The sequence below is a fragment of the Haliotis asinina genome, chromosome 5 (assembly GCF_037392515.1).
Source record: "Haliotis asinina isolate JCU_RB_2024 chromosome 5, JCU_Hal_asi_v2, whole genome shotgun sequence".
Taxonomy (NCBI): Eukaryota; Metazoa; Mollusca; class Gastropoda; order Lepetellida; family Haliotidae; genus Haliotis; species Haliotis asinina.
In genome coordinates, this window is record NC_090284.1 from 37925109 (window position 1) to 38069287 (window position 144179).

The window sequence follows — 144179 nt, forward strand, 5'->3', positions numbered from 1 at the left end:
CCACCATCACATCCACCACTGCATTTCACACCACCACCAGCATACATGAGTACACCACAAGATACACCATTGCATGGTGCACCGCCACCAGCATACATAAGCACACAACAACATCCACAAATGCATGGTGCACCACCACCGGCATACATCAGTACACCACAACACCCACCAATCCATGGGACATCACCACCGGAACACATGAGTACACCACAACATTCACCAATGCATAGGGCACCGCCACTGTCATACATGAGTACACCACAACATCCACAAATGCATGGCACACTACCACCGTCGTTAAGTGGGACACAACAACATTCACCAATGCATGGGGCACCGCCACCGGCATACATGAGCAAACAACAACATCCACAAATGCATGGTGCTCTACCACCGGCATACATCAGTACACCAGATTATCCACCAATGCATAGGGTACCACCACCGGAATACATGAGTACACCACAACATCCACCAATGCATGGGGCACCAGCAGCTTCATACATGAGCATACCACAACATCCACCAATGCATGGGGCACCACTACAGGTATACATGAGACACCACCATCACATCCACTGGTGGATAGTACACCGCCACTGGTACACATGACCACACCACAACATCCAACAATGCATGATGCACCACCACTGGCATTACATTGGACACCACAACATCCTCCAATGCATCGCACATCGCCACCGCCATACATGAGTACAACACAACATCCACCAATGCATGGGCCATCCCCACCGCCATATATGACTTCACCACAACAAACACCAATGCATGGGGCACCACCACCGGCGTTACATGGAACACCACACCATCCACCAATGCATGGCGTACCGCCAACGGCATACATGACTACAGCACAATATCCACAAATGCATGGGGCATCCCCACCGGCATATATGACTACACCACAACATCAACCAATGCATGGGGCACCACCACCCTCATACATGATAGCCCACCATCACATCCACCAATGCATGGTGCACTACCACCGGCGTTACATTAGACACAACAACATCCATCAATGCATGGCGCACCGCCACAGGCATACATGAGTACACCACAGCCTCCACCAATCCATGGAGCATCCAGACCTGCATATATGACTACACCACAACATCCACCAATGCATGGGGCACCACCACCCTCATGCATGATACCCCACCATCACATCCACCAATGCATGGGACACTGCCACCGACATACATGAGTACACCACAGCATACACCAATCCATGGGGCACCACGATCATACATGAGTACACCACAACATACACCAATGCATGGTGCACCACCACCAGTATTAAATGAGACACCAAAGCATCTACCAATGCATGTTACACCACCAGCGGCATATACCAGACACCACCATCACATTCACCAATGCATGGCGCGCTATCACCGGCGTTACATGGGACACAACAACATCCACCAATCCATGGGGCACCGCCACCCTCATGCATCAGACACCACCATCACATTCACCAATGCATGGTTCACTACCACTGGCTTACATCAGTACAACACAACATCCACCAATGCATAGCCCACCACTACCGGCATACATGAGCACACAACAACATCAAGCAATGAATGGGGCACCGCCACCTTCATGCATAAGGCACCACCATTACATCTACTAATGCATGGGGCACCACCACCGTCATATATCAGACACCACCATCACATCCACCAATGCATGTGGCATCACTACCGGCTTACATGAGTACAACACAACATCCACCAATGCATAGCCCAGCACTACCGCCATACATGAGTACACCACAACATCCACCAATGCAGGGCGCACCGCCACCAGTATACATGTGTACACCACAACTTCCACTAATGCATACAGCACAACCACCGATATACATGAGACACCACGACATCCACCAATGCATGATGCCAAACCACAGGCATACATGAGTACACCACAACATCCACCAATTCATTGGGCAAACCATCGGCATACATGAGAACACCACAACACCCACCAATGTATGGTCCACCACCACTGGCATTACATGGGACACAACAACATCCTCCAATGCATGGGGCACCGCCAGCCTCATACATGATACCCCAATATCACATCCACCCATGCATGGCGCACCGCCACCGACATACATGAGTACACCACAGCATCCACCAATGAATGGTGCACCACCACTGGCATACATGAGTACACCACAACATCCACCAATGCATGGGGCACAGAGACCAGCATACATGGGCAAACCACAACATCCACCAATGCATGGGGCACCAACACCGGCATACATGAACCACCACCATCACACCCAGCAATGCATGGTGCACTACCACCGGCATACATGAGTACAACACAACATCCACAAATGCAGGGCGCACCACTACCGGCATATATGACTACACCACAATATCCACCGATGCATGTGGCAGCACTACTGGTCTATATGGGTACACCACAACATCCACCAATCCATGGCCCATCACTACCGGCATACATGAGTACACCACAACATCCACCAATGCATGGGGCACCACCATCATCATACATGAGTACACCACAGCATCCACCAATGCATGGGGCACCACCACCATCATACATAAGTACACCACAACATCCACCAATGCATGGTGCACCTCTACCGGCATACATGAGTACACCACAGAATCCACCAACACATGGGGCACCACTACCGGCATACATGAGCCACCACAATATCCACTAATACATGGTGCACTACCACCGGTATTACATGGGACACCAAACATCCACCAATGCATGGTGCACCACCACTGGCATATATGAGACACCACCATCACATTCACCAATGCATGGAGCACGCCATAGGCATACATCAGCACACCACAGCATCCACCAATGTATGGGGCACCACCACCTCATACATGAGACGCCATCATGACATCCACCCATCCATGGCGCACCGCCACCGGCATACATGAGCACACCACAACATCCACAATTGCATGGGGCAGCACCACCCTCATATATGATACCCCTTCATCACATCCACCAAAGCATGGCACACCGCCATCGACATACATGGGTACACTACGACATCCACCAATGCATGCGGCACCACCACCATCATACATGAGTACACCACAACATCCACCAATCCATCGTGCACCGGCATACATGAGCAAACAACATGATCCAGCAATGCATGGGGCACCACCACCGGCATACATGAGTACACCACAACATTCACCAATGCAGGGCGCACCGCTACCGGCATATATGACTACACCACACTATCCACCAATGCATTTGGCACCACCACTGACTTACATGAGTACACCACAACATCCAGCAATGCATTGTTCACCACTATCAGTATACATGAGACACCAGCATCTCATCAACCAATGCACTGCACAGCGGCATACATGAGTATACCACAATATCCACCAATACATGGGACACCACCACCGGTATACATGACTACACCACAACATCGACCAATGCATGGGGCACCGCCACACTCATGCATCAGACACCACCATCACATCCACCAATGCATTTCGCACCGCCACCGGCATACCTGAGTACACTACAACATCAACCAATGCATAGGGCACCGCCAGAGGCATACATGAGTACACCACAACATCCACCAATACATGGGGCACCGCCACCTTCATGCATAAGACACCATCATCACATCTACCAGTGCATGGGGCACCACCACTACCGACATACATGAGCACATAACAACATCCACAAATGCATGGTGCACCGCCACCGGCATACATGAGTACACCACAACTTCCACTAATGCATGTTGAACCACCACCGGCACACATGAGCCACCACTATCGCATCCACCAATTTATGGGGCACCACTACAGGCATACATAAGCCACCACCATCACGTCCAGCAATGCATGGTGCACCGCCACCGGCATAAATGAGTAAACCACAATATCCACCAATGCATGGCCCACCTCCACTGGCATACATGAGTACACCGCAACATCCACCAATGCATGGGGCGCCACCACATTCGTACAGGAGACATAACCATCACATCCACCAATGGATGGCGCATCGCCACCGGCATACATGAGTACACCAAAACTTCCACCAATGCATAGGGCACCACCACGTGAGTACACAACAACATTCACCAATGAATGGGGCACCACCACCCTTATACATGAGTACAACACAACATCCATCCAATGCATAGTGCACAGTCACCGGCATACATGAGCACACCATAACATCCACCAATGCATGGGACACCACCACCGACATACATGAGTACGCCACAACATCCACTAATGTATGGCGCACCGCCACCGGCATACATGAGTACACCACAATATCCACCCATGTATAGGGCACCACCACCGAATTACATGAGACATAACCATCACATCCACCAATGGGTGGCACACCACCACCGACATAGGGCACCACCACCGATATACAGGAGTACACCACAAGATCCACCAATGCATGGTGCACCGGCACCGGCATACATGAGTACACCAAAATTTCACCCATACATGACGCACCACCACCGGCATACATGAATACACCAAAACATCCTCCAATGTATAGGACACCACCACCGGAATACATGAGCCACCACCATCACATCCACCAACGGATGGCACACCGCCACCGGCATGGGGCACCACCACTGCATGAGTACACCAAAACATCCTCCAATGCATGGCGCACTGCTACCGGCATACATGAGACACCACTATCACATCCACTAATTCATGGGGTACCACCACCCTCATACATGAGATGGTATCATCATATCCACCAATACATGGCGAACCGCCACTGGTATACATCAGCACACCACAACATCCACCAATGCATGGCGCACCACCACTGGCATACATGAGTACACCACAACATCCACAAATGCATGGGGCACCACCACCGGAATACATGAGTACATCACAACATTCGTCTCGTCACCTACCATTCCATTCTCAATCAGGTTTTCCTTCTGATGAAGTGAACCATTCGTCTCCTCACCTGATACATTATCCTGAATCAGGTTTTCCTTCTGTTCAAGAGAAATATTCGTCTCTTCACCTGATACATCATCCTGAATTATGTCTTTCTTCACTTCAAGTTAAACATTCGTCTCTTCGCCTTATAGGTTATCATACATCAGATTTTCCCTCTGTTCAAGTGAAACATGCGTCTCCTCAATTCATACATCATCCTGAATCAGGTTTTCCTTCTGTTCAAGTGAAACACTCGTCTCTTCACCTCATAGATCATCCTCAATAAAGTTTTCCTTCTCTTCAAGTGAACGATTCGTCTCTACACCTGATACATCATCCTGAACCACGTCTTTCTTCAGTTCAAGTGAATCATTCGTCTCTTCGCTTGATACATCATCCTGAATTACGTCTTTCTTCAGCTCAACTGAAACATTCGTCCCTTTGCCTGATACATCATCCTGTATGAAGTTTTCCTTCTCTTCAAGTGAAACATTCATCTTCTCACCTTTCACATCATCCTAAATCAGGTTTTCCTTCTGATGAAGTGAGACATTAATCTCATCACCTGATACGTTATCCTGAATCAGGATTCCATTCTGTTCAGGTGAAATATTCGTCTCTCCACCTGATACATCATCCTGAATCAAGTCTTTGTTCAGTTCAAGTGAAACATTCGTCTCTTCACATGATATATCATTTTCAATCACTTTTTCTTTCTGTGCAAATGAAACATTCGTACCTTCACCTCATACATCATCCTCAATGAGGTTTTCCTTCTCTTCAAGTGAAATATTCGCCTCTTCACCTGATACATCATTCTGAATCACGTCTTTCTTCATCATCATCATTAATCACGTCTTTGTTCAGTTCAAGTGAAACATTCGTCTCATCACATAATACATTATCCTCAATCAGGTTTTCCTTCTGTTCAAGTGAAACATTCGTCTCTTCACCTGATACATCATCCTCAATGAGGTTTTCCTTCTCTTCAAGTGAAATATTCGTCTCTTCACCTGATATATCTTCCCGGATCACGTCTTTGTTCAGTTCAAGTGAAACATTCATCTCTTTAGCTGATACATTATCCTGAATCAGGATTTCCTTCTGTTCAAGTGAAACATTCGTCTCGTCACCTGATACATTATCTTGAATCAGGTTCTCCTTGTGTTCAAGTGAAATATTCGTCTCTTCACCTGATACATGCTCCTGAATCACGTTTTTCTTCAGTTCAATCACACATTCGTCTCTTCACCTGATACATCATCCTGAATAAGGTGTTTCCTTCTGTTCAAGTGAAACATTCCTCTCTTCACATAATACATTATCCTCAATCAGGTTTTCAAGTGACACATCCGTACCTTCACCTGATACATAATCGTGAATCACATCTTCCTTCAGTTCAAGTGAAACATTCGTGTCGTCACCTGACACTTCATCCTGAATGAGGTTTTCCTTCTGTTCACGTGAAACATTCCTTCTTTCACCTGATACATCATCCTGAATCAGGTTTTCCATCTGTTGAAGTGAACCATTCGTGTGATCACTTCGCACATCACCTTCAAACTCGTGTTTTTGCCTTTTCAAGTTAAACATTCGTCTCTTCACCTGATGCATCATCCTGAATCAGATTTTCCTTCCGTTCAAGTGAAACATTCGCGTCGTCACTTTGCACATGGACTTGAATCACGTTATTTTGTCTGGTTTTCCATCTCTTCAAGTCAAACATTCTTTTTGTCACTTGGTGCATCACCTTGAATCTAGTGTTTTTTGTCTGTTGAAGTGAGACATTCGTCTCTTCACCTGATACATCATCCTGAATCATGTCTTTCTGCAGTTCAAGTGAAACATTCGTCTCTTCACCTGATACATTATCCTGAATGAGGTTCTCCTTCTGTTCAAGTGAAACAGACGTCTCTTCACCTGATACATCATCCTGAATAACTATTTCAGTGTTGGGCTGGAAGGAAGCCCAAGAAACGCCCTTAAGATAATCTTTTCTAGCACGGCACCATGCGGGTGTGCATCTATGTGTTTGTTGTTCTTAAAGAACGGAGGTAATTCTGTATAATCACATTTACTTCACATTATCAAGTTTATGTTGTTAACATGCAGAGGAGGTATTGGAATTGAATTCATTTTTTCTCTATTAACCGGGCACGAGCACTGGATCTATTTCGTTACGTGGTAACAGTGTAGCGGGCATCGTCATGTCTTTTAAAAAAAACCAATCACACCCCGAGATGAAGTAAATGTCTCCTCGGGCTTTTCTCCTAGTACATCAAACTAAGTAGTTGTGATCAAACTGTTTGACCTTTCGCATTCTCTCGCGTACATACAGTGCCACGAGAGTGGGGTAATGCTCTGAAGACGAATAGTTTGTTGGAAAAAAACAGTTGTGATAATACAACATGCTGTCTTAAAGATCAGACATGTATTCACGAACTGTGCTTGATTCTCATGGTGGTAAACGCTGACTCGAAGCCATATGCATCATTTACAGATTGTTGATTTTCATTTCGTCTTCATCGCCTTTTGCCTTGTTCCAGTAGAATATGTTCTGGTACAGGATAAGACTCAATGTTTGTGCATTGTCTGGGGTTGTATTTTTTGTTTTGTTTGTTTGTTGTTTGTTTGTTTTGTTTTTTGTGTTTGTTTTTGCTTGTGTCCATAAATTGTTTTTGTTGTTTTTGTTTTGTGTTGTTGTTTTGTTTTTGTTTGTTATTTAAGGGAAGAGGGGGCGCAGTCACTTGATTAAATCAAAACTGCTTTATTCAATACATTTTTTAATCTCATTGCATGTTTTTTTTTTCACCTGCCGCCAAGCAAGATAGTTAGAAACCATACACTATTGTTAGTGAACGTAGGTGATTAAAGTTTATACGTCTTCCTTCCCCTCTCATTGCCCCATTTCCAGGCAATAATGTCCACAGGACAATGGTACCAGGTGTCGCCTAGAAAAAGCGTTAGAAAGAGTCTTAGACATGTAGGTGTATAGTGCTTATTAGTCTATATTAAAACCTAGTTTTCAGTGTTGATACTGTTCTGAAGAGAATGAAGAAAATGTCGGTTACATTAGTTCATAAATTTGATATGTGCAAAACAATAGCCAAAACACACCTTTTCAAGAAACATGAACATCGCATCAAAACCCAACTGTCACGTCTCGTGCATTTTAAGTTTTTTGCATGTGCAGGGTCGTATATATGCGCTTTGGACGGCAAGTTGTAGGGTCGAAAAATAGAGTATGGGTCTGCACTGTTGTGAATTAAGAAAAATAGTTGCCATATTCGGGCATTGTTCATAGTTCGAAACAGTTGTGTCAATTCAGATAACTTATCTAGTTTACTTAGTTTGGTGGACAGTGGGAAAAGGTGTCAATTCTTAGTTTGGTGGTCGGAGTGGCAATATCATTGTTTGGTTACCATTTGGTGGAGTGAGCACATTTCTTTTTTTCATATTTAGTACTTAGAAAATTTGTTTCACAATTCCACTGCGCAACAGACACCTTTGATGTTTTTTGACACATGTCTATTCTAGAGTGATGGCTTGGGCACACAACAAGTAATTTCGTATGGTCATGTCCTGGTAATATAATGTTTTACAGCTTATTGTTTGAGACAATAGAGATTCTCCGACTTTTCAAGGAAATGTGTGGTGGTGATCTATTTATTGAAAGTTTACAGTATTCTTGTAACTAGAATCAGTTGTTTTTGTTTCCTGTTAACTTCTAGAGTGACAGCATGTTATATGAAATTATTTCATATTACCCAGAATTCAAAATGGCTGTCAAGATGGCCGCCATTGTAGTTTTACTACTTATACATAGCAGAGCACTAAGTTTGTACTGATATGTAAACAAACACTTCATTTGATGTCAAATGTCTTATACAGTATCGAAAAGAACAAACCTCAATGGTATTGTTTATAAAAGCGTCATTTGCCTAAAATATTTGTTGAAATAACATCATCTAAAGTGTTAGAAATCTATGCTTCAAGGCCGATAACTGCGTCTAAGCTCTGGCTGTACAGGGTCAAGGAAGCAGGGGGTACAGCTGCCTCCTATAATCTTTTTACAGGTAACTTTATATGCATACACGTTTTGATATAACACTCTTTTAATGCTGAAAGTGCTCCCTTAATTGAGAAATGATAACTTCGGCCTTGTAGCTATTCAAAGTTGTCTGTCAGATAACTCTTAATCACTTTTGATACAATCAGAAGCTTACAATTAACTCTCCTCTTAACTTTCTTTCATATCATATATTGCATCATGTCAGAATTGGAGTCATCTACAAGCTAAAGCTGTTCGGGCAACAATCACCTGTCATACAAAAAGACATGTCTCTGTGCACAATAAATCAGTTCATGCATTGACATAGATCTGTTTGCTGGCATGCTGTGCTTTTGCATTTACTCGACGTCAGTTCAACCAATCCAAGGGGAGCAGGATCTCTCGACATCAGAAAAAGGATAAGCTGACCATTACAAATGCTTCAACCAGGGCCAACAGGTGAAGGAATATGACTGGCTGCAGATACTGTTTCCAAACATGCATTTGGTAGTTTACTTGCTCAATGTGATATTCTAGACTGTTGGATGTTGGTGGGAACATTTCATTTAATGTCGTGTCTCCTGTACAGACACCACTGCAAAGCAGGCAGGCATATCATTACCCCGGATAATAATGGTACTGTGTGTATTAAAACAAAACACATGCCTGCACGAGAACAAAGCTCAAAACATAAAACTCAAGTTGTGACTTGGCAGTAGACGTTATTGTAAACAAGGAGGCATTTTATGTTTTCTTTCAAAGATCGTTTGCAATAAAAAGAAGTTGCTTCCGACGGTTCTGCTAATAAAGGTAAATAGTATTCTTCATCAATTATATTTCCCACACATATTAAGACTGCATGAGTGCTGTTTTCACACCGCTTTTACCAATATTCCAGCTATATCACGGTGAGAAACAACAAATATGCTTCACACATCATTCCCATATGGGAAAATGAATTATGGTTGTTTGGAGGGTCGTGAGCGAACGCTTTAACCATTCGGTTATTCGACGATCCCAATAGATATAAATGCAAAAGAAATATGTCGGGGCGTGAAAAACAAAATTTAATCTAAATATTAAACTGAAATATTGAAATACTTTACCAGCAGTCGGCCAGCACACTGACTTTCAAAGTGACCATCCGGGATTTGCTTTGTCTCGAGCTACTTACTGAAGGACGGAATGGTGGGTTACCACTAAGTTATACTATCTATAGATAGCATCGTACAGGGCATGCACGAAGGGGGCCCTATCTACACTACCACCTAAATCTACCAGTCAAGTGCAGTCAGCATTGGGACTACTGGGGATGCTGAAAAGACTGGGGCCACAGAGTGTGCCAACCCTAAACTAGCTGGGTTGCTGTAACAACCATCCTGACTGTACAGTCAGGCCCTAGCACCGAACCTACTCCATGCACGCTCGGCAGGGGGCTACGCGGAGAGCAGACGTACTATGGAGCCACCATGAGACAAAAGCTCATCCTATCGGTCCCTCGGAAAGCCAGTGTACTAAGTCCAGGTGGAAGGGTTTAGAGGGACACAACACCAAATCCAGAATGTGCCAGGGTTCCTGCGCCTGAAAGAAATGAGTCATGCATAAGCATCACTAATCACATTCCTGGCGTGTGTAGATTGGTAAGTGTGGTTTTATGCCTCTTTGGCAATATTTAAACGACGGGCCTCAGAAATGGGCGCGAGGCATAGTATTTAAGTGGGAACTCGAACACAGGCACTGAACATGGCGTGCCAACACTAGTCTACACTACCACTCCGTTTACATGCAGAAACCAGTATCAACCTTTCAAATCTATACCTAACTGGTTGTGTAGTATGAGAGAATGAGTGTGCACTGAATATTAAACAAACATTCACAAAGACGCATATTTTCTTCCAAATAGATTTGGAAACACCTACCTGTCTGGTCCTCTGTCGCCCTTCCGAAGAATCCTTGAAGTCGTCCTACCTCTACAGGATTTCAAGACTGTCTGTCCCATATACTAGAATATAGGTATGACGCATTGTAAATTCAAAATTGCAAGTTAAACCCGGAGTGACATAGGTGTATGGGTCATTCAATACAAATGAATTACAACAAACTGTCGTCCGTGGGTGGGAATGTTGTAAATTGTGATGTGCTTATCACTGCTCATCGCATTCGTGACTCACTCGTGTTATTCTGCGATTGCAGTCTGTTTGCCGTGAAAACGTACTGTTGAATGTCTCTTTAAAAAAACATCGAATAAGGTGAAATTAAGATTGCAAATTCTTATATTACCTTGCCAATTGAACATTCAATTCTCAGAATTTTATTCAGCTTACGATGAACGTTGTTTAACAAACGATCATAATTTTAAATCACTTTCTTTGTTTGTATTACAAGGGGTATATGCACATTAAATAAAACGCCGAGAAGAGGTTGGGTTGGTCTAAGTTAACGCTCGTTACCGCTCGTGCTCTTGTTTCACTGTTCTAACTGCTGCGCTTACCCCCTTGCAATACAAACCAGTAATGACTATTTGAATCCATGATCATTTGTTAAACAACTTTTATCCTCAGTTAAATAAAATTCTAAGACATAAATTTTCAATTGGCAAGATAAAATTACGTGGATTCGAAATATTAATTTCACTATGTCTGGTTTACTTTTTGTTTAAAGTGAGAAATCATCTAAACATCTTACACCACCATACATGTACATGAGACACCACCATCACATTCACCAATACATGGCGAACCACCACCGGCATTACATGGGACACCAAAACATCCACCAATGCATGGGACACCACTACCACATGCACCACTACATATAGACACCACAGCCACCGACACAATATGGGATGCAACACAGCCCCAACTAATTACGACACAACTACATCCACCACTACACCACTTGAACACCCAAACAACATCTATCACTGTATGCATGTCATCATCAAGATATGGTGCTATGGTGGACACAAGTGTTTTAGCCCATCGTGTTTAGTGGCGGGTTTGTTTGTTCATCCTTTCCTTGTGCAAACTAGTTCTAAAGATGTGTTGTGATGCGACATGCATCCTTGAAAGACAATGTAGGATCATACCTTTTGTATGAATTAAATCTCTCGATATGGATGAATTTTAAGTTAAAGGAATATTCATTTGAAACCACAATACTGACACCTAGGTGATTTACAAAGTACATATGATATACTCCCAGTTTTGCGATATTCTAAAAAACAGCAACAATATAACTTCAAACACCTGACGCGTTTTTTTAGATACAAGTCATGGTGTGGATGCATCTTCCAGTCATCGTGCATTGTAGGTTGTGGATTTAGATCTGGTTTTACGTAATCGTAGATTGTACATCTGTTTTCTTCAGAATTTGCTTTTACGTAATCGTAGATTGTACATCTGTTTTATTCAGAATTGCAGAATGGTCGTAGATTGTATATTTACGGATTAAATCTTGTTTTGAATAATCGTACATTGCCTATGCGTGTATTAAAGGTCACATATACTCTAATAGGGTACAAATGCAAAATCACTTGCTGACATCGTTATAAATGAAACCCCGTTGGTTCGATTTAATTACCTTAAATCGACCTTTTTGTCAACAGTGCACAATTCTCAGCCGCAAACGAAATTTCAACCAATCAGAGCGGCGCGTCTCCGTGACGTAATAGTGGGTATAGAAATGAGGGTCTGTGCAGTATTCATCTACATTTCAGGGGTTAAACTATTTCGTTTACAGGTTTGTACAAACCTGAAATCGCGAAAGCTGTTAAGAAAAATGAAAGCTTTATGTTCTTACAATCTATTATCATTTAGTTTGTCTCCTGCTTTAGCTAGTTTTCGAGCTACAACCCTTGTTTTCGTAGACGATTCTGTCAAATTCACTTGGTGTCTCTAGGTTGTAATCCGTGTTAGGTGGTATAAACCTACACGTTATTTGTCATCATTCACTTGATGCTCAGTTAATGAATTTATAACAGGTATAATTAGTGGTAACGCCACTTAGATTACCCGACAAAGGCCCCCATTAGGCATTTCTTTCGTCTTGATCGATCAAAGGATTAACCGATAACACGCTGATTGATTAATTAGTTTTATGGGGATTTAAATGGGGGATTTGTCAAAAGGTAGTGTTTATGTATGTACATTTAATAATCTATACTGAATACACTCTGTCGTGTCTGTGTCTATGTAAAACAACACCCTTCTTTCAAAGGATTAACCGCCAATACATTGATTGATTGCTCATTATTGGCTAACTAAATAACTTTTTAAAAAGAATGACGCACGTTATGCAATTAGTTGCCAGGTGTGCTATCTTGGGTAACCAATGAAACTATGCAGCAATGTGAAAAACCTGAAACGATACATCACGTTTTCGTATATTAGACTGTTAAAAGACACATCACTTGGGAAATCTGCAAATGAATTTATATATCACTTGTTTTTGTGGATATTGATGGATACATTCCTCGAAGAAGGTAATAGTCTAACATTGCTCCTATAATTGTAATATTTGCATTTTTGTTTTTAATAAGTTGTCGTAGCTTTCAACAGAATCATTGTTTTCGTCGTTAAGTGTAATGATGCAGACGACATACACTAGGGCGTGCGTGCGAATTATGATTCATATAGGAAAACTATGAAATGACTACATACTGTAAACAGGAAATATTCTGTGTCCGTTTATATTTTCCGAATTTGCGTAGTAATATTACGTGACGCAAATTTACTTCAACAAACGAATGTTTCACTTGAGCAGACAACAAAACAAGGGATTGAATGTAATGTGCCAAGTAAACACAGGAATGTTTCACAGAAGGAAAATCTGATTCAGAATGATGTACCAAGTGACTACACGAATGTTTCAATTGAACGGAAGGAAAATCTGATTCAGGATGATGTATCAGTTGAAGGTACGAATGTTTCATTTCAACAGAAGGAAAATTGAAGATACAAGTGTACAATTAATCAGAAGAAAAACGTTCCTCCCATACGACTGTTGGTATCCACAGTGGATGGTTGTCTGAAGGGCCATGAAAGGTGGCTGCTGTGAGACATCCTTTACTTCATACCCAGAAAAGGCAGCAGTTATACCTTCTAGCGGTCCTCTTCTCAACTCTCTTGCACACTTTCAAGATGAACACAACGCTCTGCATAGTTTCAAGTTGAACATAAGGTTAATCAGTTTGCTTGTACATATTTGAAACAAAAAACACTTTCCTTCTATAAAATATAATAACTATTGCTGAAATATTGGTTTTCGATAATGAGTGAACTTACTAGCAAATAACAACGACTGTTTCAGCGGACATAATTATCGTGATTGTGTTGAAAAAGAGATGACACGTTAGTTTTATGTTGCTGGCATGGATTCGTAGTTTTCTGTAGAAAATGCACTTAACGTTACGGTTTAAGAAAGGAACTGTTGCTGTGCATGGTGTGATATCGAAATCAAGTACCTCAGCGTGCGTTGCCAGGATGTCGCGACAGCTAAACTCCTTGTCAACCTCAATTCGATCTTCACTTTTATCCAGTGTTAAAAAAACAAGGAAGATTGATGGACTCAGACATACATGAAGGGTATATAAAAATATCCTATAGTTCATACAAAAGAACAACCCGTCAAACATTTACCTGCTTAATAGCAGACTGACAGAGACAGTCCTTCAAAGATACTGTTGTGAGATTTAAGGTCAGGGTGAATCAGTGAATCAGCCCTAGATTCTATATAAATGTAGAGGTGCATGTACTCGAGCGGCAGTGTTGTATATTTGTCTAACAGCTTTCGGTAAAGGAGAACTGGTGGTGTTCTGATCCAGATGTTATCAAATTCCCTCATAACGAAGAACATTGCGTTGGCATAACGTAGACAACATAAGGGTAACTTCTAAATATTAACTGTCTCACAAATATCCGACATTATAACCTTTCTTTTACAAAACAACAGCGTTACAAAACAAAACCGTTTTGGTCAATTCAAAGTGCACAAAAGTTGGTATGCTTGTTCAAAGTAATTCCCAACCTAATTACGATTACAGAAAAGTGATGGAACGTTTAAACAATTCCCTGTCGTCATATCTACTTTTTATGAACTATACGAGTGCAGAACATCCAGTTGATAGACTGGACATGAGATTTAGATGTGCTCCGGTTGAGATTAAAACATCGTTGTTATTCAAATGCAATAATCTTTTTTCATTGTTTGATGATATTTAATTAATATTAAAATGTGATATTATTTCCGGTTTGAGAATATTCTGGCGACTATCGATTCTTGAAACAGAATCTGTATGTTGTTCACAAAGCAACAGCTATATATTATATGTTGTATTCAGCCGACACTTGAACAGCTGCACCTGAATTTGATTATCGTAGGTGGTGTGATCACCGACCTGTGTAATGTGTTAGTGAAATAAATCCGATGTGTTAGACGCCATAACCATCTCCACATAATCCCGTCAATCAAACAGTGTAGCATACGTTGACACTGGCGTCGCTGCGGCTATCTTCACTAGGGTGAGTGAGTCAATTTTGACAAACAAGTCAGGTACTAGAACTGTAATTTTTCCACCAGACATAGATGACAGACATGCAGGTGCATGTGCAACTATAAACATCACTGGACAGACAGTCATGTCAAGTCAATATCGAGATTGATTATTCACGACACGGTTCACTCGAGCACTCGCGCATACGCCCATGTGCATACCTTTATTGCAAATCTACATGACACAATACAGTCCTATGACTGAACCTTTTTAAAAAATATAAGTGTAGTACCTCAGCTATATATGCCCATTGTATAAATGTCACACGCTGTATACATACAAGGGTATACTATACACATTGCATTACTAAAGTCAAAGAATACACACAGTGCAGCGTTTAAAGGTTCTTGTACGCCCACTGCATGTATTTACTGCACACGTACACTGCATACTACAAACATACGCTACTCTGTGCAAATAACACATTATATTCTATGCGACCGCAGTACATTATAACGTCATTTATGGTGTATAGAACGTTGTGGTGGTACATGCCATGCGACCACAATACACAGTAATGTCATTTTCAACGTAAATACAGTACATCATGATAGTATATACCGTCCGACCACAATACATTATATGTCATTTGCAGTGTAAACACAGAACGTAGTGATCTTCATTTTCAGTGTAACCCCAGTACGTTATAATCTTATATACCGTGCGACCACATTGGATTATAATCATGCCATTTTAAGCTTAAACACAGTACATTGTAATCGTATATACCATGCGACTACGATGCATTATAACGTCATTTCCAGTGCAAACGCAGCACGTTGTAACGGTTTATACCATGCGGCTACCATGCATTATAACGCATTTCCAGCGTAAAGACAATACGTTATGATTTAATATCATGCGGCCACATTATACTGTAACGTTATTTCCGGTGTAAACACAGTACACCATGATGGTATATAACCACAGTACATTATAACATCATTTCCAGTGTACTCATGGTATGCTATGATCGTATCTGTAACATGCAACCATAGCACATTATAATCATTATGTAATTCCAGTGTAAACACGGTACGCTATGATGGTGTATACCATGCGAAAACAGTATACAGTAATGTCATTTCCAGTGTGCATCCATTACATTACTGTATTATCTCAGGTAATACCATCATCCAATATTACGAAGGTATCTCCAGTAAGGTCGAAATACATTACGATGATACAATCTGCAATGAGATCAATTAATCACATTACGATAGCGTCTCCAATGAGACCTCGAAAATTACAATAGTATCTGCAATGAGACCACGTACTTCACGACAGTATCTGCAATGAGACTACATACATTACGATAGTATCTGCGATGAGACCACGCACATTAAGATCGTATTTCCAGGAAGACAACTGCACATGACAAACGAGGGGTTCGATCATCTACATACCACCTTCGTATAACTGGAATATTCGGACAGCTGTGTTGAATATCTGACAAATAGAACCAGTGTGGCGCCACCTCATCAGTAACAAACCCAATGATGTTTTCTTTACTAAAATGTAATAAATTATTGAAAACCAGTTTCTTTATTGTTTCTGAGATTCTCAATCCAGGTGAAACAACAGTGATCCTTTGGGTGATAATCTACTTCTCGCTACGATAACATGGAAAGTGCTTCTCAAGATAGCTGACAATGTTTACATTAGCGAATATTCGTGTCATGGGATTAATATGAATTATTGAATCAATAGATAAATATCACATTTCCAAATAACGATCACTGGTGGTTTCTTAGACGGCCCAGATTGATGACAGTTACCATAGTGTCACGAGAAGCGACGGGTGCCCGAGGCTGTCTGTGACGTCACTAGCCAGAGCACTAATCTGTAGGTGAAGTAGTGTGCCAGGGGCGCCTGCTCTCTCTCTCTCACTCTCTACCTGCCCGACAAGCAACAGGTAAATGTCAGCATATGTCCCTCTTTCGACTCTTTCAAAGCTGTTATATTAATATTTCCAAATGTCAACACGTAGTTTGTGTGGTGTTCCACTGAATACATTCACAAATTATCGACAATCTATTTATTGTACAAATTTACTTAAGTTAGCCTCATGCTGAGTTCAGCTTTATCGAGCCAGGTGTGACCTGGTTTGAGCATGTGCATATATATGTACCAAAGAAACTGATAAGACAACAGGGCGGTATTAATAAAACTCAGAGTGATAAATGTCTTGGTGTCAGTTTTAGCAATATATATTAAAATCAATTATTTAGATATTTGATAAAGTTTGTTTGACTTTGATCGCCACGTAAACAGCTTCTGGATGGTATCGATTAGAAAGTCCCTTCTCTAACGCTGTGATATGTGGAATACCTGCTCCTGCGTCACACGCGGCTTCGACAACATCTGGTACGTCGTTGCAATGCCCCCAGATGTTCAACATCTCCATGCTTCTCTAAAGTAACCGATCAATGTCCGTGTTGTGCTTGTTATCGAGTCTACCTGCGTGTTTAATTTCCAGGTAAGGTGTGACGGGACTTGGGAGTACATCATGATGTAAGGTCTCCCTCGCACCCCCGAAATGGCGGATACAGGTCACAGTGTACCATCTGAGGGCGGTGGCCAACCCTCTCCCCAAAAAGTAAACGATGGGAATATATTCATTGGCATTGACAGTAAGTCTGTTTACTTTCTATTCATCATACATTGAAGTTTAAGTTACAGTAAACCTTGATAATCCAAAACAGCAGCGTCGGCAACGGGCCGACGAAAGTATTATATTGGAAATTATATTTGGTAATAACATTTACAAAAGTTTTCTAAACGTCGGTGGGTTGAAAGCAGGTGCCAAACAACGAATTTAACAATACCAAGCAATGAATTTTATAATCAAAACACAACTTTGGCACATGTTTGATATAGATCTCCATCGAAAATTCGCGTGTTTATTGTTTCGTGTTCAGTAACCATAACATAGAAGCATATTTTTGGGTCCTGCATTTTCTTAAATCGACTGATCAATATTTTCACTTTGAACAATATCACCCAGATTTATGACGTTCTACTATACCGAGGATTCAGCACACACGTTTCTTATTTGAACATGGTAGTAATTTAAACTTTACAGTTATAAACGTTAAAATCTCTACATAGAGTCACGTGTTGTGTCATATGCGCGTTACCAATGCCGTTATACTTTGATATGCATAATGTGACATGTTTATACATCAGCGATATGCAAGTTACTAGATAAGTCTGATGTGATATACACGTATTGCGCGTATTTATATTCACGACAGTGGTAAATGTAACTGATGAAAGTATGCCATGGGTGATGTATTCCCGGTTCCACAAGGACACTATGAATCTTCTCACGGGACAATTCAGTGATAATGAATCAAGAGACCCCTACTGCTAGAGTTCCTCATCACTACGTACCACCCTCGGTGTCATCACGCCGAGTCACAGTTTACATTGTGACTAGGTAAAATTATTTCAAACAAATGCTTGGGTTTCTTTCAACAATAATTCAGAGATGCCATGCCCTTAACAATGAAGACATGTCAACCGTAAGTAAGTAGATACTATGTTGGTTGCCTTGACTTTATGTACGAGGATTATACGCCATCGAGACTAGGTGAGGAATACGCAATGGAATTATTACACTTCTACCTTAACTCGCAGTCAGTTAATATACGTGCACTTCCATTGTCAGGTACATGCATGTTGAAGAAGCTAAACCTGCTGGAAAACCATTGTGTTGACAATAATATATAACGATTATAGTAATATTAGTGATTGGTATGTCTAGTAGTGATCATTTATAACAATGTTTGATTTTTTTTCATTCAAATTGTGACATTTGTTTTCGAGCATCATGGCGATAACAGATAAGTGTTGATGCTTGTATGATTTGTATGACATGAAGTTCGGGAAAAACAAGAGTGAGTAGTTTCATTCACATGACCTCTTTGACGTGATGGTCATATGTTGTATTAACTTCATGTATATAGATTTGTGGAATGTGAATTATCAAAATCAAATTATGAAACGTTCGCCTCTGATTTTAAACACTGCGTCAGCAGATTAGAAACGTTTCCTGATTGCCAGGGGCGTTGGTTTAGAGGTTAGGTTACAGTGACATAACAGTAAACAGTTGATTACACATTAGATAGCTGTAAATAACTCCTGCCAGGTTCCTTCTGCATGATTGTATAATTCACAAGATACATGGCAGGGCGAGGTTCATGGTTCTGTCACCTGTGAAGTCCCGGATTAGAATGGATCTTCAGTAACCAATGTCAGTCTCAAGAGACGACAAAAAGGATCGGGTGGCCATGCTCGCACACTTGGTTGTCACATTTCAACCTATCTCATTTGCATAGACCGATGTTAATGCTGTTGATCCCTGGATTGTCTGGTCCGGAACTGGTTATTTACAGACCGCCACTATATAGCTTGAATATTACTTTGAAATTACTTTGATCGAAGTTCATTTTTTAAAATTATTCGCTTCATTTTTACTCACTAACTCCCTAAAACTAATCAGCTCACCCACTCACGTGGCAACTCATGAAACTATCAGCAACAGATGATGTTATTTTACAGATTCATACATTCATTCGTTACTTAATACATATTGATTAAATGAAATATAGCTACCAGCCTATGTAGCAGAGAAACCAGTGTGTATAGCTATATATACAACCAGTAATGAAACCGCGTCTTTTATTGTGTCAGCCAATACATACAGTGGACATTTTGCCATGACTACTCATTAACACGATAGTCCCATCGGTAAAGAGGTCAAGGCGTCCTACTTCTGACTTAGGTCAGACCCTCGACTCCTTAATTGAAATATTAATGGTTTATTCTGGTAACTGAAACAATGAATGTGTGAGTGTGGCTTTACGCTTGTTTGTGGTATTTTCATGCATATCAAGGCAATGTATATCAGAAATGGGTTTCACACACGTCGGACGTCGACGTCAGGTCTTTACGAATACTTCAACAAGTAATAACCGTGCTCCCGAAAACCTTGTTTCCATGAAAGTATTCACGTGTTGATATGTTATTTATAGTGTTCATGTACACGATTTCATAAACGAAACGATAATGTAATGACTTAATGGTTGTATTGCAAAAATGCTTCTGTCATTGTCAGTGTATATAACTGTAACATAACAAAGGAGCTCCTTTAACAGATCTTTCATTTTTGACAAGTGAGTATATTTATCTTGCTTGTTGGCGCTGGTGTATGGTGACGTCTGGACTGTTAGTTAGAGCGACATGTTATTTCTTCCTCTTTTGTCAGATAAATAGGTATATTCTATGTGATAATAACATTCATATATATTCATAAAAAATCTTTCACGTTCAGTGCATAATTGTAACCGACCAACTGCGGCTATAAAATTATGTTCAGGCGTATTGTGCATTGTGACAATACTGAATTCCTTTTTTCACTGTGAATAAAACATATTTGGTGTAACTCAGAACGGTTATTACAGTCGGGAGTGGCAGATGGCTCAGGCATATAGAAATATAGCTGTCAAAATTTACGAAGATATATTCACTCTTCGTTGTGGTGGTGTTCCGTTAACCACTATACTAATGCAACATGTCTAACTAAGCAAAAGGAATATTTAATCATTCTGATACTTCAGCGTGTTACAAAACTCTCACTTAAAATACTAGTTGGCTTCAAACCAAACGTGTTTTATTCTAGATATCGTTATGTAATTCTGTTTAGTATTCTACAATAACTTCATATCTTTGATGTATACCCAAATCAAGCATGTCGCGGCAATGAGTATCTAAATTTAACTCAAACAGACGATGAATCATGTTGGAAATTCAAACAGAGTGTTGAGAATAGTCATGCCCTAAATCTCGGCACTTTTATAATCCTATGACGTCACATTGTAGCCGTAGGCAAACGTCGCAACTTTAATTGTAAGAAAATACAGCTTTAAACAGTGTCCCCGTCAACGCTTAAAATTAACCGAGACGAAAACACACAAATGTGGATGTGTCGCCACCCCGGGCAAAGATATCTCACGGTGACAGTTAATGGTCACGTGACGTAAGATTAGCCCTATAGCCAAGCTATGGGTGGGTAGTTTATAAGCGGTAAACAGGTGATAAAGATATATGTGTTTGACTACTACTCACATGTATACGAGGCAAACATTACATCTTGTATCTATCTGAAAGTGACACCGTCTAGAGAACGCCAATGTGTTTGATGTCATGACTAGCTATTTTCCAGTTGTCTGTTAATAGACAGTAAATAGAGAGTCGTTGTATGTTTTATAGTCATATGTTATAGTCATCCACTTGCCACGTGGAATCTACCATTCTGATCATAGAGTTCTGGAGTTCAAGTAAGCTGAATCAGAAGGTTCTATCATATATTGTGGTTGCGTTATTGCACGTTCGTATAATTGTAATATTCGGCCTCTTGCAGAGTAACCCGAAATCAACTCATCAACTTGGTTGAGGTGTGGGTTCAGACACATTGCGAGCGAATCCTGACCTATATATGACCTATTCGAATTAAAAAAGTCTTCGAAAACGGTGTTTCGATGCTGGTCTATTGGGGATGTGAAATAGTTTCCGTATATACTTTAGTACGAAATTGGTTAGTAATTATTTGTGGAATATTCTGGTCTGAAATAGTTTGTTACAATGATGTTGGACTGTATACGTAGCACGTGAATGCCTCATTCTTCTGTAGTATCAGTGTATGTCGTAATAAACATGCTTGATGTCCGTTTATATACCACATTTTCTGTGTTCGTTACAACCTGTTTTATACTAAACACGTGTATCTTAACAACCCTGTCAGTGTACGTCGTAATAAACATGCTTGGTCCCCGGTTATATCCCACATTTTCTGTGTTCGTTACAACCTGTTTTATACTAAACATGTGTATCTTAACAACCCTGTCAGTGTACGTCGTAATAAACATGCTTGGTCCCCGGTTATATCCCACATTTTCTGTGTTCGTTACAACCTGTTTTATACTAAACATGTGTATCTTAACAACCCTGTCAGTGTACGTCGTAATAAACATGCTTGGTCCCCGGTTATATCCCACATTTTCTGTGTTCGTTACAACCTGTTTTATACTAAACATGTGTATCTTAACAACCCTGTCAGTGTACGTCCTAATAAACATGCTTGGTCCCCGGTTATATCCCACACTTTATGTTTACTATTCTCTGTTACAACCGGTTTATTCATTACTTCCTTACAACAATGTTCTACCGTAGTTGGTAATTAGTATTGGTGTTTCAGAGAGATACATAGAAATTATTCTTACAGAATATTAGTCGCACAATGCACTGTGCGAAACAGCTAATATGGCTCTTATCATAATTCATGATTTTACACTATCGTGTTTACACAATAACGCTACAAGTGTTTACTGTGTGTCGCTGTATGCACATCTACATCTGCTGAGGTGGTGAGTCCTCGGGCCAGCTTCACGCTGGGCGCACTGTTTGCCTGTAGCTACTCACGGTTTCATTTCCCTTTGAACGTTATTTCAATACAGTGTGGAAGCTGTGAAGTATATATCATTCAAATCCAAAGCATGGGCATAATAAAGTCGCGTTGTTCTTGTCATAAGTCGCAGAAAACATATTTAAATTTCAAAGGCATTGTTTCTTCAACTGTTTTCAGCTCTGCACCGTTTTGATAACGTTTGTCATGTTTTGGTCATGTTTTAAAGTGGTAACCTAATGGTTCAAGCTTTCGCTCGTTACGCTGAAGACACGGGTTCGATTCTCAAACTCGTACAATATGTTAACCCCATTTCTGGTGTCTCTCGCTACAATATTGTTGGAATGTTGGTTAAACTAAATTCACTCTTGTTGCCAGACAATTATATCATGTAATTAATCATTTTGCATATCTTTCGAACCCCTTGCTAGACATGAATGTATGTGGACGCCCTAGTCGGCAGAATACCTTCCGTTTCACGGTAGTAGAAGGAGGGTCGAGTGTGAACCACTCAAACCAGCTTGCTGGTGTCTGTATGATGATGTCATACAGCTATGTGTGTTTTATTCTAAATGACACATCCCGCCCTGTGGAACGATAAAAAAAACTGGCACCAACATATTCGAAGTGTTTCGTAGTTGGTGCAGGACCCGCTGATTGTGTCTGAGTAATTATCTTTCACCACCAAATCCGTTTATCCGTGGGTCTCCAACCTGCAATTCTTTGACTTTTTTCAACAGTGACACACGTAAAAAATTGTGTACAAACAAATAGCTTCGACGCATAAAAATATTTGTGGATGATTTTATTTTTCATTTGTTCTAAACATTATAGTAAAAGTACATCTTGTTTTCAAAAGTAGTCTGTCATAGCATTTGTTTCTCGGCTTCATGCAATAATCCAAACCGGAAGTTGACAAAGTGACCAGCATTTACTGCATTGTGATATGGCGTATCATCCGGACAAACATTACAAATGGCAGGGCTACCAAGTTGAGGTACACTAAAGCAAACAGTTTAATTCTTTTGGTGAGATAACATTTCTTTATTGAATTATTGATGGAACGCCATGACCAGATACATTTGTTTCTGTGAACAATACGCCCCCGGTACACAGCTGTAACATTGGACAACAGATGTTTGATAACAATGACGAAATACAAGCGAGTATGTCAAAGAATAAACTAAAACTGAAGTATGGCCAGTTTTCAGATATATCACCATTCCCATGATGTTGACGGAACATGTTTGTGTACCATGAATCAAGTGAAGGCCATGGTTAAGGTGTCGTGCCTAGATCATACATGGAGAGGTCATACTTGAAACGTTAATGAGAGGAGTGAAGGAACTGTATGAATGAAATATTACAAGCATTTTTATATGGTGTCTTAATAGTTCTCAAGGCAGAGGTTGATGTCCTCTAAACGTCACGTGGTGTGACACTGAGTAAAGCATAACGAATTAAATCAACCCAGTGTAAACATATTGCCGCAACTATCTAGCCACATGATATAAAATATCTAATGCAATCACACCTGTCGCCCAGGCACAAATACAAGTGATGCAAGTCGAACAGGTGACATATCCCGAGGTGTAGATTCTGGTTCACCTAATCACGTGGTGTTTTGACTAGGAGAAACAAACAGGTTGCAAAAAAAGGAAAAAGAAGTGTTACTATAGTTAGGGAGGTCCCGTTATATTGTAGCAATAACTGTGCGACAATAGCTCACTGAATGTATATACCTTAGAATATAGTACCAAATATGTCAAATCTAAAAGGCAACGTACATTTAAGTAAGTTGAATAACTGATCGATGTAAGTGCAAGTACTGACATCATTGATACGTGGGAGGTGATGCTACTTTGTGTAGTCAAGTCGTTGCGTCCCGTAATTATTCTTACGGCAGGAAAACTGACTGATATAGAGAGCAACGATCCGATCGAATTATAAGAACTGAGACACCCTCTTGAAGGAGCGTCTTCGTTTTAGTCAGATTAACATCTTATGAATACAGCTTAATCGTCATCATTATTGTTATTAATTCACATACTTTGTATTATCAGCTAGACTAACATGTCTACACATGGTACGTGATCAGTTGGTCAAATACGTTCTAGTGAAATCGACCAGAGTGTAGTCATGAATATGGATACAGCCCACGCGGTTAAAGGCACAGCTGTTCCGAGATATTCAATATCATTTCACAGATATACAAATGTATTCTTGCTTATCTGATTTTAGCATTCTGATTGAATGGATTCTGCATATTATTTCCTTGATGATAACGGTTTTTGCACAACGATTTTGTGTGGGAACATGGAGCTCATTCATACCCCCATACATACAACTAATTATATCACTCGAGTTCCCCGGAGATACAGTAGTCACAGTAAAGGTGCAATACCATAATGACGTCAGTGAAGCAGAAGTAACAGGTGTAAATATGTACAAATTATTGTTACAAAACACTGTTATATAGCATCATCCGTTTCTCTCCATGCAGTTACTATTCGTCAAATAATTGTTTCAGATACATGTATTTTTACTATTCCCTGTCGGCAGTTATCAAAATAGACTTTCGAGTAACAGAGTTATTGTGTCAACAGATGGACACACCTTGAATCAATCAAAGGATATACTCACAAACAATCTTTCTCGCCTACTGCAATGTGTTCATTGCTGAAACAATATAGGTCAACTGAAAATCAGTCCTTACAGGACACGACGTGAAACCATCAAACAACAAAGAAATATGATTAACGATCATTGTAAGTTTACAAATCACTACAAAGGAATTACAATGGCAGGAGAAAATGGAATGGCAGTACAAACACAATCATTAATACAAGCTGGGTTATAGCAGTGCAGATGTGTGATGGCAAAACTCATCTCACTGCAACAGTAGGTAAGCTCCCACTATTCCAGGGTGAAGAGCGATCGTCACATATCTGCTGGTCTCCTTGTAATATGAGATGATTCAGGTGGTTTGATTAGTTCAGTCTCGACCCTCCCAGAACCATCGTAACACCGAAGGTATTCTGCCGACTAGGGCGTCCGCATACATTCACGTCTAGCACCGGGTTCAAAAGTAAGATTATTACTAACATATAAACTGCCTGGCAAAAAAAGAGTGGGTGAGTATAGTTTTACACCGTCTTTATCAATACTAGTATTCAAGCAACATAAAAGTGGGGGACGCTAAATGGACCGCTTTGTGTCCATGTGGGGAATCGAGCCTTGGTAGAATCGAACTACAAGGCTACCAGGCAGAGTGTGGTCTACGTAAACAGTGTTGATGTTGCGTGAATGTAATCACGGATGGAACGCTACCGACAGACCGAGGATTATAATCGGAGGTGATCCCATGAACGCTACCGACAGACCGAGGATTATAATTGGAAGTGATCCCATGAACGCTACCGACAGACCGAGGATTATAATTGGAAGTGATCCCATGAACGCTACCGACAGACCGAGGATTATAATCGGAGGTGATCCCATGAACGCTACCGACAGACCGAGGATTATAATTGGAAGTGATCCCGTGAATGCTGACTTTACAAAATGAACCTCGCAAATAGTGTTAAATGTGAAGTAGGCTATATTTACACTTCAAATGGTTCACGTATATACGATGCTGTCCATGTACATTTCATATGACATGAATTTTCTCACATAGCAGCACAAATGGGACCACAGACTTTCAACCACTGAGCGACGACATATTTCCATCTTTGAGTGCAGCCACACTCAAGCTAAAAACAAATTTGCTTCACTTTGCAAAATTCACAAATCGTTTGGTAACACTTGTCTTTTTCTATAATTATTACGAGGACCTGGTGTCCAACTTGTTACTTGTATTTTACTGAACATACACTGTTACATAATCAAGGGTCCTCTCTTCCAGCTACAAGTCTGGCCATTATTTTGGGTTGTTCCGCTGGCGCCTTCCTTCTCATTGTCTTGGCCGTGATCCTGTTTCGGTTGCGCAGGCGAAGAAGAAAATTATACGAAACATCATTTGATGATGGAGATGACCTATTTTCATCGCAGTCTGCCCCAACATCAAGGTATGTGAATACCGGTAACATTCACATTCTATGATATACTAGTACATAATGGCTTACATGCAAAATGAAACGGCTATTCACAATGGAAGGCATACAGTTTGTAAATGTGGATTTGACCAAAATACTACAACTTTTGACAAACCATAACTATGACACTGGTATTAAATTCATCACGACCAAGTAACCATTTCTGTTTACTCCATACTGCCGTACACTTTCTTTGGTCATCCAGTATGCTTCCTGAATGTTGATACATCTCAGTATTCCCATCAACTGTTGGGGAATGCACGTCTGTAAATGTACATCTAAATTACTGAAGTAACTATGGGATACAGTGAAGTAATTATCCCGAAACCTTTCAAACTGAGCACTTCTGTCGATAGCGTGTGAGAAATACAGAAGCAACCGAACTGTATGTTCTATTTAGACCAAGAACCCTTTTGAGGTGCTCAAGGAGTATTTGAAATCCATTTGTTGTCCTAGTAACGAGAAAAATGTGAGAAACGATATTTATCGATGGGTGTCTAAAGGTGTCTTGCATCGTAAACGTTAGGCTATATGACTGAAAGGTTTCAGCTGTAAACGGTATTTACACATGAAAATAAAAACAAGTATAATCACATAAACTGATAACGTTAACTCTATAATGACCGCGACGACATAAGCTATACGATGATAATAATACAGACAGTATAGCAATGGGTGTAAACCAGGTGAGGTTATTCACCAAGTCTGCACAGAGTCGGTCATTTGTGGAGAACCTTTCCGAGAATCCATTGTCGTGTGTACATGCAGTGTATGAAACAGAACAACAATCCAACCGACTCCTTCGCTTGGATGAAGTCGGCTGGTCTCAAATGTGAAACTGAGGACTTCCTTTTTACTGCTCAGGCCCAACCACTTCCCACTCGCAATCGCGAGTGATTCTTAAACAAAATATCATTATGAAATGTCTTTGCAATAAATTTACAGAGACTGTCCAACACCTTGTCAGTGGATGCCCTTGCTTGGCACAAACAGTATATCTTAAACGACATGATGGCATGGAACGCTGTTTTTACTACCGTCTCCGCCATGCCTGTGTCCATCCATGGTAAGACCCTGAATATGTCCAGGGCGTCATGGAAAATGAAAAGTTCTATGGAATGGGTCCTTATACATCTTTTAGAAGAATTCCAGCCAACAAACCTGATCTTGTCGTTTTTGAAAAAGCCGGTGAATTCATTTATGTCATTGAATTTTCTGCCCCTTTTGACAGCAATGTCATTGGCAAGATTCAGTATGAAAAGTATGATAAATATGCGGACCTCGCCTCAAGTACACTGTCATAAGACTCCCCATTGTTCTCGGTGCCCTTGGTCTGGTACCTCCTGATCTCTTGGTGCAGATCAGGAGCGTGCCACCGGGAGCACAGCCCTTCTGACACTGTGGGTAATGCAGAAGGCTGCAGTGTTTGGGAGTCAAATATTCTCCGAAAAGTTCACGGTGGGTTCGACTACGTAGCGTTTATTGTCCCATTCGCTGTCTAGGATGCATGTAACGAGGGCAAGGACTTTGAGCTGATGATGAGCCTTACCATCCTGACTGTGCCAGAATCACCCGAACCCTTACTGTTCCATTTTCATCTTAATCTGTAAAAAATAATATACTCGTAGAACACACATTAGGGAACACATTAGGGAAGTACAAACCTGAAAAAAATATGTACATATGTTCTTGTTTCCATAGTATATAACAGTATATTCTAATGTTGAACAAGAATAGTGTCAAGTAATTGTCAACAAATAGGTTACTCATAGGGGACTCGTGTATCTTGGTACTTTGAATTGAAAGGACTTTAATCCGTATAAGGGATTATCACAATTCAAACTAAACATGTCTAATCGAAATACCGATTTGATTTACGTGGGATGGCAGTTTGATGATCCATTTAAACCCGTTATGTTGATTTATATTGAACTGACATACACGTTACAGCTGACACATATTTCAAAACACACTGACTATCGATCAGTCTTCCCTGTCACCTTCAGCCGGTTTTCTTTCAGTATGATAGGAGGGTTATTTCCATATTTAAAAGCCAAGTCAAATAATCACTGACATATTTGAAAACCAGAAACGAATTATATTTTTTGTAAAGTTTGTAGATTGACCTTTGACTGTGAATGACATTCCAATACAACAACAAAACACATCAGCAATCACCGTTATATCACGAGATACTGATACTTCATGTTTTTCGCGATATATATCGCAATATTTAAAATAAAGATCTGTAGTTATTATTCCACGGTAAGTAGATATACTTTTGACATGACAGGAAAAGAAAGAAATCCCGAATTGTTTTATGTCAGAGAGATATGCAGGTGGCTTCGATGATCGGACAATCGACAAATGGACATCCTAAGAAGCATATGAAATGAATTTGTGACTAGAAAATTGTAAGAAACGATGATTAGCAATGAAGGTCGAAGAGTGTCTTGCATTATAAATCTTAGGCTACACCGCTAAATTCTTTCAGGAGTAATTGCATTTATAAAAAGGTTCAAATAAGTTTAACTATAATCAAACTAATTGGTAGCTGCAAATCATAATGACTCTGTATATTCTGAACTCGCGGACAAACCACTGGTAATGATGAACAAGGGTATTTGAAAGACATACTGTGATGTGAATTCTGCTACAAATGAAATTAATTCGTCAGTGTTGTTTGCAGAAAACCCGCAAGAATCGTTAAAGGTAAAAAGCACATCTCATGAGGACTTATAAAATGTCACACAAATCACATTATTATCAATACAGTTATATTTTCACGTATAGTTTCATCCCAGTTACCCCTCAGAGCCCTTTCAAATCTTCGTTGTTAAAGCGAGTTTTCTGTTTCTGTATTATTTACATGTGGACATGCGGTAACTTTTAATCATTGATCATGTGTACGATTGCTCTTCAGGAGCTCTTCGCCACACTTCAACAAGCGCTTATCATGTCCGGAGGTAGGGTCATCAGGGAAGCCTGTCATCCCTATGATCCGCTCCGTCACCATCGACGGCATCCCCTTTCAGCTGCCCGCTGAGAGGGTTCAGCCCGGAGGTAACGGACGCCGAGAAAGAGGGGGTAGCTTGGCAAGTATCCCCCGCCAACACAGCATCCTTGGGGCAGTACAGCCTGAACTGTACAGGTGAGCGTTTCTTGGTTCTTGAGTGAGTTCCCGATAGCCATTTAAGGAATACACGAATATAACATAACGTTACGTCTTAAACGAAACCTTACCTAGGTTCTTGAGAGACATATTAGAAATTTATATTCAAGTGCAAAACCCAATATTATTACTCTCAGCTTCTTCATATTGGTATACGCACCGTTTCTGGGCGTTCCCTTGCCCATTCGTCAGTGAATTCTATCTTGAACATATGTAATTTCGGATACGCATTTTAGATTATTCTGTTTCACCTCCGACAAGTCTGTAGACACGTTTTCGTTGTACCAACAAATCTTTTAAGCAAAGGCAACTTCAGAAAAAGTTATTTGCAATTCCAGATTTCACTAATAATCTGTAAAGTATGACAGAAGTGGCCTGACAGTTAGAGCTGGGTACATAATTAGTAGGGCTTCAGCGATGTATGTTTCTCTACCACGTCAACTCACGCTTCAATATGATGACTTCTAGACCCCAGAGCGGCTCAGAAGATGACGAAGCCTACCTTCCCGCCACCCCACACGGACGTCTCTGGTTTTCAGCCGTCTATGACGCCGCAGTTGAACAACTTCAGGTCACTCTCATCAAGGTCAAGAACTTACCAGGTACACTTAGACATGTTAGCACCACGGAACACACCTCAGGATCTAGTCTAGAAAGTACTACCCAGTATCACGCTTGTTTTACAGACATCAGATCGTCAAACAAGTGACAGTATGTATCGAAATGATTTAATGAAAAACAAAAGAAGAAACAGAAGAGGTTTGCATGAATCTCAGTACACCACAACAGAGCTGCATCAATGGTCTTATTATGCATACTTTGGGTGTGAAGACAAATGGTTTCAGATGTTTCAGACCGTCGCTAGTATCTCATACGTGATGACCCGTGAAGGTCAGGGGTAGAATAACTCTTCAGCAACCCATGCTTGCCATGTGACTTTACTTGTCGTAAGAGGCGACTAACGGGATCGGGTGGTCAGGTTCGCTGACTTGGTTGTCACATGTCATCGGTTCCCAATCGCGCAGATCGATGCTCTTGCTGTTCATTGGTTTGTCAGGACCCGTGAAGACCCGCGTTAAGATAGATCTTCAGCAACCCAAGCATGTTTGGAAAAGGTAAAGGTGGTCAGACTCGCTGACTGGCTTGACACATGTCATCGTGTCCCAGTTGCGTAAATCGATGCTTATGTTGTTGATCACTGGATTGTCTTTTCCAGACTCGATTACTTACAGACCACCGCCATATTGCTGGAATATTGCTGAGTGCGGCATGAAACTAAACTCACTCAGTCACTCACCCATACGTGATATTGTAAGTGTAGTAGGTCGGGTCCCTGAAACAATAAGTTAACCTAAAATCTTTACGTTTAACAATTAAGTGAAGAATGAAAAGGGCGACATTCGACACTCAGATAAGATATGTCGTAACTTTTGGCAGTTGAGGTTGTCTGGAAGGCTACAGAATTCGAAAATCCAGAAGTTTCTTCACCATCAGCTGTAGTAGATCCTGACTATTTGTCAATAAACTCAGAGCCAGACTTTGAAATATTTGAAACTTTGAAAATAGTTTGATGCCCACAGTCCCGTTATAGTTAACCTGGTTAGTCGGGAATATAGAACTTGGAGAGCTTATCTGTCTTTTAGATATACACACAATTAACAACATTATTCCATGAGTAATCAGTTTAAACAGTACCGATCGTATTAAAGAGTTCGCATTATATTGTTATAGTATAACATGACTACAGTAATGTACTGCCGATAAAGGTCAGTCTGACTGAAAGATCAATCTTTTGACAGACAGAAATATTTCATTCGGAACGGATGCCGTACGTTGTGTATTTATTGATTGATCTTTCAGAAGAGACGCACATTTTGAATGCTTAATATGAAAGATAAATCAATAATTAATTAAGTTTAGTTTCGGTGAAATGATACATTTTATATTCGACATGCATTCATCGACACTGGTTCAGTTTGTACATATTGTTCAGTCCATCTGTTTGACCTGGCACATTACCCACCAGCCTTGGTATCGCGATGCATGACACGGGAGTTACGCAGTGCCCAAGGTGACAGTGAAATCTTTAGTGTTCCCAAAGATTGTGTACACATTTACGAATCAATGCCCCAAGCGCAACAGTAAATATCGGGAAGACGGGATGTCGCACTGGGTATGAATTTCGTTGAAACCTGAGGACAGGCAATATTTTTTAGAATTCTAAACAAAAGACAAGGAAAAAACATTATTTCACGATTGTCAGTTCCAGATGTAAAAAAGTGAGTGTAGCTGGTTCGACACAGTCAACAAACCATACACTAGACTTTTGATAGTATTCATAAGAGTAGAAAGCGTTCTTCGTTTGTGTCCAAAGAAAATGAAAGGTGAATATGTGGATGTGATTTGCTAACAAACGGTTACCGTTTTTTTACAGGACGAATAAAGCACGAGGCACCACGAGACCCGTTTGTCAAAGTGTTCCTGTTGCCAGATGAGAAGACATGCAAGGTGTCAAAAGTCAGGAAAAAGACCCTGTCTCCCATCTTTAACGAAACATTCCAGTTCCAGGTACGTACGTACTCGTTGTCATTTAACTGTCACTGTCCGTACCAAGGATGGATCTCCTTCACCCAACACAAACAACCATTGACCGTTTCGTGGTCTGTCAATGTGCGCAGAGTGGTGTTCCTGGGTTACAAGGATGAGAAAGTAATGGGTTCGAACACTAATTTTGGCCCAGATTACAACCCGTTTTTTGTATCAACATCATATTTGTACGTTTCTCGGAGTGGTCTTCGCATTTAAGGATGGCACGTCGATAGATATTACTGAACGATGGCCTGTTAGTCTGTGTCACAGCAACTGGACCACACGCCTTTCCCTTCCACTCAGCTCCTCTTTCTGTGATGATGCTCTAAATGAAACAGGTCTAGATTCTTCCCTGAATCTCCTGCCTCACAGTGTTGATCGGAGTTCGTAATTTGTATGCTTCTAAACAGAAAAGTCTAAAGAGGAGTGAGTCAACACATTAAACACATAAACACATAAACGTAAGACGCACATGAGTTCGATCAAAGTAAGATTTACATAAGAACGACTCATTTAAAGGTCACCCGCCAGAATCTGACCTTAGGTCATCAGGAGAAGGCAATCACAGCCGTCTAATTTGACCTCACAGGTTTGATACCAAGCACTTCACATTTGTCTTTCACCCTATAGTTTGCAAGAAAGTTAAACATATAAAAATGCTTTATAAAGAGTTCAACCAAACTCAAACATTTCCACCCATCTAAACCACTGTGTCCCTATAAGGTGCATACATGCTGCAAATGGGAAAGTCCAGAACTGACCATGTGATTGTTCTCTAAGGCTTCCCCTGATGACGTGTACAGAAGAACGTTACGCTTCTCTGTGTATGACGTAGACAAAAGACGTGTACGTCACTCACTTGGTCACGTGATGGTTCCACTGAAAGACATTGACCTGACGAAAAGCGAGCCGCTTTGGAGCGACCTCGAGCCAATGGCACACGTAAGTTATTGATTCCATGTGATGTTTTGTCATGTTTTGCACAACAGCATAGGATAATACCAGTCAGGACATGTTGCTTAATACTGCTACATGATGTTTACCTTTGAGTCATAAATGCTATGTAAACATGTTTCCCGCTAAACATGCTTCTATATAAGTTCCCGCTTGGAGTTTTAGGCACAGCCTTTGAATTATTTGTCATACAATTAACAGCAGAACCCTTATCTTATATGAGAAGAGCTGCAATCTGAAGTTATTTGTATGTTTTTTTACACAACAAATTTTAAGAGACCATTTTAGAACGTTCATTTAATCTCTCCACTGCTGTGCCCTAATAACTAATAAAGCCCTGTCTGTCTCCAGGCAACGTCGTGTCTGGGTGAGCTGTACTTCAGTTTGACGTATCAGCCTCAGACAGAGCGAATAAAGGTGGTCATCATCAGAGTCAGACAACTCAGGCATCTGGACTATGGTGGCGAGACAGGTACACAACACTACAGAACTAACACCCACCCTTCTCTCATCCCAGCACCAGTGTCTTTACATAATGCTTTCTACCTGATCCATTTATTCATACATCAAATGATTTTGAATAATGTAGAACCCTATCTTAAATGTATTCCACAGAATGCTCGTCTTTTGTCACTTTATATACATGCATGCATGCATGCATCCATCCATCCATCCATACATCCATACATACATCCATCCATACATACATACATACATACATACATACATACATACATACATACATACATACATACATACATACATACATACATACATACATACACACATACATACATACGTTATATTTTTTTATCAAATACCACCTTGCACATGGTGAAGCATATATACTGATGTAAATTTGCATGTTAAAATAATGAATGTTGTTTGATCGACATTTACGTTTATGTTATATAAAGACTGTGATATCCTACTGTTGGTAACCAAGATCGCTATATCCATACACAATATATCTTTAGCATGTGAGGGATAACACCATGGGTCTAACTGAATGTTTGGGGCTCTCATGGCCACACCCGTGAAGATCCGGTTTAGAACTGATCTTCAGCAACCCAGTAACTGGTCGTCAGGGGATCGGGTGGTCAGACTCAGTGACATGGCGCGCATGTCATCGTTTCCCAGTTGCGTAGATCGATGCTCAAGCTGTTGCTGGCCGGATTGTCGTCTCGACTCGATAGACCGCTGCCATATAGTTTGAATATTGCTGAGTGCGGCGGACATGTGAACTCACTCACATTGCCCTCCTTGTGTAGTTACAATTAACTCCAAAGTCTCGATGCGTGTGCTCCCATTTATCACTGTCATTATCATCATAGTTAGCACGTGTATTTCTCCATAAGGTGTCCCGTATTGCATTTGTCACTTCTTCATTAAAGATCTTCCTCTTTAGGTATGTACGTACGCATCCAGTTCTGTCACGGACGAAAAACGCACAAGACTAAACGTACAGTGTTGCTGACCGGGGCTTCGGAGGCTGAAATCAACGAGTCCTTCTCGTTTTCAATCTCTGGACGACAGTTGGACTCGTGCAACTTCATCTTTACTTTGATGACGTCACCAGTGGGTGCTCGCTCAAGCCACCACGATGAGTACGGCCGTGTAACGGTAGGGCCGTTCCTCTTTGCTAGGGGGCAGGAGTTGCTTCACTGGCAGGAAATGATTGCCCAGCCACGCTCCCCTATTGCGAGGTGGCACACCCTCACACCAACGTCCGCTTTGGACCCAGATCGATAATGAGCGTTGTTCTGTAAAATCACACTTAATACAAAGTCGATTCTTAAGATCAAACAGTAGAACCTGTCAGCTTTGATGCAATTCTTATACATGTATGTTTGGGCAAAGTAAAATGAATCAACACACTCAAGATGTCTCGCCAACCATAAACAAATTAAAGAAGATTCTCATAATTATTTGGGTCATTTTACCTTTCGTCGCAGACAAATAAGGTTTGGTTTTATCTTGTAATATTATATTTGTTACATGGGTGCTAACGTTATAAGCAACGGGTTCATATCCGTCATGGAAGAAATTCTGACCGTGTTAACGAAAGAGTAAAAACAATTGGGAACTATTTGTTTCCTTTAGAATTGTCACATTTTCATGACCTAGGGGTGTTTCATATTTACTAAAAATAATATTTTTGTGTGTATTTGTGATAAAGCAACAACTTAAAATTAATAGAGCATCGACTTTCGAGCCGTGCATTCAAGTGCCTTTTCTAATGTCTCCACATGTAGAGATCTGAATGTTTTTGTTTTAGACAGTAGTTTAGTGTGTTTAACGTGAGAAACCTGTCCCATACAAAGGTACACAACAAAACATAACTATATATTGTACTGTTCTCTAGAAACACCCTTTGTTTATCAATCAATGTTTTGGTGTCATCAGATTTTTGTAAATTGTTGGACGCCACTGGTTTCTTCAGCACCGATTTGCATTCGGGTCCACTCGACTAGTTTCGCCATCTATGTACTGGTGTAGTGATATATTCTACTTTCAGTGTATCACCAGCTCCTGTCAAATGTTTGACCTCTTTGTTTGTGAAAGCAGTGTATTGAATTTTAAAAATACACATTAGTAAAACTTAAAATAGACATCAGCTGGGTGATTCTGTTGTGACAGTCTAGTGCATGGGACCTGGTTCAATATGGCCGTCGTGATCCTTATGCCGACAAAGACCTTTTGGAGTGTTGCTAACAACGGCTTTAGATGCCTTCACTTACTACTTCAAAACAGATTACACCAAATGTTGGCCGAGATACCTGGATATTAGGGGAGGGAGATCCGAATGCACAAATGTTATACTTTGTAAGGTGGTTGGGTCTGTTCGGTTTTCAATCTAGTTGCACCCAGAAATATACGTAATGTGGACATAATTGGGTCATATGGTTCAGTGAGGCCATGCTCAACCGAGTATCACGGAATAAAATTGCGTGTGATTATTTCATGGAGGTCACAATTGTTGGGTTACGGGATCATCCAGTGTATGTCAGCAAATAACTGTGGAGTAATTGTAAGCATTCGTATGGCCAGCTTGTAGTAATTACCTCTAAATTGAATCATATATTGTTTTCTGTTGTTACATTTTATGAAAGGTTGCTTAGAATCAAACATACTGTAACCTCAAAATCGATTTGACTTTCTCATGTTCCCCCAGCCTAGTGCTGATCGTTGTGTTTACACTAGTCATCATTTTATTTAAAGAAACAATTGAAATAGATGTTGTTCAATAGTAGATTTGTCATGTGGTATTAGCAGACAAACAAATGGTTTTGGAACTATATATATTTATGTCATTGTTAATGAGATTTCATTAAATATATTTAAAAGTGAGCGTGTTGTTAACATTTATTGCTCATTTCCATGTTAGATCTTGGAGAGAGAGAGAGAGAGAGTGCGTGCGTGTGTGTGTGTGTGTGTGTGTGTGTGTGTGTGTGTGTGTGTGTGTAGCTTATACTCTTTATGTTTACAGAATTCATTGGCTCCGATTCTAGATGGTTTAGTTCTAATATAAGCCGGTGGCAACTTCCTACTTTGAACAGAGTGGCGCCTAGTGTTGGAGATATGCGTAAGATACATCGAGGAACCTGTGTAGAGTTCAGGAGATAAAGCCTTTCTGAGTTCATTTCTGCGCCCTTCGATCTTGTGATTTAAGACTAGCAAATATCATTTAAGGTCGAGCGTGTAAGCCTCTGAAGTCGCAGCAGGGACAGGTTATTATTTGTTTTCACTACCGGTCTGTGTGGCCCTTTACACAAAGCGATCGTAGCGCAAACGTAATCATAACTCCATCCTTTAACATAGACTTACGACAGTCGTAACTCCCATTCTTTAACATAGACTTACGGCAGTCGTAGCGCTACGGTGATTGTAACTCCCATCCTTTAGTATAGACTTACGACAGTCGTAACTTCCATCCTTTAACATAGACGTACGACAGTCGTAGCGCTACGGTGATTGTAACTCCCATCCATTAACATAGACTTACGGCAGTCGTAACTCCCATCCTTTAACATAGACTTACGACAGTCGTAGCGCTACGGTCGCTTTGTGAAAGGTAACGCTGTTTCTATATTGTCGTGGAATCCTCGCTGTAGGACTGGAAAACCTGATAACATTTATAAATCTAGTAAGTCGTAAACGAACCATTCCGATTTTAAGTCCGATTCATCTCCATTCACCTCTTGTTCGCTGATGTCCGATTCTGACAACAGATTTGTTTACAAACAACAGGGTCAGACAGTTCATTCGGAATCGAATATCCCACGGCCATGCCACGATTTAGATTGGCATGGCACTGCCCAGAGTTTGAGTGAGTTTAGCTCAAACTGGACAACTACTAGTATATACCTCAGACTACTTTCACTTTCCACCATGTGATGACATTACACAATTGTGAAAGGCGCGCACACAAATACAGCAAAACATGTTTATTGTACGATGAAATACTAGTACATTCTTCCAGAAGAGTACGCAAAAAATGTTAATGCATGAAGAAAATACTTACGGCTCTGATCAATAACCAGATGAAATGATTAAGATGCCAAATGTAGGGGATTAAAAGAGATGATATCGCTTTCGCAACAAGTACTTATAGTTTGTCAACCAAACATTTGGGACACTCATTCGTTGAATTGCATGCTGGTCTCACCCGTTAGCTGTTACCTTTACTGCGACAACAGCCCGTCACTTGACACCAAAACAAACAAAGCTTTTAATTATAGTTACTTAAGTATATTTTATCCCAAGTAGCCAACAAAAGTTAAAACATTTTCTCTGATCACGTCAAAGGGGGTCATGATATACGTTAATGTCATGTTGTCAGTTGGTCACGGCTATTTTGATGTTATCTGACTAAAAGGGTTGCCCCAAAGATCACAGACTATAATTTATATAAACACAAACACTGACAGCACACAAATTTGTGACGTCAACAGCTGCCCGTTGTCTTATTCATATTCGATTCACGTAACTTTCAGACACATTTAAATACAAGCTAAAACAATTTATATATGCATCACAATACCCAGGCACTCAGCAAGAACTACGGTGTAACGTGCAATGGCGCGTAGACAGCCACAGGCTCCACACAGCGCTGGGTCACAGACTCTCAGTTGTTGACAGTCAGAGATGTCCAAGTAGCAAGTCTTATATTTACAAATATTAAAGGTATAAATAATGTTGAATGTCGAGGTACATCTTCCTCTATACAGATACACCGACAGACATTCATACAATCCCATACATCCGCCATTCTCTCTTTCCATAGAATGGTGCCTCGATTCGTTAAACTCGATATATCACTGCCAGTGACTTAGTGACATCCGAACATGGCTATACATAAGGTCTATCAGTAAGTCGTTATAACTACATTATCGATGTACGGTGTGTCACATATAACAAAAATGTATTGCCGATTTCAGACACTTTTCATCTGACACATCAGAAGTTCACTTGAAATATACAGTACTTGAGTATCATCGTGCATCATAAATGGCTATAAAAATAGAGTATATAGATGTATATATATATCAACACATACATACAATATTAAACTGATGATAACTTAAAGTAAAATATAATAAACACGCTTCGCCATGCATACAACACTGTATACAGATTATTGCACTCGTTTCGTTCTGTTGACAATATAGCACGATGACTGACCTGCAGTAGCGTGGACCTTTATAATAGTAAAAGTGCTATTAGAAACAGCTGGCAACACCATAAACACACGAGCTGGTCGTGTGGTGTTCATTCCCATGCAGCGACCCTCAGCTGAGGCACACGTTATCGATTAGTATTGACTAGCCTCCGTCAGCTGGTTCCATAGATGAGATAGTACATGTTATTATTAGGTTATTGTATGATGATAATGATGATGATGATGACATATGGATCATCGTATAGCAACAGCAAGGGGGTTTTCCTTACGTGTATCTGACCAGTACTTCAGTCAATATTGTACATACAACTGTGAGGTAGCACGTGTCAACATTATACGCGCTATTTATCCTGCTGAAGGCACACGCGAGCTATTCAACTATACAGTTACATGCCCTTTGTTGAATAAACTCCTTACAGCGAAGTAACTAATTCTCCCGTGCGCGCATCTCTTGTTGTATCCAGCCATGGGTTATAATGTTTCTCTCTCCTCAACGTTTCTTGCATAAGATTTTCACTGTCGGAAGAATTGCCACTGTCTGGGGGATCTACAGTCGTAAATCTAACATTTTTGGATTTAATACTGGTTTTGTCGGTATCAACATCAACATAATCATCCTTCCCTTGGGAAACATCGTCAGATACGGTGTTCGGATGAGACGTTAGCTCGTCGGGAGCATTTGTTCCTCCAGGGTTGATTCCAGATGTTGATGGTATCGGCGCACGCAGCAGAACGGGTGTATTTCCGCTTTCGACGTCACATCCGTCTCTGTCAGTGGAAGAATCTTCAGTGTCAAACATTTCAATAACCCTGTTCCGCAGATCAATTATGTTGGCACTTTTGTGCTCATTGCCCAAAGTAATCACTCTTTCCTGCTCCTCCATGGATGTCACCGACCTCCGTCTCGACCCCAGCATCCTCAGAGAGCTGACAAAAGAATTCACACAAGGTTTTACAGTTCACGGTATCAAAATCAGGTCATATTTTAGGCCAGGAAAACATTCCTGGAAAATGTCCCTAAACGTATTTGTGCCATATACTTAGTACTTAAAGTTGATAATAGTAAATTAGTGAATGATGTCACTTATTTGTGCCATATACTTAGTACTTATAAGAGTGAGTGTGGGTGAGTGAGTTTAGTTTTCAGCCGCTTGTAGCAATATTCTAACAATAACACGAACTGGAACACTTGAAATGGGATTCACACATTGTAGGCATGTGGTGGAATTGAACCCTGGTCTTTGGCGTGACGAGCGAAGCTATAACCACGAGGCTATCCAACCGCCCTGATGTCTATAGCAGCATAGGTACTATGGTCATGCCAGGTCATCTGTAACTAATTCAGTGTACCGAACCGGAACACGAGTTTGACAACGTAGCTATAGATTCTCGGTTCAGTCGGTTCACATAGCAAGCTGTGGACAACGGGATAAAATGTTATTTTGTTAACATGAATAATTTCAAAAGAAGATTATAAAGAAACAGAAACACAAGGGGCTCCTTTCACGAAGCAACGTTTACTAAAGTTAACCTTAATCCCAATACTTTAACATTACACCAAGTTTACCTGAATGACTTACGATCACCTTAGCGCTTTGGGAAAGGAGGCCCTGGACGTCTGACTATTAAATAGTTATTGAATGCAAATGCACACTGTGGCTCAAATGCTTTTTACTTGTTGCAAAGACAAGGATACAAGCATGCATGACGTACACTTCATTTGAATTAAATGTACAACTGTATGTTAGTGTGTATACTATTGAGCTTACGTGCACTACAATAGACCCATGGAAAGTGACTATATCTAATGTTTCTTGACTTCGGCGTTTACTTACCTCAGTACAGTATCCTGTGTTGCGTCAATAAAATGTTCAATCAGGTTAATTGAATATCTATAGACATACAACCAATGTTAGTGAAATATACTCATGGAAACCAAGAAATAAATACAGGGACACTTGTACTATCATGTGTTCCCCTATTCGTTGCAGTGAGTATATAGAATGGGCTAATACGTTATCTGAGCTTTATCAATGAGAACTGTCTTCATGCTTCTGCTTTCATTTCTTAAAGATCGCAATCTATGAAGTGTTGCCATGACATGTGAAGGATGACCAACTTACTCTGCCATTCTGGAGGAACGCAGATGAATACCGGGAGTGAAGTCTCTGGACGCCGAGTCTTCACTAGCATCTCTGTAACACGGAATGTCTCATGAAACCAATATGTGTGTATCTTTTCCAACAATCATATGCAAAGGGTGAGAATTAATAAGAAGGGTCATCATCCGTTTATAACGGTTGGACCTATCGAACTACAAAGTTTATCATAGACTCAGGGTTAATGAACAGTCACGGTTCGTGTCAGTAGTTTTAAAGGGATCTGGCAAATGTATTAAAAGTCACATCACATCTTTCAGTGTAACGTTAGACATGGTACACGGGTAAACGGTGAATGGTAAACGGAGATTGTATGCACATGCCAGTCAGGTTGTTCGCCCTGTAGCTGGGTAAAGCCAGAGTGTGTGAGGTGCCTGGTGGAAGAAATCTATAGCTGTCCGAATCTGAAACATAGTCTTTTCCTTCAAGGAGAGACAAACCCGTCTCTCCCTCAGCAAACCTTTGCCTTCGTGTTAACGTGGCATCCACATATGGCAACATCTGCCAGTACTCACAGGTCAAGTGGCTCTGCAGTGTCCGAATCCAAGTTGGTCTCATTGAAGCCTTCGTCCACTGCCCTTTCCTCTGTCATCTTCTTCTGCCGTTGCCTGGCAATCTTCGCTTTCTCCTGCTTCTTGTTCCACTCCTCGTACCTAGTGACACACAAGTTAACAGCTTACTACCTAGCACAGTCGGCATTATCTACTTCCTGCAGGTGCTTTGGTCGGAGTTTGCGAATTGTCAGTTGACCCTGATTAGAAGGTTGCTAAGGTATATTATACGCCAAACATATATTTGGACAAACCCACAATGACACGCTTACAGCTTCACACCTCATAGAAGGAGCAAATCTGGTATTGAAACCCACAACGAGCAGTTTTGGATAGATAATGAACGCAAATCTGCATAGTAAAGCAAGAACCTATTTGTCGCCATGTTTTATCCATATAATGAAATATTCGTAAGATGCAGAGTCACGAAAATACGGTGTTTTTCATAACTTCAATAGTAGTAATATCGTTTGTGCTTTGAAGCAGCGGCCAAAACTCATCCTGTCCTGACACGATGGAAATGATACCTCACACTCGCTCTAATAGGTTTTTATAAAACATAAAACCCATATCCTTGCAGAAACACCGCTTTCATTCAACCAGTCAAGCACAATGTCTTCTCTGAGAACATTTACTCACTGTTTCCATATTTTGATGATGGCGACAACTGCAGCCACGCTGCCTATGAACATGACCCCGGCGATGACAACCATGGCAATCTCGGCTTCACTGATGACGTAGGGTTGCCTCGTAGTGTTGAACCTTGGCGTGATGGTCGGGGCCAGGGTAACAGTCAACAATCTCAGCACTCCCAACAGCTGATTGATAGCGACCTCGTTGGCCGCCACGAGACTAGAGAGAATGCTTCTATCCGTTAGCAGTGTTGTCTACACAGTGTGATATTTGAACATCCCCAAGTGGTACTATTAGACAACCAAATTTATTTTGTCTTGACCCTTTGATCGAAATAGTATGATCATTCCACTGAGTTACAGCCAGTAAATATTCCAGAAAATCATGCAGCAGAACCTGATCTTAATACACGCAGAACGTTAAAGAAAGGCGTTTAAGAACATGAACAATAACAATCCGTTACCAATCGTTGACATTGTTCCATTTACCAAAGAATGGCTGCTACAGTCATCGTAGGTATGCCTCGGTACCATAATTCAAAAGAGTGCTTAGATTTAACAGCTACATGAATATGTACATAATGATATATTGAATAAATACAATAGCTGTCAAGTGAATGTCATGTGCTAGGTTAAGTCACAGCTCACCTCTTGATCTTTTCAAAAGAAACCGCCTTCCCTGTCGTATGGTCAACTGCATGGAAATACACGTCTGACCTGAAACAAATGTCACGTGTTTTAACTTAATGCACTAATAAAACTAACAGAAATGGACTTTTCTGCCAGATCTCAAACCGATTCCAAAGCCGAATAAGCCAATATATTTACGCCGCCTCCATGGGGAGATCATGCTGGGCAGTTTCAGAAATTTAAATGCTGGTCCCACTAAGCGTGAGACTTCTCATATTACATGACTAGTCGAAACATTGAAACGCGATCTCAAACGGAATGTCTTTTTTATTCTCTCACATGAACTACCCAATACCATCATCAGCAAATATATAAGAACTCTCGTAAATCCCCATATCATGTGAGATCTCTGTTGTAAAAACCTCTTATCCAATTACAGACAGCTATAGGCCACAAACGTAAAGACCCATTCACCAACTGGAGTTTTGTTGCCATGTCTTTAACGACTATCAATCACAGCAGCCAGTGTATGCAGGGCCACCCTCAACAGTGACTAGTACTGATATCTGCCAGAGAGTGTTCACAATGATGACATGACTCACTTGGTCAAGACCAGCTTCCCGTTCTCAATGTGTGGCTCCACCATCTCCAGCTGCACATCCAGGCCCAGGATCTGACTTAGATTCCTACCGACAACACATTGAGTGCAACCTAATTTAACTGGACATCAGTAAACATGAAACGTCTTCTGCAGTTATAACAAGTATGGGGATTTAAGGTGCGCAGTTGGATTTATAGAGAACTATGGGATTTGGGGAATCATCAAGGGGAATTTAATTACATGGACGTTTAAGAGAAATGAACATACTGAAATCAAGAAATAGGATTGTGTCAATCCAAATGGCACAGTGAGTTAAATATAAGAGGAAGGAAATGAAGATTTGAAAGACGTAAAATTAATGTTTCAGTTGGTTTTACAAGGTGTGAGATAACCTCTGACAAAGTCATTGTTATGCTGAATTCATTTGGAACCCTGGTTACGTTTTAATTAGCCGGTTGTCGATGTTACACAAAACATAACATATAAGAGTATATAGCATGTAGGTACTCACGCAATGATGTTGTCCTTGAGTTTGTTAAACTCCGACGGTTGCATATGAGCTACAAGACCAAACCTCTCAGTCTCCTTTATAACTATAATCTGATAAAATAATACATTCTGTTACATTCAGTACATCAAACCTATACAGTAAACCTAAAAATACAATAATCTAACCAAATCTTTGTACCCAACAAGTAAACACAATTGCCACTAAGGCAGAATAATAATAACACAACTGTCACTAAATTCATGCGAATTTATAACCGTCAGTTTATCCACAGGTGTCATGAAGACAGGAAGACCTAAATGTAAATAAGTGGGTTGAGTTGTAAACAAAATAAACGACAACCTTAAGTTTCAAGGACGTGGAGTCTCCCTTTCCGTTATTGTCAGTTGCATTGACTGTCAGACTGAATTCCGTTGCGGTTACTGACAACATCTTGACGAGAGACCGAACTGCGCCGGAAGTAGGGTTTACTCCGAACTGCGTTGTGTCCCCGGAAGTAGCTGTGAACAGGATAACGCTGTTAGCCCCTTCATCCGGGTCAACCGCCTGGAAAACGAGAGTAGAATGACATGTTGTTAGTACACGGTCACTGGAACATGAAAAGCGAAACGAAAACTGTCCTGTATAATTACTATTTGTCTCGAACTAAAAAACTTGGTCCCTGTATATTCCTTTTTCGTTCAACAATGGACAACTGGAAATATTTAGGTAGTTCCTTTCAATTTCCACACAACGGTATTTGGTTGTACTATATAAATATTTCATGGAACAGAAACGTATTTTGCTATGATTCGTATAGCATTTGATCCATCTGAGAAAATTGGTCCTTTCCCGCTGTTCGTGGTGGATGCTTGCTAAAGCTCAAGACATCCGGTGTCTCCATTGTGAGTTTTAATTGATACGTGGTTGAACACGTAAGACCCTAGTAATGTGTGGCTTCCATTTCAGTAGCAGGTTTGAATGTGAAACACATACTAGCATGAATACATCTTAGACTTTGACGGTTTCCTTTTATGAAATGGCCTTGATTTCAGCGGCTGTAAGGAAATTTTAACCACCGAACTTCAGCCACTACATGCCAATACACCCATTGGATGCCCATTACCGTAACCCTAACAGTGCCTCACCCTGAGTTGGACCACAAGGTAGTTTGCTGCTGCTGAGCTGGGGATACCGTACACCAGTGTTCCCCCACCGGGGGCCTGGATACGGGGTGGGTTGTCGTTCTTGTCCTCGACTGTAACTATCACTTCTACTATATTGGACTCCGCTGAAAAAAAATATTCTCGTTCATTGATATCGATATTGCATGTACATCAGTGAGAAGATATCATATAGAATGTGTATATTCATGTTTACTATGAAACACTGTACGTCATAAGCTACTCTGCTTTGTTTTATCCTTTAGTTGATGGTCACATCGGAACATCTAGCACGTTATCTGTCTGAATCATAAACAATCAAGAACTGTAAATAGTCAGTAATAATATGTTGCATGATCTGAATATTACGGAAAGATGCACGTTTCACAAGCAAACTGGCACGAATGATGCAAAAGTGTAGACACAGCAAAGACTGTATATCACAGTGAACGAATTGGACAATAGCTGCATACAAGTGATCTTTCACCGTCACTTCTGGCCACACGGAGTGTGACATGTTTCAGATGACGAGTTGTATCTCTTACCTGCACGTTTAGATCTTGTCGTGGAGGGTAACACTATGGCGACCTGTATTTGTAACTTGTATTCTGATGATTGTTCCCGATCCAAAGATTTCACGCATATTACCTCTCCAGTGGAACTGTTGACCACGAAGGCATCTACAAATGAAAGGATGGTCACACAGGTGAGAATGGCCACACTCGAAGTCAAGGTCTGGTGGGAAGGTGCGTTGACAAGATTATTGCACACAAATATCGACGTGCATTTACCACGTAAGCACAGAACACGACCGATCCTTGTTTTGTCCTCTTAAGGCAGTGATAACTTTGCAAAAAGCATCGTTGGTAAGACACGGTCGACGATCAAAGTCAAGATAGTTAGAGTGAGAATTTTCGCAATTCTTTTAAAACACAAAAATACAGTTGGAGGTTATTGTAGTAAAACGTTGCACACAAGTACAATTTCAGATAGTTTGCAATCGTAATGTTCTTTGGGAATGGTTTTTCGCTCAGTATTTTCGTTATGTACAAAATACCTCTTGTTCTGATTTCGGGGAAAGCATCTGTTTTGGATTTAATTTCAATGCATTGTGGGTCTCTATCAAACACCCATGAATGCACAAATGTTTGTCCACGCCATGTAAAGAATAGTCTTACCTGTCTGTGACGTCATGGTATAGGTCACTGGGATACCCTCCAGCTCTGCTGAAGTGTTGAGGTCCAGCAGCTTCACTGGTGGGGTCAAGTTCTCGGGAAGGCTCACGTGATATTCGGGTTTTGGAAATGTCACATCCGGTTTCGTCACAGAGACTAGTACCTGGTGGATATTAATACTTTCTTTTAATGTTCTAAAGAGAGTTTCCTCTACCCTATATACGCCGCGGTATTTCATGTAAAATTCCCTGTAAACAGCCTCAGCTAAACCCGAGGTCAACAGCATGGACATCGTCTAGTGACGTTGTAGCACGATGACATTTAATCAGGAAACAAATCGTGACTTTCACATCCTGACAAGGATACCCCTCTGACATCCTATCAGACCCTCACCCACTACAGTAGTACGCAATAATCTAGGGCTGCAACGATTTCGTTCGATGCATCGAAAATCGAAATCTGATGTTTTCACTTGTATGAAGAATCGAATCGAAAATTATCTAGGGTCTACTATGGACAGTGAAATCGAATCGATGTCTGAGTGAATCGTTGTAGCCCTACAATAATCAGCTTGGAAAAAAGAACATTCAGACATATTTGTATTTCTGTCATCTCTTGTATACCACAAGGCTGCAATAAAAACGAAGAAAAAATCACTGCCTATAGATGTTACTGGTTTGTAGTATGACAAGGTTCAACAGCCGTCCTGGAATGCATATCACAAGGTCGGATAAACATTCCCGGAACACAATATTGTAAATATTTCTGGAGTCATTTCACTGTATCTGCCGCACAGAACGCAACTCGTTTTGCAAGTAATGACGGTGTATCAAAATATATCACAAATAACCTTAGACATCTGACCAATTATACCCTGTACCGTACACCTATAAACAAATAAGTGCACGTTTTGACAAACTGAAACATTAAGACTTCTGTCATGACTGTATAATGGCGTCATGCTATTCTCACATATGTTCAGGTGGTAAGTATATTCAACGAAAAAAGTCAAGGATCACCCCAGTTATCACTGTGTTAGTATGTAATAGTATATAGTCTGGTTCATAATTATTGAGAATTTTTCTTTTTACTTTGAGCTATCCTAACACCTCAACTGATTCACTGATACTTAAAACTAAGTAATGGTATAAGGGGGGTAACTCATCTTGGCCTACTGAGTATAGTACAATTAGAGTTACCTCCCCTGAATTTGTAGCAGACGTCATTTTCCTCAGCACTGTCAACAATGTCTGTTGAAGATAAAAGAAGGTTGATTTTTGAGTTGTGTAATCAAGGAATTGATGATGTAAATACATTGGCAGAGAGAACAGGAACTCCTCTTTCTACTGTGTATAGGATTAGGAAGAAGTTACAGAGGGAAAGGATTTTGGGCACCAGAAAGGAGCAGGGAGACCCAGAAAATTGGACTTCTCAGATCGCGTCCGGCTGGGAATTTTAGCGTCTAAAAAGCAAAGGGCAAGCATCTCCAACATCAGGTATGAAATGATAGAAAGGGGATCAACAGTTGTATCAAAATCTACAGTTAGAAGAAATTTGATTGATCTTGGATGGGAGAAAAAGACTGGAATTCCTTCTCCTCTCATGAAACAAGAACATAAAGACAGGCGTGTTGAGTGGTGTTTGGCACATGAAAACTTTGACTGGGAAAATGTGATTTTTACTGATGAAAGCTCAATATGGGTATATCCCAATAATGTGAAAATATGGACAAAGCCTGCGTCAGCACCGTTGTATCGACGACCTAAATACAGCCCAAAGTTTCATGTATGGGGAGGGATATCCTTATTAGGAACGACCCCGCTGTGTGTGTTTGAGGGAAATCTGACAAGTCAACGCTACACTAACATATTAGATAATTTTCTCCTTCCAAGTGCACGTGTTTTATGGAAATGACTGGATTTTGCAGCAAGATAATGATCCTAAACACACCGCAAAACATGCCAAGCAGTGGTTTCAGGAGAAAAATGTGACTGCATTGCCATTTCCTGCATATAGTCCTGACTTAAATCCCATTGAGAACATTTGGGGGGTGATGAAGGAATGTGTGAATCAAAAGGGGTTGACAAAAATTGAAGACATGACGAGAGAAGTGGTCCGATACTGGGACAGCATAACTCACGAGACACTAACCTCTCTGATAGGAAGTATGCCTACCTGTCTTAGACTGTGCCGTGAAGCTCAAGGAGACTTAATAAAATATTAAATTGTTACCTACACAACGTGAAAAGGTCAGTTCACTTTAACAATACATTCAATTTTATCTGATTTGTTCTCGTTTAATAATATTAAATGCTTTAGCTATTCTCAATAATTTTGAACCATACTGTATATAATGTTCCATATACTACGTTAATACTGCATATTGGGTCCTTAACTTGTTTTGCCGAATATTCATTATGTGTGATACACTGATATATGTCTGTCCAATCCCTAGTCTCACTTCCGTATAAGGTGTGACAGATCACAGTGGTTGATAAACAATTATATATATAAGGTAACTCACATTAGCTATGTCGGTACTTGGGGGAGTTCGTCCATCCGAGGCTGTGACAGTGAGGAGTATATTGCCCTGTGTGACGATATTCCCAGCCACCGTCATTACGCCGGTGTCAGGAACAATATCAAACAGGTTACCATCGTTTCCGGAACTTATCGTGTAGTAGAAGTTACCGTTGCCGGCGTTGAGTGTAAGATTCAGCGGCGTCCCTACAGGGGTTGCTACAGACACAGACACTGTGTAGAAGTCGGGCGTGAACTGAGGCTTGGTGTCGTATGTATCGTTCACGTGGACGGTGATGGTAGTGTTGGAGCTTAGAGAAGGAGTGCCGAGATCTTCGGCCATCACAGTTAAGTCATACACCTCTTTGTGTTCAAAGTCCAGTGAGCGTACAGAGGTCACTTTGCCATCTGTGTAAGGTAGAATACGAATGTACTGAGCAGCAAAAGAAACGCAATTGCTTTTTTTTGCCAACTTTTTAAATACATGCAGAAGACCTAAAAATAATCGTTTACTTTTATTATATTTCATTTCTTAAACTTTCTTTTGCTGTTCAGTATAGTATATGTCTACAGCGCAACCTTTGAAACTTCATGTACTCATTTATTTGCACTACAGTAACTGCACCGAAATGATGGATGTTACTGACAACAAATAATCCAGAATTAACCCTATCGCACTTATGTAAGTGTACAATGCTTGCTAAAGGACAGACAGAAATGAAAAAATTCTCTCGATATAAGTATTACCTAACGCGTCTATGTGGAAGACATCTGTTCCTGTGTCTGGTTGGAGGAAATAGACCACCCGTCCGTTCAGACCCTCGTCCGGATCTGTGGCCAGGACGTCCACCACCTGGAGAAGTACAGGAAGACGGTAAACAGTGTTTTACAGTAGCATTACGCACCCTCAGCTGAATACATGACCCCCAGAATGATAGCAAAATCTGAAAATGTTTGGAAAGCAACTGTTTTCTATAGAAAAGTATGGACCCTATCACTGTCAAAAACAATTTTTAAACACAAAACCCGCTTTCTTCAAAGATATAAATTACCTCTCACGTAATTAGGTTGATGATAGTCCACTTTAGCTTTGTACGTAGTCCCATTACTCCTTTATGGGTATTAATTCTTAATAGTTCGTGAAAAAATGTTAAGCAGGGAAATATATTTGAGGCGTGGCTTCATTTCCCGGTTAGATAAGATAAGCATGGATAAGTCTTTAGTCCGTTCAGTCTTGGAATAGAATGGAATTATACATAGTTTTTAAAACTGACTCCTCTTTTCAGCTACACAATCCATGTCACATCCACCCGTCCATCTATCCATCCATCCATCCACCAATACACACATACTCACCACTTGAAATGGGGGGTTGTTTTCTGTGATGTACACGATGTAAGGGACGTTGAGGAACGTTGGTGCGTTGTCGTTAATGTCGGAGACAGTGACGATAATTTGTGAGGTGGAATTCAATGGTGTGGAGCCGCCGTCCTTTGCCTGGTTCAAACATGGTTAAAACAATACCTCAACAAATTCTTCGATGTCAGTATTTGTACATGGTAATCATGTTTGTATGACAACACAACAACATATGTTTATCTACGCACCATGACAGTCAGGACGTAGGTCGCCTGCGTCTCTCTGTCAAGGGACCCGTTTAGCCGCAGCTGGCCAGATGCTGGATCCAGGATAAATATATCTAAGAGGGAAAAAACGTATTTTAGGCAAGAATCAACCCTCCTAACACCGATAACTTGAGAATGTGGATTTACACCCGTTAAACATTTGAAATAATTAAAATTTAAATATCAATAATTAAAAAAACACAAGGAACTCCATATTCGTACTCTTTGGTAAGTCATATCGTACGATACATTTCTTTCAATTCGGCGGTTTTGTAGCCTAGTGGTTAAAGCATTCGCTCGTTACGCCGAAGACCCGGGTTCGATTCTCCACAGGGGTGCAACGTGTAAAGTCCATGTCTGGTGTCCACCATGCACACTCTGACATACAGTTTATACACTAACAAAAGCTGAGGTAACCGTTATCCTTATACAATCGAATAACCGACGTTAACTAGAATGACGACGTTCCACCGTGTTGTACCTGTTGCAGTTGTGAGGGTATATGTAACCATGCCGTTCACGCCGGCGTCCGAGTCGGTTGCGGTAACCTGAATCAGATTCTGAGAAGTGGCATTCTCGGAAACGGTAACCCTATACACAGGTTGAGAGAAGGCTGGGACGTTGTCGTTCACGTCACTCAACGTCACCATTACCTGCAAAACACCATTTCATGATGAGCCTTGCCATGTGACAGGTCGGGTCGTCAGTATCGTTATATGGTAACTTGGGTCTAGCTCCGTGTCACAGGAGCCTCCTGTCACGAAGCACTAAGGTGATCATAAGTCACTAAGGTAACCTTAGTGCAGTGTTAAAGAATGGGAGATAAGGTTGACCTTAGTAAAGGTTGCTTTGTGAAAGAAGCCGTCTGTTTGCCTGACTGTAACCACGTACCTTTCAAGTGTGTGCCGTTTTGTGACACCTGCACACATTTCTAAAAGTAATTTAAACGATAATGCCTCCGTTTTGGATAAGGGGCGGTGCGTGAGCGTAGTTGCATATTTATGAAAAGAGGGTACACTCAAAACGGAATTAGCTGCATTAGACAAGAGAAATCAAGGGATTGACTGAGTAACTTACTGTATGTAATGTAACACCTTGTGTTCCAGGTCCGCGTAAACAAAACCTGTGTGTGCGCACCATGCAGAGCGGTAACATATATGTTTAACTACAAGCAATCGGGTACACTAACCACTGCATAGGCTGTCCTCTCTGGCACCCTCCCATCTCGGACCTGCACAGCGAACGAGTACCGCTGCCTTGCCTCTCTGTCCAGCTTCTCTGTTGTTTTGATAGCACCCTGGTAATCAGACAAAACATCAGTGTGTTAGATACATAATTCACACGCCAGGTGTGGGAAATACCAGGCGTGAGTCGGACAAAAACGTAGATGTATGCACTTCTATAGGGGCAGTTCAAAATACCTTGGTGAGCGAGTTTAGTTTTACATCGCACTCAGCAATATTCCAGCTATATAGCGGCGAGTCTGTAAGTAATCGAGTCTGAAACAGACAATCTAGTGATCAACAGCATAAGCATCGATCTACGCATCTGGGATACGTTGGCGTGTGTCAAGTCAGTCAGCGAGTCTGAAGACCTTTGGTCATCTTGTGCAACATGCATGGGTTGCTGAAGATCTATTTTAACGCGGATCTTACCGGGTCCCTAGGTAAATCCTCGAATCGGTATAAAAGAATATAACGTACGACGTACTGAGTATATGTCACTTTTAGTTGCAGTGCGTCTTTGAGAAGATGACATACCGTGTTAGCGTTAATCTTAAAATGGTCTTCTGCCTGGCCACTTCCGATCATGCTGTAGGTGAAGGTCAGACCGGTTGCGTTTTTGGCACTTGCCACCACGTCACCGACGAGATAATCTGATACGAATAGCATTCATGTTCAAATTAGTTGTAAAACGAAAAGGAAAATACTAGAAAGCGAATGAAGGGGAAAATACACATTATTTCCTCGTGAATACAGAAAAATGCCCCCCACATCGCAGTCTCAGCTTCCGAGGGAGTATCGCAGTTGTTACAATGTTCCAGTCTGGTCAGGGCTGTTTGTCTCACCTGCATTTTCTTCTTCTGGGATTGTGTAGTTGTAGACGTTGTTGCTGAAGGTGGGAGCGCCATCGTTGATTTCCTGAACAGACAAGTGCAAGGTCACGTTGCTGCTTCTCGGCCGTGTCCCATGATCCACTGCGACGATGGTAAGGTCGAAGGTCGCGTTATTTGAGAAATTCCCAGACAAGATTCCCCTCTGGAACAGCCTGTTTATCTCAATTTGTTGTTTTATCCGGACCAGACCGGTCTCAGAGTCTATACTGAACATATCGCTGCCAGTTCCAGTCAGACTAAACGTAACTTCTCCGTTCGGGCCAGCATCATCGTCTCGGACTTGCGGAAGAGCTACGACGGTGCCGACGGGAGACTTCTCAAGGATGTTGGCGTAGATGGCGCTGTTGTTGCAGACGTTGAGATGACAGAACATCGGGTCGTTGTCATTGGCATCGAGAACGCGAACGTTGACGGTAGTTGACGACACACAAGGAGTGGACCCATTGTCTGATGCAAAAGCCTTGAACTCGTAGTCAGCTGTCGTCTCTCGGTCTAAAGTCGCCACGGCTACCAGACTTCCGTTTTCTGTCACTGCAAATGTCCCTAGGGCAACTGTGGAACGACAATTTTATCGAGTTAAAAGAATCTTCACACTTGACTGACTGATTTAAATGGCAGTCACTGTGATATTAGTTAGTCAATGAAGACGACGTAGAAGTCCTACTGGTTATGTTCGAATCCCACAAAGTCTTGTTATACCTGTAACTGATGAATCGTGACGTCATATCCTTTACAGTTACAGGGTTGTCCATGATGAAAGTTATGAAAGTAAGACCTAACAGTGTACATAGTCGTTCACTTGATAAACAACGATAAACAACGATTTAATGCTAAAATGTAAATTAAATGTTTTACCCCACAATTTAGATAGATATTATTCTAAAAACGTCATCAGATGGATCACACAACCAGCACCACAGCCAATGCTGTGTGCTACAGACCTCGCACGCAATCATCTTTGGTGCGTCTAGCATACTGGGTTGGCTTTCATGTTCACATGTTTCACGAATATGCGTGGCAAATGCAGAATTTTCAATTTGTCTGTTAAAATCTAAAACTTATTACAAAAAATAATAAACTAGTGGTACCATTTTTGACTCACCCATGTGAGAGGTTTTCAGAATTTGTAATTTCAGGGGTAACTCTTTAACGTCAACATATGAGATGACATTTCGCACGAAATGCTTTAATTTTGGACTTTAACAAATTTGAATCTAGAATGTAGACACTCTGTCATAAACAACTGAATTGTCAGATCTAAAAATTGACCGTAATGGAACAACGTTAACAGTTTGAAATAATTCAATATAAGAAATAAACTGGTGAAATCCCAAAACAAGTCACATTTATTCACATTTGATTTCATATACCTGTATCGTTTGTGAAGAAGTAAACTTCTCCGTTAACACCAACGTCGGCATCAGTCGCCTGCAGCGCGCCGACAGTGATATTCACACCCTGGTCCTCCATGATGTGAAAGTTAACGTTAGGAGGCGTGAAGACCGGGCAGTTGTCGTTGGCGTCGGTCACGGTGATGTTGACAGTGGTGTAGCCTTTGTGTACGCCGTCAGAGACGGACACATTCAAGCTGTATTCGCTGGTCAGCTCCCTGTCCAGTCCACCAGCGACCCTGATCGTACCTTGAAAGATTAATATTTTATATTGGTAAATTTTCCATAACATACTCACGTTTTACAAAGACGTTCCATAGGCAATACCCACACTACTTTCCTACTAGGAAAGGCGCTGGTCCATTTAAAGGGCATGTCAATGAAAGACCACCAATAGTTTCGTTTTTGACAGTTTTCCTCACTTTACAGTTTACTTTTCTATACGAAAATGTCGATCCCTTGTCCGTACCACGTTAAGAGATGACACTTGTTGTTGCCCTGTCTGATGTTCGGTGTTGAGGAAATGAAACTATTATAGGACGGTTGTAGTCAATATCATGAGTCTGAGTGTAAAGAGTATCCATGTTAGAAGTTGTGACCATCACAATTAAACCAGCAAAGACATAACCAGAAACATACATACAAACCCGGACATCCACATTGGCTTGTACGTCGATATATACCAGCAATAATCTACAACGTCTGGGTGTTGTTGCACAAAGCGTGACCGTGAGGTGACCGTAATTACCATACCTGAACATCGGCTTAAGGTAGTCTAAGCGCTAAGGGTGTTTTGTACTACAGCACTCACATAAACGTATCCAAAATTATGCAATAGTCGGAGAAGATAATAAGTTGGTAAAGCCAAGATGTCCATTTCGACCAAACCAAACATCTAACGAAACAAAATGCTATCGTACCATTACGGGAGTCTTTTATGTAAAATCTTGCCTCGGCCCCACTAACGATATTGTATGTGAGCGTAGTGCCAACGTCGCTATCAGTAGCCACGACCTCGCCGACGCTGAACGACAACGGTGCTGCCTCCGACACACTGAAGATGTAGTGAGGACGACCAAAGACTGGAGTGACATCGTTGACGTCGGTGACTGTTACAGTAAAGTTTGTGACGGTGTGTCTGCCATTGCCGTCATCGTCCACTGCAGCGACCTTGGGATTCCAATACCATAGAATTATCGGAGATGGTGTCTAAGGCTGGCACTAGTAGTAGTAGTAGTAGTAGTAGTAGTAGTAGTAGTAGTAGTAGTAGTAGTAGTAGTAGTTAAAGTAAAGTAACACCATTAATATCTTACCTTTGAGGGAAATCGTATTTCATATGCCTATATAAGTTATAATAAGTAATCAAATCTTTGAACACGATGTTAACCGTAGATCACAAATCACATGAACATTAAGGCCCCGTAATCTGACTCTTTCCCCAAACGAGGAACCCAAAGATATGTCTTTGCCTTCTACAATGTTACCTCCAGTTGATACTCTTGTGTTTTCTCCCTGTCAATGTTGTCGGTGTCGTTCCGGTAGTAGACGAACACCGTCCCATTGGCGCCATCTATTCTAAAGGGAACGCCTGTCGTCTCCAACTCATATCTGATCCCTGCTGTGCCATTACTACCGCTGTCGGGGTCAGTGGCTGACAGTCCCTGCACCTGTACCAACCAACAGACATACAGGATTAGACACAACACTAAAGAAATAGCATGTATATAACCAATAGTAAGCATTGACAATATTAAACAAATAACATGTATGTAACCTGTAATAAGGACTGACAATAGTAAACAAATATCATGTATATAACCAATAATAGGGACTGGCAACAGTAAACAAATACCATGTATATAACTAATAATAAGGACTGACAATAGTAAACAAATATCATGTATATAACCAAGAATAAGGAGTCATAATCTATAACCCGACCGTCATATTAAAGTTCCAAGTGTATGATAAATTGGCTCAAATACCACCCAAATTGTTTCCCGTTTTACAATTACTGTGTTCATAAAAAGGCATGTGTTTGGTGAACTCTCGTTTGTTGTCAAAGCGGCAATAAAATCACAAAATTCTCCTCCGGTCCTGTCAGATAGGTGAACTAGATTACAACATATTACTTCGTTTATTATTATTATTCTTAAATCGGACAATGCTCACATAAACAGCAGTGTATATTTTGTCATACCATTGTAACCAGAGTGTTGTTAACGGAATTCTCGACCACGCTGCCAGTGTAGTCGTTGTTCAGAAACGTGGGACTGTTGTCGTTGATGTCCGTCACGTGCACATATACTATGCAGGTGCTCTGAAGAACACCAAAAGTAAGTTAAGGTTTAACATTATTTCTACAATCTGAAAAATGCCCATTCATCTTTCGTTATCATCAATAACAAACTAGCCACCATGTAACTATACACGCACTAATTCAAATGTTGTACTGCCAAACTTCACAAGAATGCTCCCGAACCTAAACCAATGAAAATCAATTACACTTATGATTAGTATAAATACATCCATATAAAGTCTCATAAATATCATTTTTAAACATCCTGTTACCGATAACTGACGTTCGAGGCCATCGTCCTTGACTTGCAGCGTCAGTTGAATGATTCGGTCACTTCCGGTCAAAGTGCTCCCAGGCTCCTCTCGGTCCAGTGCCCGGTCAACAACCAACACACCCTGCAGAAGGAAATTTACAGACATGGAATCTAGGCAAAGTTGGTATGCGAAAAATTCAAACATATATGTATAATGAGGAACCAGACCTTTGAATTATAGGGACATAATAACTGTACATAATGTACAGTTCCGCTGAACACACTCTGAACATTACCTAGGAACAATGAAACCCCACTTCCCCTTACTTCTGTGGTAAAGCCCATGTACGATGATATAGGAATTTGCCGGACAATCACAATAAAAACGCATTTTCTGATGATTTTACGGCGTGAATCTAGTTTGTTCTTGGACGTACCTGTTTCCCGTTTGGCTGAATGCTGAAAGCGTTGTTGGAATTCCCACCAATAATGCTGAAGGTCAGCTGACTGTTGACGCCGAGGTCAAGATCAACTGCAGACACTGACGTGGTTGTGTTTACTCCACCGATCCCTGCACACAAGCGAAATGAGGAAGAATTGTTTCTTTTCAGTGGAATGATTGGCTTTGTGTTTTTCTGTTTTCAGATACTTTCTTCCTAATGTTACGTACCTTCCTCCACCTCGAAGATGTAGCTGGTGTTATCAAACCTTGGCGTGTTGTCGTTGACGTCACTGAGAATGATGTTGAGGACCATGGTGTTCTGAAGCAAATTCAATAAAACACTTGTCACATCCCTAATCTGAAAGTGAGTGAGAATGCCTTTACGCATTTTGTTCCTCACCGATTTCGTTCAAATTTGAAATGTATGTTAATCATAACACGTGATACTATTAGATTAACGTCTAGATTTTTGTTCTAAAACATATTTTTTTTTAAATCACTGTAGTTTTACGCCGCTTAAAAGAACATCATGAGGGACACTAGAAATGGGCTTGACACTTTGTATCCATATAGGGAATCGAACCCGGGTCTTCAGCGTGACGAGCGAACGCTTTCACCGTCACTAAATATCTGAGTTACATATGATACAACAAGCACAGGTAAAGGATCTCGAATGTTAAGTACAGTCACTTTCAAATTCAGGATGAACAATTTCAAGATCCTCAGATACATGGTAATATAAGGCAGGTATTTACATTTCTTCCTCCGGAGTCCCGTACTACCAAATCAAGAACGTAGCTGGAAACAGTCTCACGGTCCAGGTGGCGAGTCACAGTTACCTCCCCTGAATATTCGTTAACCGCAAATGGATCTGACGGGGAAAAACATGTTTTTAATTACCTCACGTCACCTGAACACAAAGAGCACTTGCATTGGTAGGGAACTTGACTGGATTTGAATTTTGAAACAGAAACTCTATACAGAAACAGAGACCTCTATACCTAGAAAATCAATATTACAAGGGAGTTGAATTAAAATTTACTAACATTAGATCCAAATCCGATTCACTGACCAAACTGGGTGAATCATACACCGTAAGCTATATTTGGGGATTGGGAGTTATCAGTGACAATGAATGAAATTTCCGTTACATCAATTTCGTATTCACAATTCTGTGACATTTGACCAGTTCGTGGAAATAGATACGTGCTGTTCTTTTCGCAGACACAGCAGCACATGCTTTATGATGAAAGAGGATAAACCCTCACTCTAACACTTTGTAGTATTTTTGCACTTTTTATGGGGCTATTTGTCACAATGAAACGATTATTTATCAAAGACTCTAGCTGTCATATCGCAAAGTTTAAGTCGCAAAAATCACATTGTCAAAGATTCCACTCTCGCTGCAATCAGCTTTCCCTACCAGTGACTTGGCAAATAAAGAGATCCATATCGTCTTCAAATAGGGAGACACTACCTATGTTTGCACTGGTCAGCCAGTAGGTCAGTCGGCCGTAGTCGATACTGTCCTCATCGGAAGCGTTAACTTTAGTGATTACTTCACCAACGCCAGTATCCTGTGGTAAAAACAATTTGAAATTTGACTAGAGAAATGTATTTTAATAACCAATGACAATCGGATGTTTTCTCGGTGTTTTTGCTATGTGTTTCTTGACGAATCATTTTACACTAAACTGTGTCAGTAACAATAAGTCTTTCAAATTTATACGGAATTAAACTCGCTTCCAAAAGTATTTGCAACAAAAAATCAAGAAAACCAAACGAAAATACTCCAACGGTTACTTCAACATACTGCACCGACCCGACATAAGTAAACCTTTAAGAATGTTCGAACTTCGACGGCCCGCAGATTTGGTAACCATGGTGGCATGTATGGGTCCGATATGTTTCTTGTGGGAGTATCTATACACGCAGCGTCACAGACTTAAAACTGGTCTTACCTCTGGAATGGTAAGGTTCAGCACAGCAATATCAAAGTGAGGGCTGTTGTCATTGACGTCTTTAACCTCTACGACAACGGTAGTGGATACATTGTTGCTTTCATCAGATGCTATAATCTGTGGAAAATATAGTGTGTTCTGATAATCACAAGACCATGTGACAAGACCACAAGACATGGATTAAATAATGTCTATCCTTTTTCGAGATTTTAATTCGTCGTGATTTTATAACCTTTCGTGTAAATAAATTCTCACCTGGAATGTATATTTGTCACTGAGTGATTCCGGCATCGTTTCTCTGTCGACTTCCCTTGCCAGTGTCAAGGAGCCAGTTGTAGTGTTAACAGTAAAACTACCGTTAGACGTGTCAGTAGTGGTGTTGATCGTGTAGCGAAGCTGAAAACAACACTGTGTGACATCAAGAGCTCAACATTTTCCCAAACCAGAGAGTTGCTGTTCACAAAGTTTGCGGGTGCTACTGTTTCCGATTCAGGTAACAGCGCATGTTTGTGACACAGGTATTAAGTTTGTGTACAACTTGTGAGGAAAAGTTACTGGATTATTTTGTTTCTACTTCGCTTTCCTAAGATCTTGCGCCGTGGGTATTACAATAAACATTAGGCTACATACAAAATTAAATGTTTCTCGGGCACATTGTTTGCGAAAGTATCAAATGTTTGATAGAAAAAAGTGACGAGGGAAGAACATTTTTTTTATTTCATTTCTCTCAGAAATACAACATGGAATGTTTAGCATGTGTTACTGAGTTCTAGAGTCACACTCGTTTTTTCAGACACTCATTCTTACAGCGGACAAATGGATGATCGGGACGTGACAAACTATTTTTAAAAGGAAAAAAAACAACATTGCTACGCGCACAAATTATTTTGGCGCGTCCATGCCCGAGAAACATTTCCCTTCTTTGTTTAGCCTTAAGTAAATGGCTGTGAGCATGCATCGATTCTGAGTCTAAAATCTAGAATGGCCGAGCCAGTTGTAATCTGATTTCATTCAACTATGCAAGGCCTTGATATAATACTGCTCTGGGTACATGACGATCACCACAGTCATGACTGACCAAAGACATTTGTACAAAATATTTCCAGATGCGCCAACTCTTACCACCGAGTTCTCATCCTCATCCTGGGCCATTACAACAAGGGGCCCCGTTCCACCCCTCCTCGACACTGTGTCCCCAGGGGTAGCCGACTCTAGTATCTCTCCGTCATACTCGAACAGGGGGAACCTGGGGACGCTGTCCTGTACGTCAACCACCTTCACCACGACCTATACGACATGCAGTGCATGAATAAAATGCGAGTCTTTAATGTATGTAAAATTAAAGAATTCACTTTACCAAAATGTATTAACTACGTAACGAATGCTCATTGTGAATAAATGAGATTAGTAGAAAAACTGATTCAGTCGATGTTCTGGGTGTATTTTGCATTGGCGGATCCAGGGAGGGGGTTCATGGGATTCGAACTCCTCCTTCCCCCTTCAAGTTATAGAACATCGGCCGAAGATACACGCAAGTGCCCCAAACGACTAAGATGAAAGATCTAACAGTGTTGTACTTTCACCATTCCAGGAAACAATGACACAAGTACCTGCGTCTGGGCCTGTTCAGTTCCGTTCCCCGCGACAACCAACAGGGCATAGCGTTCTGTCGTCTCCCTGTCCAGACTCTCCGCCACAGTTATCACACCCTGACAGTCACAAAACAGTATCAGCTTCCTATATCAAATTGTCATTAAGGCAGATGATCCGACTCATAAATTTGTAATTAAAGTGATGAATAATTCCTTACGTAACTCAACAAAACACACAAAGTTTAAGCCGGTACGAGGGTTCCTGTGTAGATTCTGGGTACAACTGCGTTGCTGTTGTCACAATACCACTGGTATTGAGTGCACGTGGTTACACATCTGTACTAGTGTGTTAAACTGCTCTGGTTACACAGACGTCTGTTCATACTATCCGACACTAGGGTATCTGGTCCTGGCTCGATCGTTCACTAGACTCCTCTAAGGGGCACCTGTAATTCTGCTGTGCATCGACAGAAACAACATGAGCGTACTGTTAGTGGCAAGGGGATTCATTAAGAGTTGATGATGTAAACTGAATTTGCAAAATCTGCATCAGATATATAACAACTTCTTCAGTGATAACATTATGAAGACCTCACAAACTATCTGATGACTGAGAACTGACTACCATTTAACTTACTGTACGCGTATTGATGGAGAATTTCTTCTCTGTGTTCCCATCAGTGATGTTGTAAGTGACATCGCCGTCGCTGACGGTGGTGTTGAGGTCAGCCACGACGTAACCAACCATTGCATCCTCCTTCACATTCTTCAGGAGGAAAGCAGGGCAGAAGAACAACGTTGGATAACTGGTCACTACAATGGTCAACGCTGCCTGTGTGCACAGGTCAGGGTAGTCAACGTTACAAGCTTCTAATCCTAGCACATAAGACCCTTCGATTAGAGAAGGGTCGGCGACTGTTAACGTTCCCGTTGAGTTGGCCAGCGAGAAGACATGGGTATCATTCAGAAGACGGTACACCACTTCCGATGGACTGTTGGTTATGGAGGTGATGTCTCTTGAGAATGCCGTAAGCCTTGATTTGTTGCAGGAGTTTGTCTTTACCATGTATACAACAGGGAGTGGCAATGGCCATTGGGGGGCTTCGGGAATATCAAGCACAGTTATAACAACAGTGCTTGTACTACTCTTTGGAGAATACGAGCTGTCCGTTGCTTGAACCATTAGCGTATAGCTGTGTTTATGTTCATAATCAAGGCTTTTTAGTAGCGATATCTCTCCAGAGGAGGAGCCCACTGAAAACACCCCGTCATTATTCCCAGATATGAAGGAATACCTAATGTCACCTGAAGATCCCCTGTCGACATCGTACGCTGCCAGTTTACCGACCATTGCATCTATGGAGGCATTCTCGAACACACTGAATGTAAACTCGGTCTTGTTGAACACAGGGGCGTTGTTGCTGTCTATGATGACAACGGTTAAAGAATCATCAGAGAATTTGGGAGGAATTCCATGATCACTAACGTGAATTCCTATGTTATAGTTATCCTGAACGCTGCGGTCAAATTCTTCATCAACAATGAGGACACCGGTGGAGGCGTTGATAGCAAACTTGCCGTCCGTCCTGGTCAGCCAGTAGGTAAATCCGGAGTTGGATACGTCAGCATCAGAGGCGTTGACGTCGGCTATCACCTGACCGACCACGGCGTTCTCAGGCACAGAGATGTTTCTTGGACCTATGGTCAGGACCGGGATGTTGTCGTTGACATCCAAGATGGTGATTCTTGCCACAGCCTCAGCCACTCTAGCGCCATCTGTCACTGTCACGTTGGCAACGATGACGTTAGTGCCACTATCAGCGTCCAGGGTGCCGTCAACAGACAATGTGCCATCTCTACTGACAGTTATACCTTGGGCGGAAGTCATGATTCCGAACTGTAAATGGCCATTGGGTGTGTCAACATCATGGGCTGTCAACTGAAATGTACAAATTGAACCCATCTGTCAACACAACTAAAGGACCACTTAACAGTTCGCGCTTGATCAACCTTCATAATACTATCGGGAAAACTGCGAACGTGTAAAAGTGTACAATGAAGAAAACAATATTTAATTATCAATAATGAGAGAATATCTTTAACATTATATATGAACTCCCTGACTTGGATGTTATATGTTATCGTACCAGAGTTATCAATGCTCATAATGTCAACCACTGGACTGTCTGGCTCTGATAGGATTGATTACTGACCACCGTCATATAGCTGAGTGCGGCATTTAACAAACATGAAAAAATCAAAAACATTACACAAACATCCTTTGCTGAAAACCAATAACAATAGAAAGCTGCATCAGACATCACGTTTACCTTTAGAATAGACGTTCCATTAGGTGAGTTCTCGTAGACGGTGCTTGTGAACTCGATCTTGTCAAATACAGGAGGTCTGTCGTCAACGTCGACCACGGCGACACTGACGGTGGTGAAACTCAGGCGTGGAGGACGTCCACCTAAATCAATGTCAAACCGACCAGTCTGCTATGAATACATGTCAAGTAGCATGTTCAGAGTCGGACGGTAGAAAACCCATCACAGCCCGGGATGGAATTTGTAGTTTACTAAGTGTAATGCTAAATGTAACACGTGTTACATGTGACAACTTTTAAATGGCTTCGTATACCCATAGACCATTACTCTTAATCTGATCGAATCATTTCTTCATGTCTTCACTTGGGTACAATCTGTGAAGCACATTTCTAGCTTCCCCCGTTGTGATATTGCTCGAATATTCCCAAATACATAAAGTCTTACTCATTCAATCAGTGATATATTCGGAAGTATTAAACAGGCAGTTTCCAGAAAAAAACTACATTGTTCATGACAGGTTTGGGTATATGGTATATGTTCTATATGTATACGCATAGAAACAAAGCCAGAATGAAAAGTTTGCGAAGATGGACAGTTGTCCAGTTCCCCGGGTGGTCGATTGAGGGAGCAGGGACGAAACATCAACCCTTCTAGGCCAAAGACCCTTTAAAGTTCCCACATGTGACCAGAATTCGTGTTTCGAAAAATAATCCCTAAGGCAAGTAATTAAATCTGAAGCCTCAAGTTTCCTGATGTCGCCAGATCCATCCAGTCGGTAACCGATTAATCAGTTATACATCCTTAAACTGATGTCGCACTGATGAAACACTTTCATGAATTAACTAACCGTCTTGAGCTCGCACCAGCAGCCTGTACTCTTTGATGCTTTCATAGTCCAGTTGACCATCAAGTGTTATCTCTCCATTTGAGTTGTCAATTTTGAAAGTTTGATTGGTGTCCCCGCCTATGATGCTGAACGATACATCCCCGTTGGGCCCACAGTCTGCATCATCAGCTTCGATCTGTGAAGTACGTCCAACAGATAAACCATAAAGTATAACTTCTACCAGCAAACTATTGAAAGTTTAACTTTTACCAACAACCTGTCGAGTGGGTAACTTCTACCTACAGACCTGTTGGGAGCGTATCTTCTACCAACAATCTCTTGAGAGTTTATCTTCCACCAACAACCTGTTGAGAGCAGCGTTTGAAATTGGTGTCGATCCTTAGGCCCGAGGCCGACATGAAACTACTCGGACCCACAGCTTCTATGTTTTCTGCAGGTCCTTAATGACGACAGCTTTTCATAACTAAGAGTATCATTTCAGTATTACGCATTCGGATCAGGATCAAAGTTTTATGGTTCTGAGGCCTTAGGTCCTGCTGTTTTTCAGGGTTAAAGGACAAAGACTGATGGAGAGTGTATCTTCTATAAGAACAACCTATCGTGAAATAACATCATGAAGATATTACGTTAACAGCGTTGTATATATTGATTACCTGTAGTGACTTTCTCTATTCCTGGTCACGTTGTATATATTGATTACCTGTAGTGACTTTCTCTATTCCTGGTCACGTTGTATATATTGATTACCTGTAGTGACTTTCTCTATTCCTGGTCACGTTGTATATATTGATTACCTGTAATGACTTTCTCTATTCCTGGTCATGTTGTATATATTGATTACCTGTATTGACTTTCTCTATTCCTGGTCACGTTGTATATATTGATTACCTGTAGTGACTTTCTCTCTTCCTGGTCACGTTGTATATATTGATTACCTGTAGTGACTTTCTCTCTTCCTGGTCACGTTGTATATATTGATTACCTGTAGTGACTTTCTCTATTCCTGGTCACGTTGTATATATTGATTACCTGTAGTGACTTTCTCTATTCCTGGTCACGTTGTATATATTGATTACCCGTAGTGACTTTCTCTATTCCTGGTCACGTTGTATATATTGATTACCCGTAGTGACTTTCTCTATTCCTGGTCACGCTGTATATATTGATTACCTGTAGTGACTTTCTCTATTCCTGGTCACGTTGTATATATTGATTACCTGTAGTGACTTTCTCTATTCCTGGTCACGTTGCATATATTGATTACCTGTAGTGACTTTCTCTATTCCTGGTCACGTTGCATATATTGATTACCTGTAGTGACTTTCTCTATTCCTGGTCATGTTAACATGTCTTCAGGGCCTTAACATTTCACAAGTATTGGACAACTAAATTGTCAAATAGTTACTTGACGTTTTTATAACGTTTAATAATACCATTTTATGAGGATCGCCTGTAACTTGTATTTAAAGAGTATGAGATATATGTTTGTAACTGTCTATGCACAAGCTATTTACTCGTTACAATGCCTGGCTAGAATATCTTACAAAAGAACATTTGTCCATACTGAGACAGACTGTACAGGTTTTTATTTTACAAATTTAGCGAAAAGTAGTAGTTACTTACCGTTCCTATGATCTCGCCTTTTGTGGCGTTCTCAAGCACGGTGAGACCCTGTCCGTTCTTGAACACCGGCGTATGCTCATTAACACTGAGCACGTTCACAGTAACGTCGGTGGTCACAGTGTGACTACCGTCACTGACGGAAACCCGGACGAGGATGTAGTCGCTGCAGTTGAAGACGACAAGAGTTTTCAGGTCGACATTGTCCTGCAGGATGAACACTGAGAGAGAAGAAAAATAGTTGGTAAGCCATTCCATTGCCAAGGCATAGATTCCATCTTATCACTAGACTCTCCTGCGATACTCAAAAGATCTAGCAGCGCCTCCTTAAGTCCTGATACTTGTAGAAAGTGTGCGACTGTTATATCATTCCCAAAGTCGATGTTATCAACATACCCACTCAACCCTCCCGACCTTCAGTTTTCCTCAAGAACAGACTTTTGTTCATGTTTTATCACAATGTAATACTTAGTTATCATCAAGACTTAGTCATTTTCTATGGTCTACTCAAACTGTCCATGATTGTGTAAATTTAAATCAAATACAACAGTAATATCTGATTCTAAGTAACTTAATCCATCACCTAATAGTTTGGCAAAACAGTTTGCAATGGTTGCAGTGAGTGAATGAGTAGGGTTTTACGCCGTAGTTTGCCATATTCCGGCTACATCATGGCGGGGGACACAAGAAATATGCTTCACACATCATACCCATGCGGGGATTCTAACACGGGTCTCTAACGCTTTGACCACTAAGCTGGGGGACAAGAGAAATGGGCTTCACAAAGTGCACCCATGTTGGGAATCAAACCCGGATTTTCAACCCGGTGTGAGGAGTGAACGTTTCAACACCTAGGATACCCGCCTCCCCTATTTCAACGGGACGGCATCGGATTTACGAATCCTAAATTTGATGCTTCACGCAGAGTGAAAAGTCATTCTACTTTCATTACAAAGAGTGACTTACATCAGTCGTCGTGCCTTGGCAATAAGTGAAGCAGGTCTCCCAGGCAATCAATATTAGACATTTAAAACATCCCATACTGTATACATGTGCGTTCCTAAATGTGTGTTATAACAGACTTGGCCTTACGATCCGCGTGGCTGAGCAAGGTGAATGTCAGGTTAGTGTTGGTATCACGGTCAGTCGCGGACAGCGTTCCTACATATGACGCCTTTGGTGATGTCTCCGGAATAGAGAAGTTGTATGGCGTAGAGGTAAACACAGGCGGATTGTCGTTGACGTCCAGAACATCAACCACAACTTGACATGTACTGAAACAGACAGTTTGGCATACTGCATCCGAAGGCTTTCCTTATCATTTCTTTTTACTTTAACTGAAATGAATAAAGATGTTGTTCTGAACATGCATATGTTAACGTTTGAAACACCAATCAGGTTCTCTATTGAGTTGCCAGATATGCATATATGGCGAGAGAAAAACAGTAAATCTTTTATGAATGGAAATGCAGTTTGATTTGAATTCACACCGCATCAAAATCAGTTGCGTTGTTCTGAAACCACACACAATACGAAAAGAAACAAGACCACATGTTTGTTTCGCACAACAGAACCAAAGAGTATATGTACCTTGACCTGGGAGGCACGCCTCGGTCAGTCACGCGGACACCGACCCTATAAGTGGTGATGGACTCGTAGTCCAGACTGCCGGACACTGACACTTGACCACTGCTGGGGTCAACACGGAAGGGCTAAAAAAGAGTTCAATACAGTGTACTGTTAAACCTAGAATTATCATTTTATTTAAGCGAGAAAAAAACATTTTCGCTTTTTGGAAACAGCGTTAAGTGGGGTTCATTCACACACTGAAGAATCTACAGTAATGAAAGTAAACTGACAGGAAACATTGCAAGAGTATGTTCGTGAGAAAAGATTGAGTACACGATTGTACATCTTCTAATATAACGCTCGAACTCAAGAGATACTTACAGCGTTCGATGGCTGAACAATAGCATAATCCAAAACAGCATTGTTACCGGAGTCAACATCTGTGGCGTTCGTGTTACAAGCGAACGTCGTTCCTGTTGTCGCGTTCTCGTTAACAGAGCACGTGTATACCGCTGAAACACATATATAAATAATAGCAATAATATTTTTAATAATGAGTCCACTCATATTGCGCTAAATCCATGTCAACAGCAGGCTAATAGCCCAGACCAGCGTAGTATAGTGTGACCACACATCAGCGACTATATTCGGGTATTGATGCTTTGTGTTTTAAGGTAGATTTTCTTCCTAATCAGTCACTCCATTTATTCAAACTCTTGCCCATTTTCTCTCATGTTTTGAAATCGATAGCTCGCATTTGCCTATATCCGGATTTAATATTGAATAAATACAGAAACCCAACACCTATTAATATGTTACATGTATTTGCATTCAAATCAGACACTGAACCTGTGAACGGTTCACATAATTACATAATTATCAACAAACAACCGTCACCTTATAGAGAGAATTGTTAAAGAAAGACCACTCCTCAGTTTTCTTCTCTGAGATATCAATACTTGTGTAACTGATGACATGGTAGTTCAGTATTGTTCTTAGTCATAACAAGATCGAAATCTTAACCTCGACTTGCAAAATAACGTCTTAAAAATGGAGAATCTATGACACGTTATTTCAATTTATATGCAACTCACACTTGTCAAAAGTAGGGTTGTTATCATTGGTGTCCTGGACGTAGATAATAACTTGAGCAGAGTCGGTACTGCTGGCGTCAGCTGTGTTACTGGCCTCGACCTGGTCAGAATGTAAATCCGAAAGGTTAAAGCATAGATCGAGCCATGAAAAAAAGATCAAAACACTTTAACTCAAAATAGAGTGGGTCAGTGAGTTAAGTTTTACGCCGCACTCAGCACCATTTCAGCTATATGTCGGCGGTCTGTAAATAATCGAGTCTGGACACGACAATGCAGTGATCAACACCATTAGCATCGACCTACGCAGTCGACTAATGATAAATCAGGTTACGTTAGCCCAATCGCCTGACGGAAATTGGTTTCACACTGCGTAACTATATGGGGAGTCGAACCCGTGTCTTCGACGTGACCAGCGAATGCTTTTACCACTAGACTATCCCTGGCAATACGATACGATAATGCTGTAATACCGTAAAGTTCATTAGATGGACAGATGCTGGAGGGTCGTAGTCGACGTCATGGAAGATATACACCTCCCCTGTAGTGGGGGAAATGTAAATCCTGTCCCTGATGGCGTCTTCTATCACGCTGTAGGTGATGCTGTTGAAGTTGCTGTCGGTGTCAGCGTCAGATGCAAACACCCTGTAACGTAGCACAGCGTTACGTAAAACAAACGCTTCACATGACAATACACGCGATGACCTGTTGTGTTCAGTTTAGCAATAACCCGTGCCATAATTAGGATTATGAATTTGTTAATTGTCCCAAATTCCAGTTATATAACGGAGGACTGTAAACAATCCAATCTTGAGTACACAATCCTGTGATCAAGTGTAGGGTGTTGGGACCTAGTCAGTCCAAGAATACCAACATATGACACACAACAATGTTTTAGGATCCCGTCAAGTATCAAACAATACCCGGGATACATGTCTTCTTGTCCAAAAAGAAATCATAACTGGCGCTTGATGAATATATCAATGAATGACAAACAGAAATGTGCTGATCATGTCTCAAAATAGATAACATTGTATTTATAAATACTTACGGGGATATCACGAAATGGAACCCGTTAAGTACGTATTTCATTAAATTGTTTTATTGAACACAACTAGAACTACCACCACCGAAACGAGTGATAAATTGCCATTATGATATATATACAACATTGATGCAGTGATTCTGGAACGTTCTGCCGTACCTGAGTACTGGGTTGCCAACTCGTCCTTCTTTGATCATGGCAGTGTATGCTGTCTGGTTAAACCGTGGGGGCTGGTTGTTGACATCCTAGGGACATATGACATCTTTATGCACACAGTTACACACACAAATGTCACCTAGAGTTGGTTTAAACCGCCCTGACAGCATTTCAGTCACATCAGTTACATTCCAGCGAGATGTAAGAGCGAGCCCAGTGTGACACAGACTATGATGAAACTACGATCTCGTGAAAGAAAAAAGAGGCAATTTCTTTTCCAGCAAATACATGACAGCTTTGAAGCGAGTATGCAGCACAAACCAATCCTGCATGTGTGAGGCGACACAAATCGCCAGACCATTCCACTGCATTATGTTTCTAGCCTTGTTAACACAAAACCTGTGTTCGTGTGTTTTATCAAAGAGGTAAACGTTAATGCTTTACTTCCAGACACCATGCTAATAGGCCTTGATCTGACTTAAACACAGGTCAGAACCACATTAAATCCAACTTATTCAAAACCTCCCTACTGGCCCTTTAGTAATATTCTGTACACATATAATGTACTCATAGTTTGGGAACTTCAGTCGTCGTTGTTACATATCTGGACCTAAAACGTTACCGACATTAAAGATCTCAAAATATTCTTCGTGATGGTTGATCTCTGTTATATCTGAAAGGGTATATCTTACATCCAAGCGTGTATGTCACAGAAGGCTTTAGTCACGTTACTCACGGAGACATGTATGCTGACAGTGAGGGTGGCGTTGTTACAGCTGCTACAGCTGAGGTACGGGCGGATGTTGTAAGCTGTGACGGTAACGTTGTAGTTGCCGACGTCAAGTGACTGCGTGGCTCTGATGCTTCCATTCACCAGCACCTCGAACTTATCCGAGCCGCCAGTCTTCCTGTACTCAATAACCTTGTTGTCACCAGAGTCGGAGTCATGAGCCTGTGCCAGCCAAACATACCGTAATATTTCCTTGTCAGTCTGTTGACTAATCACCTGAATTAATTCATTTGTTATTTATGTTTCAGTCACTGAACACTGAGGTACGTATACAATCCATAAACAAAGCAAATACATGACTATGAAATTAACGTTAGTTTGTCACCATCAAACATACCTGTGTACAAGTACATTCTTATTTTTCCCGCCATTATATACTGACGTCACACAAGCAGTAGCTCATAGTGTAGCAACGCACACGATGGTGGAAAACATACTGACTGTACGTAACAACAAAATGGGATAAAACAGAATGTAAAAAGACTCCCTAGTATATTAGAAGGGAACGCGGAACTTATACAAAGTGAAGGAAAACCTAGTACTGTGGATGGTCAACTTGAAGAAGGCCGCGAACAAAGTGTTGTCAAGAACACTATCCATTGAACTTGGTTTTCCATCATCTTCACAACTTCAAAAATGCTTCTCCAAGAAGTTGATTTAACTGTGCCATGCATGTCGGATACACAGACACAGTCGGGATATCAAACATTTTTTAAGGGTAAGAGAGAGTATATAACAAACATTTGAAACCTTTCGTGCTTTTCAGTTATTTCTGACACAGAAATATCTTTTCGAGAAAAACAAAAGGAAATAGTAATGCCATGAATTTGTGTGAACATCATTGGCGAATCTTGTCAAGTCTTACCACAGCTGTGTAGAGGAGGTTGGGTTGGATGCCCTCATTAACTGTTATGCTGTCTGTGGTCGACAGGAATTTTGGGCTGTTGTCATTGACGTCAATCACATCGACGGTGACGGTGACAGTGGTAGTGCGTGAGGGGTCTCCATGATCCGCAGCGCTGACCAACAGCACGTGGTTAGTATCGTTCTCATAATCGAGATCTCGCGATGTGGTAACCTCTCCTGAACTACTGTTAATTTGAAATGATGGAACTTGTGTCCTGTGAATGTAAAATGCCGCATTGTGTTGAAAATATACCAGGTTTATTGAACGTTCAGTGAGACAGGCAAAGACGTGTGGCACTGACACGCCGGACGGTTGCATATAACTAGAAACATATTTCTACATAAACTTCTTAATTCTATTTTTTTAACTATTCCCTGTGATTAATTTGGTATAAAATTCACAATTGTACCTTTTTGGTAGTACCAGTGAATATATTCGGAGAGGCTACATCTTTTAAGATGACTGTTTATTGTTCACAGTCAATTTCATCGTGTAATAACCAATCTAAATGGTTACGTCTAATAACACGAATATTCCTCAAATGTTCCATATATCACAACCGTGTTATTAACAAATACATATGGAGCAATGCTGTGAGACTTTAATTCAGTATTTGTATGAGTCCTTTGAAGGAATCCAACGGATAACGACTTACGCCTCCAGCAAGAGAGAGTATGTAATATCTTTGTTGGCCCCTGTGTCCGCATCCGTCGCCTGAAATAAGAGGTGAGCCAAATTGTTCACTTTTAAAATTACTTTATGTAGCTAATCCGTTAGCTAATCCGTTAGCTACATTCTTTAAAGAGAAATATAATAACGTATTGTGTGCATCATGGACAAAAGAACTGTTCGAAAGTACATATAAAAGTCTGCGTCAGTTCTTACCCTCACTAGTCCAATGTCTTGGCCTAATCCTATGTTCTCTGACACGGTGAATGTGTAGGAGACGTTGTCGAACCTTGGGCTGTTGTCGTTCACGTCACCCACTGTTATAACGACTGTAGCATCTGAACTCTTGATAAACAAACACACTTCGGTATCAGCAATATGATCCTCGGGGCGGGTATCCTTGGGGTACGGGTGGGGAATATTTGTCTGAAATTTCCTCAAAATACCAGTAGTACTTGTTCCCGAAATCCTGTTACGAATCCCCTTTCTCAATATCAGTATTAACTAGATATGCAGGCTCTCTTGTACGATATGTTTTGCTTCACAGAACACGTTATTAATATCCTGTATCACAGAAACCATGAAAACGCCTTACAATTAGTAGACAAGACACCTTGTCTATATTGCTTACCAGCTTACTAGTGTGTACCTAAAAGGTGCATTATGTATATATATACACCGTTTGTGTTATAACTGATGTTAGCTTTCAAGATTTTCCGAAACGGTCCGTGACTCTCCAGCGAACATCACATCTTGTATTAGAACGTACCTTCGTCCCGTCTGATGCTTGTACAGTGAGGTTATACAAGTCACGTGATTCTCTGTCCAGGCTTCTCACCAATGTCAGGACTCCACTTAAAACGACAAAGCATCAAGGGAGTGATTGTATCGCACAATGACATTACATAATTTTAAAAGGTTTCCGTCTATTTCATTAAAACGAATAAACACAAAGGTCGTTTGGGGGCGATCATTGTTTTTGTTGAAAACAAATAATTTTCTGTCGGAATAATGTGTTTGGGGATTCCCAAAAATCGTTCGGCCTCACATTTAGATATGAAAAAAAGACATGTCTTTAAGTGATTCCAGAAACTATATCTGCAGTCTCTGCCAGACATGACAACAAGCAGCTAGAGCACGAACCTATTTGAGTCCAGGCTGAAGGTGTTGTCATCGTCTCCGCTGATCACCGTGTAGGTCACAATGTCGCCACTGTCGCCGTCACGAGCCTGCCAAGTACAAAATTAGCCAAAACACCTTGGACATCTATTTTATGACATATTTCCCATCTTCAGCCTAAACAGTAGTGGAATTGAAAAAAGGAACAGAAATGTTTAACCCATTGTGTGGCTTGTTTTATGAGTTCTTAACACACTTAGTTTTGATATCAGTTCACACAAAGTTATTATAAATGTGTCTGAAGAAAAAACAAGCTCATATGGACTATTTTCTGGCCGTGCTGTGCCAGGAGTATCATTCCTATTACACCTGGGCAGAGATATCCAAAATAGTAGGGACAGTAAACGTAATTGATATTTCAGGTCAGAGTGAAGAATAAGGTCGACGGTCGATAGGACACAGCAAAAAACATCAGTTTTAGTAAGCTTCTTCTTGAAATTACACATTCCCAGTAATCAAACTGTCATATTCATATATATTCAGGTTCTATCACTTCACAGATCTGTTACTTAACAAAAAGTCTAAAATGAAGAAAATATAGAATGTCAATAACACTCACAATAATCTGCATGAGCAAGGAGTTTACTGATGTATCTTCAGGAACAGTGCGGTTGTACGTTGGAGAGTCAAATACGGGGGCGTACAGGTCCACGTCGTTGATGACAACAACCACGCTTGCTACAGACGTTCTGAAACACAATTTTGTGAAGGGGTTGATATTCGCAGAACACGAGGCGGAGTCAAATGAAACGTTAGCAGAAGTCAGAACACGGCATGGACACGGCTTTTGAAGTTTTGGTGTTTAGCTTAGTATATTTGGCATACCAAGCAACATCGATATACGTCGTTCAATCCATATCATGTCTTTTACACCATGTAGAACATGGACTGTCAGGTAGAAGACTAAATAGCCTTGAGCCTTCTAAAATACACGTCTTGTTTCCTGCCACACAGGTCTTGTGTCTCAGGGTTTACAGAGATAGCTATGATAATGACTCTGGTATTCAATGCGTCGATTCTACGACAACATAGAACCCTTCCCATGAAATATACAAATGTGCATATAAATACCTTCTATCTGAGGGAGGGCCCTGGTCCTCAGCCGTGATTGCTATATACACTTGTCCGACATAGTCATCACCTAGTGTATAGTTGACAGTTATCTCCCCTGTGTCTGGGTTAAGCTTGAATATGGGTGACGTTATATGCTGGATGGAATACTTAACTCTCCCATTGTTACCCGCGTCGGGATCTGAAGCATTCACCTGTAACAAAAGACCCGGCCGTTAGTTGCACTTTTCCACTTTTCATACCGGATTCCATGTTTCAAAACCCTGTGTTTAGATGTATATGCTCAAACATAAATAGTTAATTACTCCAGTATGACAATGCAGCTATGTCAGCCGTACCCAGCCCACAGTTGTGCCGATGGTGTCGTTTTTGTAGATTGAGAACCTGTAACTGGGGCTGCTAAAGGTGGGGCTGTTGTCGTTGACGTCTTCCACGGTGATGAGCAAGGTGCTGTTGCCGCTCCTGAACCTTTCGGAGGTGAAAACCTCCTCAGCATATATCTGAAGAAAATGATAAACTGATATTTATGACATGACGTACATTAAAGGTAATAATTTGATATTGGTGGTATCGAACTATCATTTATCATTTACACCTACAATCCATGGGTGTGGGAGTAGGGTGGGGGATTGTGTGAACTGAACTATAGTTTTGTTGTTTTGTTTGTTTGTTGTTGGTGTTGTTGGTGGTGGTGGTGACGGTGGTGGTGGTGGTTTATGTATGTACATCTGTGTGCCTGACATGTTCTGAAAGCTGACAGGACAGTTGTAACTTACGTCATCATTCTATCATGACTGGAACCCTGGATGACTCCCCAGATTTTCTATTTTGATGCAGTGTTATTGGGTGCTGTTGTTGTGTTTCTGTTTGGCATGGCATCGGTATTATCAATCGAATCGCATTCAAAGGGGAACAGGTGTAATGGATGTGTGAAATGTTTTTATCATTCCGGAAAGGAAAACAGTGAACCAGAAAATCGAATATGATAATTTCCATGACGTCAAATTTTTAACATCATATCATAAGGCCGACTTATTGACTCTTGACATTCTCTGTAATAAATATGCACAATCGCTGACGGAATGTTTTTAAGATCTAAAAGATTACAGAGGGATTAACGTATTCTGGCAATAGGCCTAAATCTGTTGGGGTAACTCTGTTGACAATAGTACTGTGACAGGCAACTCACGTTATGCCAGCTTACTTGAGAGCAAAGGGAAACGTGGAGCAAGGCCAAAGTTTGGTTTCCAAATCCTCGACTATTGCCATCACACAGTCACATCAAACTCACACAAAGTGTACAAATATAGGATTCGAAAAAACGATTATGATGGCAATGCAACTGACCCCTAGCAGGTACTGGTCCTGCTTCTCCCTGTCAATCGTGGCCCCGGTCCTGACTCTCACCATGCCGATGTCCCCCTCTGTGTCTATTTCAAAAGGCACTGAATTGTTGGTGAAGTAGTAGACAAAGGCGGCGTTGAAACCCTGTAATAGTATAATCTACGACATCAGTAACAATAATACTCGTATCATACTTTGCTGTGTATGTATTGCTGTTTGTATACAGGAACTGTTCATTTCTGTTTTCCAGGTGAGACATGGTCCCCAGAAACTTGCCGTCCATGGACGTGAAACGAAGAAATGTATTGGACTCGGTTAAATATAAATTTCGTATACCTACACTCTGAATCCAATTCATGAATCTAAATCCTTTGTTCTTCATCCAGTCAAACTTGCAAATAGATTCTGATTTTGTGTGTAATCCTACGGGCGTTTATCTTACAAGTGCCCATATATTCCAGACAAAGTCCCAGAAAAATGTGTCACGTTAATAAGAAAAACACATACAAAGCATTTGACATTATATCTGGGAGATAAAGGGGCGCTTACAGTGTTTTCGTTTAAATAATGGGTTCATGCACCACGATCCGGTTAAAGAGTAGTAAAACTCATTTACATGAGTGTCCATCGTGATCAATGGTCACAAATATGACTTTGGAACAAGAACCAACCAGATAGGCTATACCCAAAACAAGAAGTAACACCCTGTTAGCCAACGTTTGCAGTAATGTCGTTATTTCAGGCATAAAACCGTTCGTTATACACACATGTAGCAGCTCTCCTTGTAAAGATTTCTCAGTAATGCAGTTAATATCAAATTTAGTTAATCCATTTTATGGATCACCCTGTCCTATCCGTCACACATGAAACTGATTACATAATTTTAATTTCATCTGGACAGAACTACTACATTGCATTAATCGTTCTACGTTATGGAGTTGTTTGCGTATTACTCACGTAATCGTCATCTGTGGCGTTGACGCCAATGACGACGGTGCCGGGAAGGGAATTTTCCGTCAGAATGGCTGAATACGATGACGCCGACATCACAGGGGCGTGATCATTGACGTCTACAACAGTCACCAGCACCACAGCGTCGTCGTAACGTTCTTCTGGTCGATTGGTTTGAAACGCCTTGGTTGAACAGAAATTGTACGTAGAACGTATGGTGTTTGTGGACAGTATTGTGGTACCGTTGACCTTATGTTGATGTCGTGACCTAGGATCTGAGTGACTCTACCATGATGTTGATGGTGTAGGTGGTCTAAGTGACCCTACCTTGATGTTGATGGTGTATGTGGTCTAAGTGACCCTACCTTGATGTTGATAGTGTATGTGGTCTAAGTGACCCTACCTTGATGTTGATGGTGTATGTGGTCTAAGTGACCCTACCTTGATGTTGATGGTGTATGTGGTCTAAGTGACCCTACCTTGATGTTGATAGTGTAGGTGGTCTAAGTGACCCTACCTTGATGTTGATGGTGTATGTGGTCTAAGTGACCCTATCTTGATGTTGATGGTGTAGGTGGTCTAAGTGACCCTACCTTGATGTTGATGGTGTAGGTGTTCTAAGTGACCCTACCTTGATGTTGATGGTGTAGGTGGTCTAAGTGACCCTACCTTGATGTTGATAGTGTATGTGGTCTAAGTGACCCTACCTTGATGTTGATGGTGTAGGTGGTCTAAGTGACCCTACCTTGATGTTGATGGTGTAAGTGGTCTCTGGTTGTAGGATTCCATTGACCACCAGGCTTCCATTGTTGAGTATGGTAAACGGGCTGCCTGGCGATGCTGTGAAAAACTGCATAGAGTTATTTCGGTTTAACGCCACTTCAACAGTAGGTCCCAACTGTATGCAGCGTTTCTAGTGGCCTACCCGGGCAAGAATAAGTCGTAAAACACATATATGTGAATGTTTTGCATTCGTATATTGACGGGTCACTTTTGTATGAGTCCTGTAACACTTACGTCTTAGACATTGAGGGGATATCGTCCATGCTGTTCCTGAAGTTCATTTACGTGTTTGGATACACAATTAATCACATACGTATTTCCTGTGAATTTGCACCTGCTGGCGTACGGTGCGAAAATGCTGATAGTATTAGTCCAGGGCTTCCCTTCACAAACCTCTAAGTTGGTCGTAAGTCACTAAGGTAACCATACAGTTAAAGAATGGACTTAAGTTTAACCTAGTATATGGTATTTCGTGAAAGGAGACCCAGGCCGACGTTAAAGTTATTCCCTCTATCAACCCCTGGTTTCTTTAGTCGGGATTAGATTATTCACAAGCTGATGTCACATAGATTGAACATGGCGCAGACCCGTGTTGCTAAAAATGTCCAAAGAAACAAGCCTTAACCGGATACCTTGCAGTATCCACAACAGCATGAAGCTGAACTTACCGTCGGTGATGTTGTACTTTACAGCTGCAGACAGTCCTGTGTCCTCGTCTTTTGCTCGTATACCAGCGTCCAGAACAAAGTCTTTGTAGTTCTATAACAGTACAAAACTGACGTAGTGGGTGAGTGTGTGTGTGTGTGTGTGTGTGTGTGTGTGTGTGTGTGTGTGTGCGTGTTTCTGTTGAAAGTTATTTTGTCATGTCATCGCATACCAGTTGCGTATGCCGATGCTCATGACGTTGATTACTGGTTTGTCTGGTCAAGACCTACGTCATATAGCTGGATAATGGCAGAGTCCGGCGTTAAACAACAAACCAGCCAGTTTGTCTTGAACTTTAAGCAGAGGTATAGTGATTACAGTCAGTTCAGCCACGACACAACATACGAATACTGCAAAGTACAAGGTCATGTGCAGCCTGACCTCACGTCTCGGGAGCCAGTCAACTATTGCTTCACACGAACACATTAAGGTTCTATGATGCGACCCTCATATTTCCCCGTCATATCACTCACATGCTGAAATCATTTCTGGTGTTGGATTCTGGTGAGGATACGAGCATGTTGCGACCTACCCCTTCATTGATCGTTGCATTATACAGCGGGTGTTCGAATTTCGGGTTAAGGTCATCTCCATCCAGAACATTTATAATCAGCAGTGCGGTACTATTGCGTCCATTTTGTATATTTTCCTGAAACATAACGCAGGGTCAGCTGAATTAGACAACCATTCAACAAAATAATAAAATATTGACTCAGAGGATAACTGGGATCTGGGACACAGGGGATCTTTCCTACAACAGCGTCCTAGAAAATGGAGTTAACACTTCCTTATCAGACTGTAACGCGGCGGGTCGCTAGGGATCCTCATATCGCAATGAAGCAAGATAAGGGAATAATGACCTATTCATGTTAATAACACGATACAGAAGTGTGTTATCCATAAATGTTGGTTCTTACTTTGGCTGTTATCGTGACGTTGTATTGCTTGGCCGTAAAGTCGAAGTCAAGTCGTCGTAGCGTAATGAGTGTCGACCCATAGGTGTTCAGTCCAAACAGCGCGGGGTTCTGAAGTATTCAAATATTTAAGTACGTAATATGAGACTGAAATAACAACGCACATGATTAGCTGTTTCAGAATTTAGCGTTTCCTGGAGACAACACAATCTGGAGCTATGCACAGGTGATATACTGAAGGAAAGAAATAAAAGATCATGGGAAAATTCAAGCGTTACTTAATATTTTTCCAGTTTTCATCACCCCAGCGCTATTCAAAGTTGAGGATGAAAATTGGAAAATATCAAAGGAAAGCTTATATTTCAGTGTGATCCTTTATTTGATTATCTCAGCATATGTAACAGTTGTGGTCAGAGTATCGTTGTATTGCCATAATGTTAATACTTCAGGGGTTGTCTCACCACGAACAGAAGAACAGAAATTGTAGACCTTGGTGCGAGCTTCTCAACACATTTGCCATTGTGTGACTGAGGTTAGCGAAATTAAAATACATGGGCTATCATTTCTACTGGTCCATACGATATATCGGGTAAAGTATTATAAACTGAAAGCCAAAAGAAATGTTACACCGCTTCATATGTAAATAATTTCCTTATCATTTGAAGTTGAAGAACCGATTTGTGTGTGCTATATAGAATGTTCATTTCACAAGAAGAGTAAGTAACGCTGTTTTTGTATGACGCTCGTGGACAGTGTTAAACCCATGTGTTTAAGAGTGGTATCAATCGTTCAGTTTCCGATCAATCACAGAAAACGAAAGAGACATTGAAAAAGGCAGAATTTAATTAAATAATCTTAGATTAGTATCTGGTGTGTCCTCCACTGGCATTCAAACATTCCTGAACTCGACGTCTCACAAAATACGTCAAACGTCGGATGAAAGCAGCTGGAATCTGTCTCCACTCGTCCGTCAGAGCAGCACTAAGTTATTGACGTGTATGTGGCTGTTGCTGACGTAACCAGATCCGACGATCGAGGTAATCCCAGAGGTGTTTGATGGGGTTCATATAGGGTGATCTCGCTGGCCATGGCAAAACGTGAACGTTGTTGACATTGAGGAAGTGCAACGCCCATCTGGCTACATGGGGTCGAGCTTTATCCTGTTGGAAGAGGGTGTTAGGATTCTGCTGGGTGAACGGGGGGATCTCTGCCTGTAGAACCTGGTACCTCTGTGTGGTGAGATTGCCGTCGATCACAACGAGGTTTGTTTTCCAGTCGCCACGTATACCGACCCAGACCATAACGCTGTCTTCTCCAAAGGGTACAACTTCCTGTACGCAACATCGTGCCTCTCTTTCACCCTGGCGGCGATAAACTCGTCTTCTCCCGTCCGCTTGGTGTAGCTGGAACCGGCTTTCATCAGAAAAAAGCACCCTCTACCAATTTCTGTTCTGCCAACGTCTGACATTCCTGGCCCACGCAACCCTGTTTTGACGATGTTGTCGTGTAAGACGTACTCCTTGCAGCGGTCGGTATGGCCTCAGTCCGTATTGTAGGAGGCGTCTTCTCACTGTTTGGGGACTTATTCGGCGTCCAAGATCTGTATTTGCCGTCACAGTGGCCTTTTGAAAACGGTTTCCCGGGTGCAGCTGACGGAGGTAGCGGTCTTAATGAGGCGTTGTAACTGGCGGCCACCCACTTCTGGGTCTGTCTCTTGTTGTTCCTGCGTTCTGCAAGCCTTGTCGAAGCCTTAGAATGGTGAGGCGATGACATCCATATGCAGCAGTCACTTCCCCATCAGTCGACTCAGTGTGCAGCATTCTGATAGCTCTTTCAGTCTCTTCAGGACTTAACCTCGACATTGCATTGAGTACAGTGTGTGTTGTGATACATCTAGGAGCCTTATATACCCGTTTCCAATACATTTCAAGTGCACTTCATGCAAGATGAAGTTACAGTGGGTGCGTTTTGGCGTTATGTTTCTTCATAAGAGAACAGAAACATGCAATTGTTTTTGCATTAAAGGGAAAATTAAGGTCTTTTTCGTTTGAGGAGTATTCCTGAAACTTTCGAAAGTCATGTTAATCCAAAATTTCAACCTAACATCGTTTTAATGTGTTCTAAAGAGAAACAAATCCAATTTCAACATTTACTCCTTTTTCACGATGAATAGTCATTTTTCCACATCCGAACCCCAACTTTACCGTTCTTTTTGAGTTACGTGTGCATTACCATCACAAACAATATCATTTGGACTCATTTAAAACTTTTTGTAACTCCTTCAGTGTGGATTTTTACTTGATCGAAAATAGGACAATGGACCTATCTGAAAACAGATGGCCATATGCAAATTATCATTGACTACCTTGGTCTGATGTTTTCACTCAAAAGAGTTACATAAATGATTGTCAAAACAAGCAACACCAAAATCTTCTCTCATAATATTTTTTCATAATATATTTATGATAAGAGGTGTAACATTTCTTTTGGCGTTCAGTTTACATTGATTATACACAACGTTCAAGGTCGCACGCTCGTTCTCAGGTACATAGTGCAATTTGAATCATAAACAACTGCATGTAGAGCCCGGAACCCGGAACCGATTCAAAACAATGAATGACATATATATAGAGAACAAATTAATAGTTTTATTACTCGGCCCTGATTATCCCCAGAAACAAGTTGCCTTGAAGGAAAAGCAAACTATAGCTGTAAAAAGTCTTTGAATGGTTCGCTGACAAACTAGTGAAACTCCGTCAGTGCGGACACCCTGCTATCCGAGTGACAGCCTGTTTACACAAAGGCCCGGCTTGCATGCCTTCTTACACAATGGTCCATAACTCCATTTATTGTTCATCACGCTGAACATGTGTTAACACGGTCAAAGAGAATATGATAGTAATACTAGTTAGCGAACTTCGGCGGTTTTGCTAAGTTCTCACTTGATTGTGTGACAGCGAGTAGTAAATGCGTTGTCCTGACACATCGGGGTCGGAAGCAAGCCCTGTTAAGGTGAAAACTGTTGTGTTTGGCAGTGTCATCTGAAACAACATTTGTCAGACATTACACAGGGACACACATTCTTGCTACACAATCCACAGTGTAGTATATTTCATTACATTAAATTACCAAAGGTTGCAACCCAAATGAAGCAGAAATTACGTGATGTATATACCAGTATTTTAGTCATATCCGGATTGCCTCTTAACATAGATACGCGTGTACGATGGGATACCTTCATTTCGCAGCACGCTACCACAAGATCACAAGACGTGAAACAGCCATCATCACAAAGAAAGTAACTCGATATTACCTCGCTGACATTAACCGTATAGATGTTCTGTCCAAACTCTGGAGGAAATTCATTGACATCTTCCACAAACACTGTAAAATCTTTGATTAAACCCTATATAAAAAAAAGAACAACATCGATCAGAAACCAAGCTATGTAATTATGTTAACTTTCATAAATGCCGGATAAAACCTGTTTTTCTTTCTTTTCTTTCTTTTTTTTCTTTTTTTTTTTTTTTTTTTTTTGAGTTGGGGTATGTGTGTGTTTATTTATTATTTTTTTTTGCTATTTGAACGAGCGAATAGTTACTTGGCAAGCGAAAGCGGGATCTCGTTAAATACAATTATGTGTTTTATCATCCAAAATAAGCTTGAGTGAGATCATATGATACTCCTAGGAGATGTCGTTTTTGTCAGTAGATTTTGTACAATGCATATGCCCTGCCAAAGATATGGCGTCATAAAGTTGATGACGTCAGAATGCTATGACATCGCTGCACTGAAAGTATGATGGTAGTACAGCGGTCAGATATGTACATTTTTCATTGAAAACTAATGAAGAATGATTTTGGATGGTTAATACAGGTTCACCCTACAGAAGCTCACCCACGTGTCTACTGATATCAGTTACATCAACACTCTTTGATAAAGGTAAAAATATCCACGGCAAGTCTCGGATATTTATAACTTTATCAACTCATGTTGATATGATTGATATCAAAAGACACTTGGGTGAGCTTCTGTATATCCATAACACACGTGTGACGTAGGGATTTGGTATCTAATCACCCGTCTTCACTCTGGGAATAATAAAACGGTTTTAAATTAAAGACAGTAAAACAATGTGATTAAGACACGTAGATATAACAAATATTAACGAAGTACTGTCAAACTCATAGCCGAAAAGAGAACACTTACTCTTGGTGCAAGGGGTCCTACACATCTGAGATCTCCACTGATTTGGCTGACCTAAAACAAGACTTTCTCTGTCATTTGAATTCTAAATAAATGAAATTTCGAAAACTTCAAGAATAGCTGCAATGGTTAAGTTTAAAACTAGTTGGTGAACTCGTAACATTTTTCATCTTCAGTGAATGGTTGACAGGAAAACATTGTCCGACGAATCCATTTATCAGGTTCACTACACATTTCTAATATCTCATCTCATCTACAACCAGTTACCCATAACTCTGATTATCAGTCATCTATAACTACCAACTACAGTATCTACACCCAGTTATCCATAACTTTAATTATCAATTTTCTATAACATACACTTTCTGCATCCACTGACCCATTAAAGTTTACACATACTCTAGGGGTACAAATATACTACCGACAGAAAATAAGGGAACCAAGAAATTGAATGTAGATGACTTTGACTGTGACAGGGTCTGTTATCGTGGCGTATCTCCCAAATGCAACAACCAATGACAATGGAATTTCGCATAATGCATAATGTACTACACGTGCATACAGAAGTTAACTCCTGTAAATGTACTGGAGAAGTTGCACTCACTAATGCAATAGACATTGACACTTACTGACAGAAATGCCTCCGATGCAGTATCTCGGTGAAACAACAAAATGGAGAATTGTGGGGATGATCGAGGGGGGGGGGGGGGGGGGGGGACATCTTTATGTGAAGTTGCCCGGCAGATGGGTAAATCAAAATGGGTGTAATTTCACGCCTGTGGGATAAGTACCGTCAAACGGGTGGGGTTGCAACGAGACCTGGGTGTGGTAGACCAAAATCAACGACGCCACGACAGGATCGTCTCATTAGGTTAATTGCTCTACGCGATAGGTTTAAATCGGCCCCTGCCATCAATAGAGAATTCCGCACAGTCACTGGGAGACGTATTTCAACCTCAACCCTTAAAAACCGACTCTATCAAGCTCGTCTGAAAGCAAGACGGCCTTTTAAGGGTGTCACCCTTTCAGCTCACCATAAGCGCCAAAGATTGGCATGGGCTAGGCAGCATCAGGGACGGGCTATGCGCCACTGGCGTTACACCATGCTCTCTGATGAGTCAAGGTTTTGCCTACGATTCACAGATGGCAGAAAACGTTGTTGGCGTCGGAGCGGGGAGCGATATGCCAGAGCAGCAATTCTTGACCATGATCGATATTGAGGTGGTAGTGTCACGGTGTGGGGTGGGATTACACATGACAGACGATTAGATTTGGTCATCATTAACGGAGCCATGACTGATCAGCGATACGTTGACCAAATATTGCATCCTGTTGTGGCTCCATTGGCTAGAGTTATCGGCCGAAATCTTGTATTCCAAGATGATAATGCCAGACCACATCGGGCCCGAATTGTCTCCGCTTATCTCCGACAAGAAGGTATCCAGACATTGGACTGGCCCTCTAAGTCCCCAGACCTGTCCCCAATTGAACATCTCTGGGACGTTCTTGGTCGAAGGGTGTACGCCAGGGACCCAGGACCCGCCAACCTGGCCCAACTTGGTGCAGCTCCCCAAGAGGAATGGCGGGCAATACCACGGGCAACCATCCGGAAATTGATTAACAGCATGCCATCAAGGTGTCGTGAATGTGTTGCCCAACATGGTGGACACACCAGATATTGAATTTGACGCCTAAAATTGATATTGATTTAGTGGATTTAGTTCATTAGTTCCCTTATTTCTCGTCGGTAGTATGCATAAATCATTTCCTGTCACCTGCTTTGCTTATTTTCCGAGACAACTTATTTTCATAGACAATCCTCTCAAAATCGCTTGTTGTCATAAAGGTTATAAATCGTTCTTGTAGTTCTGTTACAAGCCGTGTCACGCAGAATCTTTTTGGTCATGATTCAAAACGAGTAGGAAGTAGTTTCGACCTTTTAACTTGATGAAAACAAACCATAATCTGATTCTCAAACTGACTTTAGACCGTGACAGCACGAACTTAAAATATGGCAGCGCCCTGTCGCGAACATCCGCCAGTCAGAGAATAAATATTTTTGTTTTCACCGAGTTGCAACATCTTAACTACTTTCTACTGGTAGTAAAATATGTAATTGATTGATGGACAATGGGATTTTGAATGACATTGCTTATAACATAACAATTTCACTCTTGGACTGACTGACTCAATCACTCACTGAGTTTGCTTTTATGCCGCTTTTAGCAATATTCCAGCAACATCACGGCAGTGAACACTAGAAATGGGCTTCATATATTGTACCCATGTGGGGATTCGAACCCAGGTCTTCGTCGTGACGAGCAGACGCTATAACCACAAAGCTACCCCACCACCCTTTAACTCCTGGAAACGAGGTGGGTGTGGGTCACTTCGACCACAATATACTTCGCTTCCGAGGAAGAAATCGTTATGTTACAAGTGTGTCATGCAAAATCCCTTTGGTCATCAATCATTTACTACAGCTAGCAAGTAGTTTTGAATTTCTGGCTTGGAAGCGAGGTAGGTGTCGAACCACCCGATTTAATACGTACAGGCTTCCACAACGCTCGCTTCGCATTTCTCACTAACAAACAACATATTCAGGGGCTGATACAGGTTTTGGGAAAAGGGTGGTCTACACTATTTAGAAAGGGTGGTAGGGGGCACACTTCATGGTCATATAACAAAATTTCTGGACAAAAGGGGTTGGGTAGGGGTGCGCACCCCTCACACACACACACACACACACGAACTGAGGGGTCCGGTGGAAATCTGTTCATGCTGGCACCATCACCCGACACCTGGGAGCATTTGACGTCAACACGAGGATTCGGCATGTTTTGTTGAAATCAGCAAATTGACGAGCTTGTTACTCATTTTATATGCAACTAACTGAAAATACTTCCTCACACTCTCATGACGTCACTGCAAGGCTCTGGCAACTTACGTGCCCTGCTTGTGGTTTCATTGGCGGGCGAGAGTGGAGCAAACGACTTTTGGCAACTTTTAATCGCCACGTATTAATTAACCACAAGTTATTTAAAGACTGAATTTGGTGTTTCGTATGAGACTAATTTCAATTACCTCTTACCGTCAATCTGCTATAACTCAGTTTCTGCAGTTAATGACCAATTAAATCTTATCGTGATCAATCCGTTATAACTCACAGTTTCTGCATTCAGTGACAAATTAACTATTATCGCCAATCTGCTAAAACTTACAGTTTCTGCATCCAGTGAGCCATTAACTCTGACGATCCATCTGACGTTTCCAGCTTCGGGACTCCTCTCAAGTATGATGTGATTGGGTGGCGTTGTAGTGAGTGTCATTTGACGATTGCTTGGAAGGGTTATATTTAGATACACTTTATTCGCTGAAAAATGATTGAAAGCTGTGAAAGAAGTGACAGCTTACGTTACAAACACATTAGCATGGATCTGATCAAAGATTGTTTCATGCAAAAGCTGACCTCCACTGGCTATATAGCTGGCGTGGGATCAACGATATATCCTTGCAATATTGCAAAGAAGTCTGTTGCAGCAGCATCGGTTAACATAAGAATTAAATGACATCACTAATCCTTTCACCGCAGAATGTATGAACGGTACACAAAATACGGTATTAGAGTTATCTTTTAGGCCAATAATGCAATCCAATAAATCCTCGCCAGATCTATTTTAAGTCAGTCAGGAATAATATTTGTTCGGGTTATGAGAAGTTAATCGCAAAAGCAATTGCTAGGAAAGACAACGAAATACCATAAAATATATACCGCATATATTTGAAACCCGGAGGGTACCGGGTTTATTTGACATTGACTTGTTACAGTATGGAATAGGCAGTAGCCAGGCCAGGTGAGAACTATGTCACTTACTTGAACTCTCTTCGACTTCATGGTAGAATGGACTCATCTCAGAGTCAAGCTGTACACAGTCTATAATGAAAGGCGTTTTTGAATATCGTTAAATTCAGTCCAACTATGAAATGTGAACAGATGAAGCAATATGTTAATTATATATTTAACAGGCAGATAACCAAGTTAGTCACAATATAATCCCCATTCACACGTACAAATATCATTGTGTTTAATGCATGCGAGTATTGCCACTGTTTACTCACAATTAAAAACACACATTTCAACACAAGCACACCGCGTTGATGAGTCGAGTCAACGACGTTTTAACATTACTTAACGGCCAGATTATCCACCCTGTATGTTGCCAGACAGTATACGGCGACTATAATATTTACTGCGCTACATAAGACGTTGATATACCTGAAGCAGCATAGTGATGGGGAAGCAGAAGAAAGACGAGAATCCCAAGCAGTGCTTGTGGTGACATACTGCAGCCCGTTGCAAGGTCTTAGTTGCTTAGATACCTAGAGTATTCAGATAAAGTGGAACCATTAGGACAAAACATGCATCCATGAAATATTCACACAGCACTTCAACGTAGATGATAAACTGTCTTAAGGATTGAATAATGCCAGGGTGGTCACCAAACCAGAACGGCTACCCATATGAGATCATGTAGAGAATCTCCATCACAAATACGCTCTTGTCCAGATAAGAGATAATATCAGACTAATAAGATACATATGAAATAGGTTAAAAACGACCATTTCTGTGACAGAGCACGCTTGCAAACTGAGCCTAGGGTATTTATCTCAATAGAATGGTGATATGAACACAGGTTAATAGAGCATGGCAACGAAGAAGCATGGAGACTTTGTGAAATATTCATCGACCATAGATCAGTGTCATTTTGGTGGAATATGACTCAAGAATAGATAATCCGATTTTCCAGGTCCCAGTGGGCTATTGTACAGATTCCAAGCTGTCATTTACAGAAAGATTCTATTGAATTTGAATTGTCATTGTTGACAAACCTTAGTCCTGATGACGTTTTCAATTTGTGACTTGAAGCCACACATGAAGTGCTATTAACAGTGCGTGAAACCGCTGGTACCCACCCACCAGCCATAGGGCTCACCAAAGGGCTGCCAAGGCACATGCGCAGCTAACGTAAATATCAGGATCTTATTGATCCTGAGTAATAATACTATTTCAACAAACCCCGATGTACGTGACAATAACCCCAAGCAAGGTATATCAGTAATATAACATTGCTGCGTAAAGGAGCAGCTATATCTACATTGTCGAAGATACACTTGACAATGCCACAAATTGCCTAAACATCAGTTTCACAGTCTACTTCCCCTAAAAGCATCCTTCAATGGTGTCCGTTCTATATGCGCAGTGCGTCTATTAGATGAAGGCTAGTGCCGTTAAGTGTGGCATGCGTTATTATGTGTCCGTTCTGTGATCAGTAAAGTGACAACAGCAGAGTGTGGGAACTTAAGTCCGGGTTCCGGTTCAACCTGTTCTCACAGACACCACCATGACGCATTAAAATATTAATGGCTTTTTAATTCAAACATAGATCTATCACCACGGCCGGTAACAATACGGGTGATACTTTCGTATTGAGTTACAAAATCATACAGCAAATCTGGACATATTCCTTACATCTATTAATCTTTCTAGGGACACGGCTCTATAGTATGTAAGTCTGTTTGATCACTAATAGGGAATATACGTCTTAGTAGTATTTCTACTGTTGGTATCGGCTTGTGGTTTGTATTAAGCCACGATACTGTGCGATAGTAACAGCAGCGACTTCTACTATCCGGGGACATTGGGACCAACCATTTTCGTCACATGCAAAAAGCATTTAGGAACCTGTCCGTAACAGAAATGTCGAGGTGTGAAGAATACTCCCGAGCACGCGAGATCCCAGTGTATCCAGACACTAATTCAACTGAATCCAAATGGGTCTATTAACACTGACAAGTGTGTAAACATCATCCCTATCAGCCTAACAATTACCCATACATGTTTCAACTCTGTGTGTACAGTCTGTTCATTTCGCAATACATGGTAAATTCTACACATAGATGAAATCTGTTTTTAGTAGTTTGTTTAATTACGCTGCACATCGTTGTTATCGATAACAAATCTCAGTAATGATAAATTGATACATGTCATAAATACTGCGTCACGTGGTTGCCGCGCGTGATTTCATAGAAGTAGAGATTAACAGTATCTTTGTCAACAGTGGTATTGACTGTGAAGCTACATTATGTACAGAGCTATGATCGTAACGAATTTCATAGCACTGTGTGTGATGACTGGTACTTTGTAATTATAATTGGTTAAAATAAATCAATGTTTTTGTTAGCAGCAGTCTGATTATTATAGCTGCTAAAGTGTCAGCAATACAAAGTATCACACTTGTAAATTCACAATTTACTCTGATCATTACTCTTTTCAGCGAATGTGTAACAGACATGTACTTTGAAACCTCAAGTGCCAAGATCTGTTGTAAGATACTAGTACTCCTTGATACGAAGCTGTAGAAAAGAAACAGTTAGTGAGTGAATTTAGTTTTACGCCGCACCCAGAAAAGAAACCGGATGATATCAATATAAAAAAGATCACCGTCGAATACCCATTTCTTGTTTCTTGCATGCTGACCAGCGTCAAACAAGACAGTATATTCACTTTTGTCCGGGAGCGTATGTTCAACAGGGACTTACTTTTGAGTAAATACTGGCATAGTTGGAACAGTGTAAACGGCGACTGCGACGATAATTATGATAATATCGGGGCCGATTTTCTGTCAACTTTATTATAACTATTTGCCATCTAATCATGATCCTTACTGTGATATAGTCGTTACTGTGATATATAGTGTTGTATACACCATCATGGAATGGAAAGTAAAGGTAGCCTACCTCTGATGTACTACGTCTTCAATATCCTGTTCTACCCAATGAATCCATTCAATGTTTATTGTCAGGTTTACAAATTTTCTGTTAAGCAGTACTTAAATGCTAAGTAGAATTGACACATATTGCAATCAGCAATGATATACATTGACAAATGCCAACACTGGGACACTGAATATGACAATGAAAAGGACAGTGAACAATAATGCTCTCTCTCTCTCTCTCTCTCTCTCTCTCTCTCTCTCTCTCTCTCTCTCTCTCTCTCTCTCTCTCTCTCTCTCTCTCTCTCTCTCTCTCTCTCTCTCTCTCTCTCTCTCTCTCTCAAAATTCACTTAATGTGTTTGTGAGTACTAACTTTTCAGTTCAGGGTTTGTCCACTTACCTTTCACTTAGTTTTGACTACCTGCTGGTCAGTCACGCATAGAAGACAAATAAATTCCTCTATAACCACATACAACATACAGCATCCAAGGGGAGTACTTCAGTCAAGGCGTAATCCAGCACAGCATCTAAGTAGATGACAGGACCTGCGTTAGTTACGAGCACAAAATACAGCTTAGCGTGTATTTTCCCTATCCGTCATACGGTTATTCGTACATAAATAACGACATTGACAAAACTGAGACCTCTTAACAGGGTGTGACGCCTTTCGAAGTAGCAACAGACCTGACATACAATATGGGCAGAGTATACGCGTTGTCATTGATAGTTACTGATGGCTGTGAGCAGGTATCCCGGTCAAAGGCCGAGCGATAACACCTTGCGGAATTCGTGAAATATCTGGCCAGCTTGCATGAGAGTAATACGTTTTTGAACAAGCATCAAGTCAGAGCGCATTCACAAAGTTCAAAACTGTTCACTTTCACGTGATGTAGGCGCGATATTGATTGAAGTGTGTCATTGTTGATAGTTAAAGAGACACTTATTTCCTTTCTCCAATGAAATTGTAATCACGTTGGTAGATTTAAACCAGAAATCATATCCATATTTCCTCCTGTGAAACGAGCATGGCGTCCTTTCAAGAAGGAGATGAACTTTACGAACTTTGGTGGTGATCGCCATCTTAACCTTCGTCACCATCACCACAAGTTCACAGTCTCGTCCGAGAAGAGGGACCTGTGTTTAGACCGTACCATTGTCTAAAGGTCTCAATCCAGTCATCTCCATCAGTCTGAGACACTGGACAATCATCTCGCACAGGGGTAAATTCTTCTAAATATTGATCTCGAAATGGAACACCATTACACGCAGGAACCCACAAGCTTGTGTGACGTTGTTGTGGAACTCTTTCTATAGGAACCTGTTCCGCAACCCTAATCAGTGCCAAGCCCCATGTTGACTGTGGCAGCATTTACCGTACATGTGCTTGTGGGCGACCACTAGCTGAGACCAGTACACAGTAATAATTTGTGGGTATTTTCACAAATGGCTAGACTGAGGGAGGGAGATGTTCAGAGGGTTTTATTGATTTATGTTCGCGAAAGCTTTACATGGTGTGAGGAATCTCTGTAAATGTGAAAATGTGTGCGTATCTACTCCGGTTAGTTTGATCGGCTGATTGTGTTTGTTTCTCCGGAGCTGTTTGTGTTTAGTTTGATTGCAACATCGTTTCAACAGTTTCCCCCGGGAGTGCACATGTATGGTGCAGGTGGACGTTGCATAGTTTAAATAAATGGACTTCACTTCTAGCATTATGTCACAATTTTTTCCAAAGTTGCATATTTTTTCAATCCAAGTTGTTGAACAGCTTGTAATCCCCATGACTAAGTACATCACTTTAATGCACCTTTAACGTCTTCACAAAGCATTCATCAGTAATACATAAATGAATTCGTCAATGTGCACCTGCCACATATGCACCCAAGAAGACCTCATTTTCACTCAGTACTAATGTACATCAAGCCCCCCATTTAGCTTAGTACTAATGTAGACAAAGTCACCCCACTTAGCTCAGTGCTAATTCACCTCACATCCCCCACTTAGTTCAGTACTAATTCACATCAAGTCCCCACTTAGCTCAGTACTAATTCACATCAAATCCCCACTTAGCTCAGTGCTAATTCACCTCAAATCCCCCACTTAGCGCAGTACTAATTCACATCAAATCAGCGACTTAGCTCAGTACTAATACACATCGATTCCCTCACTTTACTCAGTACAATACACTCATGAAGTCCTCAAAGTACATCAATCATTAATGTACCCCGGCAGGCCCCACTTCACCCTGCTCAACTACAGGAAACTCGTGGTTATGAGGTGGGTGTTATTGAAGGGCGATGGTGACCATCACTAATGGTGTTACTGTCACTAGTCTAACAATACTATTAACCCAGGTTAATGTCTTCTACATCATTGTTTACACAGAAACTACACCAGTTGTGTGCATCCATATCATCCTTTCAACACATGCTCTCCAGATATATCCGGTTCTTAAATGATTCATGCATCTAACAACTTATGCTGTAATTTAGATCATATATTCATGTACACTCTCTCATGTAACAGAGATGTATGCATTTCGAGACGAATCGTTCACGAACTATAAGCTCTTAATACACCTCTTGACACACGGGGCATGAGCGGGCGTATTTCTAGGGTCGACCGGTGTCTTCTTCCAACATTAAGCTGATGACATTCAACACTTGCCGCGCTGAAAGGAAAACTCGTAACCCGAAAGAGAGAAGATTATTCGGAAATGTCACTTTTAGTTTGTTTGAAGTGTATAACAACTGTCACTACTGTCACATGGAAAAATTGTCATAGTCCTTTCTGACCAAGATGTTAACACTGTGTTGCTTGATAACTTTTTAAGGATGTACGGGTGTATACCGAAACATCATCATTACAGTAGGAAACTGAAGTCTTTATCGATAAACATGTTATCTACTTTGCCACATGAATACCCCGAAGTGGCCAATGGTTTGCGGAACTCTGTTCGAGGCAATGGATTATTTGTCACTACTTCAAGACATTTACATGAAATTGTCAAATAAATGTTTGACGACAGTTCTGCTATCAGGGCGCTCATAATCAGCTATACAGGTGTGCGAGCTATCTATACTTATCAACGCAGTGACATTTTTTTCTCATTGAGAGTGACATAATCACGTGTAACTAAATACTCGATATCCAGTCAGACCCTAGAATAGCATGTGCTTACGTGTACACTACATATAGCTCCCACTAGCCACAATAAGTAAGGGATGATGTTAACTGAGAGCCAGGTTGTATGATTACATTTGAATTTAGAAAATGACTGGTCCATTTACAACGTGGTATGAACTTATACCTACCCCTGACATCAGCACCTAATGTCTACTGCTATAATACTTTCAAAAGCGGACCGTGCTGTTGATCACTGGATTGTCTGGTTCAGACTCGATTATTTACAGACCGCCGCCATATAGCTGGAATATGTTGAGAGCGGCGTAAAACTAAACCCACTCACTCACCCAAAAGCGAACCGATGAAGTGCAATCTAACTCGAAAACTAATCAACATATAACACTCAATGAAACGCTGATCATAATCAAAACATCAGACCAACTCTAAACAAACATTTTGCAGAATTTCTGTCCTGGAATTAGAAAACCCATTAAAACATTAAAATATTGAGTCAGTTCACCATGTGTTACGATTGAGGAGTGTAAAGATAGGAACAGAGAGGTGTGCGAGAGAGGATGGAGACAGCATGAGTATAATGATAACTCTGCCGGTGCTTGTCAACGTGCTTCTCATACACATAGCTGTTCCTCCCTTTGCACTCCTCCCTCATAACAAATAGTGAACTGTGTCAGTATTTTAATGATAGTTTATTCAACTACATTTTATTATTAGGGCATAAATTCTGCAAAAGAAAGACAGAGTTGGTCTGATTATGATCATCATTTCGAGTGTTTACTAGTTTTCTAGTTACATATTGCAATTCATCGGTCAAATGTAGAGCCAAACGGACTAAAATATCTACCCCGGATACTGGTCTCTGATAAATGCACCGAATATCCTAATATCTACCCCTAATATCCTTTAGAAAGCTTCAGTTCCATGTTGGCGTGATATTACTGAGTTGTATGGTTGTATATGGACTGAGAAACTGGTTATTCCTATCACGTGTTCTGCATCTCCTGGTTCGGTGTTCCGAGCTCCTGGCAGTGTCGCGAACGTGAACGTGGTTGCGGTAAATTTCAAAACTGACGCAAAAACGTGGTCGTCGTCGATATGGTTAACCAATGGAGACAAATTTCACACAAAATCGTTTCATCAGAACAACTGTGTTAGAAAACGGTGGTCAAAGTGCCTTTCAGATTGGAGTCAGTGAGTGAGTGAGTTTAGTTTCACGCCACACTCAGCAATATTCCAGCTATATGGTCTGTAAATAATCTAGTCGACCAGACAATACAGTGATCAACAGCGTGAACGTCGATCTACGCAGCTGGGATTCGATGACATGCCAACCAAGTCAGCGATCCCCTTAGTCGCATGGGTTCCTGAAGATTATTTCCAACCAACCGGAGGTCCACAGAGCCACCGCTGAACAGTGTTTGCCCCAAACCATAAAAAGCTGCAGGACCCACGGACCCGGAACCATAAAAGGGTGTGGGTCCTAATCAGAATGTTTAGACCCTATATCTTAAATTGGAAACAATTGTCTTAGTTAGTGGGGATGAAAGGGATCCTGTACAAAAAAAATGTGAGTCAGCTTCGGGCCTAAGGACAGAGGTTAATATCGAACGCTGTGAGTGAACATACGGTTCGTAATCGGCTGTACAGATGGAACCTGCATGTCCACGTGCACGTGTTATTCAGACGGACCGTTACTCGGACGTCGTTGTCGCCAAGAGCATCAGCGCTGGACCTATCGTCGTTGGAAAACGTGATCTGATGTATCTAGGTCTACTTTGGACTTCCTTGACACTGGCAACAAACGGTGACGTGGGTGGAATGATCTTTGGGGGTTGCCCAAGTAGTGAGTGTTATGAGATCATGTTTTTTCCTGTTTTTCGTGTAAATGTTGTTGAGCAAGCTGACAACATCATCGACATCGTCGACATTGACCTCACTCCGGGTTTCAGGATGAGCAGTAAGTTAACGCAAGAGCAAATAGTGGTCGTATCGTTACTGTGTACTTCCAGCAGAACATTACCACATTACTATTGCCAGCTCTCAGTCCAGAATACATTGTGTTAGTCGTGGTAAGGTAGTCGACGCGGCGCTCATGGTGTAGGTATAGGCACACTCTTTGATGCTGGATCACAACATGCTGTACGGGTGTATACAAGAACACTCTTTGATGCTGGATCACACCATGCTGTGCGGATGTATACAAGACCAGAAATGTACCTGTACCTGCTTATCTAAGCAAAAAATTAGATTATTCCGGGCGCGTTGCAAGTTATCTTTTTCGTGTAAGCCTGATTGGTTGCAAAGCCTTATATTATAAAGTAAGATAGTAGTGAGTCCTTGCCCAACCTTTTTAGCTCCCAACCTTTTCATATTCTGAAGAGCTCCTTACTGTGTAATTTACGGTATCGGTTGACAAGATGGTGGCAAGAAGTGTGTTTACCATCGAGCTACCTGATATTACTGGTTTGATGTTAAAGTGGTCCATGCAGGTGAGAAACGTTAAACCCAACCATCAGTTAGCTCCCTTGACGTGAATGTATAATACAACCTTCGACCCAGTATGAGTAGCCTATCCAGGCTATGTGACAGTGGCGTACCGCTCAAGTCAAATCGATGCGGTGTTTGCCGTGAAATATTGTTTTGGGCTGTGATCGATAATGGCCGGAATAATCACTGGGAGGAAAGTTCTTGTTCAGGCTTCACCTAATTGCGAAATCGTGTGAGGTGGAGTAATATACTTTATCGATAAATTAAATTCAGGTGTACCAGCGACACCGCGGACCCTCGTCGTCATGGCAGTGAGACGATTTGTTAATGTGACGGAGGGGAAAGCTGAGCTGCAGGTGACAAGCTGATCGTTTCACACAACACGCCAGGTCTTACTGTATTATGTAGCTCATTGAATGGGCTTCGTGACTTAGCTTAAAAGGCAGTAATTGTGACATCTCAATAACGTCCTGCGTCCTATGGAATTAAAAAGCAGCCATCCAGCATAATTGTAGAGTCTGACATTTTAATTTCTTTACCTCGGGGTTTCGGAAGCCATCTACCGATGGTTTTTTCTCCAGTTTTTTTTTCGGTACCAAAGATGACAGTGTGGAATAAGGAATATTATTGCAATCCACTGAGAGTTGCTTCCCTTAAACGAATTAGGATCAGCTTATAGTGGGCTTGAATTCTTTTATTCGATTTCTCTTTCCCCCGAAACCTGTGCGCGCTACCTTGTTTGAATGTTTTGTTGAAGAACACAAATAGGTTACAGTCCAGTCCTTAGATTTCCGAAGCTCTCTTAGCGTTAAGATAGTCGTAGGTTCATGTTAATGTATGGCACTTACGACTATCATAGCGCGAAGAGAGCTTGGAAATCTAGTCCCTGTACAACAGAATGTTAGCTCTACTACTGGCGTGAGCCAGTGCTATATCAGATACGGTCGTCTTAGCGCTAATATCGCTTTCTTTCTTAAAGGAGAAACAGCGTATTTTATCAGTCATAAACACTCAGATTACGTCATTATTTACATGTCGCCGCCATATAGCTGGAGTATTTCTGAATGCGGCGTAAAACTAAACTCACTCAGTCGATTGAAATGGTGTTTCATACTCAACGTCACAGATGAGGGCCATACACAACTGGTTATCGTAGAATGCCTGACAACATGATCCTATTCTCGTTGATGACTGATAACAGGCCATTGTTATTTCTGTGTGTTATCAATGAGATTACTATGACGACTCTACATCAAACTTGTCTCAATGAGATAAAACAAATAACAGACAAAGCGCCTCAATTGTCAATAGTTCCGGTAACCCACTGCAGCCTGCTAGTAACTGAGGCAAGACTAATCAATGCTTTTTTTCAGTTTTAACATCCTACTCACAGTTCCTGACACCGATTACTTATTTAGAAAATGGAAACTTGAGATTGTTTCCCTGAAATTGAGTGCATATCTTGTGATTAATGCTGCTCGAGAGTACACCTGTCACATCACGACGTGTAGTCATAACATAGGAGGAATGAGTGAGTGCGTTTTTACGCCGCTTTTAGCAGTATTCCAGCAATATCAAGACAGGAGCCACCCAAACTGGGCTGCACACATTATACCCATTTGGGGAATCGAACCGGGTCTTCCTGAGGAGCAAACGCTTTCACCACTAGACTACCCCAGTGACCATTATGTGGGAGGAGAGACCGGAACGGGTGTTAAATGTTCACCAAATGTTTACCATTGGTTGACACCAATGACAAATCTAAACTATAATCAGGTCGGACCGGCACACAGGTTTTCTACACAGGGTATGTAGCAGCAGCAGGAGACAAGGCAGCAGTAGTAGTAGCAGTAGTAGTAGCAATAGCAGTAGTAGTAGCAGTAGTAGTCGTAGTAGCAGTAGTAGTCATAGTCGTAGCTGTAGTCGCAGTACCAGTAGTAGTAGTAGTAATGGTGGTGGTGGTCGTAGTAGTTAGAGGTGACAACAAAACACTTGAGTACATATATATGCGTCCTTTATTCGTCTGAGGTATCAACAGCTTAAGACTCAGTGAATATGCCTCACAACCTAACCAAGGTGTATCACATGGCATTAAATACTGTGCATAGATTTTGTATCAGTAGATATATAATTGCTCATTGTCATAAGTTTAACATTCATTGAAATTTTTGTTATACCTGTTTTACGATAGATAGACATGTCAGCAGTTTGGGGCATTATGTTGGGGAGTATATGTTTGTTGTCATCGCAAGTTGTGTACATATTACATTGCAGCAGTCTATGCATATGTAGAATATTTCTCAGTACGACGTATCTGTGAAAACTGATACTCTGTGTAATATTCACAGATCAACATCATACTTCATATCGACATTGGTTCAGCAGTTCTCTTTCTACCACTGGCATAGACGTGTTTGACAATATAAAGTAACAGAGCCGTTGTCAGCCTCAGCTGTTGACTCTGCAAACGCCAGGACGTCACATCTCTACTGTCAGGACAAGGTTTGCTGTATCGCTGTTGAGTCCATCGTCAACAACCATCTGCAAGAGCAAAGCGTGGATGTAAGGGGTGGGGATGAGTGTCAGTAGCAACATTCCAAGTATTCGTGGGCGGAGGTTCAATACTTCATGGCACTGTATACACTACGTTCCCAGTTCCACCTAGCCGACATCATGCCAGTATGATACCAGTGTCTAGTTAAACTTCAGCGTTGATATCAGTCATATCTATATACTACACGCAGAAATTAACTTTTTTAGTATTTGCTTTAACCTTTACTAACGTGTGCGAACCGCGTTACTGTCATTCTCTTCCCACAGAGTTTACTTGTCCTTTCTTCCTCCGAACCTCTGTTAATACGGACAATATTTCCCGGTTCTCATAAAATCCCCTAGCAGCAAAAATATCGCAAATGGAATAATCTGCCTTCTTTCTAACCAAACAGAACACGTGTTACATGAACATGTGTGTAGGACTGTAACATGAACCGGGCATATTAGAACAGAAGCCAGTCTAGGACAGAAATGACACGTTGTGCTTTCAAAATGGAACAGGGTGCAGCAGAAGAGAACTTTGGGAAGAATCTTGACGGAAAACGCTTACCTGAATATGATATGTTTTTTCATTAAGCTTGGATGGATCAACAACGACTACATCCACCGTGTTGTGGCTTTGTCTGGTCGTGATGAAGCTAGTTGACGGGGCCGCTGTCACGTTGTAGGTAAGCTGAAACAACAAAGACAGTCTGGAAACACTACTACTACTACTAAAAGGAAATAGACTTATTTCTTCAGAAGTACAATATGTGCGTAGTGTCATCTAGATAATATTACAAACGCTAACAAGCGTTATCAAAATGAGACAAACTCATAAAGAAACACCATTCAGCAGTTAATTGCATTGTCAACATGTAGCGGCCACAAAGTTTCCGAGTCCCGTGCTGGGATTCGAACGATGGACCTTCTGATCCAAAGTCGGACGCCCTGTCCACATGACCAAAGAGGTTAAGGATGTCACCTGTGGGATGACTCCACGCCCTGCTTCATACTCCCCCGTCAACAGAAGGCATGTCCCGGGCCGCATAGTTGGGTACTGAGGCTTATTTTGTTCAAATTTGATATGAACGTGCTCAGCCCCACGTTGGACGCCAATGTAGCGGCCATAAAATTTCCGAGTCCCGTGCTGGGATTCGAACGACGGACCCTCTGATCCGAAGTCGGACGCCTTGTCCACATGACCAAAGAGGTTAACCCCGTCAGCAAGCAGACAAGGTAAGGATGTCATCTGTGGGATGACTCCACGCCCTGCTACAAGCAAACAAAAAGTCTGGACATATTTGTGTTTCATACTCCGCTAACCTTGATAGCCCATCAGTAATGACACTGAATAAACACCCATTGTCCCAAATCTGAACATCATAAAGACTCCCATCTCTGCTCAAGCGACTCCACTATACATATCAGAATTGTCTACCTGGGGACTGAGGTCTTTGTCTGTAGCGGTGACGGTTGCTATGACGGTGTTGGGGCCATCGCTACGGCGGATGGTGGTATGGTTCGTGCTGAAAGGGAAGTGAGGGGGGTTGTCGTTGACGTCGAGCAAGTCTATTCGAACCTACATAAAAAAAGACAAACATAAAGTTTTATTAAGTAAATATCAACGTGTTTACGCTAAAACTTGAAATCACATTGTAAATCCACACGTTTACCGTTTCCAATATTTCGACGAACAGCCACTCCGAGTTTGAGACGTAACTGCCCCCAATACTGGCATTTTTAAGGTTAAGGCCACACCCGGTGACATACAGTGGACAAAAGTGTGTTCGCAAAAATAGTTGGGCAGTATCGAGTCACAACCTTTGACTTATCTAATTTATTATGGCTTCAGGTTTTGGCAAATCGGCAAACATCGGAATGACATTTTGCAGGTTTTGAGAGTAGGAGGTCATATCACAAAGTACTGAAAGTTTTGTGTGAGTATTTCTTTTTTAATTTTAGAAAGTTATCAGCACTTTTTCGTGTTTTGGTATTGACTAAGCCGTCGTGACGTTATCAGAATGCGAATTCATATTTGGCCGCAGACTGTAGATGGTGTACTGTCAAAAGCATTTCAAGCCAACATACACAGTAAGAACCCTACTGAAACGCATAACGCGTAACGAGTTACGTCGCCTGATACGTACGAACACAGTTGTTGACTTGATGGGAGTGTGCAGCGTTGTGGACATTATCGCAAGCAGATACATAGGGGTCTTCTCTGCGTCCACTTCCGTGTTGGTGTATAGATCGCCCTGGAAAACAGTAATCATCATCATCATCATCATCACGACCACCACCATCACAGTCACCGTCGTCGTAATCAGTCTATTACATGTACAACAGCACACTTTGCTAAAGGGAGATTATTATGTATATTCAAGAGTACAAAAGAGCCATGTGTGAACTGAAACCTATCCATAGTCAGATATCAGATATTGCGAGGACTGTACATTTGTCCGGAAACGAGGAAGAACACATATTTATTATTCAACAAAGATCACTATCACAATGTATTGATTGTGGACCCGTGAACATTCGGGTAAGAATTGATCTACAGTAATTCATGCTTGTCGCAAGAAGCGATACCGGGATCAGAAGGTCAGGCTCGCTGACCCACATCATTGTATTTCAATTGCGAAGATCGATGTTCATGATGCTGATCACTGGATTATTTAAAAATCGCTGCTACGTGGCTGGAACATCACTTAGTGCGGCATAAAACTAAACTCATCCGCTCACTTACTATTGATCGTGTTATTTTGTCGAAGCACATTAGTGGAATATACTCACATATGGAGCCGTTACGTAGAAGTCCGACTTGTGCGTGCCCACCATGTCCACGGCGAGCTCGTGTGCCCCAGGGAAAACTGTCAGCACTGGGTTTACCAGCATCACACTCGTACGAATCGGGGAGTTCTCACGAAGGGACCCAAAATACGCTGATTCATGGAATGTGGGGAAACCTTCATCAGGATCGTATATCGTAAAATTAACTGGAGAACTTAGGGCAAATTTCCCACCTCCATCTGTTGCATTCGCTTGCACCGTGAAAACAGCATTGTTGTCCGACGTCGTCATATCCCTCTTGAGTGTGAGCTTTCCGGTGTTGGGGTCGAGGAGAAAGGGTGACGCTGGTGCGACGAGAGAATAACTAACAGCACCATTCTGGTTTTCTGTGCTGTCTTTGTCCTTGGCCACGAACTGGTACACGGTAGCTCCTGATTTGGCTGTGATGGGGATGTTGAACGTTGAAACTGGAGAGGCGATGAAACTTGGTGCGTTGTCATTAACGTCTTCGACTGCAATTGCCACATGGATGAAGCCTACAAAGCTGTTGGTCGTTCTACCTGTGACATTGACTGTAAGGTCCAAGTACTGAATTTGTTCATAGTCCAATGAGTCCACGATCAGCTTGCCATTATTTATTTGTGCAACTGGATACCTGTTACCAGAATCGATACGGAGGCTCACTTCAGAGTTAGGAAATGTACTGAAAGCACCTTCCAGAAGATCTATCGTCACCGGTGCTCCGTTCTCTACGATAACTTTATAGATAAACTCTTCAAGGACGCTTTCTGCTTGGATTTGGAACGTTATTTGTCTAGAAGTCGTCAGTGGAGGGTGCCCGTTATCTCTTGCTTCCACAGTGATATGAAACGTATTACCTTCTAAGTTAAACAGACTCTGACGAGTAGTAATGTTCCCACTGATCCTATTAATACCAAAACGGGAAGCGTCGATGGTGTTCAGTATGACATACGATACTCTTCCATTGTCACCAGAATCCTTATCTGTAGCTGACACGGTGTATATGGTCGCTTCCGGTTCCCTAAACTTACTTACGGGGATAATCAAATTGTCGCTGTTAGGTATGACAAAGACGGGGCTGTTGTCATTGATATCTGTGATGGTGACAGTGACGTTAGTGTATAAGGTCGTGAGATCATCTGTAGCTGCCACCTCGAAGAAGAAGGAGTTATGGAGTCCGTCATGATCTACCGGCGAATTCGGCGGCGTATTGAGCCGGATGGAGCCACCATCTGGGGTGATGACGAAGGGGAAATCCTTGTCTGTGTACTTCTGACGGAAGCTGTATTTCACGTTGCTGGAGTTCACAGTCACCTTAAACACACCATGGATTCCACCGCTATTACGTTTTGGAAGATACGATATAGCAAGGAGAGAAAAATGTCACTTTGTGTTGTAAATGGAAGATATATGCAGCCTCCAGTAAATAGATCAAATACATAAAAGATTTATTGATGTTGATATACAAAAAATATTAGAAGTGTCTGTTTATTTATATCTCCTTGCGCGTTAAATGTTCCTGTTAGTGAGGCAGCTGAGGGTAGTATACCGGGTACCCAATGTTTATTTTATGTAACACTGGGGAGGGTCAGGTGAGAGATCGTATGTCATCTCTGTACGTTGGTGGTCATGCTATCATCAAGTGGCCCAGATTCGAACCTTTGAAAGCATTAGTGTCGAGTACCTACCAGCCCAACTTCCGCGTTTGTTGGTGTATTCTCTGGTATTTGGAACCTGTACGAGGAATTGTAGAAGAACCAGCGGCTGTAGCCTTCGACCATCCTCATGTGCACCAGTGTCTGGCCCATACGTGGGTTTTTGCCATCTGAAGATACAGATTATAATTATGTATGTATGTATGTATGTATGTATGTATGTATGTATGTATGTATGTATGTATGTATGTATGTATGTATGTATGTATGTATGTATGCATGTATGTATGTGTGTATGTGTGTATGTGTGTATATATGTATGTATGTATGTATGTATGTATGTGTGTATGTATGTATGTATGCATGCATGCATAAAGGTATCTGCTCCGTCACACATACATTCCGATTTTTACACCCATTTTCTGTTTAAAATGTTCAACATGCAAGATTTCTGCACATTTGAACAGTGTAGAGTTGTTCCCTGAAAGAAAAAGAGAAGTTACTGCCGTTCTACATACTATATTTTTTCGTATGCTACGATGGCTATACCTATACGAAAACCACATATGCCTCTAATGATACAATAGCCTTGGTTCAAGTGTAGATGCGGGTAACCTGAAACTATGTTCATATTGTGAATGCAAATGACTGACGCACGTAACTTCAACTTGAAGCTGGCAAGGAAACATTTCCCTCTTTAAGTCTTACATCTTGTTTCATGCAAGTATAACAGTAAACACACGCCATGTCTCTATATATTCTTCTGTTACAGCTGATTATCCGCATAAACAAAGAATCTCAGTTAGAATGGCAGATTTAGGCTTAAAGGTCACATGCAACGTAAAATACAACTTTGCAGATTCTGATACCTTTCGGTATGCATGCGCACTTACCGAAACAAATCATCCAAAAATGCCAATTCAACTTTATTCAACCTATAAAGTTGAAAAAACGCGATGAAAAAAAGCCCGCGAAATCAGAGTTCAAAACGATTGACTGAATTTCCCCAAGCGGCGGGGGGTGGGGGGTGTGGTGGTTTTGTTTCAACAGCTGTGCTGCGCTGCGCCCATAACGCATGCGCAGTGAATAGGTTCGCGGAGCTTGAAACAGAATGCCTGCCCGGAGTATGAGGTCGTGAGCATTAGTCTGAACTTGGTTGTGTACAGAAACAAGCAAATAATCTACTCGTTACATAAGAAAGCTCACACAGAAAGCTCAATGTCTGGTTTATTGACACCTATATGTCTGCCTGAAAGTCTACTAAAGACAATATGTAATACGCAGCTTCAATCATTCACCACATGCAATTTGAACTTAACACTTATCAGGACATACGCCATAAACACAATATATTGATTTCTGACTCCTGCACCCAAGTCCTGTCTCTGCCGCATTATCTAATTACGCAGGTGTGACACATGTACACATGACATGTTTTATGTCTGTGGTTGCAAACAAACTACAAGTACATCCATATTTCTCGCATGACTGGATCTGACGGAAACTGGTGCAGACTCTTGTCAGTTTCAAGTCCTGCTTTGTACTTGGACGAATGACAGTTTTCAGCCACGCAGTAGTTCACCATCTCTACTGAGATGATTTTTGATTGGATCCAACGCAAATTCAGTGAATATGTATTTACAAAACCCAACTTCTCTATTTACATCTTTATGGATAAAAACTTCTAGTCTATATGATTTTGTTTGACAAAGGAATATGAATCCATACTGAAACGACGCATCAAGTACAATAAAAGAAGTTGTTACCTCTAAAGAATCTTCCTTCTTGTGACTCGCCATACTTCTACAATGCCCATCAAACAGATCATCTTTCTGTACACACAATGAGCCATCAGCGTATCAGCAAATGAACCAGCCAATCGGAAGCTGTCATTACACTTGAGTGCACATCCACCCGCTATGACTGGGTTCGGTCTCCCGAGGGCTTCGTTTCAAGGAAAGTTAGCCCAAGTACAAAATATTGTACTTTTGAATCGCGATTGTTTTTTTTACAAACAGCAATGTATATTATATGTCATGAATAAGTGATAATTGTGTTTGATGTTTTTGGTTGCATGTGACCTTTAAAGGGGCAAAGTACATCAGAGCATTTCCACTTTTAAGAACAGAACTCAAGCAGCATTACTTGTCACACGAGAAGCCAGGTAAATGATATGGAGATGTCAGACGCATTAATCTCGCTTACGGTCTCTGGCCAACACAAGGAAAGTGTAGTTTCTGTCTTTCTGCAGAGCGCCCACCGAGGCGTCTTTGACGTTGATCGCTCCATCTTGGTCAATAGAGAGGAAAGAGTTGTCTGGATTTTGTATTGTGTAGCTAACCCTTCCAAATTCACCAGAATCCTTGTCGTAAGCGGTGACCTATGAAAAACGTTACCGATGATCACTTGTACAGTATTTAGTACTGGTGGCGGCCTGTACATAATCGAGACTGGAGCACACAACCTTGTGATTAATACAATCAAGAGTGAGTGAGTTTAGTTTTATGCCGCACTCAACAATATTCCAGCTACATGGGGGCGGTCAGTAAATAATAGAGTCTGGACCAGACAGTCCAGTGATCAACAGCATGAGCATCGATCTTCGCAACTAGGAACCGGTGACATATGTCAACCACGTCAATGCGCCTGACCACCCGATCCCGTTAGGCTCGTCGTACGACAAGCATCGGTTACGTTGGCAACGTTGGCAGAGCATGTGTTCATCAATCAATATTTATGACGATGTTATCATTACTATTAACACAGATAAGAAAGGGAATACATATGATGTTTGTTTGTTATTGAGGCATCAAATGTCCTCTTTGTGTTCATCTTAAATATATCTAAAGGCTAACAGAGGCCTTGAATGTTAGAACTCTGATCTAACACATTCTGAAAAAGAGTTGCATGACGCTGAAGAATGAGGACTATGAATTATACATGACGCTGTTTACAATTCTTGTAAAAGAGCATGCTCGATTGTACCTAGCTAAATTACTTGTGAAATGTCAACGCCAAAAGCTGGAGGTGTTGGAATACTGCTCGGCGTTGACTGTTGGAACGTTGACTCATCTCTTTTGTCATACGGCCATTATGAATGGATCTAACTGTGAAACACGCAATGGTCTCGATTGCTTCCTTTGTCAAATTCATGTGGGAAGGAATCGGTTAATTGGTGGTAACTGAATGATATTCCATCATCGATACATTGAAGCCTATGTTAAACGTCTTCTTGATGGTGGTAAAAATAAAAGCTAATTTCACACAGTCTATCACATAACCATCGCAAACTTGAATAAAGTGGTTCTAATGCACATATGCATTATGGTATGTATGTGTAATAGTGTAAATTGGAAAGTGTGAATTCAGAATAAACTTTCAGGTTAATCAGCGATTCAGTTTTCAGTTTTAAAGTTCACCATGACCTTTGAGACTTTTCTTCCAAAATGATTTTATTCTGCCGTTAACTAGACGCCTAGTTCAGGTTCAAGACACATACCTTCCCAACATACATGCCGTTAGATGGAGGCCATGTCATGACGAAGTCGTATGAGTTCGAGGTGAAGACGGGGCTGTTGTCGTTGATATCATGAAGCTTGATAACGATTGTCGATGGGTCACTTGAAAAACCTTCCCTGGTGAGCGTTTCCTTTGCATATACCTGTGAGGTACCAAGTATTCATACATAACAGGTGGTAGCAATCGTTCACCTGACTATGCACGTGGTCAGAAACAAAACACGTGCGTTACGTGCATTATTATCTAAAAGTATAATTATATGTCAGTATTGCGCGTTAGGTATTTTTTTTTTGTTGCCTTGAGCATAAAGTCAAAACGTATTACGACAAGAAGACTTCCGGAACACGCCTCAGGAAATGTAACCACATGGAGACTCGAAACCGGTTCATTGTCTGGCGAGTTGGTGCTAACCGAACTGCAACGATTACTGGTAGAACCACCATTTAATGGACGGTAGATGATGCTTTGAAACATCAAGTTATGATCGAAGAATTCCATATTGCTGTTTTCAGATATTGTACATGACAGTCAGCAGACAATTGTGTTGGTGGTGATGATAATCTCACTCACCACACATTTCTATTGGTGTTCATGATAGTTTGTTGCATCAGACAGTTATTGGACAATTGCATTGGAGGTGTTGATACTTTGATGTACCTCACTCACCAGACAACTGTATTGGTGGTGTTTATTGTTGGATGTATCTCACTCACCAGACAACTGTATTGGTGGTGTTTATTGTTGGATGTATCTCACTCACCAGACAACTGTATTGGTGGTGTTTATTGTTGGATGTATCTCACTCACCAGACAACTGTATTGGTGGTGTTTATACCTGGCTGTATCTCACTCACCAGACAACTGTATTGGTGGTGTTTATAGCCGGATGTATCTCACTCACCAGACAACTGTATTGGTGGTGTTTATTGTTGGATGTATCTCACTCACCAGACAACTGTATTGGTGGTGTTTATTGTTGGATGTATCTCACTCACCAGACAACTGCATTGGTGGTGTTTATACCTGACTGTATCTCACTCACCAGACAACTGTATTGGTGGTGTTTATACCTGACTGTATCTCACTCACCAGACAACTGTATTGGTGGTGTTTATTGTTGGATGTATCTCACTCACCAGACAACTGTATTGGTGGTGTTTATACCTGGCTGTACCTCACTCACCAGACAACTGTATTGGTGGTGTTTATAGCTGGATGTATCTCACTCACCAGACAACTGTATTGGTGGTGTTTATTGTTGGATGTATCTCACTCACCAGACAACTGTATTGGTGGTGTTTATAGTTGGATGTATCTCACTCACCAGACAACTGTATTGGTGGTGTTTATACCTGGTTGTATCTCACTCACCAGACAACTGTATTGGTGGTGTTTATACCTGACTGTATCTCACTCACCAGACAACTGTATTGGTGGTGTTTATAGTTGGATGTATCTCACTCACCAGACAACTGTATTGGTGGTGTTTATAGCTGGCTGTATCTCACTCTCCGAACAACTGTATCGGTGGTGTTTATAGTTGGATGTATCTCACTCACCCGAAAACTGTATTGGTGGTGTTTATACCTGGCTGCATATCACTCACCCGACAACTGTATTGGTGCGTTACTTCATAGTCGGCTTCCTTGATAAGGTCGACTTCTCCCGTGATATTGTTCACCCTAATCGGACAGGAGGGTGTGTCAAGTACATACTTTACAACAGCGTTGTTTCCCTGCAAGAAAAACATAATCGTCCAGAGGTACAGTTGTGTACACTAATATGTCAATTTGAGGTCGGCAAGTTCATCTGACTGGCATATAATAATGTACAATGAAAGAGAAAACTGAATGTTATTTATCACCAGTGGCACATGCAATTCAGGTTTTATACAATATGCACCAAAATGACAGTCTTGAACTTGAACGTTTGGTTTTTGTGTAGTATTTCGATACGTATTCTCCGGATCCTTTTGTATCTGATACTAGTTTGAAACCTTCTGCAAACATTATTTTACACATCTGTAACTTCATACACTTCTTGCCTGACATGACAAGGGTCTGGAGATAGCTTCCAGACGAAATAAAACTGGATGTAAAATAGCATATTATTTCGTTTCATTTATTTATTTTGTTATTTTATTTTCTTTGATTTGATTTGATTTTTGCTCTCAGGCTGTCAACATTCACTTTGACTCTGAGGGTGCGGGTTCGAATCCCGGATGGGACTCAACCGAAAAAAAGTACTAGAATTTGTACTTTACCAAGAAAGTGAAATCCCAAATATGACATATGTTGCATTTGACCATTCACTTTGTTTGATTTCAGTGTTTCGTTACAGCATACAGCTGATTACACATAAGCAAAGATTGAAGGTGTATGTTAAACCTCATGTGTTGCAAAAGGCATTTCACTGATGCAAAAGCCTGAAATGGCATATTACCTGGTTGTAACATATCGAAATGTATCGTTATGTATTCCTGCACCATTACTTGTTTGTGGGAATGTGACGGAATGAAAATCTCTACGTCGTTCGGGTGCGTTTAAATCATTCAGGTTAAGTGTTAAGTTAAGTTAAATCCCTCAGACCCACCACAAACCTTTCAACCTCGAACACACTCTCACATTCTCTCTCTCTCTCTCTCTCTCTCTCTCTCTCTCTCTCTCTCTCTCTCTGTCTCTCTCTCTCTCTCACTCACACACACACACACACACACACACACACACACACACACACACACACTCACATTCTCTCACCAGGGGCGCATACAACTTTTTGAGAAAGTGTGCGTGTGCAGTTCAGGAGAAGATCAGTTCTCGGAAGTTTAAGTGTTTTTTTAATAAACTTTCAGGATAAAAGGGGGTTGCGCCTCCATCAACCCCACTCCCTTCGAGATCCGCCTGCGCTCGCACTCACACTCACAGTCACACTCACAGTCACACTCACACTCACACTCACACTCACACTCACACTCACACTCACACTCACACTCACACTCACACTCACACTCACACACTCACATCCACATCCACTCACTATCGCGCACTTACCGAGTCAGCGTCTGTTGCTGATACCGTGAGTAGACGAAGCCCAATCACACTGTTCTCAGGGATGTCAACGGTGTAGACGGGTTGCGTCATCACGGGTCTGTTGTCGTTCACGTCCAAGACGTCGATGACGAGAAGAGCACTCCCATCGTCGTTTCCTGTGGCGTGGGTCTCCTGAAGGAATTGCATGAACATTACATAATGCTTAGACTGAGGATGCAGACGTAAATGAAGATACTTGAAGATTGTTTGTAAAGAATCTGTACGATAACATATAGATTGGGACACTTTTACTACGCATATTCTAGAAGTGTGCATGCATCTTGTCCCAGACTGCAAATAGTAGATAAACCCACTAAATTGTCTGACTTGCTTCACTGTTTTATATATTCAGTTCGTAATGGAGCCGTTTGGCGTACAGATAAAATAAAGAGTAATCACCTTTTCTGGAAATAACCCTGTCGGAACAATGTGATAATCACTGGACTTATCCTAAAGTATGATTGAATACGATAGCTCTTTTTGTCTGAGGAGGAGCTGGCGTTGTATGCCATGAGGGACATCTCTATGCTCAAAATCAAACAAATATGGTTGTTGTGGCCCCCATACGCTTGGTTAGCCTATGTCCTTACACACTTTCAAGTGTCTTTTGCTGAACTGTCGTCTTTCGTAAACTGATTTTATCATGTTTGATCAGCTCAGTATTGCCAAACATTATTGAGAATGTTGTTTCGCTAAATATCTAATACATGTGATGCTTAAATGGAAATGTTGAGATATGATTCTCCCACAGTCTACGTGCCTTATTAGTACTTTGTAAAAGTTCCTTACCCTGTAATACCCGACTGAGTGCGCCAGGGACTACCGATCGAAGATCGTTGGAAGTCGTGTGAAAGTGTATTATGTGATGGTAGGTCAGCAGTTTACCTGTATTAGAAGATCTACACGGTGACTTGATGTGCTCTCGTAGTCTAAGGGGTGGGTCATGTAAATAGAACCCGTTCTGTTGTCTATGAAAAACACGTCCGACGAAGTAGCAGGGTCTGCAAGGAAATGTATACAACACCAGTGGATTACTCAGGGGAAATAACACAACATATTCATAACATACATGGTGAATACAACCAGCATTACAACACTGCACTCCTACGTCAGACTCACCGGGGAAATATCACAACATATTCATAACATACATGGTGAATACAACCAGCATTACAACACTGCACTCCTACGTCAGACTCACCGGGGAAATATCACAACATATTCATAACATACATGGTGAATACAACCGGCATTACAACACTGCACTCCTACGTCATACTCACCGGGGAAATATCACAACATATTCATAACATACATGGTGAATACAACCGGCATTACAACACTGCACTCCTACGTCAGACTCACCGGGGAAATATCACAACATATTCATAACATACATGGTGAATACAACCGGCATTACAACACTGCACTCCTACGTCAGACTCATCGGGGAAATAACAGACCATATTCATAACATACATGGTGAATACAACCGGCATTACAACACTGCACTCCTACGTCAGACTCACCGGGGAAATATCACAACATATTCATAACATACATGGTGAATACAACCGGCATTACAACACTGCACTCCTACGTCAGACTCATCGGGGAAATATCACAACATATTCATAACATACATGGTGAATACAACCAGCATTACAACACTGCACTCCTACGTCAGACTCACCGGGGAAATATCACAACATATTCATAACATACATGGTGAATACAACCAGCATTACAACACTGCACTCCTACGTCAGACTCACCGGGGAAATATCACAACATATTCATAACATACATGGTGAATACAACCGGCATTACAACACTGCACTCCTACGTCAGACTCACCGGGGAAATATCACAACATATTCATAACATACATGGTGAATACAACCGGCATTACAACACTGCACTCCTACGTCAGACTCACCGGGGAAATATCACAACATATTCATAACATACATGGTGAATACAACCGGCATTACAACACTGCACTCCTACGTCAGACTCATCGGGGAAATAACAGACCATATTCATAACATACATGGTGAATACAACCGGCATTACAACACTGCACTCCTACGTCAGACTCACCGGGGAAATATCACAACATATTCATAACATACATGGTGAATACAACCGGCATTACAACACTGCAGTCCTACGTCAGACTCATCGGGGAAATATCACAACATATTCATAACATACATGGTGAATACAACCGGCATTACAACACTGCACTCCTACGTCAGACTCATCGGGGAAATATCACAACATATTCATAACATACATGGTGAATACAACCAGCATTTCAACATTCCTAGCGAGGACATAATTTATTTTCAGTAACCCATGCTTGTTGGAAAAGGAAAATAACGGGATCATGCGGTCAGACTCGCATATTTGGTTGACACATGCCATTGAATCCCAATTGCGTACAATGATGTTCAGAATGTTGATCACTGGATTGCCTGAGCTGGATCACTGGATTACAGACAGCCATCATACGGTTGGAATGTTGCTGGGTGTGGCGTAAAACTAAACTCACTCCTACACCATACCCCTGACAAATGACGATTCACATACCTGCTTCCATGCATATATACAGAGAGCGACTGAATCGATTCTGGTGACATGCTCGCATTTGTCAAAACCAGCACTGAGTTAACTGATTGTGGTGTAATGTTCTAGTCAGTCTTAACTAGCACCGAGTTAACCGATTCAAGAGCAGTCCTCTCACTGTCCCTTCCCAGAACTACATAACCGACTCAAAAGAGATGTATATACAGTTACATCATATGACGGACAGTATTAAAAGGCGGTCACAAATCTAAACCTGCAATAATGTAAATAACTTGAAGACAGCCTTGTCGGAATCTAATATCATATGTTATCAATATTACGTATTTTCACGGGCATAGTATACGAGGTACAAAACTCGTGTGGGAGTAATTCCGGCTTTTGACGGTTGCTTGAATATTGTTAAACATGGCGTACAGTCGTCAATAAAGCACAAGGAATCAGTAGAACTAGATATCATCAAATTTTATCCTACTCTTCATAATAGAAGATCAGTTGAAATTAAGACTTTGGAGATTGTACGATTGCTTCGGTTAGAATCGAAGCACCGATCGAAGCCAACATCACGAGCACCGATCTATGCAACTCAGGACGATTAGATTCATCAACCTGGACATCGCAGCTGACCACCCGATCCCGTCACAAGGTTGCTGAAGATCAATTCTAACCCAAATGGTCACGCGGTTCGATGACTATGAAATCGGCCTATCTATTTATACGCCTCTTACGATAAGCATGGTCTGCCGGGGCCAATATTCGTACCCCGAGTATGGGTACAATTCATACTGATACGGTGGAGAAAGTATGTTGTCAGCACATCTGTGGGCGCCTGGGAAATTTTTCATCTGGAATGATGTGGTGGTGATCCACACAAGGCGAGCTGTTTGTGCTTGGTGTAAGTAAAACAGCTGGTGTATACGTACTAATGTTGTACACCACCTTGGTGTCAGTTCGGCAGGCGGTGATTTCAGGGCTCACTGGTACAGGGATGGACTGGTAGCGAACCTGGAAGAGTAACAACATTCCGTGAAATGTTCCCAGCCACATACAACCACTGTACACCAACACACGTGATTCATCACGTATTCCGTGCCCTTTCGGGTGGTGGGATAGCCTAGTGGTTAAAGCGTCAGTTCGTCACGCCGAAGACCCGCGTTCAATTCCCCACATTGATGAAATGTGTAACCCTATTTCTTGTGTCCCCCGCTGTGATATTGCTTGAATATTGCTGAACGTGGTGTAAAAACATACTCACTCACCGATAACTCACTCGGTGCCCTTTACCTAATGTGAGTGCTCTGTGGTTCAGACAGGTTAGTAGAAAAAAAACACATCACCAGGCATGCAATGGATTCCGACAGAATCGGTTGTAACTAAGCTATGGTATCCATGAGGTTCTTGTGAAGGAAAAAGCATATTAATTTATTCATACCAGTAGTACTAGTTGAGGAGAAGAACAAAGAAGGAGAAAACAGAAGTGGACCCATTGTCAGTGTAGTCCTCTGCATAGTTAGAGAAAACGCAGTTGATTTCTGAAATCTTTCTCTATGTTTCCCCATAAAATCACGTAATATGTGATCTGTTGTAAACGCACATTTTGATCCGAGATTCAGATCGCCGCAGGAGTTGCGTCCCTTCGTCTGTTTCCTGGTATGTCTGTCGTTGTCGTGGGTTTCTTCGGTGTGGTGTACGTTAAGCACACTTATAAATTACACATACCGTTTAAAGTGGTTGGAAATTTGGAATTATATTGTTTCTTCATAGCGGTAATATAATCTCCCGAAAACGAAACAAATAAATATGTGTATATTTGCGCACTTCTTAGATTTCGTAACTAACTCAAAGCTTACAATAATATGGTCAGGAACAAAATGTTCATGCAGTGTCCAAGAGTTTAGTTTACAACAAAGTTATTGTGGTGAGTAAAGTTACAAGGTCACATGCGTGGGGATTTGGATTTACCTACAATTAGTTTAAAAAGGTTTTTCATTTTCCAATTGTCTTTTACAGAAAAACAAATATCACTGAAACCAAATAATCTCATCGTCGTTTGAAACGTGCACATGTAAAGGATTACATTCTTGCTTGTGATCTTTTAATGCGTTTCAGAATCTGAATTAGACATTTAGTTAAGCGCCTGTTTAAACACTGTAACTGTTCAACTTTTATCATTGTGGTTTCGTGTATAAAGAAATCTCGAAGAGGTGCATATCTTACAACTGTCACTTTGATAAAACCCAGGAACACGTTTATGCTGCTGGCAGACCATGAATCGTAACCGGAACGATATTGGTATTCACCAGCGGATCCTAGTAGATGACGCAGCAATTGCTGCAAGAGATACTAATACAGTAACTATTACCTTGACAATTTGAGTAGTAAATATGACTCACGTTTTCAGAAATTGTGGATCTGTACGTTGACGATGAAAACCCCTTGACGCATGGCGAATCCCCAGGGGCCTGTGTAGTTGGTGTCTTCAACACTGTACGAACAAAGAATGTAGCCTTCCAGAATAATAGTTTGCTGTGTTCGCTAATTGCAAACATTCATAAAGATGCATTCCTATCAAAAGTGGAGCAGTATACAATTTAATCCGCTATAGCCATAAATTACTTTGAAACATTTATAGTTGAAAGATTTCACATACGACATATCTGAGCATCACAGCGGAATTACCTTTGCTTTCTGTTACTGTTAAAAGACTAAGCGCTAACGTGAGCGCCAGGAAGTAGCTTGAGGTGGTCATGTTCAGAAGACGGGTGCCTCTGTCTCCCCTGTGATGGTGAGCGGGCTACTTATATACAGGTAACATCTTGCTGCACCTCACCCACGTATCTGCATCCGGCTTGGATAATCTTATCTCTCTATTTACTCAACGATGTCGCTATTTTCGCTGTGCATTTTGTATCATCTGACGAGTTTCCAATACCTCTGTCGTACCACACTGTCATCTTTAAGATTTCATTTATTACTGTTTGTATCCTAGAAGTGGATGGGTTTTTCCTTTCCCGACTGTCAAGCACCCTAGATGTACAGTTAATGTAAAATTGTGACCTCAAAAAGGTTTTATTTGTTGTGTACTCAAGGTTTTTTGTTCATCCCGGACAGGGGGTTAATTGCATGTTGTCCTATGTAAGACAAGTCGCATGCATGCCAAGCTGAACGTTTCCGAGGGATGTAATGTAGTAGGGTGATGTGCGTATCAAGGTTGGGTGGACAGATTTCTACTCTTCTTTGTGCCTGGGAATTTTAAATGTTTTATAAACAGTTGTTTGTCGGACATTATACCGCTCAGGGTGGAATTTAGGGGGAAGAATAGGCTTCTGACCTTGTTGCACCTTTTTACGTGGTGACTAGAACGTTCGGGTGCCCCCGTAGAAATTACTTCAATCTCTTGTTTCCAGAAGTAAAATCCGTTAGCCCCGATAGGGAATTACTTCAATCTCTTGTCTCCAGAAGTAGAATCTACAAGTCCCGATAGGAAATTACTTCAATCTCTTGTTTCCAGAAGTAGATTCCACAAGCCCCGTTAGGAAATTACTTGAATCTGTTGTTTCCAGTTTAAACATGCATTGTCCAGTTCGGATCGTGAACTCCCGGCTTAAAAGAGCAAGAGAGTGACGTCATCATGACTGTTTAGAAGTTATTACACAAGAATGTAGACCTCCGGTCCATATTCATACATGTGATCAATCAGTATATGATATGCACGACAATCTATCAGTTCATACGGGGATATGTTTGATTTAATTTAACACTTTATTCTATCAAGATATTGAGCACACGTTTGATTTGATAGTTTACTCCTTCTTTGATAAACGTTGTGTTTCACATACTAGGCCTATTAATATACTTAATCAGGTACAGTTATGTGTATTCAGTATAAAGCGCCGGGAAATGCATGATAATACACGAGTAACCAAACAGCTACGTGTAAGAACCACGAGGTTCAGCATAGAATATTATTGAATGTTGTGTTAGAACTGTTACCGAAATAACGATTGATGTTCTTTCGAATGTCCGCCATTGTTAAAATAGGCCAGACTGGGGCCCGATAAGCCCCATCCGCTTCACACTTTAGGTTAACCAGATAATCTGAACAGGATCATCCCTAAACGACGACACCATGTGTATTGACGTACAGCCACAACTACATCGTCATTCGCTTCGTCAGATGTCAGACGTCGACTTGTCATGTACACTAAATACATTGGATGACACCTTACACGTACACAGACATATGAAGTCCGCCGTTTGTAAACATTTCCACCAGGATATGAAATGCATTGTTTATAATATAGCGTCTCCGATAATGCGTTGTGTAGTTGTGTATTATACTTAAATGTGTTTGCCGTAATGTTTCAGTAACACATTATACTTACATCGTCTTAACTGTGATAATGGGTGCCCGGATGACATTTTCCAGGTAACAAGGATGTCTGGAGTTATTCGATTCCACTAAATATCTACCCCCTGATATCTACCACTAGTATCTACCACTAGTATCTACCCTTAATGTCTGATCCTAATATATATCCCTTGTACCTCTAATGTCTACCCTTAAAACCTACCCCTTTTTTAAATTGTAGGTACTATTGGGTATGGAATATTCAATCCTTCTCTTTCATTTATTTATTTTTTATCATTTTATCTATTTTCACTTCCAATTTCCATGACTACTTGAGCGTGGTTGGTGTACAATTCGCAATGTGCAGTGAAAAGTGGTAGTCCTGAACACGGTATCTATTGGTTTAATTCATTTAACGGATACCTGTAATTGGCATGTTGAATAAGGTTGATGATTGCACGTACAAGCACATGCCATTATTTAGATGTAGATTCTATTTCAGGATTTCACAAGCACGTGTGTAGATGAGGTATGGTACTGATATCCACAATCTGACTACGCTGCATCATTTCAACATGTACTAAATCCGGAAACATAAATCAGTGTCACAGTGATCGTTTAATATAGAGGCACGAATAGACAGTTTTTAATCAATCAACATCATGCAGGTTTCCAAATTTTGCTTTGGTGAAAGCTTTCTTGGATCAACGATCTGCTCCTTAATTATCGTCAAGTTCGAAATCGTATTGCAGTCATGTGGGTAGATTTTCGTAAATCATTTCGGTATTTCTTCTTCCAGTGATATTTAGAAATCGAGTCATGTACGAGCGATTAACTCTGTGGTTATACAACTTGACATCATGGTGTACATGACTGTTTTGGCATCCACGCAGAAACGCTTCGTGTATTGTAAAGAGAAGTTGTATGTCTATGGAATTATGTTTCTTGTGTATTTTAATACTTTCAAAATTAATGAGTTGAAAAAGCTTGTCATATGATTGCCTTGATATTTGCTAATCTATCATTTGAATGTGACATGAAGATGTAAAGAACAAACATTTGGCTTACATGTGAATGCTATTTCTTCTTTGTGTCGTTAAGTCTTATGTCCCAGACGCAGAATAAAGATACATTAAAGTACACAGCAAATAGTAACACAGCTGTCATATCACATGGGGCAGTAGAAGGATGCATGTTATCGTGGGTTACTCACCTCTCAGGAAACTATTTCCTCCTGTTATCCGTACAATCTAATCACGTTACGTGTTTGTGAGGTATTCACAAACTGTGCGACAGGTACATTGTCTGGCTTGTCTCGTCGCATTCATTAGATGTTGGGCGGAAGACATATTCCACAAAAATTATATGTTCCTGCTATTTATGAAACATTAAACGTATATATTCCGAAATGCATGCACCCAACAAGTGAAGAGATACACATCGTTCATTCCCAAGTGCATGCGCACCGACACGTGAACTAGACTAAGTACTCATCGTTTATTCTCAGATGCATGCACACGTGAAGAGATACACGTAGTTCATTAATAATAATGAGGGTACTTATACTGCGCAATACGCCATGCCAATAAGCGTATTGCCAAAGTGCGCACAAACAGTTAAAGATAACAAACACATCAAAAGTCACATGAATGACTGGTAGAATATATTCGTAAACATGAGTTTGGATAAAGTTACTGTTTGTATCCGCAGAAAAGGTGTGTTTTGAAGTTACGCTTGAACGCTTGAAGAGATGGAGCTCCGAGTAGTTTAAGTGGAAGTGAGTTCCATAGTGCAGGTGCAACAGAAGCAAAGAGAAGATCACACAGGTAAGAAGGGGTTGTGGAATCAACACACTGGTAAGCGAAAGTAAGTGTCTTGAAATCAATTCGTCCATCGATCCGTAACCAGCGCAAGGAATCCAGAATAAAATGTATGTCACAGGAGGCCTTAAAGCGAGTGAAAAGACGAGCAGCTTTCTTTTGGAGGGATTGCAGGCGCTTTATCTGGGTTTTGGAGGCACGTGTAAGCAGACTGTTGCAATAGTCCAATCTTGACTGGCACAGCAGTGGTGTCTTGGATGAGCTGGTGGCGAATGCTGGATATATTACTGAGATGAGAGTGAATAGCTTTGCACAGCTCATTTATCCGAATTTCCATGGAGAGACTGTTGTCCAACTAGACTCCCAGATTTCTCACAGCTGTGGAGAAAGGGATGGAAATGTTCCCAGTCTGAAGATGATCAAAGTGACACCTTTTCAACCTAGCAGGTGGACCGAACAGTATAACCTCTGTTTTACTGTCATTCATTTTCAGCATATTTGCTGTCATGCAAGATTTGACATCACTGAGGCACAACTCCATGTTATGTATGGTGAAGGCTTGGTTAGTCTCCGACAGATCCAATTTGTCAACCAGTTGTGAATCATCAGCATAGAAATGGCTTATGACCTGGAACTGTGCAATAAGGTGACCCTAGCATTTGGTATATCGTGAAGAGGACTGCCCCCAACAGGGAGACCTGGGGTACGTCGCATTTGAGCACTGAGGGAGATGAATGGAGATCATGAATTTGTATATACTGAGTCCTGTCAAACAGGTATGATGGGCACCATTTTTGAACAGTTCCAGAGATACCAACATCAGTATGTAGTTGATCGATGGACCTGTCATGGTCAGCTGTACCAAAAGCAGACGAAAGGTCCAGCAAAACAAGGAAGGCAACGTTGTTGCTGTCGACAGCATTCTCAAATGCATGCACACAAGACGTGAAGAGGTATGCCTGTGCATAAATAGGATAATGAAATCCCGTCAAACATCAAATGTATTATATAAAACGCAATATGGAACATATGCACACATTTGACCCATTAAGAATTCAGTGATTCAAAACTGTTCAGTTTAATATGCCTTTTGTCTTTCTGTTCTCTCAGAGATCGATTGTTGACGTTATACGTTGTTTTATGTCGTCACTGCATTCCGGTGATTGTATGAAAAGCCCAAATATCTGAGACCGTCGTTTTGCTGTGATCGTTTTATGAGCGTGACATCGCAACCATATGCATTGCAGTGTAAATAGCGCCCGGAAATGTATACTGATGCATCGACACGTTTATTTGAAACTAGCATGACTCAACATGAACGTCAACCGGTGCAGTTTACAACGATGTTATCAATGTTAAAACAACGAAACGGTATTTCCAGTTGCATTCAAAGTTTTCGTTCATATGAGCACCAAACCGCCAGTGATCATTAGTCTTACCTGTCAAGCTTAAAAATCTTTTCTCAAGGACAAACGATATGGAAAGTGAGATCAATCCAGATAGACCTTTTCACAACCTACCCCCTTTCAAACCAGGAATACAGCTCAATAGACTATAGGCGATAGTCATCGCCATGAGAATAAAACAATGGGTGTTATGAGGCTATAAGCGTTGATGGGCCGAGGGCCTTAGGTTCCACCGGTCTAACCCTGCTGGTGGCAGTTTCTGTGGACACATATTTAAGTTAATATGCCCAAACTCGTAAATATGTAATGTGAGTGACTCTGTGGAAGGATATCATACTTTTGATTTCACCGTGTTAGTGTGGGCTTGGCAAATAACAGGTCCTTGAATTAACCACTGCGCTAATTAGTTCATGACTTGTTTCCCACTTGGATACACCTTGTGGTTTTGTCCTGGAATTTTCTCACGCTTGACACTGCGAAACTGGAGTACTACAATGGTCAGTCAAAGACTTTATTAACTTGGCCTTAACTTCAGACACACATAGTTCCTTAAAATTCGGCATATCAAGCATGAATGATTTGACTGGACAAAGAAGTTCATACAACATTGGGTAAATTTGACATGGATGAAATATTCTAAGTTTCTTCGCTTTTGTAATTTGTGAGTAAGGTTCACACAGAAAACGTTATCGGATCTGTGTGAAAGTGTCAACATGGCCACCTGTGTCGACAAGAACCGAAGATCGTTGTTTGTTAGGAAAGGACAATAGCCAGAATAGTATTATCTTGTATTTTGTAAATATGGTTGTCATAAGATACATCATCAAAGCCATCTTTGTCCGGATTATGCTGACGTCACACAGCTTGTTGTCTGTGTGGCGGGTGGTCGACGTGACCAAGTTCAGATACTACTGGCTGCTCCTGGCTTCCAACATACTAGTGCTCCTGGAGACGTATTTCAGACTTAAGAAGAAGAAGGGCCAAGAAGGGAAATGGTAAGTGATCTGAAATACAAACGGTATGTATATGGTAAACTGAGTGATGCTTACAGAAGAATATTAACACAGAGGTAAAAATTTAAGTGCATGCGTGTGCGATTTAGTAACATATATATAAAGGAGGTTTTTGAAACACGTAGCCTCAAACTGTTAGTACGCTGTTGGAAACATGATGGCGGAGTTAGAAAGGTCGAGGTTTTCTGTCAGATATCGCCACTGTACGAGCATTGTTGGACATGTGATTAGCTTATATCCTGTGTATCCAGAAGAAACACGTCCAGGCAACAATGGTGACAACAGACAAACTTTAACGTCTCAAAGTTGCTATGGGTTGGTTACTTAGTTGGTTTCTAATGATTTTACGCTGCTTTAATGAATAATCCAGCTATATCGACACCAGAAATGGACTTTATACATTCTACCCATGTGGGAAATCGAACCCGGGTCTTCAGAGTGACGAGCGAAAGCTTTAACCACTGAGTTACAGCACCGCCCCTTGGCGCGGAGAGCTCTTGGATGGGAGACCTTGTCTGGGAGATTGACTCCTGAGAATTTCTCAGGCTATAGTCCTTGGCCACAGCGAAGCATGATGCATGTGATCTCACCTCAGGCGAGTGAGTTTGTTCAAAAGTGCCTCTGATCACCCAGCAGAAAGTGGGTACCCGGTGGGATACGTAGTGCGACTTTCTTGGCAACAGCAGGCAGCTTGTGTTATCCGGGGATTGTTAGCGTTATTAGCATGACTAGGATGCAGTTTGGCGCAATACACATTGTTCATTACCAACTACACCATGTATACGATGGTTTATAACTCATCAAATTCTTCTCTCATCTAACACCGACAAAATACATGTGCATCCAATGCTGTCCCGTGTTTTCACTTGTATCATATGTTCATGTGATTTAAGGTGAACGGTTGAGTGGGTCCCTTTTTAGGCGGACACCAAAAAGCTATAGTCAAAAGAGTTCATAAAGGCACGCGGGTTATATATGACTCATACACTCACCTCTGCTTTTAGTGTATACTTAGTGTAGAAATATTATTTTTCGGTTCGATGTAACCGTGTATAGATATTCTATAACTGTATTTTTATATAAGGAGATTTCACCTTGAATACTGCATTTCACATTTGGTTGAGAGTCATTGCGACCAAATATACAGAACTCTGTCAGTGTGACGTCTATTGCAATGATTATAGATTACCTTTCATGGTTAAATACAGACTGGGTGTCATTGTACTGTCCTGATTAGTGCAAAAACGTATTCAACAGGACGGTGTCACTTCCTTTTTTATTGGGTAGGAAATGCAATAAAAACTGATATTTGCGGCATTAAGCGATTCGATTGTGAAATCATGTGTCTGTATAGTCAGCAATCATGAGTTGTGGTCGAACTGTCTCATGACCGTTGACTATAGCGTTATTAATGCGCCTACCACTCAAACTCTATTACTGCGCCTGACAGTGTTATAATCCATAAGATCCCATTGTCATTCACCCGACTGACATTGATACTATGAACTATAGGTGGACGTTATTTCATTACCAACTCTATGTGCGATGAAGGATGTGTATATTGGAAACCGGGTACAAAGAGATAAAAAAAATAAATAAATGAAGAGAGTTACCGTTCTTGTTGTCCAGCTCAGCCTGGTCCGGAGTCCATCACTCTTGATGCACTTGCCCTGTAAATAAAGAAGATTACCTTGGTCTAAATCTTACATTCTAGCGCATTACATTACAGAAACGTTTTCGGGTGGGGTTTTGTGTGAACAGTTGGGTAATATTGCCAAAAGGTAATGCATGAAACTGTGGACGGCACTGTGACTCATTAAGCCGAGATGACACTGTGACTCGCTCACGCACGAGATTGTACCAAAATGGCTGAGACAACACTGGGAGCAGTTACATCCAATATTCGTGCATCGCTTGTTCGTTGCCTATTCTTGATGCACAATGTACTAGCGGTCTGGTTGCTATCCTCAAGACTCGGTAACAGCAACTACTTGTCCTTGCTGCTCCTCAACATTCCCCTGCTGATAGAAAGTGGACACACCGTCTGTTTTCGCTATGGGAAGGAATATGTGTGGTAAGCAATTTTGAAAAGGCGATTGTTTCGTGTCTAAAGCTAAATATTTGAAAATCATAGTTGATGTACATGTCAATTTTTAACAATGATACGCGTGCACAAATGTTGTATTTTGTTCATGAATGATATCAATGTTTTGATGTGTTGAACAAAGTTGTTATACAAATACAGCAAAGAGATTTGGGGGTGGGGTGGGGTCCAGGCCCATTTAGGTCGGCTAGGTTCGTCATCTGCTCACTGATCTGCCCTTCTCCACACTTAGACCAAAAAGCGAGGTCGAACCTATCAAGACTCCCAAACATTGCAGCTTTCAGTATTACCCAGTGTCCGATTCACCAACAACCACACCCTTATGCAAATCCTTGTGAAAGGTTGTACTCCTTGCAGTGAATCGGGACAGTCTCCTGATGTCTGTCAGCAGATCAGGAGGTATCAAACCAACAAGAAGTGACATTTCGTGTGATGAAAAACACAATGTCGAGTCTCTTGGTCTGGATACATCTGAGGCAGAGCCTCATGAAAGGTGAAGGTGATATGATCACGTCACGCAATATTGTGGCTTTAGATATCGTTTGGACCAACGGTTGCTATCTGCTTACACAATGTTGGACAATTTTATTAAATTCGTTGTATAATCAACATTTCTTATTTACATTTTGATGTAACACCTTGACGGTTTCCTGTGGGAAGTGCTTCATCACGAACAGCAAAACGTAAGGCTCCTGTTTCAGTACGGAGGTCAGCTGATTACATCTTTACTAGGAGCTCTGCAGGGATGCCACTCCCCTCAATACACGGGTCGCGATATGGTCTATCGGAGAATCTTCCTTTAAAGAGTCTTTGCCAATCTGATGTTACATTTCGCTTTCTGAGACACGTTTCCGCGAACAGTGCAAGACAATCAGCAGTAAAGAACAACAACAAAAACACATCGGCATCCTGCATCTTTTACTCTTTAATACAACTGTAGAAATAGCTGTTAGCAAAGGTAGCCAATGCCATTCTGTCATGAAGGATCTGGAACCACGTAAATCAAACAACGCTATCATTTTCTAACTGAAAAATAGAAGTACAAATGATAATCGGTCAGGAAGAACTCAAATCGATTTGTGGGGTACAGAATCATTATTGTAGCTTCATTGTAGTCTAATCAACACAGTGAGAGATCGTACACACTGAGACGATGCTAAATAACATTGAGGTGCAGCATTGTAATACAAGATCTGAAGATGATCTGAAAATAGTTTGTACTGTGCTTTCAGAATGTAAGATACGGTGTTTTAGGATCAATTAAATAAATCATCTTTCTGTAGGAGATGTGCTGTTCAGCCATCCCTGGACGTCCCATACATATAGGGATGGCTGAACAACATTTATCAAACAGCTGACATATATTAAACAGCTGTATGAAAAACTGCATTACCTTGTACTCAGTTTCCAACATTAGTCAGCAATATTCAGTTACACCTAAATCCTGACACTTTCAGACAGGTATTACAACAGACTACGGTAGTATGCTGTATTCAAGTTTAGTATGCTCCTTGTTGTCCCAACATAGAGAGGTGAGCAGCAGAATTTAAACGTGGCGAACTTTCAGGATATCCCCATCCTTGAAAGCCTGCGACGTCAGTAACACTCGAAAAAATTCCAAATCCGTGATAATACTCTAGCTCTGTTTGATATAAAGGGAAAATACACAGCCATACTCGTTTGGCGGAACATAACATTCAAACAGGTAATACCATACATCATTACGAATTGAACAGGTATTCAACACCACAACACGGTGCACGTGTTCGACATACCGGGTGTCACACTGGTTACACTGTATGTGTCATGATGACGTTGTGTCAGTATTAGACGAACAATGACACAGCATTTTTTTATTTTCTGACTTTACTTCATAATGTAAGTACCTATTTCTCAGTTATTACTGAGTCTAAATGTGACAGCTGACCATTTAACTGTTGTTGACCACACGTCGTTGTTGTGGCAGTTCACCAGTACTTTGGACTAAGCCGACTTGGCATGGCAGATTACATTCACGGGTTATGTTCATACCATTACCTTAGGAGGTTTACGGTTGTACAAACTTGCGTCAGAAAACAGATTACCGAAAGGATAAAACTCGCCTGAATCAGGACAGGACATGTTTGCATACAATCTGGATATCCAAGCTTTTGTTGTTATGGAAATGGCTGTTGTATAATAGTAACTCGTGAAAGCTAGTCAACACTCACAGTCCATTTCGGAAAACAAAACGTAAACTCCAGGCAATGATCAGTCTCGATTATTCTGTTAGAGATTCCACTGATAAATTTATTTATTTATTTATTGTTTGTTTGTTTGTTTGGGTTTTTTGCATTTTTTTTATTATGATTATCTAAGTTAACTTATGAGTTAACCCTAGGATTAATCAAGGGGGTCGTTTCTGTCTATATGATAACAATACGATTACCACTGAAGTGTTTATAGAAATATAATAAAAAGTGTGTAATGGTGAAGTTTAGCATCAGAACCGTCAGTGTCATGCCGCACTATTAACAGGTCCCATGTATAGTTGTATCCCAATAGACTAGCCAATTCTTGGGTTCGGGGAAGTAACGTCTTTTCAAAATAATTGTTCGCATTTATTCCGGGTTCTCTTTCGTTTTCCACTCCCAAAGGTAAATATTCACTGGATGTCACCACCGAGTATAAAACTGTTAGTCTCTTTTCGACCTTGGTCGCATGATTGTTTTGAGACTGACTCGTGGCTACATTTGAATGCCCAAACCAGGTGGCCATGCGCTACAGTCGTTCCTTTTGAGGTGGACAACAGAACATAGGATAGTCGAGGTAACACGTTGACCGGTTTATATTCATAAAACCACAAAGAGATATATGTGCACACGTCGCGGGACCTCATGCTGTATTGTCCAGTGTAGGAAATTGACGCATGAACTGGCCTGATAGGTTACAGGTCTTACAAAACTGTCAACATGTCTTCATAATGACGTTATTTCCGACATGCATTGTACTCTGGACTAATGTTAGTCCAGACTGTGGTTCTCAGTTGGCGTTTTGTAGAAAGATTCAACAGTTGTGCACTTCTGTGTTGTTTATATAGTGTTGGCATGGCCTTCATTACTTCGATTCAAATATTGGGAGGTGTAGTGAAACGGAACAGTACATAAAGGACCTGCGATTACCTGCGAGGTCATGAGGCTTGAAAATCATTACCTTTATTCCAAGAAATAATCAGATTATTCTGGATGGGCCATTAGCTCAGCGGGTATAAGTTCCAATGGTGGACACGTTCGCCTTTTAGTGTCTGCCGTTTGTTCGTATGGACGTTCATGTGTCTATGGGGTAACACTATGGTGTGACTTAGGCACTAATGACATGGCATTTCACAAACCTTCACTATCGTGAAGAAGTGTTATTTCGGAGATAACGTCTAGTTTGTGGAACCGGGACTGCTGGATCACACAAGAGTATTTCGACGTACCCACCACACTCAAAATGACTATTTCTTTTCGTCTGAGAACTTTCCTAGCGTCGTTGTTTGTACGGCTGATGCTTCTCACTCATACACTAATAGCATGTTGGAGAGCCGTGTCGTCTACAAACAATGAATACTACTGGCTTCTGGCAGCGCCTATTTCTTTACAACTCATTGAGTTTATGGTGACGATGACGTACAGGAAAGGAGTGGAAGGATATTGGTAAGAGTCATTGTTTACAACTACTTCCAAGGAAATGACATTGGCGGATCAGCATACTAAACCTGCTTGATACTATCTGTGGAAAACATATTATTTTTAGTTTGGAATGTATGGAATCGAACCATTTAGTCTAGCGTTGAGACAGAAAAAGTCCTTAGTTGTTTTGTTTCTCGTTAAAGCTGTTTAATTTGAGGTGTTTTGTGATGAAATTGTACTAAATCCGCGAATCGTGAAGGTCCAGGGTAGAAACAGACCTTCAGCAACCCATGTTTGTCGCGAATCGTGAAGGTCCAGGGTATAAAATAGGCTCTGAGCAACCATGCTTGTCGTGTCCCTTGAAGGACAGGGTAGAAATAGGCCTTCAGCAATCCATGCTTGCCATAAGAGACGACTTGTCGTAAGAGGCGACTAACGGGATCGGGTGGTCAGGCTCGCTGACTTGGTTGACACATGTCATCGGTTCCCAATTGCGCAGATCGATGCTCATGCTGTTGATCACTGAATTGTCTGGTCCAGATTCGATTATTTACATAACGCCGCCATATAGGTGGAATATTGCTGAATGTGGCGTAAAACTAAACTCATTCACTACTCTTTTCATGTACAAAACAAGTAGAAATTATGCGTTATGTTGTTTTATGTTTTGGACTATTACCACATTGTAACAGCAGAGTTGGCGGACTGTCCAATAAGGTGACGGATTTCCGAACTAACTGGATCCGGGTTGAACATTTCTTTGAGTGTGACGAGTACGAGATATGGGTATATGTAAATACTGAAAGAACAAAGGACATACTAGGTCGCCAGTTTCATGTCAAAGTGATGCTGATAGCAGCAGGTAGTACGATGCCTACTGCACCATTGTACCGAGGCATGCAATACCGCCCTGCGTCATCTGTAGGTGTCATATAGCCCTGTCAGTCACACACACCATGTCAACACAACACTTGTTGCTCATACCAGATTTTGCAGTAATAAAAGATCGGGTGTGATGAATGTCTTTTCGCCTTCGGTTGTGTATAGAAGGTGTCATGAACAATTGTTTGTTTGAGCGACGAGGTTTTATCACGTATATGGAAATGCGGCCTCGGTATTGCAGCGTCACAATAGCCTATATAGGTGCGCCAATACGACGATGATATAACTCACACAGTTTATGCATGCCGGGGGTTTAGGTAATCTGAACAACTCATGAAGAACAGATGGAAAGCTACTGATTTTTTTTTATTCTATTTGAGCAGCTGTCACGGTTGGGGGCCAAAGCTGCTTAGGTGTATCCCTTAAATAGCATAAGAAGGTATCCCTGTTAATGTTGGGGGGGGGGGGGGGGAGCGTTGATGAATTAAGGAGAGGAGGGAGGGGAGAGAGAGGGGGGAGGAGAGGGTCACAAATGTTGTTCTAGTGGGGGAATCATATAAAAATCATCATTCATTGTGATCGGTTCCTAACAATGACTAGATCTAACAGAGTCTATGTTAAGACGTAATTGATGTTACTGGTCTTGCAACCAGGGTTATACTGGGTTTATCAATGTGCCCATTTCAATCGAACTTTGGTATCTGAGCAAACGCATTAACCACAGGCTACCCCGCGTCTTTCCCCCCGGAAAGGTGATAGGGTCTTGTAGCTTAAACTCATCCTAGATGTTTGCCTTTAATTCTTAAAGTTTCCTCAGTCACGCTTCTGTCAGAATATGGAAAGTTTATTTCACGTGTTTGTAAGTTAATTGGAGAAGAATTTCACCCATGGTAAAATCTCATTATTTCAAAAGGTACCGTTCCAAGTTTTTAGAGTTTCCCAGACAATATGAAATCATCGGTATTTGGTGTGTTTAGTAATATACGCACATTTCCGACATCCCGTATGTTACATGTCAGTCAAGACACCTAATTGTTTAAATGATAGATTGTTGTCCTGTTCTCACAGAAAATCCTCCATCATGAGTTGTAACTAAGTCTCGGTTTTGACTGTTTGGTTAGTACAACATAGAGACCAAACAACACGTTAAATGGAGGAGACACAGAATTCCCCTTGTGCAAGGCATCACCAATACATTACGAGAAAACAAAATGTGACTTGCACACAGCTGTACAGTAAATATACTAACATCAAGATATTTGTCCTGAATATATGAATGTATCTCACATGATTTAAGTTTTGGACGAAACATTGGACCTTTGTGTAACAAGCGTGTACCTGGCACTCTGTGGTGAGGCATTGGTGGACGTAACAATACTTAGCCGCGTTTATCTCAACAGGGCCGCAGTAACACATGACTTTACATTTCGTTTATTTACTGGATGGTTTCAGGTTCTGCCCGTGTTTCTTCTTCTACCTACTGAGCACGGTCCCGGCCATCTGGATCCTGGAGCTGGATCGTCTGGCGCGGTACACGGAGATCTACGAGAGCAGCAATAGTTCTAGCGCAGAGTCACTGTCCTCAATACAGGGGGTTCGTACATCTACTCCTGCAGTTACTTACAGTATTGGTCGTATATCATTTTTGGTTATTGAGCGCATCACTCAACAATAGTCCACGTTCCAGCTATTCGACAGTAGCTTACAAATGTATGATAAACAAGTTATGTGTATTATTACGCCCTGACGGAGTACGAGGTCGCTCAGTAGCCAAGCCGGAATACAAGACCGTAATGTAGGGGACCTATTCTGTCCCTCACTCCCCACCAGGTACTTTAAATCAGGATAACCTATAAACATCCAGATCTCATGGGGACCTTAGACTGTTTATTGCGTTATAATAGCTCAAGGGATTAGATATTTCACTGCTTTATCTAGGAGTCTAAGGATTATTATTTTCACCCTGGAAGTCTACTCAACCTACTGACATATGTCCAGACTCGAGGACACAGCTGACTGGATCGTTGTAAGTCGACAACGTGGGAAGCTACTCATACCATCAATTACTTATTCTGGCTTGCCTATATTCGATTACGGCTTTGTTGTTAGAAATATGTTTGACCGTAGCGTTTTGTTTAATGCCGAGATATTTCGATATCAAAACATAAAATACCAAACATTGCACCAACAGTGTAGACATACGATTATTTATTTTACTTAAAATATTATTAAAATTTATCCATTTGTGACATATCGGACCCTCGCAACCACTTTTGTTACTTATTTGTTCACGATTACTTGCAGGTGTCATTACCCATCACGCTGAGTCCAAGCCTGTGGATGTCAGTCATTGAACAATCTTTTCTCTTCCTTATCATCATTGGCCGATGGATACTTCCGCGAGGGGAGCTAACTCGCGACAAGCTTTCACAGCTGCTTTTCGTTTACATCGGCATGGCATCGGACATCATGGATCTGTTTGTCCTGTTTGAGGAACCCGACGTTCGCAAGGACCGCGTCTACACCTACGTTATCCTGGTCATCTGGTCTGTCAGTCTGCTTCAGTTCGCAATCGTCCTCACAGCCACAAAAAGTCCCAAAAAATCTCGCCAAGCTTTGGTACACCCTGAAGAGGAGTTCGAAGAGGAGAAAGCGAAGGTATGTGGCCCCTGCTGTGGATGCTTGAAAACCGAGATCTGGAGTCTGCTGCTGTCGTTCATGATGCAGGATGGCCCTTTCCTCACGTGTCGACTTTACGGCCTCATCAGATACAACCTCATCACCTACAGCATCATCTTCTACACCTGCAAGAACATCTTCGTCGTCATGCTCCTGGTCTACAGGTTGTCCGTTCTCTGTTGTTTCGAAAATGAGGCTGAAACTGAGAAGGCTGCTCACAGGGCCATGAAGAAGGCGGCTGTTGTCCGAAGTATGTCAACACGGGCTGCCAACGCGCGGATCGCTTCGGTCGAGGAAGACTACGCCAACGGCGGCAGCAGACGACAAGGAGCCAGACGGAGTAAAGGTCGGAGCATGAATGGCGCAACAGCTAACAAAGGCCAAACACGCATCGTTGAAGTCGAATGAGGTTGAAAGTTACAACCACTCTTTACGTTAACTGCCTATCAGTGTATACACCGGTTGTTTGAGCAATGTTGTTCCGGAATCACGGCCTCAATAGCACTTTGGCTGCGCAAACCTTAAAACTCCGCCACATTTCTTTCAAACATGGACATTGTCTTTATTTTATGCCGTTACATAAGACAGTGTTAGTTCACGAGATACACAAATGAAGACATTAGGGTCTTTTAAAGGGTGGCCAGTTGTTGGTGGCTTACATGTAGGTACAACCATCAAAACACGCAGACCACAGAAAGTGTGCTTGTTGATCCAGGTATCTCAGCAGCAGGTAACGACCGGCTCACTACAGAGGGGCTAGACTCAATTATTCGACAGTAGTAGCCGATTCACTCCATCCTAAGTTGTTTGTTGTCTGGTTTTCGCACCTTGTTACAACGTCTAAACCTGGATAGGACAGGCTCCATGGAGAAACACGCCTCTGTATATGGCAGTGTGAGGCCATGTATGTGTGCATATTTACCAGTGAGTGTAAGTTAAGCACCTGCTACTCTACATTTTCATATTTCTCCATGAGTGTTTCGGTCATATCTACAAGTCGATGAAAGATGAAAAAATGGTGACTAATTAACGGGAAGTCAACAGTTAGCAGTTTTCGTTAGCTTAAAGGCACTAGTTTCCCAGTGGCCACTTCCAACACATTGACAAAGTTTTCAATCCAAATTCTGAAAACTGAACAAATAAATATTCAGGAACGTTTAACAGATGACAGCACAGTCTGAAAGTTTCACCCGTATCAAAGTTGAACGATTCATGCAAGTCAAGGGTGCCGCGAATGACCCTTTCTGAGATTACATGATTAAAAACACATTCTTTGACTTTCGCTATTTTGTAATCGATCAGTGACGGTCAGGTCTGACGAATGTCTCCTGACGTGCCGGGGATGTCCACTGATCGATGTACAGCAATACAGCGCACCAAGATCAGACGTCACTGAGAGTGCATGATGGAAAGATTCATGATAACAGACAAAGGTATTAACAGAGCGTACCAGCCATAGTCTGAGCCACAGGTCGGTTTCAGAACTTGACTGTCATTGGTTTATGCCTATTATATCGACACCACTGAGCATTCCAACACAATTGGTCTTTTGAATGCAAACATATTTTCCACATTCAGTTATTTGTGGTTAGTTTGTGGCATGGGATGTGCGTATTACTGAGACATTTAGACACCTAAATCTATTTTAATTCCCAGATTTGTTTTTATGGCGGCTGTACTCAGTGAACCGGATGTGGAGGCCACAGAGTGTCTTGTGCACTTGTCACACAGGAGGCATCACCCAAGTCAGCATGACACTACAGACAGATGGCTGTTATAGGTTCTGCCTTGCTCTTTTTTCAGTATCATTTTTTCACGTTTGAATAAGTAGCAAAGTATTTTTTTTCATTTGTGTATTCAAAAACCGAAGATTCTGCTGATAATAGAATAGGTGGGGCTTGTGTTGTGTTATGACGTTGCATGATGTAACTAATTATGGTTCTTCAATATTTTTTGTCTGTCAATGATTAAATAGTGCAGTGCGATGGTATTTTGCTGATTATTTGTTTATAAGAACTGATTTGCGTTTACAACATGGTTTTCAGTTTATTAACTATGCACGTAAAATCGGAGTGCGAAGGTCCATACAAGTAATATGTATTAAATATGCACAAAAACACACAAAGCACATAGCTATGGCATTTGAAAAAGAACGATTCTTAATAGTTATAATTCAGCCATGCCAAACCTTGCTGACAGCTTACGTGTTGATAAATTTGTTTTCGCTGTAGGTTATTTAGTTCACCCTTCACACAAAGCATTCTGTATAAGCGTGTCATTTCGGAATGCCAACAACCACAGCTTCCAAAGGGAACATATTCTAAACTTGTTAATGATAATATTTGGTTAATACAATATCTAGGTTTATCGTAAAGATGTTCGACAGGGCCCAGAACTACCAGAACTACGTTAGATACATGAATGACAATATGCTGAAATATCTGGATGTTTCTATTTCCTGTGAAAGGATTTCATGATACAATCGGAATGACTCGTGAAATACCTTCAAAAGATGCTGCTCTGTTTCTTGGTGAGCGTTTAGTGTGTAAGTTAGAATATTCAGGCTGTAATGTCATGGAATCAAGAGTTCTCAATTTTCAAATACTGGTTAATCTCTTGTTACTTTTCCCCATAAGTATAGGTATGTTTTTTATTCTAGCAACACACATGCAGGTACATGCTGCGTCCAGCTGTGAAAACCACTGTGTCATGGCGTTAAATTACAACAAATAAGTGTTCATTATCCGTTCTTTATCATACTGACATTGTTTGGCAGCTAGGTAAGAAAACCTTGTCTTGTCTGATAGAAAGAAGATCGCCTCATCTTCTCTTTTTACTCAGAATCGTTGCGCCAGTTGCTACCCGCCAAACGCCTCCTATAAGAATGACACTGAGAGTAGTTTCGCCGACATATATTATCAACAGGGAATCGTTTCAACACATGGATTTAGTGTACAGTACACAACCCTTTGCTCTTAAAAAACCCACGAGTCAGGTAGTAAATTAACAAGTGGTGGTCATATGAATACATGCACACACCTCGTTTCGGGTACAGCACCGTGCAGTAAACTGGGACAAAGTAGTGTGACTATGCGTTCTAGTCCACCCAGCTGTGAATGGGTTCCTCGAAAGATGGGAAAGGAATAACTCAGGGTGCCTATTATAGTAGCTGCAAGTGGCTGTATGGTCCCCAGGGAGTTGAAACTGCTAATACGATGTGCCGTTGAGATTGACATCCAGGGAAAGAGGCCAAGGTCCATTCTTAGATTGTTTGACATGGGGTTGGGCTGTTTATGGACATGATGAAGTTGTTTAGAGACATGGTAGGGTTGTTAAAGGACATGGCGAGGTTGCAAAATAATATGCTAAACAATTACAAACCAAAACGAAAACGATCAGAGTTTTTCTTGAGCGTTTGATAACGAGTGATAAGTCTACCACATGTTAAATAAGTGATCGCCTCGAGAATTTTGAGAAACTGTAATTGAAAATTACCTTGGAAAGGAAGAATGTTTTATCATGTACAGGTTTAAACATTTAAAGAGAGGAACTATTGGCTTTTCGTAGGAGAGGAGGAATGTTTGGCAACACTGTATACTAGTATATAGGAGTCAAGTTATAGTTAACGAAGTGTACTCCTGTATCCAAAGTGCGTGGCATACTAAACCTGATATGTATAAAGCTTCATTAGCGACTTCAGCAGATGAGAAGCTAAAATGTGGGAAGGGCCATAACTCTTGAAGGTTTATCGGCACCACGGTCCGTACACAAGACAAAATACCAGTAGTCTGTCTTACAACCATTCCCGATATTGTCCCTTTGTCTATAAAAGGTCAAACGCAATGATCGTAGAGAAACCACTATATGCATTTATCAACAAAAGCAACCTTATTTTCTCTGCCAAATAAACAAAATAAATACAAATGTAAATAAATTAACAAGCGAGTACAACTCCCCACATATACATGTTTGGCATGCGCATGCGCATGTGTATCTCGATAAACAGCGTGCAGCATTTCAGTGTCAAAAGCTGTTGTCGATTTCTAAAGATTAATCGTTTGAAATAATAAAGGGCTAGTGAACTACACATCCTGGAACGACTCACAATTACATAATGTCATGATACTTGTGATTAATTGTTGTTTAACGCCGCACCGAGCAATATTCCAGCTACATGGCGGCGTTCTGTAGATAATCAAGTCTGGATCAAACAATCCAGTGATCGATCTACGCAAGTGTGATACGATAAAAAGTATCAGCCAAGTCAGCGAGCCTTGAGACCTACAGGATAATCCTTTTGGGAATGTCTCAACGTCACGTGTTTGCGCGTTTAGATTGCATCGAAGCACAATATGAGCACTGTTGAGACGTTATGAGAACAATAATGACGTTGCCAGGACGTTCATGTGTCAAAACGTCAGCGCAGAGAGCACTGCTTGGACCATTCCAGGGCCCACTTGCACAAAAACATCTTACCGCTACAATTATTTTAAATCCTTAAGGTCGCGATCTTAGCCTTCGGCTACAATCGCCATCCACTTACACAAAGCGATTGTAGGCTAAGATCATTGTAGGTTACAATCAAAACTTGTAAAACTGGTCGGAACCAGTGTTAAGTAACTAAGATCATTGACATCAGTAGCTAAATGGCGTTCAAGCTGGTGTCAGTTTCACGCAAATAATTAGCTTTACGTTTGGAGATTGCTCTTATATTGCATAAACCTGTATGATTCGCCTCGACACTTCAACAACACGGAGAATGCAACTCGATGACCGCAACACAGTCCAGGGCCCACTTGCACAAAGCGATCTTAGCGCTACAACTATCTTAAGCCTATACTGGAGAATGGGAGTTACAATCATTGTAGTGCTAAGATCGCTTTGTGCAAGTGGGCCCAGAACCGCTCACGGCATGTCGACCCTGACGTAACGTCATTGAGTGTGTACGCGAACTGCGGTTGTGATGAAGACAACTGTTTTGTGCGACGAGTCCAGCGTTAACAATTCCCGTGTTGAAGGACGCCAACACGTCTAAGACATCAGCGTCATGGTCAAGCCTGTGTCATGGAGAGGAATCGCTTCAAGGGTGGGTCCGCGATGACTGGGGTTGAAATGGGTGCTCGCCAGAGAACCCATATAGTTGCTCGGGATAAAATGACAGTTCAGATTCTAGGATCAGTGGCACATCGTGGGTCAGATTTGGCAGCAGAGTTGCGGAGGATATGCAAGCCATCATGCAGCCATCCCTTCCCCATAGGATTGTCTCCTTGCATCAACGATGCACTCCGGTTGTCGCCTACAACGGCGGGCATACTCGGCACTGACTTTGCAGCGCTCTTGGGCTTGAAGAACACAACGTCAGTGTCGCTGTTCTGCCATGCTCTTGTGATCTCCATAGCTACCTTTGAAAGACGGCAGTGAAACTTTTATATACCCGGTGTTACATTTTTGCTACATTTTCAAACTAAGAACAATGCACAGTTTCTTTATGTGGCCAGCGTGATGATAAAGATGGCGTCAAGCCCTACAGAGGACGCCCCGCTCTCACCCCACCCCACTCGCCGGACTTACCACAGAATCCAGATATTACACGTCTGATTGTTGTTTGCCAAACATTTGAAATTTCATTTTGATAAGACGTTGCTTTCAGATACAACGAGATGTTAATCAATATACTAACCTAGGTACGTTCCAGTCATTTGTTCCTTAATATGTTGTCTGCGGTATATAATAATGACACTAAACATTCACTTGGTTCACACGTGCCACCTGTATTTTGCAGTTGTTATATTCCTATACGATCCATAAGCCTGACTTTAAAAATAATGTTGAAACAAATCCTGAGCTTAGATTTATGTGTTTAATTCAACGTATTGCTGTTTTCAACTAAACAATTATAAGTAGATAAGAGACCCAGCAATCCCCGGCGTTACGCACATTGTTGAACAATGACTGTGACCCATCATACAAGCCGTTCCTTTACAACGCAACAATGTCTAACAACCCTCCTGTCATAAAATAATCCACCAACCTTGTTACATACTCAGCATTCCCTATTGTACAGACTCAACAAACCCTCTGTTACAGACCCAACATACCCCCTGCTACAGACACAATATACCTCCTCTTTCAGATCCAGCAAACCCCTGTTACAGACCTACAAAACCCCTGTCACAGACCCAACATAAAACATATTATAGACTCAACATACTCCCTGTTACAAACTCAACATACCCGGTGTTACAGACTCAACATAATCCCTATTACATACCCAACATACCCCCAGTTACAGATCCAACATACCCCCTGTTACAGACTCGACACACCCCCTGTTACAGACTCACTACACACCCCTTTTACAGATTCAACATACCCCCTGTTACAGATCCAACATACCCCCTGTTACAGACTCAACTCACGCCCTGTTACAGACTCGACACACCCCCTGTTACAGACTCAACACACACCCTGCTACAGACCAAACATACCCTCTGTTACAGACTCAACATACCCGTTGTTACAGACCCAACATGCCGAGTGTAACAGACCCAACATACCCCCTGTTACGGACCCTATTTACGCGGTGTTACATACCCAACATACCCACTGTTACAGAGCAGGCATATCAGGCGTTATAGATCCAACATGTTCAGTATGCTCCGGTGTTACTTCCTCCGCACGCTAGGTACTACAGAAACAACAGGGATTTAAGCTATGATTACCTCATATTTTTTTAGGTAACGCTATATTTTAAATCACAAAACCCCAGAACAGAGGCGAGCGTTTGGAAGTTTCTTGCAGACTTGTTGAATTTCTAATCCAACTTTGAACGGTATACAGTATCGGTATCCACACGGTGATATCCCCTACAGAGGTCACAACGGTCGTTTGGTCAGGGGTAATCCCCTTGTCGTAGGGAGACCACGTTCGTCTTACCTGCTGATCATCATGGGTTTATCGATTTCAATATTGGAAATATGGATCCCATAAATCATCACTTCGGATGTCTGCAGACCTGCTGTTTGACGAAACTGTTATGTCTGAGTTTGTAGGGTGAACTAATATATGCACACTGCATCGAGCTATCCCTTATTCTACACAGACCGTTCTGATGCAGTGTCATGACATGTTTTCATTCACACGTTTTCTGTTTTCTGTTTACAATGGACAGTCATCACACTGTCCAGACAATAGACAGTCATCACCTTGTCCAGACATTGGACAGTCATCACCATGTCCAGACAATGGACAGTCATCACCTTCTCCACACAATGGACAGTCATCACCATGTCCAGACAATGGACAGTCATCACCATGTCCAGACATTTCTCATGTTTTCCAAACAGTTCCCATTTATACTAGGTAATTCGTTTTATGTAGACCGGGTGGTCCGCAAATAGTTTTCATTCATCCCAGACCATTGTCACCCAGTCGGGATAGTCCAGATGTAGTTGAGATAGGCCTTGTATAGTCGAGTTGTATTGTTCCCAACAAGTCCAAATAGTTCTCATCTATTTTATGCATTTTTATGTGTATACGTTTTGACGTTTAGGTTACTGTGTGAATGAGAACAAACTGACTGCTAGCTAAACAGCATCCCATGGTTTCCAGTTACATGCGGGCGTGGTGGGCGAGTTGGCCAAAACGCGAGGCCGGGGACCAGCGAGGGTCAGGTGTCGGGATCGAGTCCACTTGTGACCGGGTGTAAAAACCTTGGAGTCGGCTTTGTGTGCAGACTCTTTCCGTGTTGTCACAACCCCTAGTGTGTAGTACACAACCCTGTGCACTTAAAAGTACCCACGAATCCGTTGGTATGTGACCAGATGGCTGACACATGAATATCTGCATACACCTAGTTGTGGGTACAGCAACGTGCAGTGAACTTGGACAAAGTACCGTGACTACGTGTCCCAGTCCACCCAGCTGTGAACTGGACACCTCATTAGGATGACAGAGCCACAATAAACTCGGTGCGCCTAATGGCAGCAAGAGTTGTACAGTCCCCAGGGAGTTGAGATTGATAATACGATGTGACGCTGAGACGGACATCCAATGATCGAGGAACACAAATACCAGCGCCTTGAGCAAACAATAGCTGCATGGATATGTGCGCTATATAAATATCCAATAAAAAAATGTGAGAGGGAGATCGAGTATAATAATCAGAGCAAACATTGACCACCGAATCCTAGCAGCTAAGGGAGGGAACTCTGAATTGTCGTCCCAATCAGGAAAGATCATAATGACACAGCACTTCAGGTATTTTGTATCAAGTGGTTGTCACATAATACAAACACCACCATATGTTGGGGCAGTTCTAATCAAAGTTCTGTAGTTGACCATAAAGAAAGTTATCTGCAGTGGAAACGTTGATAGGCAATGTGCTCCCTTAAGGCTAGAAAGAGGATTTAAACAAAGTCTTTGATACAAACAATACCGGAGCCAGCCCACACACGACGAAATATATATTAACTCAAGAGTAAATAGCACAATGGGTGCTTGAGCCGATCTTTAAAACGTATATTATTAGGCTGTGGTTTTAAAGATTCACGATATGAGATAACATATATAATTAGATCCTTACTTTATGCTATCAATGCAGAAAACGTACATATACATCTCAGTATCTGATAAGCGATGGATATAAGGTAAATCCAACTAAGGAACATTCAATTACATAGTAACCACAATCGCAACAAACTTAATCTTATTCATAACATTCTGCTCTAAAACTGCCTCATGGATCGTATCTAAGCCCTGCTTAGGTTCTTCAATACTACTAGGACAAAGTCTGAAAACTGTTTAAGTTCCTCAATACTGCTAGGACAGAGTCTCAACACTGCTTAAGTTCCTCAATACTGCTAGGACAGAGTCTCAACACTGCTTAAGTTCCTCAATACTGCTAGGACAGAGTTTGAACACTCCTTAAGTTCTTCAATACTGCTAGGACAGGGTCTGAACACTGCTTAAGCTCCTCAATGCTGCTTGGACGGAGTCTGAAGACTGCTGTAGTTCCTTAATACTGCTAGGACGGAGTCTGAACACTGCTGTAGTTCCTTAATACTGCTAGGACGGAGTCTGAACACTGTGTAAGTTACTCAATACTGTTAGGACAGAGACTCAACACTGCTTAAGTTCCTCAATACTGCTAGAAGGACAGTCTGAACACTGCTTAAGTTCCTCGATACTGCTAGGACAGAATCTGAACATTGCTTAAATTCCCTAATACTGCTAGAAGGACAGTCTGAACACTGCTTAAGTTCCTCGATACTGCTAGGACAGAATCTCAACACTGCTTAAGTTCTCAACATTCCTAAGATAGTCTGACCACTGCTTAAGTTATTGAGGGACTTAAGCAGTGTTAATTATATAATTAGTGTTCAGACTCCTAGCAGTATTGAGGAACTTGAGCAGTGCTCAGACACTGTCCTTCTAGCAGCAGTAGTGAGGGCCTAAAGCAGTACATAATGCTGCTAGAAGGACACTGTGTGAACACTGCTTAACACGGCTCAACACTGCTTAACACTGCTTAACACGGCTCAACACTGCTTAACACTGTTCACGTACTTTAATACTCATAGGACAGAGTCTGAACACAGCTTAAGCTCCTCAATACTCCTAGGACAGAGTCTGAAGACTGCCTAAGTTCACAAGTACAGCTATCTCTTACTTTGTGATGGACAATTAAGTCAGTACAGCTAGCATGGCGAACATTGCAAAACACAAGCGTTAATAAAAATGTTGTAAAGCGGTTATTGGCACTGCTGTGATTAAATGACTGCCACAACAAGCTGATGGAGAGACGAATGTGAAAATGAATCAGCGTGTTAGCATTGCTGGATCACAATTTGCACAAAGGGTAATTCACGTCGGCCATACAATGAAACCCCATGATTGTATTGAAAACGTCTTTGAGTCCATAACAACAGCCACAGCCGTGCCCCCACGGTTGTATTTATACGCAGATTTGTTTTTGTCACTGACAGATTTTCAATGGGCTCAAATATGGGCAGATTCCACTACCGCTGTTCTATTTAGAGCCATGTCGCTGGGACGCCGTAATAAACGACAGGTAAATATCGGTGAACGTCATATCTGATCATGATAGATCAGTGACTAGAGCTACTGGCGGGCTAGTTACACGCCTAGTCGAAATACACAGGTTTTATAAACCTGTATAGACTGGGATCAAGGGGGCCAAGGAGTCGTCACGTGACTTGTCTAAATGGACACCTGACACGTTTCAAGAGATTGAGAGTTATCCGGGTACTCTCAACACAGGATTGATTTCAATTGCGTGCTTGAGAAACTATTTATCGAAAGGTGCAAAGTCAAGTCACTCCACAAACTGCCTTTGATAAGTATATTATCCAAAAGTGTATTTTCTGTTCGAATAGTGTTTGCTGTTCGCCGTTTTGTGCATCCATCTTAGTTGTTTGGTCATCAGTTAGCTGGAGATGCTGAATTGTTGTTGGTCATACATAAAAAAATATATTCTATTTGCTAAATCTTGTACTCAAATGAAGGTGTTTGATGCAGACATGCTTCACATGCTTTAATACATTATGTACATCTGAGTGAGTGCGTGGTGTGGTTCAACGCTGCTTTCGCTGGTAATTGTGTTACAGCACCTTCATATAATTATAGTTTGGAGAGGGGAGTGGAGGGGGGAGGCATTCAGAGGTATTTCCAGAACTTGAACCTTTACAACCTGGTAAAACCCGTTAGCAAGTACATGGTGAGACACGTCGAAGACATATACAGGAAGAATACTTTATTCCATGACTACAGGATCATGCCACACTTAACTCTGCCGTGCTGTCGATTCTGCAATAGTTGCTGCAGAAGGGTTACCGTGTGTAGTGAAAAGCAATGCTACAGTGAGCGTGAGTGCGTTGCATTTTGGATAGTGTTTCATTCATATCGTGTCAGTTTGTATTACACAAGCACTGATGTATATCTGTAATATGGTCTGGCACGATGGAATGTAACCAGCCATGTTATATGTCCTGGTCACTTTCGTCAACTCTTGTTGAATTTGTAAGAATGAAGATTTTATGGATATCAACTTCTTTATGAGAGAACACAACGTTTCGGAGTTAATGCTTACTCCTTCATCAGGTGATTGGGAAAGGGATACAGAGGTGTATTTATATGTACAGGTAAAACAATAACAAAGTAACAAGTGGAATGAGTTAACGAAAGCTAGTATAAACAAGCACTGATAGGAAGCCGATAGTTAAGATAACAATGATGGAAGCCAATGGTAATGCATTACAGTTGATTGGATATGTTTACATAACATGATTGGGGATAAGGATGGAAGCCAATGGTGATACATTACGCATGATAGGATGATGTACATAACACACGATAGGGGGTGAGCATGTTTACATGAGGGTTGGTGATGTACAAACACAAGTATGTACTCGGGTAGATAGACTATACATGAATTACATAGATAGAATGTACACAGGTACATGAGATTAATTTATCAATAAGTCCCAGGCACTTGGTAGGTACACTCCTTGGTCGCGGTTGATGGCTGGTTTCTGTCTCCGGATCTCGATGGCCTCTTGCAGTTTCCTGATCCGGAGATCCGGAGACAGAAACCAGCCATCAACCGCGACCAAGGAGTGTACCTACCAAGTGCCTGGGACTTATTGATAAATTAATCTCATGTACCTGTGTACATTCTATCTATGTAATTCATGTATAGTCTATCTACCCGAGTACATACTTGTGTTTGTACATCACCAACCCTCATGTAAACATGCTCACCCCCTATCGTGTGTTATGTACATCATCCTATCATGCGTAATGTATCACCATTGGCTTCCATCCTTATCCCCAATCATGTTATGTAAACATATCCAATCAACTGTAATGCATTACCATTGGCTTCCATCATTGTTATCTTAACTATCGGCTTCCTATCAGTGCTTGTTTATACTAGCTTTCGTTAACTCATTCCACTTGTTACTTTGTTATTGTTTTACCTGTACATATAAATACACCTCTGTATCCCTTTCCCAATCACCTGATGAAGGAGTAAGCATTAACTCCGAAACGTTGTGTTCTCTCATAAAGAAGTTGATATCCATAAAATCTTCATTCTTATGTATTTACACTTCTAAATGACATTCAAAGACTTGTTGTTGAATTTGGTATGTAGCTTACGTGGTCAAACCTAATACCGCGAGTATTGCACGATTGGTGCAGACACACCAGGATCGATAGTCTTAGATTCAAATCCACGAACGTTAAATGGATAAGGTGCAGGTTCGATGATTTGTACACCGATGGCGTGAGACTTCGGACCTAATTTCAAACACAGCTTTGTCACATCCAAACGTGCTAGTTTACAGGTCGCTTTCCTGAGGCTAGAATACTTCTAAATGTGGACTTCCTAAAAAGTGAAATGCAATGCTGTCGGTAAATATACAACCCATGACCCTGCTGACATACACCCGACAAAACTATAGTCTAAATGTGTATGACCTGGCTCCGTTCACGGCTGCTTCTTACACCCCCCTACATATCTCCCACAAAGTAGCTGAATAGCCCTTTCAGTGGAATATTAGGAACACTTGATTAAAACGAACAGCTCTGTAACCCCAGTATGCGTGTAACAAATCAGAAATTAAAATAACGTCACTGTCATACATTAGATATAACTGGTACAGATGCTGTCAATATAGCCGCAGATGCTGTCAATATAGCCACAGATGCTGCCAATATAGCCGGTAAATAAAGGTGACTGAAGCAGATGAATTCGGTTGAGCAAATTTCAACGCGCTTAAATGTTATCATTTTGTACTCATTAATACGTATTGGGAAGAAGAAGATTATTTCTTACATCAAGGTTACTTTGATGCATGCCTCTTTAAGAACATGTGGTCTTGATGTTGAAACCTAAATCTGGAGATCATAAGACGCACAGTCCATAGCAAACATCTTGTAATTCGGCAGCCATTTTGAAATCTAATATTTTCCAAAGCTGTTGGTCCACGTGTATTAATTTCAGCACCTTACCACAAAAAAATGCAAAGTTTCATCTTTCAGCTACACGGACAACGCAGCGGTATGTGCACTCAGCTCCAAGTACGTTGTACATGCATGCAGGCGTATCCAACATATCCCCAAAACAAAACACTCCTGAAGCATTTGTAAAAAATAATCTTATTGATTTTCCTCTTCTTATTTGCTAAATCGGTTTTGTATGTCTTTTTGATTTGACTTGTACTTGACTATTGTCATATAAGTGTAAAAATAGAACATACACATCCAATCGTGTGCACAACTATTAAGCATTAATAATATAGTACCCGCGTTCAAAGTAGAAATGATTACATCCTGTTGCCAAGAGGTATCTTATGGCTCGTCAACATTAAAACTTACTTTAATCGATACTGGCATCTCGCCAGTTGCTTTGATGTAAGCCCGCTCAAGGTAAAACCAACGGTCGTGTGATACACTTTTAACCATAAGCCGTGTGTTACTTAATCGGTTGCCCTATAACAATTTGAACAAACCCAAATTGCGAGTTTACCCGCTAATTATTCTCTTCTCGTAAACAAAATATCCTTAATTTCATTAAATTCAGTGATAATGTTTTGTCAAATGACCCCTCTTAACTGTACCATCAATACAACTTCCATAGGTATTTAAAGTGTAGCCCAGTGGTAAATGGTTGAAGCTTTGGCTCGTCACGTCGAAGGCTCGGGTTTGAATCCCATTTCTGGTGTCCCCCGCCGTGACATTGCTGGAATATTGGTAAAGACGGCGTAAACGTACACTCAGTTTCCATCTGTCCATACCACCTAGTCTCTGAAAGTGAGTCATGCGTCTACATTAAAGAGCCAGTACCTCCATATGAAATAAAAAGTACCAAATGAGATCACAATCTAACAAAAGTCGAGACTTGCTTAATTTAGCACTTCTGTATTCCAGTGAAAATAGCATGTTTCAAATAGACGGAAGTGAAAATAGTATGTTTCAAATGGACAGAGATGAAAACAGTATGGTTCAAATAGACGGAAGTGAAAATAGCCCTGTACATGGAGTACGAGTCAGACTGTTCACAGCATAATGACAATGAGAAGCCTTGCTGTTACAACATGTTGACAACTTGCACATCCTGATTTTAACAGTAAATATATTCCGATTTCTTGTCATCTTAATGAACTGTCTGAGAGTTAGTAGGTATAACTGAGGTGTCAACCATGGGTGAATCGTAAAGTATGCTTCTAAAGGAAAACAAAAGCATGACATATAAATAACACATCGCAAATTAGGAATAAGTATACATCAATGGTAAGAAACAA

At 41.2% G+C, this 144179-nt stretch overlaps 4 protein-coding genes and 1 long non-coding RNA gene across 8 annotated transcripts in view; 2 read left to right on the forward strand and 3 right to left on the reverse strand.

Moving 5' to 3' along the window:
* The window catches only part of LOC137284375 (uncharacterized), a 10267-nt gene extending 4688 nt beyond the window's left edge, over positions 1-5579 (reverse strand). For 2 of the 4 annotated variants that reach the window (XR_010956899.1, XR_010956897.1), the window contains exon 1: positions 5032-5579. This is a non-coding gene — a long non-coding RNA (uncharacterized lncRNA). Of the gene's footprint in view, positions 1-4975 lie in introns of all 4 variants that reach the window. The other 2 variants (XR_010956898.1, XR_010956896.1) reach the window with 1 other exon arrangement.
* Positions 5580-17435: 11856 nt separating this feature from the next.
* LOC137284327 (synaptotagmin-15-like) lies at positions 17436-37241 on the forward strand. The gene is made up of 9 exons (XM_067816096.1): positions 17436-17525; positions 18090-18243; positions 26986-27148; positions 30099-30326; positions 30816-30949; positions 32782-32915; positions 33717-33878; positions 34242-34362; positions 35299-37241. The coding sequence occupies exons 2-9, from the start codon at positions 18150-18152 to the stop codon at positions 35640-35642; spliced, it is 1380 nt and encodes a 459-aa protein (XP_067672197.1). The 5' UTR covers positions 17436-17525; positions 18090-18149; the 3' UTR covers positions 35643-37241.
* A 1082-nt stretch (positions 37242-38323) lies between these two features.
* LOC137284229 (protocadherin Fat 4-like) lies at positions 38324-90820 on the reverse strand. Its single transcript, XM_067815961.1, has 64 exons — positions 90519-90820; positions 87621-87724; positions 87219-87278; positions 86566-86717; positions 83348-83398; positions 82452-82544; positions 82081-82179; positions 79142-79249; positions 78757-78873; positions 78188-78278; positions 77482-77576; positions 76743-76919; positions 75789-75929; positions 74780-74941; positions 74442-74635; positions 73930-74059; positions 73335-73420; positions 72961-73045; positions 72408-72536; positions 72178-72236; positions 71481-71736; positions 70562-70777; positions 69829-69914; positions 69098-69269; positions 68628-68727; positions 67915-68045; positions 67555-67676; positions 67057-67238; positions 65968-66185; positions 64345-64519; positions 63501-63640; positions 61808-63109; positions 61189-61287; positions 60701-60865; positions 59834-59974; positions 59579-59695; positions 59095-59194; positions 58373-58488; positions 57846-57936; positions 57613-57746; positions 57195-57317; positions 56824-56943; positions 56108-56290; positions 55544-55793; positions 54603-54872; positions 53185-53784; positions 52877-52992; positions 52306-52413; positions 51598-51769; positions 51099-51190; positions 50848-50988; positions 50239-50344; positions 49496-49899; positions 46975-47134; positions 46342-46476; positions 45782-45924; positions 44997-45200; positions 44658-44746; positions 44148-44231; positions 43564-43632; positions 42923-43135; positions 42248-42385; positions 41697-41768; positions 38324-40500 (listed from the first exon to the last, which is right to left on the reverse strand). The coding sequence occupies exons 2-64, from the start codon at positions 87685-87687 to the stop codon at positions 39987-39989; spliced, it is 10665 nt and encodes a 3554-aa protein (XP_067672062.1). The 5' UTR covers positions 87688-87724; positions 90519-90820; the 3' UTR covers positions 38324-39986.
* A 6872-nt stretch (positions 90821-97692) lies between these two features.
* LOC137284353 (protein dachsous-like) lies at positions 97693-114883 on the reverse strand. The gene is made up of 14 exons (XM_067816131.1): positions 114624-114883; positions 114338-114429; positions 112868-112949; positions 110241-110356; positions 109317-109487; positions 107873-108001; positions 106247-106408; positions 104953-105127; positions 102781-102917; positions 101075-102406; positions 100429-100536; positions 99720-99860; positions 98850-98972; positions 97693-98287 (listed from the first exon to the last, which is right to left on the reverse strand). The coding sequence occupies exons 1-14, from the start codon at positions 114691-114693 to the stop codon at positions 98225-98227; spliced, it is 2901 nt and encodes a 966-aa protein (XP_067672232.1). The 5' UTR covers positions 114694-114883; the 3' UTR covers positions 97693-98224.
* Positions 114884-126112: 11229 nt separating this feature from the next.
* LOC137285349 (transmembrane protein 26-like) lies at positions 126113-130260 on the forward strand. The gene is made up of 3 exons (XM_067817723.1): positions 126113-126315; positions 128626-128767; positions 129478-130260. Exons 1-3 carry the CDS (start codon positions 126113-126115, stop codon positions 130258-130260), a joined length of 1128 nt encoding a protein of 375 aa, XP_067673824.1.
* The last annotated feature ends 13919 nt before the right edge of the window (positions 130261-144179 follow it).

Bases quoted from the DNA above. Each gene is read 5' to 3' on its own strand.
- LOC137285349 (XM_067817723.1), top strand. From the start codon at position 126,113: ATGACTATTTCTTTTCGTCTGAGAACTTTCCTAGCGTCGTTGTTTGTA. The intron at 126,316-128,625 runs GTAAGAGTCATT...GGATGGTTTCAG, and splicing joins AAAGGAGTGGAAGGATATTG to GTTCTGCCCGTGTTTCTTCT. The intron at 128,768-129,477 runs GTTCGTACATCT...GATTACTTGCAG, and splicing joins CACTGTCCTCAATACAGGGG to GTGTCATTACCCATCACGCT.
- LOC137284353 (XM_067816131.1), bottom strand. From the start codon at position 114,693: ATGACCACCTCAAGCTACTTCCTGGCGCTCACGTTAGCGCTTAGTCTT. The intron at 114,430-114,623 runs GTAATTCCGCTG...TTGTTCGTACAG, and splicing joins AACAGTAACAGAAAGCAAAG to TGTTGAAGACACCAACTACA. The intron at 102,918-104,952 runs GTAAGCGAGATT...CTGTATCTTCAG, and splicing joins CCTTGTGTTGGCCAGAGACC to ATGGCAAAAACCCACGTATG.
- LOC137284327 (XM_067816096.1), top strand. From the start codon at position 18,150: ATGGCGGATACAGGTCACAGTGTACCATCTGAGGGCGGTGGCCAACCC. The intron at 27,149-30,098 runs GTATGTGAATAC...ATTGCTCTTCAG, and splicing joins CAGTCTGCCCCAACATCAAG to GAGCTCTTCGCCACACTTCA. The intron at 34,363-35,298 runs GTACACAACACT...CTTCCTCTTTAG, and splicing joins GGACTATGGTGGCGAGACAG to GTATGTACGTACGCATCCAG.
- LOC137284229 (XM_067815961.1), bottom strand. From the start codon at position 87,687: ATGTCACCACAAGCACTGCTTGGGATTCTCGTCTTTCTTCTGCTTCCC. The intron at 82,180-82,451 runs GTAATATCGAGT...ATGTTGTTTCAG, and splicing joins ATACGGTTAATGTCAGCGAG to ATGACACTGCCAAACACAAC. The intron at 59,195-59,578 runs GTAAGACCAGTT...TTTTTACCACAG, and splicing joins TGAACCTTACCATTCCAGAG to GATACTGGCGTTGGTGAAGT.